The 144179-nt window shown below is 43.8% G+C and overlaps 1 protein-coding gene across 3 annotated transcripts; it reads right to left on the bottom strand.

The window, feature by feature from the left end:
• Positions 1–68050: 68050 nt before the first annotated feature.
• Positions 68051–142731, bottom strand: LOC133474622 (leucine-rich repeat transmembrane neuronal protein 4). 3 transcript variants are annotated; one of them, XM_061766432.1, is made up of 4 exons: positions 142660–142731; positions 142083–142557; positions 139522–141062; positions 68051–69113 (listed from the first exon to the last, which is right to left on the bottom strand). In XM_061766432.1, the coding sequence occupies exons 2-4, from the start codon at positions 142111–142113 to the stop codon at positions 68916–68918; spliced, it is 1770 nt and encodes a 589-aa protein (XP_061622416.1). In that variant the 5' UTR covers positions 142114–142557; positions 142660–142731; the 3' UTR covers positions 68051–68915. The 3 variants fall into 3 exon arrangements, with proteins under 3 accessions (XP_061622416.1, XP_061622415.1, XP_061622417.1); XM_061766431.1 differs by lacking the exon at positions 142660–142731 and having other exon boundaries at positions 142083–142619; XM_061766433.1 differs by lacking the exon at positions 142660–142731 and having other exon boundaries at positions 68978–69113; positions 139473–141062; positions 142083–142619.
• Positions 142732–144179: the final 1448 nt, after the last annotated feature.

Here is a 144179-nt window from a genome sequence, read left to right as displayed (position 1 = left end):
GGCAGAAAGACGACTGACCTCTGAATGTGCTTTAGCTATAAGACGCGCTTCAGCCTCCACTTCAGCTTCATCATTGCCATCTGAAGTTTCACAGTCACAAACACAAGGTAATGTATATGGTACATGAGCATTTATTTTTCAATATAGTGACTGTTTTTCTCTCTCAGGAAGCAAACTGTGGCATCGCTGAGACAGATCCATTCAGCAAAGTGTAACTCCCACATCTACATCACTGACAGTAAATGCATCAATCGAAGTACAGAAATACCTGGCAGAACCAAACATAGACCCACTGCAGTACTGGAGAAAGCAAAGAAATTATTACATTAAAAAGCGGAACCGCCTTAGTCCTGGCTCTTTAGAGAAACTACTTTTTAAAAAATAAAAACCAATGAAAGATATTGCTGTTTTAATTTTCTTTATTTAATTACAAGCATTCCTATTTCAAATACTGTGTTTCACTGTGGTCCTATCACTTGTTTTGTAGGTGGCAACTAGATTGTAGTACATTTTATTGACCTCTTGATGGCGCCATAGAGTAAATGATTCCAAATGAAGTGTCGGTACATGTGCCGGCACAGTTGACTGAAAGTATCGATGCTTCATGGGGCTTCATCTCACCATCACTACAGATAATCAACTTACACACAAAAGTAGGAATCACGAGAGTCCACAAACAAGTGCTAATACCCTTGCGCTAGATCCCTGGGTCAGGCAGGCTTAAATACAGGCAGTTGATGAGTGCTGATTGGAAACAGGTGCGCGAGCGAGGAGGTGGTCATTGCTGGAGAGAGAGCGAGAGAGAGAGAGAGAGAGAGAGGGGGGAAAGCGAGGCACAAAGTGCCACCCTCCATCCATCCATCCATTTTCTGAGCCGCTTCTCCTCACTAGGGTCGCGGGCGTGCTGGAGCCTACCCCAGCTGTCATCGGGCAGGAGGCGGGGTACACCCTGAACTGGTTGCCAGCCAATTGCAGGGCACATAGGAACAAACAACCATTCGCACTCACAGTCATGCCTACAGGCAATTTAGAGTCTCCAATTCATGCATGTTTTTGGGATGTGGGAGGAAACCGGAGTGCCCGGAGAAAACCCACGCAGGCACGGGGAGAACATGCAAACTCCACACAGGCGGGGCCGGGGATTGAACCCGGGTCCTCAGAACTGTGAGGCTGACGCTCTAACCAGTCGGCCACCGTGCCGCCCAAAGTGCCACCCAAGCGCCAAAAAAGGAACTGCAAGGCACAGATCATAACAATTTCACTTAATAATAAAATACCAATTGGTTCCCTCTTTTAAATAGTCAACAGTATTTTTCTTAAATTCATATTGTGCATATAGCAGGAAAGTGCATTTTCATGTCTACAAACATTTTAGGCAATTTAAAACACAAATAAAAATAAATGAAACAAAAATGAATAGATTTCAGGCAGCACAGTGGGCGACTGGTCAGCACATCTGCCGCACAGCTCTGAGGATCCGGCCTTGCCTGTGTAGATTTTGCATGTTCTCCCCGTGCCTGTGTGGGTTTTCTCCGGGTACTCCGTTTTTCTCCCGCATTCCAAAAACATACATGGTAGATTAATGGGGACAACAGGGGATTAAGTGTTAAAAGAAATAAGCTCTACTTATATTTTGGTATGGTGGGACACGTCTACCTGCTGAGCATATCAACTTCATGGTTACATCATTCTGAAATGTCTGTAATAAAATAAATATTGGTATTTTGAGCTGTTGAGAAAGAGCCACAGAGTGTTCGTTTCTCAACACTTTGGTAAAAGTGGCAAGTCTTTTCAAGTCCATAGGCTCAAGTCTGTGTGAAGTCATGATTCATTGCTGTTCAAGTCCAAGTCGGGTCGCAAGTCTTTTAATATACTGTCAAGTCCAGTCTAAAGTCATCAAATTTATCCCTCGAGTCTGACTCCAGTCCAAGTCATGTGACTCGAGTCCACACTTCTGCGACAGTTAGCACGTACAGAGCCCAGTCGGGGAGAGGTGGGAGGAATCAGGTGGAACAAACCATTTTTAAAGCAAGGGGTGCTGTATATTTGTTGTTAAAATATTACATTGCAAGCATTTCAGAATATTCACATCCCAATAGAAGTTATATTCAATAAATAGATCATTTCCCCCTGTTCCATCAATGCCCATCCTAAGTTTAGAATGACTTTCTTGGCAGCATAGCATTTCCTGATCTTTGTCAATGGAGTATGCATTTTTCACATTTTCATTATATCTATATCGATATATTATATATACTGAACAAAAATATAAACGCAACACTTTTGCTTTTCTCCCATTTTCCGTGAGCTGGACTCCAAGATCTAAAACTTTTTCTATATACACAAATGGGCATTTCCCTCAAATATTGTCCACAAATCCGTCTAAATCTGTGTTAGTAAGCATTTCTCCTTTGTTGGGATAATCCATCCCACCTCACAGGTGTGGCAGATCAAGATGCTGATTAGGCAGGATGATTATTGCACAAGTGTGCCTTAGGCTGGCCTCAATAAAAGGCCACTCTGAAATGTGCAGTTTTATCACACAGCACAATGCCACAGGGGTCGCACGTTCTGAGGGAGCGTGCAATTGGCATGTTGACTGCAGAAATGTCCACCAGAGCCGTTGCCCGTGAATTGAATGTTCATTTCTCTACCATAAGCAGTCTCCAAACGCGTTTCAGACAATTTGGCAGTACATCCAACCGGCCTCACAACCGCAGACCACACTATATATCTATATATCTATCTATCTATCTATCTATATATATATATATATAAAACATTCAGGTTGAATCTAACAATCTGGATCTAAAAATGCTCAAAAGGTATAAACTGAAGAAATTACTTGTTTGATTAGTGTAAATGACTGAGACTTGGTTAAGGCAATCACGTTGGCCTTTTTACAAACCTTGTAAAGTAGCTGGCTTTGGGACTTTACAGTACATTGTATAGCATCACAAATCCTTCTTGTTAGGCTACAAGCTATACTACAACACTGTGGCCACTCAAATACAGCACAACCAGCATCTCCTGAGTAGATTTAGGCTGTAGCTGCAAGTGTCAGGTGTAGTTTAGATGCGTTGAAGCTTGTAAAGAGAGATTGGCATGGACGCTCACAAGCAGCAGGTTTCAAAGAACTCATCAATAGTTCTTAAATAAAAGATGAGCACAGAAGGCTTTTGTAAAAGGAACCGTTTTCTTCATTCTTCTCCTGACTGGCTTCAGCAAGAGGCTGCTTATCAAACATTTGTAGATTGTGTCCTGGCCCAAAAGGGATGTTACAAACAGAATGATGATTGTGGAATCCCTTTGATTTGGGAACGGGTCTGCCATTTGATAACTTTTGAAAAAAAAAAATCAGCAAAACAAACCAAACAATCACATGCTTGAACTTGTAAAACAAACAAACAAACAAAATTGTTGTTTAATAATCAGCAAGCAAATGCACCCAAATTAAACAGTCATGACAGAATTCTTATCACATCTGATAGTTGTGAGATTTCATCGACATTTACTAAACAATCCATGTAATATAATGAGATTGAAACACAGTTCTGTAAAATTATGCACATCACAGGAGCAGTGTTACATCATGCTTTCCATTTTCCGAGCCGCTTCTCCTCACTAGGGTCGCGGGCGTGCTGGAGCCTATCCCAGCTGTCATCGGGCAGGAGGCGGGGTACACCCTGAACTGGGCACAATCGCAGGGCACATAGAAACAAACAACCATTCGCACTCACAGTCATGCGTACGGGCAATTTAGAGTCTCCAATTAATGCATGTTTTTGGGATGTGGGAGGAAACCGGAGTGTGTTACATCATGCATGTGGCAAAAAAAATCACCAGGGGAAACCTCGAAATCAAAGAAGCCAAGTTTAATGTTCAACAATGAGAGTCTCTCTTTTCATCTAGAGTGCTCCTGCCACATCTATTCAGTTGCATTTGTTTTTCCATGCTGTCGATATTCTTTTATATGTCTCAATTCAATTTATCTGGCAAACGATATCTACTGCAGGTCCACATTCTGTGATTGTCATGAACGGAACGGACGATAGGATCCAAAAATGCACGACTCCAAAACAAATGGACAGTTTCAAAAAAGAGAGGTTTAATATACGGGCAGAGGTCGTTACACAGGCAGGCAATCCAAAAAAGGCAACAGTATCCAAAAACATGAGGCAAAAAGGCAAGGTCGATAATCGGAACAGGGTCTAGTCTTACTGTGAGTCTTTGACGTGGAAACAAGGAATGCTGGAACGTGACGACAAGGTACAACAAACTGGCGATGAGAAAGAATGAGGCACGAGGTTAAATGCAAGGGGTAATTAGGGTGAACGAGGCACAGGTGGTAAAGATGCTCTCAGGAGCCGGTGTGTGTGAAACAGGGGGAAGACAAAAACCGGAACACACACCAATGACAGTGATGCAGAAAAATATATACTGTTAAAACTTAAAGCCAGGGGTCAGGAACCTTTTTGGCTAAGAAAGCCATGAAAGCCACATATTTTAAAATGTATTCCCGTGAGAGTCATATAATATTTTTTTTAACACTTGAAAACAACTAAAAGCATGCAATTTTAAGCAAGACCAACAATTTTAGAATATAATGAGTCTCTGAATGGAGTATTTCTTTTAATAATGTTTTTGTCCTGAAGCTAATCATTAATAAATAAAATATTTTTACCATGAATGCTACTTCTGGTGCTGCATGGTTTTGCTGATGGCTTTATAGCCTGGTTGATACGTGTTGAGTTTTTTTCTTTAGTGAACTCGATGAAAGACTTGAATATTTTTTCCCCTCTTGTTGACCTGTGTCTTACTTATTGATCTCACAATGACCCGGGTAGGCTACCGCTTTATCCAGTTAAAATAGTCTGACCTGGAAAGAGCTGACATTGGCTCCAGCCACCCGCATTGCGGTAGAAAATGGATGGATGGATGCAAATGCATGAGAATGGTTTATATTTTGAACGTTATTTTTAACACAAAGATTTCTGTCATGTTTTACTTTAAAATATCAGTGGAATTATTTATTATTTATCGTGTTAAGAATTGTCAGATAAGATTCATCTGCGAGCCAGATGCAATCGTCTAAAGACGACATTCTTTTCAACGTTCTTCCTGTTTCACAGTTGTAATAAATGTTATTTGTCATTATTCTCTGAATCCACTTAAATCAATAAACCCTTTTGACACCGGCTTTTTTATTTATTCAAATATTTAATATGTATATAATGTGCATAAATGGAAAGCAGATGTACAGTAGCCTTGATTGTTAAATAAACTGAAATACAAGACTGTAATGTATGCCAGAAAAACATTTTTATTCATTGGAAGCCTACCAATGCAACACTGCCAGTTTAATCAATGCCTTCATTAAAGCTAAATGTAAGATCATTCCACGTTGCTACATTTGAAATGAAATCTTAAAATTTTGTTGAAAAAGTATTCCCTCTGGGTGGGTGGTTAGTGTGTCTGCCTCACATTCCAGAGGAAACGGGTTTGAATTAGAGTTTGCGGGCTCTTTGGGCACCTATTGCCCATAGGTGTGAATGTGAGTGTGACTGGTTATTTGTCTGTATGTGCCCTACAATTATTTGGGGACCAGTCCAGGGTGTAGCCCGCCTCTCGAACAAAGTTGACTTGTACCTGTATAGGCTCCAGCTCACCCACAACCCTTATGAGGACAAGCACTATAGAAAAAGGCTTGAGGGATTTTGTTCCCATCAAACTATGAAGGCTTTAACTCACAGACAATGAGACAGTAAGTAACTAAAGAGCTTTTAAGTTATAGAACAGTGAACATGATTTGCTGTTTGAATAAAATCCACTGTTCAATCGACTATGATATTATTAATGCATGGCATTTCTGAAATGTGTTGCTTACTCTTCTTGCAAAAAAGTAATCAGTTTGCAAAGTGATAAAAATGAGGCAGCCGAAAAGAAATGCCACCACAAGGGAATCTGATTAGTGGGCAGTTTTAAGAGAAATATAGAGTAGAAAATAAGATGGAGTCATTTATTCTGATTTGTACTGTACTGTCCTGTATCCGAACAATCTAATGAGATCCAATATTACAGCTGTATGAAAACCTCTGCTTTGACAAAGGTAATGAAGCTCAATTTTTATTTAGACTGTCAGAGAGAAATTCATCTACAGTGTTGCTATCAATTACGCATATCCATTATTATTTCGGTAGTAGTCAAGAACTGCATTACATTATCCTGAGAGCAAAGGTTTTTACTATCATTTATTAATACATAACCATATCCCATATGAAGCAAATGCTTAGACCTAATCATCAGAAAAACAAAACAGCTCAATAATCACAGCCCTCATGCTCATGAACCACTCGTGCATGAAGCACCTTAGTTTGATGAACCTGTGATTTAAAAAGTCGTGGCTTTGTAAATTTTAAATTTATCACTCGTTAAAATGTTGCTTTAAAACAAATATAGCCTTTAAAGCAAAGGTTATGCATTTTTTCATAACTTAAACAAGTGTCTTAATAAAAGGGATGAAGACCTTGTATTAAGACTTTGCTCAAAATAGACAAATGATGAAGAATTACAACACACTTAGCGTCCACTTGTAACCCTGGTTGAAATGTCTCTTTTTGTGGGGGTTCTGTTTCCTGCAAATGAGCCACTGCTCACCCCGACTACCTGTACAATGGCAAGTATAGCTTTTGTTTCCATGACAATGGGGGACAAAGCTAGTGCATTGCTACTTGGCAAGCAGTTATTCTCAAATGAGAAGAGAAATATGAGTCTCCATGTAGATGAAGAAAAAGCATCATTTTCATTCTCACTTTAGGCAAAGGCAAAGGTTTGATAGTGTCATGAACGGAACAGAGGATAGGACTCAAAAATGCACGACTCCAAAACAAATGGACAGTTTCCAAAAAGAGAGGTTTAATATATGGGCATAGGTCGGTACACAGGCAGGCAATCCAAGAAAGGCAACAGTATCCAAATACATGAGGCAAAGAGGCGAGGTTGATAATCGGAACAGGGTCAAATCTTACTGTGAGTCTGTGACGTGGAAACAAGGAATGCTGGAACGCGACGACAAGGTACAACGAACTGGCAACGAGAGGGAATGAGACACGAGGTTAAATACAAGGGGTAATTAGGGTGAACGAGGCACAGGTGGTGAAGATGCTCACAGGAGCAGGTGTGTGTGAAACAGGGGGAAGACAAAACCCGGAACACACACTCATGACAGATAGTGCTACCATGTAGATTGACAATGGCAGATTTCTTTGCCTAGGCTAGCTGCCAAGTCATGGGTGGAGAAACTTGGCATGGGAGCTGTATTATGTAAATTAGCTCCAGTGTTACGTCAGAATCTGGGGAAACTCAGAATGGCCGGCTAACATACACATTTTCGGAAATAGGCATCTAAAAAAAAGACTTACTGTAATTTCTCGTGTATATTGCGCATTTTTTACCCCGCAAAATTGTCAAAAGTCAATAGTGTGCATTATACATACTGTAGGTATAGGGGAAAATTGAAAAAAACATTAACATTATATAAATGTATGCTGCCATCTAGAGGTTATGAAAACGCTGTACACTTTCATTCCAATATGCCACCGCCACCTAGAGGTTATGAAAAAAGTGTAGCCAACACTTTCATTCCAATATGACTGCATATACAGTGGGTATGGAAAGTATTCAAACCCACTTAAATCTTTCACTCTTTTTTATATTGCAGCCATTTGCTAAAATAATTTAAGTTATTTTTTTTCCTCAATGTACACACAGGACCCCATATTGACAGATAAAAACGGAATTGTTGAAATTTTTGCAGGTTTATTTAAAAAGAAAAACTGAAAACAGTATTCTGACCCTTTGCAGTGAGACTCATATATTTAACTCGGGTGCTGTCCATTTCTTTTGATCATCCTTGATATGGTTCTAGGCTGTGTTTGATTATACTGATTGGACATGATTAGGAAAGCCACACACCTGTCTTTTTAAGACCTTACAGCTCACAGTGCATGTCAGAACAAATGAGAATCATAAGGTCAAAGGAACTGCCTGAAGAGCTCAGAGACAGAATTGTGACAAGACACAGATCTGGCCACGGTTACAAAACAAATCTGCTGCATTTAAGGTTCCTCAGAGCACAAAGGTCTCCATAATCTTTAAATGGAAGATGTTTGGGACGACCATATATAAATATATATATAGGCGGCACGGTGAGAAAACTGGTTAGAGCGCCAGCCTCACAGTTCTGAGGACCGGGGTTCAATCCCCGGCCCCGCCTGGGTGGAGTTTCCATGTTCTCCCCGTGCCTGCGTGGGTTTTCTCCGGGCGCTCCGGTTTCCTCCCACATCCCAAAAACATGCATGAATTGGAGACTCTTAAAATTGCCCGTAGGTGTGAATGTGAGTGCGAATGGTTGTTTGTTTGTATGTGCCCTGCGATTGGCTGGTAACCAGTTCGGGGTGTACCCCGCCTCCTGCCCGATGATAGCTGGGATAGGCTCCAGCACCCCCGCGACCCTAGTGAGGATAAGCAGTACGCAAGATGGATGGATGGATATATATATACACAACCCCAATTCCAATGAAGTTGGGACGTTGTGTTAATCATAAATAAAACCTGAATACAATGATTTGCAAATCATGTTCAACCTACACTACAAAGACAAGATATTTAATGTTCAAACTGATAAACTTGATTGTTTATAGCAAATAATCATTAACTTAGAATTTTATGGCTGCAACACGTTCCAAAAAAGCTGGGACAGGGTCATGTTTACCACTGTGTTACAGCACCTTTTCTTTGAACAACATTCAATAAACGTTTGGGAACTGAGGACACTAATTGTTGAAGTAACATGTGGTTTGTGGAATGTGGTTTGGCATTGTCTTGCTAAAAAAGGATGTCGCTTGGATGGCAGCATATATTTCTCCAAAACATGTTTGTACCTTTCAGCATTAATGGTGCCTTCACAGATGTGCAAGTTACCCATGCCATTGGCACTAACACAGCCCCATACCATCACAGATGCTGGCTTTTGAACTTTGCGTCCATAACAGTCCGGATGGTTCTTTTCCTCTTTGGCCATGAGGACACGATGTCCACAATTTCTAAAAACAATTTGAAATGTGGACTCGTCGGAGAACAGAACATCTTTCCACTTTGCATCAGTCCATCTTAGATGAGCCCGGGCCCAGAGAAGCCGTCGGCATTTCTGGGTGTTGTTGATAAATGGCTTTTGCTTTGCATTGTAGAGTTTCAAGTTGCACTTCCTGATATAGCGCCGAACTGTATTTACTGACATTGCTTTTCTGAAGTGTTCCTGAGCCCATGTGATGATATCCTTTACACATTGATGTCGGTTTTTGATGCAGTGTCGCCTGAGGGATCGAAGGTCATGGGCATTCAATGTTGGTTTTTGGCCTTGCCGCTTACGTGCAGCGATTTCTCCAGATTCTCTGAACCTTTTGATGATATTATGGATGATGAAATCCCTAAATTCCTTGCAATTGTACGTTGAGGAACATTGTCCTTAAACTGTTTGACTATTTTCTCACACACTCGCCCCATCTTTGCTTGTGAATGACTGAGCAATTCAGGGAAGCTCCTTTTATACCCAATCATGGCACCCACCTGTTCCCAATTAGCCTGTTCACCTGTGGGATGTTCCAAACAGGTGTTTGATGAGCATTGTTCAACTTTCTCAGTCTTTTTTGCCACCTGTCCCAGCTTTTTTGGAACGTGTTGCAGCCATAAAATTCTAAGTTAATGATTATTTGCTAAAAACAATCAAGTTTATCAGTTTGAACATTCAATTTCCTGTCTTTGTAGTGTATTCAATTAAATATAGGTTGAACATGATTTGAAAAGCATTGTATTCTGTCTCTATTTATGTTTAACACAACGTCCCAACTTCATCCTAATTGGGGTTGTATATATATATATATATATATCTATATCTATATCCATCCATCCATCCATTCTCTACCGCTTATCCGGGTTGGGTCGCGGGGGCAGTAGCTTCAGCAGGGACGCCCAGACTACCCTCTCCCCAGCCACTTCATCCAGCTCTTCCGGGGGGATCCCGAGGCGTTCCCAGGCCAGCCGAAGGATGTAGTCTCTCCAGCGCGTCCTGGGTCGTCCCCGGGGTCTCCTCCCGGTGGGACATGCCCGGAACACCTCACCAGGGAGGCGTCCGGGAGGCATCCGAATCAGATGCCCCAGCCACCTCATCTGGCTCCTCTCAATGCGGAGGAGTAGCGGCTCTACTCTGAGATCCTCCCGGATGACCGAGCTTCTCACCCTATCTCTAAGAGAGAGCCCGGACACCCTGCGGAGGAAACTCATTTCGGCCGCTTGTATCCGGGATCTTGTTCTTTCGGTCACGACCCACAGCTCATGACCATAGGTGAGGGTAGGAAGGAAGATCGACCGGTAAATTGAGAGCTTCGCCTTTCGGCTTAGCTCTTTCTTTACCACAACGGACCGATACAAAGTCCGCATCACTGCAGACGCTGCACCGATCCGCCTGTCGATCTCCCGTTCCATTCTTCCCTCACTCGTGAACAAGACCCCAAGATACTTGAATTCCTCCACTTGGGGCAGGATCTCATCCCCGACCTGGAGATGGCATGCCACCCTTTCCCGACTGAGGACCATGGTCTCAGATTTGGAGGTGCTGATTCTCATCCCAGCCGCTTCCCACTCGGCTGCGAACTGCTCCAATGAGAGTTGGAGGTCACGGCTTGATGAAGCCAACAGAACCACATCATCTGCAAAAAGCAGAGATGCAATACTGAGGCCACCAAACCGGACCCCCTCTACGCCTCGGCTGCGCCTAGAAATTCTGTCCATAAAAGTTATGAACAGAATCGGCGACAAAGGGCAGCCTTGGCGGAGTCCAACCCTCACCGGGAACGAGTCCGACTTACTGCCGGATATGCGGACCAAACTCTGACTCCGGTCGTACAGGGACCGAACAGCCCGTATCAGGGGGTTCGGTACCCCATACTCCCGAAGCACTCTCCACAGGACTCCCCGAGGGACACGGTCGAACGCCTTCTCCAAGTCCACAAAACACATGTAGACTGGTTGGGCGAACTCCCATGCACCCTCGAGGACCCTGCCGAGGGTGTAGAGCTGGTCCACTGTTCCACGGCCAGGACGAAAACCACACTGCTCCTCCTGAATCTGAGATTCGACTTCCCGACGGACCCTCCTCTCCAGCACCCCTGAATAGACCTTACCAGGGAGGCTGAGCAGTGTGATCCCCCTGTAGTTGGAACACACCCTCCGGTCCCCCTTCTTAAAAAGGGGGACCACCACCCCAGTCTGCCAATCCAGAGGCACTGTCCCCGATGTCCACGCGATGTTGCAGAGGCGTGTCAACCAGGACAGCCCCACAACATCCAGAGCCTTTAGGAACTCCGGGCGAATCTCATCCACCCCCGGGGCCCTGCCACCGAGGAGCTTTTTAACTACCTCGGTGACCTCAAACCCAGAGATAGGAGAGCCCGCCTCAGAGAACCCACACTCTGCTTCCCCATTGGAAGGCGTGTCGGTGGAATTGAGGAGGTCTTCGAAGTATTCTCCCCACCGACTCACAACGTCCCGAGTCGAGGTCAGCAGCGCCCCATCCCCACTATACACAGTGTTGGTGGTGCACTGCTTTCCTCTCCTGAGACGTCGGATGGTGGACCAGAATTTCCTCGAAGCCGTCCGGAAGTCTTTCTCCATGGCCTCACCGAACTCCTCCCATGCCCGGGTTTTTGCTTCAGCGACCACCAGAGCTGCATTCCGCTTGGCCAGCCGGTACCCATCAGCTGCCTCAGGAGTCCCACAGGCCAAAAAGGCCCGATAGGACTCCTTCTTCAGCTTGACGGCATCCCTCACCGTTGGTGTCCACCAACGTGTTCGGGGATTGCCGCCACGACAGGCACCGACCACCTTACGGCCACAGCTCCGGTCGGCCGCCTCAGCAATGGAGGCGCGGAACATGGTCCACTCGGACTCGATGTCCCCCGCCTCCCCCGGAACATGAGCAAAGTTCTGTCGGAGGTGGGAGTTGAAACTCCTTCTGACAGGGGATTCTGCCAGACGTTCCCAGCAGACCCTCACAATACGTTTGGGCCTGCCACGTCGGACCGGCATCTTCCCCCACCATCGGAGCCAACTCACCACCAGGTGGTGATCAGTTGACAGCTCCGCCCCTCTCTTCACCCGAGTGTCCAAGACATGCGGCCGCAAGTCCGATGACACGACCACAAAGTCGATCATCGAACTGCGACCTAGAGTGTCCTGGTGCCAAGTGCACGTGTGGACACCCTTATGCTTGAACATGGTGTTCGTTATGGACAATCCGTGACGAGCACAGAAGTCCAATAACAGAACACCGCTTGGGTTCTGATCGGGGGGGCCGTTCCTCCCAATCGCGCCCTTCCAGGTCTCACTGTCATTGCCCACGTGAGCATTGAAGTCCCCCAACAGAACAATGGAGTCCCCAGCGGGAGCGCTCTCCAGCACCCCCTCCAAGGACTCCAAAAAGGGTGGGTACTCTGAACTGCTGTTTGGTGCATAGGCACAAACAACAGTCAGGACCCGTCCCCCCACCCGAAGGCGGAGGGAGGCTACCCTCTCGTCCACCGGGGTGAACCCCAACGTACTGGCGCCGAGCCGGGGGGCAATAATTATACCCACACCTGCTCGGCGCCTCTCACCATGGGCAACTCCAGAGTGGAAGAGAGTCCAACCCCTCTCGAGAGGACTGGTACCAGAGCCCCAGGTGTGTGTGGAGGCGAGTCCGACTATATCGAGTCGGAACTTCTCGACCTCACACACCAGCTCGGGCTCCTTCCCTGCCAGAGAGGTGACATTCCACGTCCCTAGAGCCAGCTTCTGTAGCCGGGGATCGGATCGCCAAGGTCCCCGCCTTCGGCCACCGCCCAGCTCACACTGCACCCGACCCCTATGGCCCCTCCCACAGGTGGTGAGCCCATGGGAAGGGGGACCCACGTTACCCTTTCGGGCTGTGCCCGGCCGGGCCCCATGGGTGCAGGCCCGGCCACCAGGCGCTCGCCTTCGAGCCCCACCACCAGGCCTGGCTCCAGTGGGGGGCCCCGGTGGCCCGCGTCCGGGCAAGGGAAAACGAAGTCCATTGTTTGTCGTCATCATTAGGGGTCTTTGAGCCGTGCTTTGTCTGTCTATATATATATATATATATATATATATATATATATATATATATATATATATATATATATATATATATATACTGTTCCAGCAAAAAGGCATACAGATCTGCCATTCTGCAAGGCCATGCAGCTGAACAGGACCGGTTAAAAAAAATAAATACAAAAATTCTGCTCACTCACACAAACAAACAAAGTAATGCAGAGGTTAAACGGGTGTGAATGACATATTTAATACATTGCATATATAAATTTGCTTCTGCTTTCAGATTTATTTTTTTTCGTAATCACATTCGAAAAATATTACCTTTTTAAAATGTTTTTGTTCACATTCACAACAAATGTTCATCAAACATATGATGTTTGTGTTTTCTCATTTACTAAATAAAAGTAGGGCTGTGAATTTCAAATTAAGAGGAAGTTAATAAAAAGAAAGTATTACGTGTTCAAATAAAGTACTTACCTTCAGAATTTGTGCCATGCGATTGGCTGACAACCAGTCCAGGTTGTACCGCGCCTCTCGCCCAGAGTCCGCTGGGATAGGCTCCCCCACGCTCGTGACCCTAGTGAGGACAAGCGGTACGGGAAATGGATGGACGAATATACAAATGTCATGTGCCATGTTTTTGCTGGTGTTGTAACCATAACCAGAGTCATGCGATGTCTCTGTCATACTGCTGGAAAAAAAGAGATGATTTCCATATGTGTACTGTATATACATTAAGAAAGCTTATTTCTGTTCCATTTTTATTTAAACTCGAAGCCCTTACCATAACCCTTTAACACAACTCAACCACCATATTGACACATTATTCACTTCCAGAAATGGAATAGAGTCTAGTAAAATACCATTTGAACAGACTTTGTTAATATTAAGGCATGTTTTATTTCCCTTATCATGATAAAATAGATGCACCTTAATCCAATTTTCCTTGTTATAAATGTTCACCCTGTTGCCATTGTCCTTTTGTCAGGATGAGATACTGTTTCACCTGTCCAATTACAAGTTGCCTCATCGGATATCATTATAGGTGTCCCGATAAGCGCGAACCTGTCAAAGGATATTGCTGTCATGTGAGAGGTATCACGAAAGCTATACATCACTTGATCGCAATAAACTTAGTTTTCTGACATCAGAAGAGGTACTAAAACAGAATATCCTGACCAAAAGCTTCTCTGCAGGAATGATTGTTGTTCCAAAATTATGCGGCTCAACCTAAAATTAGTTTGAGAGTGACTTAATATTTCACATTTTCAATAAAGAAAGTAGCACAAGGACTAGAAAATTAGTTCAGCGTTCCTTGCAAAGTCTATCCTAAGTTTTTTGGCTTTTCTGGTAAATTGCACACACAATCTAAGTTATAAATAGTTTATGGTTTTAAATGTCATCCACCTGATAGAAGATGTTTTTCCTGCAGCGCCAGAATCCTGCTATTAAACAGAGCTACGCCATTAGAAATGATCAACGCTTTCAGATTAACTAATTGTACTCATATGGGGTAATAACATAATTAAAATGTAATACACTTGAGATCATTACTTCATGTTTGCTCCAGTTGCGGATTGTAGGACAAAGAAAAAAAAAACAGTGTTTACACTTAAGCAATTAAGCTCACGTTTCAAGCACACAAATATCTGTCTCAATGGAGTACACAAATGTGTGTTTTCTCCACTATTGTGGAATTTGTTATCTATGTTTGTACTAAATGATCCGATGAATGAGTGAAAGACAAGCCTGCAGATGAGGATTAATCTGAGGTTGATGCAGAAAAAGACTCATCCATCTGCAAGAAGTGACTGATGCAGTACAGTCATTTCACACATTTGATGAAAGATCTTTTATTTCTGGGCCATTAATTTGAATGATCCTTTTCTTAATAAAATTCTCATTTAAATTAAGTTAGTGAAGGATTTATAATGATTTTCATCTAAAAATATGTAAACACATACGATCATTCTTCACATACTCCCCCCCCCCCCCCCCCCAACATGAGCACACAGACTTGCATACAAAAGAATTCAGATGCTTTAACCACAGAAATGTAAACTTCATTCTTTGCAGGGAATTTTCTGTCCTTTAATTGTATAGCTGAGGGCAAGGGTCCCTGACAATCTTAATGAATTCAAATGTGAAATGACTCTGGTTTTGACTTCACATAATTATACTAGATGCAATAACACAGCGACCTTGGAGTAACACACTTGGATAACAAGCCATCAAACAGCACCATCCATCCACACTGAGAGAGCCTGTGCTGCTGCTGCTCCCTGCTCAAACAGGCCGCTACCTTGAAGCTCAAGCTCATTAAGTCATCCAGACATTGTTATGTACTCCCTCTTTGATAAGTGGCAAGTGTGTAGGTGTGTGTGTGTGTACATGTGTGTGCGTTTGTGTAAAACTACATGAACATCTTAACAGCATGCCATCAATTTTGTTCACTTATAGATGATTCAATGTGTATGCAAGATTCAAGTTTGCAGGAATTCAAAACAATGACCTGCTCATTATTTTGATTATGTTATTTTAGAGCATAAATAGTCTAGTACATTTTATAGATGTATATATATCCATCCATCCATCCATTTTCTGAGCCGCTTCTCCTCACTTGGGTCGCGGGCGTGCTGGAGCGATACCGTGGCGTCTTGTGGCTCGGGACGGTCAAGCGTTCAGAGCAGTGTCACAGGTCCATCAACGTGGAGTCTCATTATCATTGTGAGACAGAATTCACCAAACTTTGGACTGTTGGCCCACTAATAGGGAACGTGAGCTGAAAGGGAATCCATCCATCCATCCATTTTCTGAGCCGCTTCTCCTCACTAGGGTCGCGGGCGTGCTGGAGCCTATCCCAGCTGTCATCGGGCAGGAGGCGGGGTACACCCTGAACTGGTTGCCAGCCAATCGGAGGGCACATAGAAACAAACAACCATTCGCACTCACATTCACACCTACGGGCAATTTAGAGTCTCCAATTAATGCATGTTTTTGGGATGTGGGAGGAAACCGGAGTGCCCGGAGAAAACCCACGCAGGCAGGGGGAGAACATGCAAACTCCACACAGGTGGGGCCGGGGATTGAACCCGGGTCCTCAGAACTGTGAAGCTGATGCTCTAACCAGTCGGCCACCGTGCCGCTAGATGTATATATACTGAACAAAAATATAAATGCAACACTTTTGTTTTTGCTCCCATTTTTCGTGAGCTGGACTCAGAAGATCTAAAACTTTGATCCTTGCAACATGGGGTGATGCATTAAAAATGGCATCGATAAAATGCAGGACGAGCATGCAGATGAGCTTCCCTGAGACGGTTTCTGACAGTTTGTGGAGAAATTTTTTGGTTATGCAAATCGATTGTTGCAGCAGCTGTCCGGGTGTCTGGTCTCAGACCATCTTGGAGGTGAAAATGCTGGATGTGGAGGTCATCGGCTGGTGTGGTTACATGTGTTCTGCGGTTGTGAGGCCGGTTGGATGTACTACCAAATTGTCTGAAACGCGTTTAGAGACAGCTTATGGTAGAGAAATGAACATTCAATTCACGGGCAACGGCTCTGGTGGACATTAATGTAGCCAGCATGCCAATTGCACGCTCCCTCAGAACTTGCAACATCTTTGGCATTCTGCTGTGTGATAAAACTGGACATTTCAGAGTGGCCTTTTATTGTGGCCAGCCTAAGGCATACCTGTGGAATAATCAAGCCTTCTAATCAGCAACTTGATACGCCACACCTGTGAGGTGGGATGGATTATCTTGACAAAGGAGAAATGCTCATTAAAACAGATTTAGACAGATTTGTGAACAATATTTGAGGGAAATGCCCTTTTGTGTATGTAGAAATAGTTTTACATCTTGGAGTCGAAAAATGGGAGAAAAGCAAAAGTGTTGCATTTATATTTTTGTTAAGTATATATAATATATCTATACAGATTTATTATATATAGTGTATAATGTCTCCCTAAGATTAGGATGGCTTGGTCAGGAGTGTGAAGTGCTAGATTGAAATGGGCTATAAAATGTACCTTGATATATGTTTGTTCAGTGTATATAAGATGACCCGTCATCCCATCCATCCATCCATCCATCCATCCATTTTCTACCACTTATCCGAGGTCGGGTCGTAGGGGCAGTAGCTTTAGCTGGGACGCCCGGACTCCCCTATCCCCAGCGACTTCATCCAGCTCTTCCCGGGGGGATCCCGAGGCGTTCCCAGGCCAGCCGGGAGACATAGTCTCTCCAGCGTGTCCTGTGTCGTCCCCGGGGTCTCCTCCCGGTGGGACGTGCTCGTAACACCTCACCAGGGAGGCGTCCAGCAGGCATCCTAATCAGATGCCCCAGCCAGCTCATCTGGCTCCTCTCGATGTGGAGGAGCAGCGGCTCTACTCTGAGCTCCTCCCGGATGACCGAGCTTCTCACCCTATCTCTAAGGGAGAGCCCGGACACCCTGCAGAGGAAACTCATTTCGGCCGCTTGTATCCGGGATCTTGTTCTTTTCCATTGTTCCATTCTTCCCTCACTTGTGAACAAGACCCCAAGATACTTGAACTCCTCCATCTTGTTATTTCGGTCACGACCCACAGCTCGTGACCATAGGTGAGGGTAGGAACGTAGATCGACCGGTAAATTGAGAGATTCGCCTTTCGGCTTAGCTCCTTCTTTACCACAATGGACCGATACAAAGTACACATCACTGCAGATGCTGCAGCGATCTTCCCTCATCATGAACAAGACCTTGAAATACTTGAACTCCTTCACTTGGGACAGGATCTCATTCCCGACCTGGAGAGGGCACTCTACCCTTTTCCGACTGAGGACCATGGTCTCAGATTTGGAGGTGCTGATTTTCATCCCAACTGCTTCATTCTCAGCTGCGAACCGCTCCAGTGACAGTTGGAGATCATGGCTTGATGAATCAGAATCATCTTTATTTGGCAAGTATGTCCAAAAAACACACAAGGAATTTGTCTCCGGTAGTTGGAGCCGCTCTAGTACGACAACAGACAGTCAATTGACAGAGAACACTTTTGAGACATAAAGACATTGACAAAAAAACAGCCACTGAGCAATAAAGGGTTGCTAGTTATCTGGTAATGCCGGTAAATTATTATTATTTTTTTTTTCAACAGAAGCATATCATCTGCAAAAAGCAGAGTTGCAATACTGAGGCCACCAAACTGGATACTCCATATGCCTCGGCTGAACCTAGAAATTCTGTCCATAAAGGTTATGCACAGAGTCAGTGACAAAGGGCAGCCTGAGCAGAGTCCAACCCACACCATAAACGAACCCGACTTACTGCCACCAATGTGGACCAAACTCTGACACTGGTCGTACAGGGACCGAACAGCCTGTATCAGTGGGTTCTGTACTCCATATTCCCAAAGCACCCCCCACAGGACTCCCCGAGCGACAGGGTCAAACGCCTTCTCCAAGTCGACAAAACACATGGTTGGGCAAACTCTCATGCACCCTCGAGGACCCTGCCGAGGGTGTAGAGCTGGTCTATTGTACCACGGCCAAGAAGAAAACCACACTGCTCCTGCTGAATCCGAGATTCAACTTTCCGATGGATCCTGCTCTCCAGCACCCCTTATTAGACCTTACCAGGGAGTCTGAGGAGTGTGATCCCCCTTTAGTTGGAACACATCATACGGTCCCCCTTCTTAAAAATGGGGAACAATCCCCGCCTTCGGCCATCGTCCAGCTGACACTGCACCGGACCCCTATAGCCTCCCACAGGTGGTGAGCCCATGCGAGGGAGGACCCACGTTATCCTTTCGGGCTGTGCCCAGCAAGGCCCAAAGGGTACAGGCCAGGCCACCAGGTGCTTGCCTTTGAGCCCCACCTCCAGGCCTGGCTCCTGAGGGGGCATCCAGGCAAGGGAAAACATCCTCCAGTATTTGTACATATCATAGGGGTCTTTGGAGGCATGCTTTGTCTGTTCCCTCACCTAGGACCTGTTTGCCATGGGTGACCCTGCCAAGGGCATAAGGCCCCAGACAACTTAGCTCCTAGGATCATTGGGACACACAGACCCCTCCACCACTATAAAGTGACGGCTGAAGGAGGGGTCAAACGTAGAACAACCCAATTATTTTTTTAAATTATTGAAATTTACACAGTTCAATTTCTCGTTTTACTCTGAAATGAAAGCACAGAACAAATAAACTATTAAACAAAAGAAATCATGGAATCAATCTACAAATAAAAATGTATTCGAACCCTTTGACTCATTAAAGTAGCCACCTTGGGTAGATATACCAGCTGAACACATTTGTGGCATTATCTCTAAATTTATATATAATATAATATAATATATCCGTCCACCATCTATTTTCTACCGCTTATCCAACGTACAGGCGCCGAGCCGGGGAGCAATAAGTATACCCACACACCTGGTCGGCGCCTCTCACCGTGGGCAACTCCAGAGTGGAAGAGAGTCCAACCCCTCTCGAGAGGACTGGTACCAGAGCCCAAGCTGTGCGTGGAGGCGAGTCCGACTATATCTAGTCGGAACTTCTCGACTTCACACACCAGCTCGGGCTCCTTCCCTGCCAAAGAGGTGACATTCCACGTCCCCAGAGCCAGCTTCTGTAGCCGGGGATTGGATCGCCAAGGTCCCCGACTTCGGCCACCGCCCAGCTCGCAATGCACCCGACCCCTATGGCCCCTCCCACAGGTGGTGAGCCCATGTGAAGGGGGACCCACATTACCCTTTCGGGCTGTGCCCGGCCGGGCCCATGGGTGCAGGCCCGGCCACCAGCCGCTCGCCTTCGAGCCCCACCTCCGGGCATGGCTGCAGAGGGGGGCCCCGGTGACCCGCGTCCGGGCAAGGGAAACCTTGATCCATTTATTGTACTCGTCATAGGGGTTTTTAGAGCCGTGCTTTGTCTGGTCCCTCACCTAGGATCTGTTTGCCATGGGTGACCCTGCCAGGGGCGTAATGACCCAGACAACTTAGCTCCTAGGATCATTGGGACACACAAACCCCTCTACCATGATAAGGTGACGGCTCAAGTAGGGATAATATAATATAATATAATATAATATAATATAATATAATATAATATAATATAATATAATATAATATAATATAATATAATATAATATAATATAATAACTTTCTTCGGAAGGTTTTTCCCAACTCTGTTGTGGACGTTTCCAGAACTGTGGTACACTTGTAGATTGTATCGCTTTCACTCTTTTTGTCCAGTTTAAAGTTAAATTCTGGAGATTACGCCTTTTTGTATAACTCTGAAATGTACATTATTTTTCAGTTTTGGGTAACCTTGCCAAGTTCTTTCAACCTCTGGAAGTTCAACATTTATCTTAGTTTCTACCATCTCAAGCTATTCATTGGACTTAAAAGACGGATTTAAAAAAAATGTCAAAAGTCTTCATTATCCAAGTTACAAATATACAAGTACGTGGACATGGCTGAAATGAATTCAGTTTAAATACAATTTATTTTGAGCTCTTTATCAGTTCAATTATGCTGGTTTCTGCTCAGAGAGACCAGGTGCAATCACCAGAGGAGGTGGAGTAAATCTGTTGCCTAATTTATTTATGTCAACTTGGCAACCTGCCAGTTGAAGCAGATGATTTCATTTATTAGCGCAGAGTGACTGATATAACCGGATTACAGTCTAAAATTGTTTTGTGAACCTCAGCATTTCTGTTGGCTTGAGCGCTTTTCTTAAAAACCAATTTGTATCCTTATCTTTATCAACACATATGCAAACCAGTGGTGTAAATGCAATGACCTGTTATTGTTTATTAGGAATAAATGTACTCTCTTCCCCAAAAAATCAGCCACCCATCTATTTTCCATTGCACTTGCCCACATTCGGACTGCAGGTGATCTGGATCCTATCACAGCCGACTTTGAGTGAGAGGCTAGGTAAACCCTGGACTGATCGGCAGCCAATCACAAGGGACGTAGGAATAAACAATCAGTCACACTCATTTATGGACATTCAATGAACCTAACTTGCATGTCTTTGAAATGTGGCAGGAAGCAGGAGTACTTGGAGAAAACCCACGCGAGCACCGGGAGAACAAACAGGAAGGCCTGAGTAGAGATTCAAACCTGGGACCTCGATGCTAACGCAGACGTGCTTCTTTTTTTGTTTTTTACTGGAAGTATGGATTTTTGTTTTTATTCTTTGAAAATAAAGTTGCTGCAAAACATGTTGATAGGAGCATTGGGATTGAATAAACCGTAAATATAAAATGGACTATAAAGCTGAGATACTGCAACTTTAGACTATTTTTATTTCTTTGAGTTTTTTTTTTTTTTTTTTATCCATTGGTGACATAAGCTTTCTGAATGCAGCTTTCAAAACGTGTAAATAATTTTATTGCATAATAGTGATACTGTAGCCCCAATGAAGCAACAGATGAGCTCATATTGTTCCAAATACATTCCTGCAGAACAAATTGCATCACATATCAATTTAGTTTACTTTAAATTGTTCATCAAAGAGTCTCTAGGTGTGACATATGTATATATATATATTTTATAGCACATTCCAAGTAGCACGGTGGCCGACTGATGAGCCTGTCAGCCTCACAGTTCTGAGGAACGGGGTTCAAATCTAGTCTCGCTTGTGTGGAGTTTGCATGTTCTTCCCGTGCCTGCGTGGGTTTTCACTGGGTACTCCGCGTTATAGCCTGGTGTTCAATTCACAGTAATACAGTTGTGTCACTGATATTTCGGGGTGTTACTTATGTGGGGGGGGGTGTGCAAAATGACACAAACTGCTCTCGTGTTAGGAATCACCAATGTTATTTCCCCCTGCAATATTCTATCTCTTGAAGTCTGGAAGGGTGGGGCAGGGAGCAGCAATAATATTTTTTACAATGCTGTCTTAACTGTTTGCTGTGGTATGCTGTAGTCCAGTTTGTCAGCCCCAAACCAAACTGATGAATTTGCTCCGGATGCATTCACTGGACTGGAAGATAGAGCTGCCTCAAAATCTCCTGCAGCAGAGCATACTGTTGTTGACATAGTAAGAGAAGAAGCAGCTCCTTTCCTTCAGGTCTCGGAAATAGTTGTTCCCAAATCTCTAAAACAGGGCTGGCCAGTATTGTGCAGGGGGACAAAGTTGATTGCTTTTTTTCTAGACCTTGCTGTAGCATTGAGTTCCCTCTTTTTAAACCAGACTTTGACGTTTCATTACAACTGTTTGAAACAACCAATGCCAATCTTGCCTTTTCTATATTAAATCCCATTAAATTTTACTCCCATCTTCAGTTCAGATATAAATAAAAGAATAACCACATTACTACTCAATATCAACATGTGTGCGGAACAAACTTACATGCATTTGTAGAGTCACCCAATGTTATGACTAGTATACATCCGTTTTTGTTGCTTATTTGGAAAGCCTTATCGATGTTGTTACGAAAATAATATGCTCTCAACTGAATAGCTTTAAAATTATGTCAAACTGTGTTAAATAGTGTTTTCCTGCAGCATGCCAACAGCATGGCAGTTTTGAGAAATGTTTGCTGCAGGACTCTTCATTTTGTGTATGCTTAATTATCCTGCAACAGTGACGCTCATGGTGACACTTGAGTTATGCACTTCCCTTTTCCAACTCATGTGAAAACACTCTATTTTTAGTGTGTTAGTATCCCAGATGTAGCATTTAATGTGGAGTCAATATTTTGGTGTTTTTTCATTTTGATTGAATTTGTAGGCTGCTCCGAAGTTGTGTTTTTAGTCTTTTTGTTTACTTGTCTTTCTGACACCTCTTCCTCAAACTTTACTGGTATTAAAGCTAATTCTCTGCCTTTTTGTAATAACATCATTAGAGTCACTCAGTGTAGATGAAAGCACGGCAGATGTAAAATACGGAGGCAAGTTTGAAGTAAACACAGAAGAGCAGGAAGTCCTTGTTTTATCTCATTGATGGGATGCTTCTCATTTATTTTGTGGATTAGGGGGATTGATGGGAAAGAATCTTAAAGTGTCTCATCTTCTGCAGCCTCTCCTGCATTTCCTTCCTACTAACAAGGGACCACAAACACAGTTTCAGTATTTGGTTTTATACACACATAGTGGGTACGGGAAGTTTTCAAACCCCCTTAAATTTTTCACTCCTTGTTATATTGCAGCCATTTGTTAAAATCCTTTAAGTTCATTTACCGCCCTCATTAATATACACACAGCACCCCATATTGACAGAAAAAAACGTAATTATTGACATTTTTGCAGATTTATTAAAAAAGAAAAACTGAAATATTACACAGCCATAAGTATTCAGACCCTTTGCTGTGACATTCATATATTTAACTCGGGTGCTGTCCAATTCTTCTGTTCATCCTTGAGATGAACAGAAGAATTGGACAGCACCCGAGTTAAATATATGAGTCCATTGGAGTCCAGCTGGAGTCCAGCTGTGTTTGATTATACTGATTGGACTTGATTAGGAAAGCCACACACCTGTCTATATAAGACCTTACAGCTCACAGTGCATGTCAGAGCAAATGAGAATCATGAGGTCAAAGAAACTGCCTGAAGAGCTCAGAGACAAAATTGTGGCAAGGCACAGATCTGGCCAAGGTTACAAAATCATTTCTGCTCCACTTCAGGTTCCTAAGAGCACAGTGGCCTCCATAATCCTTAGATGGACAATCAGAACCCTTCCTAGAGCTGACCCTCCAAAAACACCTGAAGGACTCCAAGATGGTGAGAAATAAGATTCTCTGGTCTGATGAGACCAAGATAGAACTTTTTGGCCTTATTTCTAAGCGGTATGTGTGGAGAAAACCAGGCACTGCTCATCACCTCTTCAATACAGTCCCAACAGTAAGCATGGTAGTGTGGGGGTGTTCTTCAGATGCAGGGACAGGACGACCGGTTGCAATCGAAGGAAAGATGAATGCGGCCATTTACAGGGATATCCTGGACAAAAACCTTCTCCGGAGTGCTCAGGACCTCAGACTAGGCCGAAAGTTCACCTTCCAACAAGACAATGACCATCAGCACACACCTAAAATACAGAAGGAGTGGCTTCAGAACAACTCTGTGATGGTTTTTCAATGGCCCAGCCAGAGCACTTACTTAAACTCAATTGAGCATCTCTGGAAAGACCTGAAAATGGCTGCCCACCAACATTCACCATCCAACCTGACAGAACTGGAGATCCCCTAAGCCAGGTGTGAAAAAGTTATTATATCATTCCCATAAAGACTCATGGCTGTATTAGCTCAAAAGGTGCTTCTACTAAATATTGAGCAAAGGGTCTGAATCCTTATGAATGTGTGATATTTCAGTTTTTCTTTTTTAATAAATCTGCAAAAATGTCAACAATTCCTTTTTTCTTCCTGTCAATATGGGGTGCTGCGTATACATTAACGTGGAAATAAATTAAGTTAAATGATTTTATCAAATGTTAGAGCGTCTGCCTCACAGTTCTGAGGAGCGGGGTTCAATCCCCGGCCCCGACTGTGTGGAGTTTGCATGTTTTCCCCGTGCCTGCGTGGTTTTTCTCCGGGCACTCCGGTTTCCTCCCACATCCCAAAGACATGCATGGACAACTATATTGCCCGTAAGTGTGAATGTGACTGCGAATGGTTGTTTGTTTATGTGTGCCCTGCTATTGGCTGGCAACCAGTTCAGGGTGTACCCCGCCTCCTGCCCGATGATAGCTGGGATAGGCTCCTGCATGAGGAGAAGCGGTAAAGAAAATGGATGGATGGATTTTAACAAATGGCTGCAATATAACAAAGAGTAAAACATTTAAGGGGGTCTGAATACTTTCCGTACCCACTGTGTGTGTGTGTGTGTGTGTGTATATATATATATATATATATACATCCATCCATTTTCTGTACCGCTGGAGCATATCCCAGCTATCTTCTGGTGAGAGCCGGTCGCTTGCCAATCACAGGCCATATATAGCTATATATATATATATATATAGCCATATATCTGAAATAAATACAAGAAAGCAGCTGCCGAAGCTGCAAAAGACCATTAAAGTCAGTAGGACCAAAAGTAGGATCACATGAAAAATTAACAATCATGGCCGGTGGCGCAAAAACACAAAATTGTGTTTTTGGACTTTTGAGACAACCACCTACGCAAGCCAAATATTTGTCTGCTGATTTCAAGGGTCCACTGAGACCTCATCAAGCACTTTTGCTTCTGGAAGGATGTTTTTAAAAGGAAGCTGAAGACCTACCTGTTTGGTGGAGCTTTTAACTGACTTCTTGATTATTTTTTTTTACCTTTCAACCAGGGATGGACGATAACTGTTTTTTTCCCACCGATACCGATAACCGATAACTTGCTGATTCTCTAAGCCCATACTGATATTATATATTTTTAATGGTTCATATCAGGGGTCTTTATCAATTTCCAGACCAAGGACCCTTGGAAATCTGAAGTGGGGACCCCCTACTTATGTATATTTTATATACATAGTTGTGTTTTATATTAAACTGGTCCTATAATAGAATGCCTTTTTACTGTCACTATATACACAAGGACAATGAGATAGAGATGAGCTGCCACGTATCAATGTACCTGCAATCAAAACTAAGATAGTCAAATAATACACGTTCAAATATTTCTATTTTTCATTTGAAACAATATAAGAATAGGAGATCATTTATGCTAATTTATTTTAAAGACATTTTAATTTATGGCTGGGCGAAGAGTGCCGGGGGGAGTGTTGATGCTGATCCAGCAAGCTGGCAGACGCGCGCCATTAGCGAATGCGTGCTGGCGCATTCCCCTGCCGAACGAAGGAGGGAAGTTGTGTGATTTGATGGTAATTCCATTTGTCGATGATCTAATTTGTGGTCCAGTGAGTGAACGTTGGACAGGAAGATAAGTGCAGGGTTTAGCTGTTGTTACCTTAGCTGTTAGCCCATCGTGACAACCGTGCTTCCACATGGCTTCTCCCGTTTGCTCTTCCGTGGGCCTGATCTGCTTTGTAGGCCGCTGGGTCTTACCTCGAGCGTTGTAGTTACAAAGTCAGAGTCATTGGATGATGGTCATTTCAGCAAGTGCTGGCGAGCGTATGCTAATTTACCGGTTCCCTACTTTCAACTGATTTATTTGTTATTCATTTAGACAATTATTTATCTACTCATTTGCTTATTCATGTATCTATTTTGTTTTATTTTATTCATTAAACTATTTATTTTAAAATGTATTATCCTATTTCATTGCATCTCTTATTGTCCTTGAGTTTTTATCCTGTCCTGTTGTCTTTTTGTCTTTCGAAATTTGACTCCAGTGTCTCCACATGGGAGCCTCCACGCTGGTAAGGGGTGTTCAGTCTTCCCCCGGCGATGTCAACATACAGTTTCCCCAGCAGCACAATGTGGGGAGTCACCCCCTTGGTCTACCCTAGTCGTGGTGGTCTCTGTGGTGGCGTCCTCTGTGGTACCTCTCGGCGTGGATGGTTCCCACAAGTTGTCTTTCCTCGCCCAGGATCCTCAGTGCCTTGCCGTGTCTCTCTATTCTTTTAGTCATCGGTCCTGTGTTTGTGTGTGCGTCCTGGTATGTGTGTTTGCATGGGTGTGTTTGCATTTATATATGGGGATGGGAGGGGTGGGTTTTTGTATATTTCCTGTGTATTTCTTGTGAAGCACTTTGGGTTGCATTTTTTATGTATGAAAACTGCTACATAAATAAAATTTGATTGATTGATTGATTGAAGAATGTCAAATATAATGTGGTCATTGGGTGCATGTCTTGGAATGATGCCTGTTTTCAATTAAAAAAGTTCACAAGGCAAACATGCTCTATTAACTTTAACGTATTCTTCACTGGTAAAAGGATTAGGGCAAAAAAGTAATTAATTACCTAGAATGGCCTAAAGTTGCAATGTTCAGAACTATACAAACACTATTTTTATATTTACATTCCGTATTAGTCCGAGGCTTGTACTTCTTCTGTAATGTAACTGAAGGCTAAACATTTTTTATGTCAAAACCAATGGAAAGAATATTCAGTTGTACTATTCACGAATAAGATCAACAAGTTGTGCATTACCTCAACTACAAACCGCTTTTTTGACAAGCCAGTGAGTGTCTAGTTGATGTCAGCAAGGTGAGACTTGTCTTGTTTTGATGAAACTGCTGCTGCTAGAGCACTACCTAGTGGTAATCAACAGAATGGTTCGACTGTACTTTTGTTATTTTTATTTTCTCAATTTCAAACTATTACGACCCCAATGATGAATACAATAAATGGAAATAGGTTTCCCTTGCCCGTACGCGGGTCACCGGGGAACCCCTCTGTATTGTGTCATTTTAATTTGGGACATTTAATTGATTTCAGTGTCCCCGTCTCTCGCCCAAAGCCAGCTGGAATACAGCTTACCTGTTACCCGAATGAGGACGGGCGTGATAGAAAACAGGGAGCTGGACTGGAAGTGTTGTTTTTTCTGCTTGGAATGACTGTTGGCACAAAATTTACATTTTCCAAAGTTGGCAGTTTCTACATCTCAGTCGACCATTCCTTAGTTTCCCCTACCCCTCGGGTTAAGAGTCTGGATATCATCCTCGACAGCACACTATCTTTCCATTCACATATTAATAACATAACCAGGCCATACTTCCACCTGCGCAACATCAACTGTCTCTGCCTCTCCCTCGGCCCCCAGACTGCCACTATCCTTGTCCACAGCCTTGTCACCTCCGTCTTGATTATTGTAACTCTCTCCTCTTCGGCCTCCATCAAAAGTCACTCCATAAGCTCCGACTGGTCCAGAACTCTGCTGCTCGTATCATCACCAAAGCCCCCTCTTTCCATCATAACACCCCCGTCCTTCAGCAACTTCATTGGCTCCCGGTCAAATTTAGAATTGAAGCTCCTCCTTTACACCTTTAAAGCCATTCACAGTCTTGCCCATCCATACTTGTCTGGCTTCCCCCACATCGCCACCCCAGTCCGCAGCCCCAGATCCTCCTCTTCCATCATTCTGAATGTTACACCTGCCCGTCTTAGCACCATGAGAGGCAGGGTCTTCAGCCGCTCTGCTCCCTAGTTGTGTGTGTGTGTGTGTGCGCGCGGATTTAGGTGTCGTTACACACTCACGCAGAGGGCACTCCCCCCTCACATTTTGCAAGTTCGTGATATTCATTCATTCATTCATCTTCCGTTCCACTTATCCTCACTAGGGTCGCGGGCGTGCTGGAGCCTATCCCAGCTATCTTTGGGTGAGAGGCGGGGTACACTCTGAACTGGTCGCCAGCCAATCGCAGGGCACATACAATCAAACAACCATTCGCACTCACATTCACACCTAGAGGCAATTTAGAGTCTTCAGTTGACATACAACGCATGTTTTTGGGATGTGGGAGGAAACCGGATTCCATCATCCATCCATCCATCCATCCATCCATCCATCCATCCATCCATTTTCTACCGCCTATCCGACCTCGGGTTGCGGGGGCAATAGCTTTAGCAGGGACGCCCAGACTTCCCTCTCCCCAGCCACTTCATCCAGCTCTTCCGGGGTGGATCCCGAGGCGTTCCCAGGCCAGCCAAAAGACATAGTCTCATCAGCGTCTCCTGGGTTGTCCCCGGGGTCTCCTCCCGGTGGGACGTGCCCGGAACACCTCACCTGGGAGGCGTCTGGGAGCCACCTCATCTGACCCACAGCTCGTGACCATAGGTGAGGGTAGGAACATAGATCGACTGGTAAATTGAGAGCTTCGCCTTTCGGCTTAGCTCCTTCTTTACCACAACGGACCGATACAAAGTCAGCATAAATGCAGACGCTGCACCGATCCGCCTGTCGATCTCCCGTTCCATTCTTCCCTCCCTCGTGAACAAGAGCCCAAATATACTTGAACTCCTCCACTTGGGGCACAATCTCATCGCCGACCTGGAGAGGGCACGCCACCCTTTTCCGTCTGAGGACCATGGTCTCAGATTTGGTGATGCTGATTCTCATCCCAGCTGCTTCACACCTGCTGCTAACTGCTCGAGTGAGAGTTGGAGATCACGGCTTGATGACGCCAACAGAACCACATCATCTGCAAAAAGCAGAGATGCAATAATGAGCCCACCAAACCGGACTCCCTCTATGCCTTAGCTGCGCCTTGAGATTCTGTCCATAAAGGTTATGAACAGAATCGGTGACAAAGGGCAACCCTCACCGGAAACGAGTCCGACTTACTGCCGGATATGCGAACCAAACTCTGCCTCCGGTCGTACAGGGACCAAACAGCCCTTATCAGGGGGTTCGGTACCCCATACTCCCAAAGCACCCCCCACAGGACTCCCCGAGGGACACGGTCGAACGCCTTCTTCAAGTCCACAAAACACATGTAGTCTGGTTGGGCGAACTCCCATGCACCCTTGAGGATCCTGCCGAGGGTATAGAGCTGGTCCACTGTTCCACAGCCAGGACAAAAACCACACTGTTCCTCCTGAATCTGAAATTCAACTTCCCGACTGACCCTCCTCTCCTGCACCCCTGAATAGACCTTACCAGGGAGGCTGAGGGGTGTGATCCCCTTTAGTTGGAACACACCCTCCGGTCCCCCTTCTTAAAAAGGGGGACCACCACCCCAGTCCGCCAATCCAGAGGCACTGTCCCCGATGTCCACGTGATATTGCAGAGGCGTGTCAACCAGGACAACCCCACAACATCCAGAGCCTTATTGAACCCCGGGCGAATCTCATCCACCCCGGGGCCTTGCCACCGATGAGCTTTTTAACCACATGGGTGACCTCAACCCCAGAGATAGGAGAGCCCGCCTCTGAGACCCCAGACTCTGCTTCCTCATGGGAAGGCGTGTCGGTGGAATTGAGGAGGTCTTTGAAGTATTCTCCCCACCGACTCACAACGTCCCGAGACGAGGTCAGCAGCGCCCCATCCCCACTATACACAGTGTTGATGGTGGACTACTTCCCCCTCCTGAGACGCCGAATGGTGGACCAGAATTTCCTCGAAGCCGTTCGGAAGTCTTTCTCCATGGCCTCACCGAACCCCTCCCATACCCGAGTTTTTGCTTCAGTGACCACCCAAGCTGCATTCCGCTTGGCAAGCCGGTACCCATCAGCTGCCTCACGAGTCTCACAGGCCAAAAAGGCCCGATAGGACTACTTCTTCAGCTTGACGGCATCCCTCACAGTTGGTGTCCACCAACGGGTTCGGGGACAGGCACCGACCACCTTACGGCCACAGCTCCGGTCGGCTACCTCAGCAATGGAGGCACGGAACATGGTCCACTCGGATTCGATGTCCCCCACTGCCCCTGGAACATGAGCAAAGTTCTGTCGGAGGTTGGAGTTGAAACTCTTTCTGACAGGGGATTCTGCCAGACCTTCGCAGCAGACCCTCACAATATGTTTGGACCTGCCAGGTCGGACCGGCATCTTCCCCCACCATCGGAGCCAGCTCACCACCAGATGGTGATCAGTTAACAGCTCTGCCCCTCTCTTCACTTGAGTGTCCAAGACATGCGGCCGCAAGTCCGATGACACGACCACAAAGTCGATCATCGAACGGCACCCTCTGGTGTTCCACTTATCCTCACTAGGGTCGCGGGCGTGCTGGAGCCTATCCCAGCTATCTTTGGGTGAGAGGCGGGGTACACTCTGAACTGGTCGCCAGCCAATCGCAGGGCACATACAATCAAACAACCATTCGCACTCACATTCACACCTAGAGGCAATTTAGAGTCTTCAGTTGACATACAACGCATGTTTTTGGGATGTGGGAGGAAACCGGATTCCATCATCCATCCATCCATCCATCCATCCATCCATCCATCCATTTTCTACCGCTTATCCGAGCTCGGGTTGCGGGGGCAATAGCTTTAGCAGGGACGCCCAGACTTCCCTCTCCCCAGCCACTTCATCCAGCTCTTCCGGGGTGGATCCCGAGGCGTTCCCAGGCCAGCCAAAAGACATAGTCTCATCAGCGTCTCCTGGGTTGTCCCCGGGGTCTCCTCCCGGTGGGACGTGCCTGGAACACCTCACCAGGGAGGCCTCCAGGAGGCAACTGACTAAGGTGCGCCAGCCACCTCATCTGGCTCCTCTCGATGTGGAGGAGCAGCCGCTCTACTCTGAGATCCTGCCGGATGACTGAGCTTCTCACCCTATCTCTAAGGGAGAGCCCGGACACCCTGCGGAGAAAACTCATTTCGGCTGCTTGTATCCGGGATCTTGTTCTTTTCCATTGTTCCATTCTTCCCTCACTTGTGAACAAGACCCCAAGATACTTGAACTCCTCCACTTGGGGCAGGATCTCATCCCTGACCTGGAGAGGGCACGCCACCCTTTTCCGAATGAGGACCATGGTCTCAGATTAGGAGGTGCTGATTCTCATCCCAGCCGCTTCACACTGGGCTGCGAACCGCTCCAGTGAGAGTTGGAGATCACGGCTTGATGAAGCCAACAGGACCACATCCTCTGCAAAAAGCAGAGATGCAATACTGAGGCCACCAAACCGGAACCCCTCTACGCCTCGGCTGCGCCTAGAAATTCTGTCCATAAAAGTTACGAACAGAATCAATGACAAAGGGCAGCCTTGGCGGAGTCCAACCCTCCCCGGAAATGAGTAGGACTTACTGCCGGATATGCGGACCAAACTCTGACTCCGGTCCTACAGAGACAGAACAGCCCCTATCAGGGCGTTCGGTACCCCATACTCCCAAAGCACCCCCCACAGGACTCCCAGAGGGACACAGTCGAACGCCTTCTCCAAGTCCACAAAACACATGTAGACTGGTTGGGCGAACTTCCATGCACCCTCGAGGACCCTGCCGAGGGTGTAGAGTTGGTCCACTGTTCCACGGCGAGGACGAAAACCACACTACTCCTCCTAAAACCCTCCTCTCCAGCACCCCCGAATAGACCTTACCAGGGAGGCTGAGGAGTGTGATACCCATGTAGTTGGAAATCACCCTCCGGTGCCCCTTCTTAAAAAGGGGGACCACCACCTCATTCTGCCAATCCAGAGTAACTGTCCCCGATGTCCACCCGATGTTGCTGAGGAGTGTCAACCACGACAGCCCCACAACATCCAGAGCCTTGAGGAACTCCAGGCGAATTTCATCCACCCCGGTGACCTCAACCCCAGAGATAGGAGAGCCCGCCTCAGAGACCCCAGACTCTGCTTCCTCATGGAAAGGCGTGTCGGTGGAATTGTGGAGGTTTTTGAAGTATTCTCCCCACCGACTCACAACGTCTCGAGTCGAGGGTAGCAGGGTCCCATCCCCACTATACACAGTGTTGATGGTGCACTGCTTCCCCCTCCTGAGACGCCGGATGATGGACCAGAATTTCCTCGAACCCGTCCGGAAGTCTTTCTCCATGGCCTCACCGAACTCATCCCATACCCGAGTTTTTGCTTCAGCGACCACCAAAGCTGCATTCCGCTTGGCCAGCTGGTACCCATCAGCTGCCTCAGGAGTCCCACAGGCTAAAAAGGCCCGATAGGACTCCTTCTTCAGCTTGATGCCATCCCTCACCATTGGTGTCCACCAACGGGTTCGGGGATTGCTGCCACGACAAGCACCAACCACTTTACGGCCACAGCTCCGGTCGGCCGCCTCAGCAATGGAGGCACAGAACATGGTCCACTCGGACTCGATGTCCCCCACCTCCCACGGAACATGAGCAAAGTTCTGTCGGAGGTGGGAGTTGAAACTCCTTCTGACAGGGGATTCTGCCAGACGCTCCCAGCATACAGTCACAATACGTTTGGGCCTGCCACGTCGGACCGGCATCTTCCACCTCCATTGGAGCCAACTCACCACCGGGTGGTGATCAGTTGACAGCTCCACCCCTCTCTTCACCCGAGTGTCCAAGACATGCGGTCGCAAGTCCGATGACACGACCACAAAGTCGATCATCGAACTGCGACCTAGGGTGTCCTGTTGCCAAGTGCACGTGTGGACACCCTTATGCTTGAACTTGGTGTTCATTATGGACAATCCGTGATGAGCACAGAAGTCCAATAACAGAACACCGCTCGGGTTCTGATCGGTGGGGCAGTTCCTCCCAATCACGCCCTTCCAGGTCTCACTGTCATTGCACACGTGAGCATTGAAGGCCCCAGCAGAACAATGGAGTCCCCAGGGGGAGCGCTCTCCAGCACCCCCTCCAAGGACTCCAAAAAGGGTGGGTACTCTGAAATGCTGTTTGGTGCATAGGCACAAACAACAGTCAGGACCCGTCCCCCCACCCGAAGGCGGAGGGAGGCTACCCTCTCGTTCACCAGGGTGAACCCCAACATACTGGTGGTGAGCCGGGGGGCAATAAGTATACCCACACCTGTTCTGCGCCAGTCACTGTGGGCAACTCCAGAGTGGAAGAAAGTCCAACCCCTCTTGAGAGGACTGGTACCAGAGCCCAAGCTGTGTGTGGAGGCGAGTCCAACTATATCTAGTCGTAACTTCTTGACCTCACACACCAGCTCGGGCTCCTTCCCTGCCAGAGAGGTGACATTCCACGTCCCTAGGGCAAGCTTCTGTAGCCGGGGATCGCCAAGGTGCCTGCCTTCGGCCACCGCCCTGCTCGCACTGCACCAGACCCCTATGGCCCCTCCCACAGGTGGGGAGCCCATGGGAAGGGGGACCCACGTTACCCTTTCGGGCTGTCCCCGGCCGGCCCCATGGGTGCAGGCCCGGCCACCAGGCGCATGCCTACTAGCCCTACCTCCAAGCTTGGCTTCAGAGGTGATCAGGGAAGGGAAACCTAGATCCATTTGATTTATTCTTCATAGGGGTTTTTGGAGCCGTGCATTGTCTGGTCCCTCACCTAGGACCTGTTTGCCTACCAGGGACATGAAGCCCCAGACAATTTAGCTCCTAGGATCATTGGGACACACAAACCCCTCCACCACGATAAGGTGACGGCTCAAGGAGATTATTTTAGCTGGATTTAAATAAACAGCTTCTCAGAGGGAAAGTGAGTGATAAGTATACCTGAAAATTTACAAATTGAGAAAGAAAATAAAAACTGAGAGAAAAAAAAACTACATTTTTTGAGATAGATCTTCCAAAAATATTATTTTTACTTCAATTTCATTACAGCAGAGGCTGCTCACTTAAGTACTGTCGGCTAACACAAGTTCATTGCTGGTTGTTGAATAATAAGTCCCCAATGGATAGCATGTTTTTTAATGTGTTTATTGTTTATTTAATCCCCCATTAGGTCTTGCTTTGTGAAAATCCTAATCTTCCTGGGGTCCATCAAGACTAAAATAAACATATTTTCATGAAGTATTCCATTCATTTTCTTTTTGAATGTGGATTTTAAATGAGTAATCCAATAAAGTAGTGCATTACATCCTTTTCCATAGGTTATAGAAAATTTGTTTGTTCTGGGTTTGGGATGTGCTTCATCGTTTGAACTGGTTCGTCTGGTTGTATGATGATTTATTTGTTATGAACACAACTTGTTCTGAGAATTACTTTGGTCTTTTCTCATACAAAATTCCTGAAACAACTTGAGGGGTCTTGAGTGCACTATGTTTTCAACAGGAAGATAAACAAGATTTGTGAGAATTTGTACAATATTTGTATAGTTTGAAGTTGAACACGTAGTGATACTTAACACTCAAAAATTGATGACTAACAGTAAGAAGCTTTTTTTTTTGCATCTTAATAATCCCTTGAGACATGCTTTATTATATATTTTTGGAACTAAAAACACAAACACATCCTAACCTCTTTAAAATTAGAGACTGTTTTTAAATGAAGGGCAACCAGTTAGGCAGCTGAGACCCTTTAAAACAGTCTAAAACAGCTACAGTAAAAATTTCCCTAAACAATAAAAATTAAAACACGCTATGGTACATTGATTTCTTTTCATTTAAAATGTGACCTCTGACTTTGACTAGACGTTTCTAAATGAAATTTTGAAGTTCCAAAAATCTTTAATGTTCATACCAAAGGCTTCAAATAGAAAAGACAAGAAATACATAAAGCCAAAAGTTTAATTAAACCTACATAGACACTCCTAAACTACATAGACACTCCATGTTACTTTTGCTGCACTCCAAATAATGAAAATGGCTTTCTACATAAAATGGACTATGAAGACAGCATATTAATTCAATTGATTTTTAAGTGACAAATAACAGAAGTAGCAGGTCTGGAACCACACTCCTCATATAAGATATTCTGTGGCTGTGGACAGTTTGTGGACAATTTGAATTAAAAACAAATATTGAAGGTATAAAAGCTGCATGGCTGTAATTTAATGAATACTTACTTAGATTAATTATCCTCTTTGTATCTATTTGATATACGTAGTAACCTGGATTGGAAAAAAAAAACTACATAGTGACACAGGACAGATCCTAACTTTTGATGTTGAATTTGACGACTGAGCCTCTCTTGGACGAGGAGAAATTAAAATGGTTGGTGTTCTTGTCCACCACAACTCACACTGACGCCTCTGCCTCTCTGCACGTTTCTGTCCATTGTAGATGGAAGCACAAGTGCCACCTTTTTATCATACCCACTTGTTCTGATGTGTGTTCAATTTTGAATTGTTGTGTGTTAAAGATCCAAATCAGATGGTAAATGGACTGCACTTACTGTGTATAGCACTTTATCTACACGATCACAGCGCTTTACAAAGCCTCACATTCCCCCATTCACACACACATTCATACACCAATGGTCGACTGCTCCCATGCAAGGCGATGCCAGGCCCACTGGGAGCAAATTAGGGTTCAGTGTCTTGCCCAAGGACACTTTGACATGCAGACAGTTGGAGCCGGGATTCGAACCAGCTACCCTTTGGTCACTGGACGACCTGCTCTACCTACTGATCCACAGCCGCCAAGAATTACGATTCTGAATTTTTCTCGGCCCGTGCAACGTATAGTGGTTGACCAGTGGTTCTTAACCTGTGTTTAATTGCGTCCAAGATGGCGCCTAACCATGTGGTCGCCTCGGTTAAGTGCTCTCTAGTATTATCCATGTTTTTGTGTTTTTCGTTTGTCTTTGGAGACATTATACGACTTTTTTTTACAAAAGGGAAGACTTGCTAAACATTAGGGAGCCTACCCTGGACTTTCTTTCACCAACTTTCACAATTCCGCTCAGTTTTTTCTCTGAGTTACTTACCGCATGGGCGGCCGCGGTGTACGGAGCATTGAGGTGAAGGCGAAAGGGGGAAATGAAGGGATCAGGGATCTTGTTCCTTCGGTCACAACCCACAGCTCGTGACCATAGGTGAGGGTAGGAACGTAGATCAACCGGTAAATTGAGAGCTTCGCATTTCGGCTTAGCTCCTTCTTCACCACAACGGTGAACTACAAAGTCCGCATCACTGCAGACGCTGCACCGATCGCCAGTTGAACTCCCGTTCCATTCTTCCCTCACTAGTGAACAAGTCCCCAAGACATTTGAACTCCTTCACTTGGGACAGGATCTCATCCCTGATCTGGACAGCAATCTGCTATTCTTTCATCACTTCAGCCCTGAATATGTGTAGTGAGCACAATGAAGAGTTCAGGTCAGACCACAGAATTTCCCTTTCATTCCAATTGCTATGTTCTTCCACAGTCTTCAGCCAAAACAGGCGAATGTTGTCTGTAAAATTGAAACTGGGTAATCCTTCAACTGTCTCTGAGACCAGTCTTCAAGTCTTTCAGTCTGAGCCGGATTAGATGGCACTAACAGGATTGCCGAGGAAACATGTTATTAATTTTAGGCCTCTAAAGCAGGATAGACGCATTTGATGCTTCATGAGTGAGAAATCTCTATGCTGATTTGAAGTCCCCCCTCTTTAATGTACTAAATAGTTATTTCATGGATAGGAAGTAATTCAATAAAATGTGAGAGGCTCTCCATGAACATTAGTTCCACATGTTGGAATTTACGCTGACATTTTATGCACACGCTAATGTCTGTATGAGGACATTAGCGTGCCACTCAGCGAGAATTATCGAGCAGCGCAGCTGAGCGAAAGCCAACAGCAGGTGTGAGGTTATCGTTCCCTCCTATTTCAAGGTGAGTAGATGTATGGCTTTTAAAGCCTTACTAGATACAAAGGCTGCTCTGTGCACAAATGTACTTCAGTAAAAAAAAGTACATTAATATTTTCCAATCCAATAATGAAATACACATACAGGGAGATTTTTGTATCTGGTATATTTTTGTATCTCTCGATGACTGCCATGCTTTCTCTGGGGCCAACAATAGACAAAACAAACACAACTAAAAACAGGTAGGCTTAAATGAAAACACAAGCATTTATTTTTTTTTTTATACACATTATAAATGGGGAGGTTGTTTCAAAATATTTTGCATACTGAATTAAATGTGTTTAAAATGTTATGTTATTGCTCAAACGTGACATAATTTTCTGCCAGCGAGCCAGACTTCAACAAGCTAGAGTTCTGAAAAAAAAACCTGTCATGGTCAGTGGCATACAAAGTTTGTGTGTGTTTGGGGTGGGTGGGGGGGGGGGGGGGGGGGGGGGGGGGACTGTTGACCAAATGAAATTGTACATCAAGCAACAATGGAAAATAATTCTGCGTTCAAGCCATACATCAACTCACCTTGAAATAGGAGGGAACGATAACCTTCAACAATTAATGTCCTCAGTTCCCAGACGCTTGATGAGTGTTGTTAAAAGGAAAGGCGAAGTAATGCAGTGGTAAACATCCCCATGTCCCAGCTTTTTCGGAATGTGTTGCAGGCATCAAATTCTAAATGACTGAATATTTGCCAAAAATATTTTAATTATAAAGTTGATCAGTTTGGACATTGAATATCTTGCCTTTGTGGTCTATTCAATTGAATATACAGTACAAGGTTGAAAAGGATTTGCAAATCATTCTATTCTGTTTTTATTTACCTTTTCAACAACATCCCAACTTCATTGAAATTGAGGATTGTTCAACAATATTTAACTATATTTATAATTTAGGATGAAACTATCGATGAAATAGCGAAGCGTGCAGTCATTGTCGCCAATATGTGCACGAGCCCTGACTGTTATGTTCAAATGAATGGGACTCGACTGTGTGGAGTTTGCATGTTCTCCCCGTGCCTGCGTGGGTTTTCTCCGGGCACTCCGGTTTCCTCCTACATCCCAAAAACATGCATGAATTGGAGACTAAATTGCCCATAGGTGTGACTGTGAGTGCGAATGGTTGTTTGTTTGTATGTGCCCTGCGATTGGCTGGCAACCAGTTCAGGGTGTACCCCGCCTCCTGCCCGATGACAGCTGGGATAGGCTCCAGCACGCCCGCGACCCTAGTGAGGAGAAGCGGCTCAGAAAATGGATGGATGGATGGATTCCCTTTCAGCTCACGTTCCCTATTAGTGGGCCAACGCTTGACCGTCCCGAGCCACAAGACGCCACGGTATCGCCAAGGACCAATAAGAACAATATATATATATATATATATTTAAAAATTAAGATTAACAGTGATGGAATCAGAGCAAAGCTTACTTAAAAAACTAATATTAATAAGAAATCCGGCCGTCTCCAATGCCAGGTGGAAAGACCAAATACAATAGCTCGAAAAAGGGCATTTTGGGCATTTTCAAACCAAATTATTTTGCAAACCTGATACTGTAAAAGCACTTTAAAGACTATATAACAAAAACGATGACAGAAGTGTGTACCTGTTGTAAAATGCTGGTATTGGATTTTAGTTAGTATAGAGTACAGTGGAACGGAAATACAGAGGAATCTGGTGGGTTTTGATTTTCATTGGCTTTTTTTGTGATGCAATTCCAGAAGGGTACAATCTATGACCGTGAAGTGTAATTATAACCATAGAACAGGAAATAGGAATTAATGTGATAAAGGGAAGGGTCTGGCGGGTGACTCTGCAAGAGGTAGGGTAAACCCTGTACTGGTGAATGGCAGATGAGCAGTACAATGAGATAATTAAAATACTATTCATTCAACAAATTTTGTCAAGCAGATTTTAGCATAAATGGAAGGCAAAATAATGGCCTCATTAATTAATGGACTTACGTGAAAAGGTCATCAAACAGTACATTTTTAAGTGCACTGAAAATGTTGCACAACATTGAAGGACTCAAAGTTAAGTTTGTTGGAGAATCAATGGCAGTCAGATATCGTATACACCACAATGCTGTACGGCACTGATGTACTTCTCGACACTCCTAGTCATTAGTGCAACACCACTGACTACAGTATATACAATTTCACTTGGGAAGGAATGATGGGTCCAATTTGTTGTTGCACAAACAGGACCCAATTATCCATTTCCCCAAAAAAACTGCAATTTGTTGTGCAATGTGTTGCAATGTGAGCTTCTTGCCGAATCATTTTAGTGGTGGCTGACAGAGTACAATACTAATTGGGGACATAACAGACTTTTAGACTTTTGGAAGTTTCAAAATCATAGTCATCATTTACGTTACAATCAACACATAACATACATTGCTTCTATTTTTAATGTCTTTTATTTTGAGCAACAATTTACACTAATTTACACTCACTCTATTTGGGTTTTTGTGTGTCTCATAAATAAACCGCCAATCATGCCACTGAAGTGGATCTCATGGGTTAATTTTTGTGTTGTGAATGAATCTACTCAAACAATTTGGAAAACTCAAAGCTGTCTCTGTGCTGTATTTCTGTTTTTGTGAGAAAATGTTGCAAAGCATGGCAATAATTACCGAGCAAATGACAGAATTTTGTATGTGTGTGTGTTTGTGTGTTAATGGAATTACACAAGTAATCTGTTTGCGTGAAGCGATAAAATAGGAAGACATCGAGGATAGGATAGTGACATTTTACCAAGTGTTGTTCCCCTAAAAGCGCATACAGGTCACATCGAGCGATGAGGGAAATGAAAGAGAGACTTGGCTGCAGATACAACAAGAAAACAAGAGTAAAACGGATGGACAAGCAATCTGTCTTGTCTTTTGCAATCAAAAAAACAACAACACTGAGTTTTCATCCATCCATCCATTTTCTGAGCCGCTTCTCCTCACTAGGGTCGTGGGACTGAGTTTTCACTTGAGACTTTTTCAAGCCAAATACTAACTGAACCATAGATTAAGGATGATTAAATGTTTTAGCGTATTACAATTGCTTGATTTTGATGTTTCAAAACTGAAAAAAAAGTTCATACACAATGTAGAACACGGACAATACCTGCTATAAACTGTAAGTCATTCTGTCTACAACACTTTATTCAAACCTTCCTATTACCTCACCAACAAGATGGCACACCCTTTTCCACTTCGACGGAACCTTTAAAGTAGCCTCATTCTCCCTTCAGTGCCCCTGTATTTCTCCCCTTTCAGATGAAATATCTTGAAATTGATTGATTCCCAACTCTCTCCACCTCTAGTCAACCGCCTCCGTCAAGTTGGCAGAAATGCCGCCAAAGAGATATTGATTTTCCTACCCCTAAAATCGCTCAGAAGTAGTGGACTTTGCTCTCAACGTACGAAATATAATTCCATCACACCAAAATGGTTTCCTATATTTTCAATTTTACAAGGCCATTCAATTCAAGTGCACATTATTGTGGGGGAAATTGAACATGGACTAGCTTTGCCCAAGTCAATGAAACACTGAGCTTACATCTACAGAACGTGGAGGTCCAGAGCAACCCCTTTAAAATACAACTGCTGATTTATGAAGATGCATTGAATAAACAAAATACATGATGGATGACCCTGAAGAAATGCAATCAACAAACATGATGTTGGGAAAAGGAGCCAGAGAATCGGGAATTACTGCACTTTAATTTTATTCATGTATTTAGGTATCTGCTGGACTAGAATTATGTTATTTGAGAAAGATTTATTTCTTCTTTCTGGAAGGAGCCATTGGGATCAAGTGTGATTAATAGTATAGTGGAAATATGATTCGATGTTAAATAATAGCCTCATGTTCTGGTTAAAAGACTCTTGTGAACATGCAAGGGAGCCAAACTGTACACAATAAATGTGACACAATGTACAAAATGATTTGTGAACGATACGCTAATGTGCACCTCTACTTAAATCTGTTATTTAACTACTTATTATTATATTATTTTTATAAACACTAGTATAACATTTCATGCACTTACTACGAATATAGACTATTACTACAATATCCTTGTACCAGAATTGAGCTATTCAGTTCAGATGATGGAAACACAGGAAGCAAATACAACAATACCATGTGTATTGTGTGTATTTCATAATAATAATAATAATAATAATAATCATCATCATCATCATCATCATTATCATCATTTATTTTATTCATAGGCTCCTTTCAAGTCACTCAAGGTCACTGCACAAACATAAATCAATCAATACAATAAAAATAACATAACATAAAACATCGATTAAAATGGCAAATGATATGGGAAATGTTTAAGTGAATAGGCAGTCCGGAATAGGTGTGTCTTGAGTTTGGATTTGAAGAGGGTTAATGAGTCTGTGTTTCAGAGATCAGGTGGTAGTAAATTTCAAAGACAGGGGGGAAGGCTATGTCCCCCACGGTTGACAGATGGGCAGATGGGACAGTGAAGGTGATTGAGCATGAAGATCTGAGAGAGTGGGAGAATATGGCAACATGAAGGAGCTCAGCAAGACACGATGGGCCGTGGTCATTGATTGCCTTGAAGGTGCAGATCAGGTTTTTATATTGGATACGATGTTGGACAGGGAGATAGTGGAGTTGTTGCAGGGCTGGAATGATGTGGTGAGTCGAGTCCTTGTGATAATACAGGCGACAGAGTTCTGGAAAGCTGCAGTTTTTGTCATGATTTGTGGGGGAGATCAAACAGGAGAGAGTTGCAAAAATCCAGGCAGTAAGTGACGGCAGTAGTGTGGGACGTGAGGGATGGACAGAGGCGATTGACCAGGTGATGTTGTTTATGTGTGCTTGGAAGGAAAGTGTGCTGTTGAGGATGATACCTTAACCTGACAGGTGGGGAAACAGAGGAAGTATCAAGTGTCATGGAAGAACTGTCAATTTTGCCAAGCATGGACTTGATGCCTGTGAGTAGGATTGCAGTTTTATCACTGTTCAGTTGGAGAAAATTGGATGAGAACAGAAAAGTTTGAGTTCAGAAAAGCAGTCAGTAAGGGAGGAAGGAGGAAGAGTGGTGGTGGGTTTGGTGGAGAGGTAGAGCTGGGTGTCATCTGCATAACAGTGAAAGTTGAAGTTGAATTTATGGACAATATTGCTAAGGGGTACGATGTAGGTGATCAAGAGGAGGGGGGCCAAGACAGAGCCCAGGGGGACACCAGAAGAAACGGGATGGGAAATGGGATTTGAATGATTTAATTTGAACAAACTGGATGCGGCTGGATAGGTAAGAACTAAACCTCTGGCGGTGTCTGTTGAGGAGGATGGTGTGGGAAATGGTATTTAAAGCGGCAGTCACATCAAAGAGGATGAGGATGGTGAGAAGGCCAGAGTCAGCTGCCAGGAGCAGGTCATTGGTGATCTTGATGAGTGCTGTTTGGTGGTATGGACGAGGTGGGGCAGAGTGGAATTGTTCATAGAGATTATTGGAAGTGACGTAGGGGTGGAGCTGGGAAATGACTTTCTTTTCCCAGATTTTTGGGAGAAATGGGGGGTTGGAGATGGGACGGAGGTTAATGTAATCAGTGTTGGGGTTATGACTGGAGTTTGGAATGCTGTAGGAAGAATACATGTAGAGAGAGATGAGTGGATGATATTAGTGATGTGGGGGACCTGGCAGGGGAGGTAAACTATTACCAGAACAGTATGGAGGGGTCAATTTGGCCAGTGGAGGACTTGGAACGATGGATGATTTCTGAAATGTCCATGGCAGAAGGCAGAGTAAAACTTGTAAGTGGGTGGACGGGTTGGACAGGGGGAGGCAGTAAGGATGGACAAAGGCAGGAGAAAGGAAAACGTTGCTGTTGGATCCATTGGATTTTTGAATGGAAAATTACCTAAGGGAATTACAGAAAGCCGATGAGTACAAGTGGAAGGGAATGGGGTCCGGGAGGTGTGAAATATGGTACGGATGATAGTGCCTTAGAATTGTCTTTGTTTTTATGGATAAGGGTTGTGTAGTAGGTAGATCTGGCTAGTGTTAAAGGCTCTTTGAAGTGGTTAAGATGATGACTGGACATGTCCTTATGTATAGTGAGTCCGGTTTTCTTTTGGAGGTGTTCGAGTTGACGACCTTTGGATTTTCATTGTCGCAGTGCAGTGGTGAACGAGGGTGCAGCAATGGTGAAAGCTACAGATCTATTTTTTAAGTGTGTTGAGGAGACGATGGAGATTATTATTGTAGAGAGTAACCAGTTCATCGGGGGTGGAGAGAGAGTCTGTGCCGGGGCAGCTGTTGATGAGAGTGGAGAAAGTGTCTCAGCTAATGTTCTTGATTTGACTGAAAGTGATGGCACAGGGGAGGTTGATTTTGGAAAAGGTTAGGTTAGTATAAAAAGTTATTAGTATGTGGTTTGCAAAGGGGAGTAAGTTGAAATCAAAGTTGGTTGTAGTGATACCGGAACAGCATACCATATCCAGGATGTGTCCTCTGCAGTGAGTGGAGAAGTTAAAGGTCCCATATTTTAGCTATTTAGACCTGCATGAAGTGACTCTCCAACATGGACTGAGACTTCTGTTTGACCCAGTTTTGTATCCGCTTTGTCCATATTTGGGTAAGACCGCCACATTTCCTCTGATTGGTTGCCTCTGTGTAGAAGACCCACTTGTGAGAGCACACGTGTTTGTTATGTTGACAGCGCTGGCTCGGGACTGGAGAGGTAGGCAGAGAGCTTCGCTAGTGACGTAGATAAGCTCGAGAAATTTGAATTACCTGATTTCAGGCCTCTCGGCAGAAAAACGTCTGGAGCTCAAGATTGCGTGGATGATTTTAATTCATATTTCACATGTTTACTGAGGCACATTAGAGACAATATTACAAGTGTACATCCAAAATACTAGAAAAAGTTGATTTGGTAAAATATGGCACCTTAAATTAATTGTTGAAGACCAATGTTATTGAGACAGGATGAGAACTCATTGGAACTTGTATTATTGCAGATGGCTATGTGAATATCAAAATCGCCAAGCAGTATAATATTAGGAGACAGTGAAGACAGATGGGACAGATAGGCAGCAAAGTCAGATGAAAATTCCTTATGTTATTAGGTGCCCGGTAAATAATAGCAATGATAGTGGGAGTGTGTCCATAGAGTTGTATAGCTATCGATTCAAACGTGGAGAAAAGGGGAGTTGATAATGGCAAGACTTTTCACTTCTCGCAATAGATCATCTCAAGACCTCCCCACGACGTATATTCATCCAGGCTGCCGGCTGAATTTTCAAAGACACTCCAGTCTGTGCAGTCTAAGCAGCTTTGAAGTTCCATCTTTGCTTCATTGGTCCACTTTTTCACTGTTTTCACTGGAGGCTTTGTGCATTTAACTTCTTGCCTGTACGTCAGTTTTAAGTGAATTAAGCAGTGATCAGACGAGCCCAGGGCTGCACGAGGTATAGCACGGTATGCGTGTTTTAGCGTAGTGGAGCAGTGGTCTAAAATGTTATTTTCCCTGGTAGGACAGTCGATGTGGTGTTTGTATTTAGAGAGTTTGTGGTTGAGTTTAGCTTTGTTAAAGTCCCCGAGAATAATGAGGGGTGAGTCCGGGTGTTTTTTTTCAATTTCGTTGACTTGTTCGGCGAGCGTTAGCAGTGCGGTGTTCGTGTTAGCTTGAGGCAGAATGTAGACGCCAGCCAGGATGAATGATGCGAACTCACGCGGCGAGTAAAAAGGCAATTGGGAACGGGAACGGCAATCTGTGTCCTCTCTTGCGGAGTTTCACCTGAATGCCGGCTCGCTTCCCTCTGTGGGGCCGTTTCCGCCTCCATGCGCCGAAAACCATGAAAGAAAGAAAGTCCGGAGTAGCCTCCTTGATGGTTAGCAAGTCTCCCCTTGTGTAAGTGAGTCGTGTAATGTCTCCAAAGACGAACGAAAAACATAAAAACAAAAACAATACTAGAGAGCGCGTTACCGAGGTGACCACACTGGTAGGCGCCATCTTGGCGAGGTCTCTTAACATAATAAAATGTGAAATGTGTGTGTAAAATGTGGAATGTGGGTAATACGGGAATGTGGGGAATACAGGAATGTGTTTTGAAGAAGTTCTGCATGAGCTTAATGTTTTAAAAGTGAAAGAGGTTAATTGAAGACTCTAAACTGTCCGTAGGTGTAAATGTGAGTACGAATGGTTGTTTGTTTATAAGTACTTTCGACCCTAGTGAGGATAAACAGTTTAGAGACGGAATGGATGGCTGGATGAAATTTCCCATATCAAATGGTTATTTACATTCACGTAAATAATGTTATAAATTTTAATTACAAAGATAATGTCCCAATAAACCCAATATTGAGGATATATAGACTGAAACACATGCTCTTGTATTGTTCAGTGGGCCTCTATATTAATAATAAATAAATAAATAAATACATAATTACAATACAAATAAATTAAGGAAAATTGTTTTATAGTAATGTTTTTAAATTATTATATGTTCCATGTTGCAGTATGCACATAATGAAATCAATGAACCAAAAAAGCACACTTAGAACAAAAAATCCTTTTTTTTAATACAAAAAAAACAGACCCCATATTTACTTAAAGAGCCAACCAAAATAATTACAGTTTTAGATTATTCTTTCGGTTGTGTTTTCATGATGAATGCGGTGGAAAAGCCGCGCTCTCACATGACAGGGTGTCACAGCTTTACTCTTAGTATCAAAGTCACCTTTAGTGTCGCTGCTTCATGGAAAGCTGCCCAATGATGAGCCTGCCAGGTATTAAGCATTTTTAATCTCACTTAATCTCCCCCGAGTTTCATCCAGCCTTCCTCTTCCAAGGAGTTAAAACTTTATGATTTATGATGACGATTTTCCTCTTCTTTTCCGTTACGTTTCCTTCGATGTCAGAAAGTGGCCTCAAGGTAACATTGTGTGTACATTATCCTGGAAGAGGCCATGTACACTCTACAAATCACCAGTCTTGTGCAACAAATGTGCCTCCCTTGTAGAAGAAAAACGACCAGAGGAAAATTAAATTGAGAATAATCCCATCTTGAGGGGAAAGAATTACATTTTATTTTGGACCTTACCCTATGATGGAATTTCTCACTTTAAGAAAAATGTAACTTGAAACCAGAAAGTCCTCCCACAAACGGCAGAATCCAAGATGGTTTTATTTAACAGAGCTGTATTTGGTCGATACAAGAGTGATTCTTTATATGCTTTACGAAACACATGTTCAAGGTCATGCAACACATATTGTATACTGTACCATAAACTCCACTCCATAAGTACTGGAACAGGCCAAGAACAGGCAAATTCCTTTGTTGTTGCTTTATATGTTCTGAAAACATTTGGGTTTGCCATCAAAGGATGAAAATCAATTTCAGCTTTTATATTGAGATTTTTACATCTTGGTCTGATGCACAATTTCAAAAATTCACACGTTTTATTTGAATCCACCCATTTTTCATGTGGGCAAATGTTTTGGGAGATATGATGGGTTTTGTTGCTCAGAGGGTCCTAGCTTTATGATGTTCCGTTCCTACAGCTGCAACCTAACCCGAATTTGTACATAAGTCTGATGTTGCGACTGGCGTACGGGACTGTACACCCTGTACATTGATTATTTAAACAATACATGTTTCAGATGAGGCACGGTGGCCGACTGGTTAGACCGTCAGCCTCACAGTTCTGAGGTGCGGGGTTCAATCCCCGTCCCCGCCTGTGTGGAGTTTGCATGTTCTCCCCGTGCCTGCGTGGGTTTTCTCCGGGCACTCCGGTTTCCTCCCACATCCTAAAAACATGCATTAATTGGAGACTCTAAATTGCCCGTAGGCATGACTGTGAGTGCGAATGGTTGTTTGTTTCTATGTGCCCTGCGATTGGCTGGCAACCAGTTCAGAGTGTACCCCGCCTCCTGCCCGATGACAGCTGGGATAGGCTCCAGCACGCCCGCGACCCTAGTGAGGAGAAGCGGCTCAGAAAATGGATGGATGGATGGATGTTTCAGATGAGGCTTTTCGCTGTGAAGGCTACATTTATACTACACTAGCCCTACACTCCCTCCTTGAGCCGTCACCTTATCGTGGTGGAGGGGTTTGTGTGTCCCAATGATCCTAGGACCTAAGTTGTCAGGGGCTTTATGTCCCTGGCAGGGTCACCCATGACAAACAGGCCCTAGGTGAGGGACCATACAAAGCACGGCTCAAAGACCCCTTATGATGACGACAAACGATGGACTTGGTTTTGACGCGGGTCACCGGGGCCCCCCTCTGGAGCCAGGCCTGGAGGTGGGGCTCAAAGGTGAGCGCCTGGTGGCTGGACCTGCACCCATGGGGCCCGGCCGGGCACAGCCTGAAAGGGTAACGTGGGTCCCACTTTCCATGGGCTCACCACCAGTGGGAGGGGCCATTGGGGTCGGGTGCAGTGTGAGCTGGGCGGTGGCCGGAGGCAGGGACCTTGGCGATCCGATCCCCAGCTACAGAAGCTGGCTCTAGGGACGTGGAATGTCACCTCTCTGGCAGGGAAGGAGCCCGAGCTGATGTGTGAGGTCGAGAAGTTCCAACTAGATATAGTCGGACTCGCCTCCACACACCGCTTGGGCTCTGATACCAGTCCTCTCGAGAGGGGTTGGACTCTCTTCCACTCTGGAGTTGCCCACGGTGAGAGGCGCCGAGCAGGTGTGGGTATACTTATTGACCCCCGGCTTGGTGCCTGTACGTTGGGGTTCACCCCGGTGGACGAGAGGGTAGCCTCCGTCTGCCTTCGGGTGGGGGACGGGTCCTGACTGTTGTTTGTGCCTATGCATCAAACAGCAGTTCAGAGTACCCACCCTTTTTGGAGTCCTTGGAGGGGGTGCTGGAGAGCGCTCCCGCTGGGGACTCCATCGTTCTGCTGGGGGACTTCAATGCTCACGTGGGCAATGACAGTGAGACCTGAAAGGGCGTGATTGGGAGGAACGGCCCCACCGATCAGAACCCGAGCGGTGTTCTGTTATTGGACATCTGTGCTCATCACGGATTGTCCATAACGAACACCATGTTCAAGCATAAGGGTGTCCACACGTGCACTTGGCACCAGGACACCCTAGGTCGCAGTTCAATGATCGACTTTGTGGTCGTGTCATCGGACTTGCGGCCGCATGTCTTAGACACTCGGTTGGCTCCGATGGTGGGGGAAGATGCCGGTCCGTCGTGACAGGCCCATACGTATTGTGAGGGTCTGCCGGGATCGTCTGGCAGAATCCCCTGTTCGAAGGAGTTTCAACTCCCACCTCAGACAGAAATTTCCTCATGTTCCGGGGGAGGTGGGGGACATCGAGTCCGAGTGGACCATGTTCCGCGCCTCCATTGCTGAGGTAGCCGACCGGAGCTGTGGCCGTAAGGTGGTCGGTGCCTGTCGTGGCGGCAATCCCCGAACCTGTTGGTGGACACCAAGGGTGAGGGATGCCCTCAAACTGAAGAAGGAGTCCTATCGGGCTTTTTTGGCCGGTGAGACTCCTGAGGCAGCTGATGAGTACCAGCTGGCCAAGCAGAATGCAGCTTTGGTGGTCGCTGAAGCAAAAACTCGGGTATGGGAGAAGTTCGGTGAGGCCATGGAGAAAGACTTCCGGACGGCTTTGAGGAAATTTTGGTCCACCATCCGGCGTCTCAGGAGAGGAAAACAGTGCACCACCAACACTGTGTATAGTGGGGATGGGGCGCTGCTGACCTCAACTCGGGACATTGTGAGTCGGTGGGGAGAATACTTCGAAGACCTCCTCAATTACACCGACACACCTTCCCATGAGGAAGCAGAGTCTGGGTTCTCTGAGGCGGGCTCTCCTATCTCTGGGTTTGAGGTCACTGAGGTGGTTAAAAAGCTCCTCGGTGGCAAGGCCCCGGGGATGAATGAGATTCGCCTAGAGTACCTTAAGGCTCTGGATGTTGTGGGGCTGTCTTGGTTGACATGCCACTCCAACATCGCGTGGACATTGGGGACAGTGCCTCTGGATTGGCAGACTGGGGTGGTGGTCCCCCTTTTTAAGAAGGGGTACCGGAGGGTGTGTTCCAACTACAGGGGGATCACACTCCTCAGCCTCCCTCGTAAGGTCTATTCAGGGGTGCTGGAGAGGAGGGTCCGTCGGGAAGTCGAATCACAGTTTCAGGAGGAGTAGTGTGGTTTTTGTCCTGGTCGTGGAACAGTGGACCAGCTCTACACCCTCGGCAGGGTCCTCGAGGGTGCATGGGAGTTCGCCCCTGATACGGGCTGTTCGGTCCCTGTACGACCGGAGTCAGAGTTTGGTCCGGATATCCGGCAGTAAGTCGGACTCGTTCCCGGTGAGGGTTGGACTCCGCCAAGGCTGCTCTTTGTCACCGATTCTGTTCACAACTTTTATGGACAGAATTTCAAGGCGCAGCCGAGGCATAGACGGGGTCCGGTTTGGTGGCCTCTGTATTGCATCTCTGTTTTTTGCAGATGATGTGGTTCTGTTGGCTTCATCAAGCCGTGATCTCCAACTCTCACTGGAGCAGTTCGCAGCCGAGTATGAAGCGGCTGGTATGAGAATCAGCACCTCCAAATCTGAGACCATGGTCCTCAGTCGGAAAAGGGTGGCGTGCCCTCTCCAGGTCGGGGATGAGATCCTGCCCCAAGTGGAGGAGTTCAAGTATCTTGGGGTCTTGTTCACAAGTGAAGGAAGAATGGAACGGGAGATCGACAGGCGGATTGGTGAAGCGTCTGCAGTAATGCGGACTTTGTATCGGTCTGTTGTGGTAAAGAAGGAGATAAGCCGAAAGGCGAAGCTCTCAATTTACCGGTTGAGCTACGTTCCTACCCTCACCTATGGTCACGAGCTTTGGGTCGTGACTGAAAGAACAAGATCTCGGATACAAGCGGCCGAAATCAGTTTCCTCCACCGTGCTGCCTTTTGTTTAACCAGATAAGGCAATTTAGAACAGTTTCTCAAGTACAATGTCAACCTGGAAGGAAGTTCAGGTTCACTTGCCCAAGGATGCTTCAACAGCAGACAGTCGGAGCCGGGATTCGAACCACTAGTTCTTTGGTAAGTGGATGAGTGGCTCTAACAAATGAGCCACTTTTGCCCTATATTTTCTCTCATGTGATGGAAGCAGCCACTATCATCCCTTCAAATGCCCAGATGCCATTAGCATCTTTACTTATTTTTGAGGCCTTATGTTTCAATTTTGGTGACAACACAATCATTAGTCAAACGTCTCAGGGCCGGGATTTGAACCCTGGTCCTCAGAGCTGCGACGCAGATGTGCTAACCAGTCATCACCGTGCCGCCCAGTAATATACTCTTAAAATAAATTAACAACACTCACCATTAAATTAGGGTAACAATCTGTAAACCATAATACATACAGTAGTATATCATTAAAATAAATTACAGCAGATGCACTGTTAAATTATGGTGACTGCTGTAATCCTAAAAACAGTACTATAATTTTAAAATCAAATTATAGTAAATGCACTGTAAAATAATAAACTACTGGTGTTCCTGCTGCCAGTAATACACCGTTTTTTTTTACAGTGAAATTCTTTAGGGTGTAGTGTAACAAAGAGGAGTTACTGTGCATGTCAAACATTTAACGAGAGTCAACGGATAAAGATACAGTATGTGACCCCAGACCACAAGTGCGACATCATTTCAGACAACAGAGATGAATGAAACAATTTATCATTAACTACAGTATACACTGTACATTTTCCCCCCAGCTCATCTTACAATCTATATGAATATATTTTGAAAAAGTTTATTTTTATTAGTAGTAATTTTATTTATTATTTTTTGTCTTCAAGATATATGATGTGGTGACCACCGCCAGTGGTGGGGTGGCACTCTAGTGCCTCTATTGTACAGCTGCCACTGGTATTGATGTGCCCCCCATGAGTGTCTGAGGATTAGTCCGGGGTGTACACTACCTTCTTTTGCCCAGTTAGCTGGTATGGCTCCTGTTACCTGCAGTTACCTGTCCTAATGAGGACAAGTGGTGTACAAAATGGATGGATTAATATTACTAATGAACATTAGGCATTGTGTGTGTGTGTTTTTTTTTTAACCCCTAACAGATTTATTTAAATAACAAACTAATGAAGCAGGTCTGGATAAAAACTTTGGTACCTAAACATTTTGTATTTTGTTGCACGCTATGAGGCAATCACAGTTTGATTCATCAATCAGGCATTTTGTCAAACTTTTTGTGAGCAAAGTGCTTCAGCTGTCTCAGGTTTGAATGGTGCCATGCCCAGAGTGAATGTTTCAGCTCCTTCCAACAGATTTTCCAAAGGATTTAGATCAGGGCTCATCGAAGGCCGCTTCAGAATAGTCCAATGTTTCGATCTTAGCAAGCCTTGTTGTTTTTAATTATTATTATTAAAAAAATCAACAAAATAAAAGAAATTAGCTTTGTGTTTTAAGTCATTATAGAGGAATTTATCACCTGCCACTACGACCAATATTTCTGACACTGGGCAACACACTTCACTGCAGAATGACAAGCTAGTCTTGTACCTTGCACCGAGTCAAGACACCCAGTGGATGATTTAGAAATGCAACCCTCAAAAATAACCAGAGGCAGACTTTTCTTTTTGATATGTTTCATTTTTGCATTAACATAGAGCTGATGTGACTTGCTAAAAAACTTCGGCGTTTGTGTCATCTCTCCAAAGCACATTCTCTATGAAGCTTTGTGGCTTGTCAATAAAAAGTTATTCCAGTGACAATTGTTTTTTTTTTTTTGTTTTTTTTGTGTGTATTGATTATTTAATTGAAGGGTACTAACAATTTTCCCCATGTGTGTTTTCACGTGGTGAGACCCTGTGAGATTTATATGTCGGTTAACTGAGTCTCAGATGCAATTGAGAAAGTGGATATGATGCTGGTAGGGAAGCCCAGCTTGAAATCCCTCTGAAGATGAGTAAAAATGTCAGGTGACCTCTCCCGCACAGGTAACAGGAAAAACACATTTGAGACAGATGAGTTTTGTACATCCTAGATGCATTCCAAATATTCTGTTTAGCAACTGTGGAGTATTATTGAGGTAATGCTGCAATATTCCTCTCGAAGAACGAAGAGCTGCTATTTCAGTACATAATTATGATGGATGTGCATAGCTCTCGGTGGCCGTGGAGGAAGAGCCACAGCCTGCCACGAAGCTGTTGAGCTGTTAGTCAGGGCAGACAGACAATTGCACATATTGCGTGGGTGATCTCTGAAGCTGCCAGGTGTGAGAGTGCAGCTTGTGTGGGAACATCTTAATAGGTTATACAATGTAACAGACGCAGGATTTTCTTCCTCTGGCTGAGCAGAGGGGTTTTCAGTTTATTCTTCCCACTTTTCAGAATGGACTTGGCTTACAGGTGAAATAGATTTTGTGAGCTACTTCACTTGTGAAGAGGCATTCTAAGAACATGAACATCTTGCATGTTTTGAAAAAAGGCTTGCACTTGGCAACCTTTCCTTAAAATACTTCAGATGAAGTACAGTGGACCCTCAAATAACGATCAAAATCGGTTGTGAGACAATGGTGTTCATTTGGTTGACACTTGATTTAGTCTTTTCAACTCATGAACCAAGTCTTCAAGTGGTGTTCTTCGAGTTCTACCACCAAAGACATACTCTTATTTTGTTTTGTAATTCAGTTACAGGGCACATTTTGACAAAATAAAACATTCACACTCACATTCACACCTATGGCCAATTTAGAATGTTAAATTAACCTAACATGCATGTTTATGGAATTTGATGGGAAGCCAGATAATCCCACACAATCCGAGCACAGGGAAGACATGCAAATTTAACACATAAAGGCCTGAAGCTAGAAGAATGAAACCCACACTCTAAAGAATTTTACTGTAATTTTTTTTTATTACTCGCAGCAGGGATGCCAGTAATTTAACGTTATTTTACATTGCATTGACAGTATTTTCATTTTAACAGTACAGTACTGTATTTTGGGATTGCAGCATTGTCTCTGTAATTGAACAGTAAATCTACCATACTTTATTTGAACAGTATGCTACTATATTATGGATTGCAGTGTGTCACCATAATTCAACAGTACATCTACGGTAGTTTATTTTAACAGTAGACAGTATTACCATATTATGAATTAAGGTATGCTTTCCTAATTTAATTGTGAGCGTAAGCAATTTATTTTGATTGTATATTAGTGTATTTTAGATTGCAGTATGTTACCATAATTAAATAGTGAGTGTTGGTAATTTATATTATCAGTATATTACTGTATTTTGGATTACTGTACACGATAGTAGGATTACAGCATATGCCAGTATGTAAATGTTTTTTTTCATAGAGTAATAAAAGAAGAATCATCTGTTACTATCATAAAGACATGCACACGAAATTCTTCCTCTGCACTAAACCCATCGCAGTTGTGGACATAGCAAACACACGCTGTTGATGGTGGCACACACTGGAGCAAGGGGGTGCTTAAGATCCCAGTGTGTCTTGCTCAAGGACACCACAGGTGTGGGTCTGGGGAATTTAAATCAGTAACTTGGAACGGGGTCCCCACCATGGCAGGCCATGGCTGCCCATCCATAAAAGCTGCTGTTCATTCATTCATTCATACATCTTCCAGACCACTTATCCTCATGAGGGTCGCGGGCATGCTGGACCCTATCCAAGCTGACTCTGGGTGAGAGGCGGGGTACACCCTGAACTGGTCGCCAGCCAATCGCAGGGAACATATAAACAAACAACCATTTGCACTCACATTCACACCTATGGGAAATTTAAAGTCTTCAATGAACCTACCATGCATGTTTTTGGGATGTAGGAAGAAAACGCAGTGCCCGAAGAAAACCCATGCAGGCACTGGGAGAACATGCAAAATCCACACAGGCGAGGACGGATTTGAAGCATTTGAGGCAGATGTGCTAACCAGTTGCCCACCGTGGCAAAAGGTTCCGTTTTTGCTTTGAATTCCTATAAATCCCCCAAATTAAAATAACATTACAGTGCTTCTTATATATGTTAATTTTGACAGCCAGTTAATACCGCAAAGACCTGTCGGAGTTCTTCTGGTTGGAATGATGAGGAGGCTTTACTGTCTAAGTCAAGATAGTAACGTCTTCTCAATCAAAAATGAGTAGTGTGAGAAGCTGGGGTGGACTGGCCATTAGCAGTCCTCTGGGGCTGATTGCGACGCTGTTTTTATTTACCTATTTTCTAAGAGACTGCCCCACAGTTTATAGGGGATGGCCCATTGAATACAGACAGTGGATTGATCCTTCCATCCATTTTCTACTGCTTATCCGAGGTTGGGCAGTACCTTTAGAATGGACGCCCAGACTTCCCGCTCCCCAGCCACTTCATCCAGCTCTTCCGGGGGGATCCCGAGGCATTCCCAGGCCAACCGAAAGACGTAGTCTCTCCAGCGTCTCCTGGGTCGTCCCCGGGGTCTCCTCCCGGTGGGACGTGCCCGGAACACCTCACCTGGGAGGCGTCTGGGAGCCACCTCATCTGACCCACAGCTCGTGACCATAGGTGAGGGTAGGAACATAGATCGACTGGTAAATTGAGAGCTTCGCCTTTCGGCTTAGCTCCTTCTTTACCACAACGGACCGATACAAAGTCAGCATAAATGCAGACGCTGCACCGATCCGCCTGTCGATCTCCCATTCCATTCTTCCCTCCCTCGTGAACAAGAGCCCAATATACTTGAACTCCTCCACTTGGGGCACAATCTCATCGCCGACCTGGAGAGGGCACGCCACCCTTTTCCGTCTGAGGACCATGGTCTCAGATTTGGTGATGCTGATTCTCATCCCAGCTGCTTCACACCTGCTGCTAACTGCTCGAGTGAGAGTTGGAGATCACGGCTTGATGACGCCAACAGAACCACATCATCTGCAAAAAGCAGAGATGCAATAATGAGCCCACCAAACCGGACTACCTCTATGCCTTAGCTGCGCCTTGAGATTCTGTCCATAAAGGTTATGAACAGAATCGGTGATAAAGGGCAACCCTCACCGGAGACGAGTCCGACTTACTGCCGGATATGCGGACCAAACTCTGCCTCCGGTCGTACAGGGACCAAACAGCCCTTATCAGGTGGTTCGGTACCCCATACTCCCAAAGCACCCCCCACAGGACTCCCCGAGGGACACGGTCGAACGCCTTCTTCAAGTCCACAAAACACATGTAGTCTGGTTGGGCGAACTCCCATGCACCCTTGAGGATCCTGCCGAGGGTATAGAGCTGGTCCACTGTTCCACAGCCAGGACAAAAACCACACTGTTCCTCCTGAATCTGAAATTCAACTTCCCGACTGACCCTCCTCTCCTGCACCCCTGAATAGACCTTACCAGGGAGGCTGAGGGGTGTGATCCCCTTTAGTTGGAACACACCCTCCGGTCCCCCTTCTTAAAAAGGGGGACCACCACCCCAGTCCGCCAATCCAGAGGCACTGTCCCCGATGTCCACGTGATATTGCAGAGGCGTGTCAACCAGGACAACCCCACAACATCCAGAGCCTTATTGAACCCCGGGCGAATCTCATCCACCCCGGGGCCTTGCCACCGATGAGCTTTTTAACCACATGGGTGACCTCAACCCCAGAGATAGGAGAGCCCGCCTCTGAGACCCCAGACTCTGCTTCCTCATGGGAAGGCGTGTCGGTGGAATTGAGGAGGTCTTTGAAGTATTCTCCCCAGCGACTCACAACGTCCCGAGTCGAGGTCAGCAGCGCCCCATCCCCACTATACACAGTGTTGATGGTGGACTACTTCCCCCTCCTGAGACGCCGAATGGTGGACCAGAATTTCCTCGAAGCCGTTCGGAAGTCTTTCTCCATGGCCTCACCGAACCCCTCCCATACCCGAGTTTTTGCTTCAGTGACCACCCAAGCTGCATTCCGCTTGGCAAGCCGGTACCCATCAGCTGCCTCACGAGTCTCACAGGCCAAAAAGGCCCGATAGGACTACTTCTTCAGCTTGACCGCATCCCTCACAGTTGGTGTCCACCAACGGGTTCGGGGACAGGCACCGACCACCTTACGGCCACAGCTCCGGTCGGCTACCTCAGCAATGGAGGCACGGAACATGGTCCACTCGGATTCGATGTCCCCCACTGCCCCTGGAACATGAGCAAAGTTCTGTCGGAGGTTGGAGTTGAAACTCCTTCTGACAGGGGATTCTGCCAGACCTTCGCATCAGACCCTCACAATATGTTTGGACCTGCCAGGTCGGACCGGCATCTTCCCCCACCATCGGAGCCAGCTCACCACCAGATGGTGATCAGTTAACAGCTCTGCCCCTCTCTTCACTTGAGTGTCCAAGACATGCGGCCGCAAGTCCGATGACACGACCACAAAGTCGATCATCGAACGGCACCCTCTGGTGTCCTGGTGCCAAGTGCACGTGTGGACACCCTTATGCTTGAACATGGTGTTCGTTATGGACAATCCGTGATGAGCACTGACCGAGGGGGCCGTTCCTCCCAATCACGCCCTTCCAGGTCTCACTGTCATTGCCCAAGTGAGCATTAAAGTCCCCCAGCAGAACGATGGAGTCCCCAGCGGGAGCGCTCTCCAGCACCGCCTCCAAGGACTCCAAAAAGGGTGGGTACTCTGAATTGCTGTTTGGTGCATAGGCACAAAAAACAGTCAGGACCCGTCTTCCCACCCAAAGGCGGAGGGAGGCTACCCTCTCCTCCACCGGGGTGAACCCCAACGTACAGGTGGCGAGCCAGGGGGCAATAAGTATACCCACACCTGTTCTGCGCCTCTCACCGTGGGCAACTCCAGAGTGGAAGAGAGTCCAATTCCTCTTGAGAAGACTGGTACCAGAGCCCAAGCTGTGTGCGTGGAGGTGAGTCCGACTATATCTAGTCGGAACTTCTCGACCTCACACACCAGCTCGGGCTCCTTCCCTGCCAGAGAGGTGACATTCCACTTCCGTAGAGCCAGCTTCTGTAGCCAAGGTTCCTGCCTTCGCCCACCGCCCAGCTCGCACTGCACCTAACCCTGTAGTGCAGCCACAAATGCGGACTTTTGAGTGAGTGACAAAGTTGAACGCATTTATTACGCCTTGAGCAATGGTGATTGATTAGTATGACCAATTAACATTGATACTAAGCAATTTTTCATTATATTACATTACATTGTAATATTGCATACTTTCCAAAAATCTGGCAGCGATGGTACCTTATTCTGCTAAATTAGGAAACGGTCAACCCTGAGAACTGAGAAGTATTGGGTGAGGAGAAAATGCTCATTTTAGGCTTTGTCATAGTATTTTAGATATTTGGGTGAGAGGTGTGTGGAAAGGCTGCAAAACAATTTGGATTCGTAGCAACTCTTTAAGATACAATTAAACATGTTTTAAAAAGCACTCAAATAAAGTGAAATAAATGAGAAGTAAAAGCTTTGCAATTTAAATATTATAAAAGTGTAAAAAACAACCAATAAAACTATTATTAGCAAAAGGTATACCCACTTTGAAAAAGAGTAAGACAGTGTCAAATGCTTTTAAGAGATTAGAGTTACTTTGCATGCGTCCATAAAGCAGCCCTGTTTTTGCCCAATTCAAATGCATGTTTTTAACCTAAAAATTATACATTGTTTTGAAATAGAAAGATAAGGAGGTAGAACTTACATGTTGAGTAAATTTACTTATTTGCGTTCCACAACGGTTATTTGATAGACTTCTGAAATCATGATTAACTCAAAAATTTTAATTAGCCATAACGCAAAAAGTTTGTAATATGTTGCTGCTATTATTGATTTGGTTATAAGCATGCCTGAAGCCAGCTCAGCCCTTTTTTTTTTTTTTTTTAAATCTTGGATGGTGTCAGGCATGACTATGAGCCTTGAATAAAAATGTAACTGTAACATACTGAAGAATCGAGTGAAATAGCTAGAAACCAATGGCAAAATTTTTCCCTACATCCATCCATTTTCTTTATTACTTATGCTCGCTAGGGTTGTGGGTTTCCAGAAGAGTTTAAGAGGGTGGACCAATGTCATATTAAACTCTACGGATTAAAAAAGAATTGGATGTCAGTTAAATTCATATCTGGGTCAAGGCGGGTGAGCGAATACTTTTGACAGTATAGTGTATATACACCTCACCAAAAATAATTATAGACTTGTTTGGAATAATTGTAAAATGCATTTCTTCGGGGAACACACACACACTGTTAGACATTCGTGTAAATTCCACAGTTATTTACAAACATGCAAATTCCACACAGGAAGGCTGGAGCCGAGGTTCGAGCCAAACACCAGAATCTTAAAACAATATTTATAGTGTCGTGCCTGCATCCGTTACAGATCGTTTTGGTCTTTGCCAGATCGAATTCATCATTATGTGGCACTATGCGACATCCAACAGACATTTACTAGTAGTGTAGATAGCATTGCGTTGGATATTTGTGGTTGTTGTGGAGAAAACTATTTAATAAATCATTTTTTTTACAGCCATAAACACACTGCCCCTGGGCCTTACAAACAAGCAACACACACTAGCAAAGAAAGATGAGAAAACAAACATTTAACAGTCTTAAAAGGAGAAGAAATATCTGCACAGTGCTTTGCAACATTTTGGAGCTGGGGTGGCACTGAAGAAATGACAATTAAAAGAACAATCTTTTAAAATAAATTAATTGTGTAACTCATGTCAACACAGCAAAGACATAGTTTAGTAATAGATTAATTAAGGGAGCAAATAATTAAAAGGTAACAGATGTACAATGAGGTAAAACACTATGCACAATGTAATTACTGAATAGCAAATAACACTTTTTATTGTAGGGGGAAAAAATGTAAAAAGCCCGACCATGTTGATGCAAATTCCTTTTTTGCATTGTATGGCTATATTTTATTTGCTTAATGTGTAGGCATGCACTGGTTACATGACCGTAAAACTAATTCACCCAAAAAGTAATATTCAGTATTTATCTTTGAATTAACTATGTCATATAGTTGGAAGAGTAATGCTGCCAAATGGACCCAGTTGAAAGGGACAGAAGCATGAAAATGGTTTCAAGCAACAGTGATCAAAGAGGCATTAGTGCTTGTGCATCTAACCCCCATGTCTCTAATGGATTTACCTAGGCACGAATGTACTGTATTACAACTGACTGATTAAACTTGATCAAGGGGAGACTTCTATTTAGCCTTGAGGTTCTTGATTAGACCTCACATGATGGATTCCCCAACACGTGTAAAAGTGTTTTCTTCTATTTTTCTTGGGGAGATGTTTTACTACACGCGACTCCCCCCTCATTGGCCCTGCCAGCCCTCGTCGAAAATGAATGCTCGATGACAGATGCATAGCATAGATGAGAAACAAAGAAATACATTCAGCATTAAAGTTATCAGTCACATTGACATTCACTCTTAGTCTGTTACTATATAGCGTTACTATAGGCACCGCTGAATAAAAGGGCTATATCTCTTTGGATTTCCATGGTGCTTATGTTGACTTAATTGAGCTCATCTCCCAGGATACGAGACAAGTGGCTGTAACATTAACCATGTCTTGCATGCAGCTCATTGGGATGCAAGGACAGTGCTGTCAGCGTAAACTGCGCCTTGGCAGAGATGTGGTGGGGCTGCCACTGCAGGGACATGACAGCGAGTCTCAGCCCCTCCCGCCCCTCTAATCACACACGATCCTCAGGGCACACAAACACACCTGTGTATTCAGCTTTCACGGAAAGATAGCCAAATTCACTCTTTCCCGCTGTGCCGTGTCAGTGGGAGTCTGTGGTCAAGTGTGAGGCATTTGTGCTGTTCCATCAACATTCATCATTCAATGAGATGCTTCATTGAGGGGAAGAGGGGTGTGTGTGTGTGTGAGAAGCCAATCACGCCATCTCCGTCACGTCCTGCACAGAATCAGAGCAGATGCGACGAAAGTATCCTCAGTGAGCCGACCCTGTTGTCTTTCAAAATTTCCAGTCCAAATTTGGATAAAACATTCAATCGCTGACTAATATATAGTGCGGGATGGAACGCAGGATTAAATGTCACCTGCTCACTGTTGACAATAACTCGCAGCTACGTATGATGACAGATTGGAGAGAGCTTTACTCAGCCTCTCTCATTCTGCTTCTCAGCTCAGCGTGATAAGGCTTTGATTGTCAACTTGCAATTCGCCCAGCAACTGGCGGCTCTCTGTCTTCGCCGTGTCTCTTGCAGACCTTTTCTTAGATCTCTTACGATTGCCTAGCAACCTTTTCCCTCAGTCTAAATACCTACCTGAGCTCTGAGAAGCACGGGGTGCTTAGTTCAATTATTTGTATTTTTTAATTTAGGTCTGATAAGAAAAAAGAAAACTCTTACAAGTGAGAACTAGTGATAGTGAAGAAAAATACAAGCTTTAAAAAACGTTATTCATGAATATTATAAGAACATAGAAAAATAATTACTATAGTAAATCACTGGAGGAGAGTAAAAATAATTACAGAAGACATGGAAGATGATAAATCATGTTATTCAGAATTGATGTCACATATCTGAACATCCAGGTTATTTCATAAATAGCCTTGATACTACAATAAGCAATTGACAAGATATTGTTAATGTATGTAATGACTAATTTGTGGAGGTTGGCACATCGTTGACTCGGGAAGATTATGGTTTCTGATGACAAAAAAGATCCCCAAAACATGCATGGTACGTTAATTGAGGACTCTAAATTGCCCGTAGGTGTGAATGTGAGTGTGAATGGTTGTTTATTTCTATGTGCCCTGCGATTGGCTGGTGACCAGTTCAGGGTGAAGCTGAATCTATCGCCCAAAGATAGCTGGGATAGGCTCCAGCACGCCTGCAACCCTAGTGAGGAAAAGTGGTACGGAAAATGAATGAATTAATGAATATATATATATATATATATATATCAATATGACTTAAGAGGTGTTTTAAGTTTCATGTACAAAAAGCTCAAAAGGAGATATGTTTCTGTTGTTGGAGTTAAATTCTGGATGATGCAAGTATAAATCTGAAAAACTGTGATTCGTATTTCGTTTTTCAAAATACTTGTCCGTAAAGCTGTTTTTGAAGATTGTAAACATTAATGACTTGTCTGTTGTTTTTTCCCCCTAATATTTTGAAAGCTGGTACCTTAATTAGATATGTTTGTTAACAATTAAGCGAGGCTTTAATAAGCATTTTGCTTCTGCCTGTGCTAGTTCTCTCACCACTCAGTATATGACCGTTTGTTAAGTGTCTGTATTGTGAAATACTGCATGCTGCTGGATGGTGACTGAATAAATACTACCACTGCTACTAATTTGAATACAAGTTGAACGAACCACAACATTAACAAAGCTAACAACAGTATATTTTTTAAGAGATTGTAAAATTAAATGACTTCATTCATGAAAGCCTTAAGGTGGATTGGCACAGGTGCGTTCACATCATTTAGCATTTAATATGGATGCAATCCTGATTTGGGTGCTTGTCCGTTCATGTACATGCAATATTGTAAACAATACAGAGCGCTATTTTCTTCACAATTTCTGGATGTATCATATTTGTGATGATTTCAACAAGGAAGGTCACTGAGAGAGACTGATTCATGAAGATGGTCTATTACCTTCACTTCCTTGCCATGAGAGCCGAGACAGCAGGCGGACACTGCTGTGGCTACGACCCACAAACTGAGTCTAATGACATTTCCTAACGCTCATCAAAAGGAAACAATGCTTGCCTTGTTGCACTGTTACCAAATGTGCATCATTAATCCTGGTTTTAGTGGGTTGACATGCTTTTTCTCTTGTATAATCTCTGTTACATACAGGAAATCTTTGGATTCAAGGAAAATATTTGTTTGTATATTGGGTTGGAGTATTAAACCTCCATCCTTGTGTTTATTGTGCAGTAATAGTTATGCTAAGCATGTCTTTTATTTGAATTTAGATTCTGGAGGTAGCGTGGATTCAGTTCCCGCTCAGGTACGGTGTGAATGTGAGTGTGAATGGTTGTCGGTCTCTATATGTACCCTGTGATTGACTGACGACCAGTCCAGGGTGTAGGTCACCTTTCTCCCAAAGTCTGCTGGGATAGGCTTCAGCAACCCCACAACCATGAACACTATAAGCAGTGCAGAGACCAGATGGATGGTTTCTGCTTTACCAGCGGGACAATGCATAAGGTTATTGGGTTACACAGGGGTACGGTAGGTGTCCCTCTTCATTGGATTGCAGTATCTTTCCATCTTTCTAGGTTTCAAATTGGGAAGTGGATTGTGGCCTACAAAGCTGATTGTTCAAATTGAAAGAGACACTTACCGTAGTTGATGGCACAGACACTGAAATCCATGTAAGGCTAACCATCTGCTATTACTTTAGCTTACATTAGAAAACATACAGCATGTTGAAAAGCAATAATTTACATTTCCCCAAATATTTCAAACCAAATACATCTTTCTATTCACATTCTTGGTTAATTATACTGTAGATTGAGAACCAAATAACATCTTTGAGCATGTCTGACACTGTCCTTAATACCTGTTGAGGTAGGCTTTGAACGCATTGTGGTTTAGTTAGCATAGTCACCATAATAACAGGGAGGCAATCAGCAATCTGTTTTTTTCATATTCCCATTGCAAGTCAAGATGCAAACTGCTTGGGGAATACTCAGATGTTTCACTTTCATGCTAATTGGGCTTTCTAGCCCTATACATTTATCGACCTTTTGAGGACAGTCTATCTCTATAGCTGCATCTAATGAGTCAAACAGAGCTCTGATTCACTGGCACAATTAAAACAGTGACAAAAGCTTTGATCCTGAAAGGCATTAATAAAGTTGCCTTGAGAGTGACTTGAAAGATAGTTTAGAAATATAGTACAGTTGGGCCAGTGAGATGCCAAAGGTGAGTCTCAGGGGAAATAAAAAACTTTCACAGCTGCCTTGCATACCAGCAGTAGCATCATAATTTTGAAATGAGAGCACAACTTGATTTCGAGCCTAAAGTGAAATATCAGTTCATTTCATCTTAATTTGACCTTCTCTAAACTTTCAAATGCACATGTCCAACTGTTCAATGTTTCATTACTTTGAAATCGTGAATCGACGGGAGCGGCATTCGGAATCCTCTCTTACGAAGCCTGACTCAGGCTCTTTTCCCATCTGCGGTGTCACATTCACCTCCATGCACCGTACACCGCGGCCATCACTCCGGTAAGAAACTCAGAGAAAGAACTGAGCAGATTTGAGAAAGGTCGTGAAAGAAACTCCGTCCTTCCTTGTGTAAGTGAGTGACGTAATGTCTCCAAAGAAGAAAAGGAAAAACACAAACACATCGACAGTACTAGAGAGCACATAACCGGGGTGACCACCCGGTTGGGCGCCATCTTTAATGTCTCTCTGGCACAACACAATGGTGATGACTTGCAAGTAAAGCAGCAATGTCCTTATAATAAAGTCCAAGGTGAAAATATAACCAAACTAACTCCTGCACTATTTTCATACAGAAATGTAAACCAAAATCTCAAATGTATAAGGGTCTTTTATACATGCACACATACAATGGACTATACTTTCTCGTAAGGATGAGAATATTTCTCATCCAAACGAGAAGGTTTCTCATTCTAATGAGAAAGTTTTTCGTTCGAATGAGAAAGTTTCTCGTCCGAACGAGAAAGTTTCTCATTCTAATAAGGATGTTTTTCATTAGAATGAGAAAGTTTCTGATTCTAATAAGAACGTTTGTGGTATGAAAGTACCCGCATCTGTACTCACCCGATTGTGTTCTTCTCCGTCTTCCAGTGTTCCTTCCGTGCCTTCCTCATCTCGCTGACTACACCAGCTTCCCCACCTGCTCCCGTTCCCGCTTTCTGCTCGCTCCTTGTTCCCGACGGTCCACCACCTCGCCTTGGATGTCATTACCCTGAGCCAACCTGCAATAAACCATTCTAAATCTACTCCCTCCACCTCAGTCAGCTCTTGGGTCCAATCCAATTCACATCCGACTTCGCACCGTGACAAGCCCAATTCCGCCAGTCCCAAAAAAATATATAGATATAGGCGGAGCGCGTTCCCGCCAGTGATTTTTTAAAAAATTTTTTAATTGGGAGAAGCCATTTTCCACCAATGAGATTTTTTATTTATTCATTTATTTTTTTAGCCACTGTCAGAACTTCATGTTCAGTTTTTTTTCTTTACTGGCGGGAATGGGCTTCCATAGGTATGGCAATGTCAGTCATATGCAAAATATGGGAGTCTACAAATGCATACAATTTGTTGCTCATTAAAATGTTTATTTTCTGGGCTTGGTGCCAGTATGTACTCTACTGGGTGCAAATATATGCTTTTATGAGTCTTAGAATTGCAGAGTGCTCTCTTGATAACGTCCTAAATTCATTAGATGAAATCAATGGAACACAATGAGAAAACTTTCCCTTATATTTTAGAGTATTTATAATGTCTGGCTCAGTTTCACGGCTCTGCTGAAGAAGAAAATAGTTTGTCTGCTTCCCTGGAATATTGCAACCTTGAGAGTAAGAAGGACCAATACATATAAAATGTCAAGTGAATCACAAATACACACAAAAATAAAATATCTCGTGCTTTGACACTTTCATTTTCTAAAATTGAAAGAAGTGGACATACACAACATTCCGTCCGCCTTGTTAAGGGGCATAGCTGTTTATTATTTTATAAAGCGTTAAGTTTCACAGTTTGATAGTTCTCTCAGCATCTCTTAAGTACCTGTAAAATAATTTCTCAATATCACCTGGTTTAGGCAAACTCCAGACAGAAAATATCTTGTCTGTGAGTCACATAGCTGATTGGAGATGAGCTGTGGGAGATGATTATGTCTCATTTTGTGGTTAAAGTCAGAATGGCCCCAGAAGTGCTGATTGACTGAAGTATCATGAGTCACCAGGCATTCTGCATAAATGCATTTACACCCATAAGTCTCAATGCAGCATCTGCTGCTTCTCCCTGTCCTCAAGTTCTCAGCCAGCACTATTCTGAACACTCCACGTGAATGCAGCATGCAATTTATCAGTGTCGTTGAACTGTTCAAACTGGTGTGTATGGCTATAGCTCTGGCCTCTTAGCACTAAATCGTCAAACAGCATGATTCTATCATGTATCAGAACACTTTAGCCATTAGCACGAACTGTTCGGTGACTGATTTATGGTTTTATACCAAGCAGCGAGACACTATTGCAATTAAACATGAAGAGTGCATGCACATGTATTTTTTACATTTTATCTAAAGGCATGCGAGGAGAAGAAGAGATCACGTACTTGCAATTAAACATTAACAAACTGAATGGGAACATTCTACCTTGGAAATGCAGGTCCTGGGGAACACAGATCATCAAAAATAAAAATTTATTGACACATAAATGATTAAACACTGGAAATTTGAATTCAGAAAATATGACAAAATTAAAAAAACTTCCTGTAGTCCCATCAACCACCATTGAATGACATGCCCTTAAAAATATTTTATTTCACTATTATTATTTTTTAGAATCATGTCTATATTAGCTGGGAAACTAAAGTTATTCTCACATCAATGAAAGTAATGCATTGATTAGCCAATGAGGTGCAGCATCCTAACTAGACTGGTGCAGCTTCTGTTGCTGCAGTAAATCACCTTCTGTACAATCCAATTCCTTGATCTTGTGTTTGTCGAAAGACTACATAAAATTAGATGACCCTCCTAATTCCTTAAATGCAGAATATCAATCTCAAACAAAAACTACTTACACATAGAAAGGCTCATTGCTTGGCATACTCAATGTGCCGAGTTACTGTTTGGACAATTATTATTATTATTTTTTTTAATCACAATTTAATTTTATTAAGCTTCACTATTCATTAATGGTGCAACCTGTGTTATACATTAGATTCAGGTCTGCTTCTACCCAGAGATGCAGTATTTTGTGTGCAGCACAGTACTTTTAGTTCTTAAAGGGACACTGTGTAAGAATTACTCCCATCTATTGCTGAAGTTGTGTTTTACATCCAAACGAATAGTGCACTCTAGCGCCTCAGTTTTCGGGCAAACACGTATTGCAACAACGGTAGTCGTCGGAGATCAAAAACCCTCAAAGATTAGAACGTTTGTCGGAACACCGGCTAATACAGGACAGTTGGCCCTACTGTGTTATGCTGCCTATGGTAAACAACAATGTCTAACAAAATCGAATGAAATAGGGCATGGAAACCGGTTTGGGTTGAGGCGGTCGCAATGGCTCGCTAAGCAGGCTGTACAAACGCTGTGTATTTTCCGCAACTGAAAAATGTTAAAATGCAAGAAACAGATGGGATTTTACAGAGAAAACATAATCCCCAAAAATACATGCAGCAAAAATGGTTTGGATCCATACGAAATCCTGAATAAAGAGTGGAGCAGTGACCCGGACTTGCTTCCATTGTGTGCGGTGTGGTGTGCCTATACTTCAGAGCATTTTAAGAAGTATAGTACCAATGGGTGGATGCACGACCTCAACATGATGAAGCCGAGGTTAGATTTATTTTTATTTTTTTTCATTTTACAGTTGACATCAAAGCCATCCAACATCATCTGAAACTACTAGGAATTCCCTCTTTCTTGCCGCTCTTAAGCAGGAAACCTGTAAAAATTAATCTGTTGTCGATTTTTTCCCCCCTTTGCGATCATGTGACGAGGTGTTGCTCCATGTAACAAGGCAACGTCTCACCAAACTTCAATTTGAATGACAAAATATGAAGTTAACAGTGAGGCAACATCGCGACCAAGCACGTGTTCAGTTGTAAACAAGAGCCCCGGTTATGCGACGCAGCGTGGCGACACGTTTCCAAACTGAGAAGAAAGCTGGCAAATTCAGCGTCCCTTTGACAATTATTTTCTCTCATGAGCTCCTTCCACCTGGGGAAGGCTAGTCCAATGTTTATCCTTTTTTTGAATGCTTCACAGCTTAAATTGCCTTTTTCGCTTTCTCGTCGATGGCGTAACCGTCTCCATTGCATATCCGTGGTCCTCCATTATGCTGCGGCAGTAGTGCAGATATGCTGGGGTATGGTAATAAGATGATGTTCTCCTCTGGTGTCTCAATCTCTGCAGTTATTCCACATTTGGTGCTGCTTGTCCCCTTAAGGCGGCTGTAGTTTCAAGGAGGCAGACTTTCATGGCGCTCCCCTACTGGATCACTGCGCTTATGTATAAATAAATCTAAAATGTTTCACTTTTGGGAATGTATCAGATAATCTGCAGAGGTCATAATGCCCTAATGATACTACATATATAAACGCAGACATCAATTTTGGCTAGTAAACAACTGAAAATGTTATACTGTCCCTTTAACAAATATGACAAAATTTTGTCTCGAAGTTAAAAAGTTTTCCCTTTCATAATTCAATGTCATTCAAAATAGAGTTTTGTTCAGTCTGACATTCAGACTTGGAACTGATCGTTCGATGGTAAATGGGCTACGAGGTACTTAAAGCAGTTTAACGCTATGAAGTCTCTCCCTCATTCACATACTGATGATGCAGCAACTGGAGGGTTCGATATCTTATAGCTATATCTGGAAAGGAAGAACATGGAACTGATGTCAATCCATATATAAAACAATAATTAGTCAAATCACTTTGAGGTCTTTACGTGTACTCAGCGACCACAAAATGAGGTGCACTTGCATTAACATGTTGACACATCATCTCTCTGACAGTCAATAAAAATAAAAACTGAGCATCATTATTGCTGTTGAGTCAGAACCATCTCTTGTATTCCATATTATTAGATCGTGCAGGTGTACCTAATGTTGTGGCCAACATGGGTGTCTTTACCTCAGTTCAACTTTCGAAGCAGAATAGGTGCCCTTGAAATGTGCGCTTTAGTCTCAATCACCTCTGCATCAGTCCAAATAGAAGATTATTTGAGTTCATGTCACTGATAATTCATAAGAAATAACACTAAAACAGGTGATTTAGCACACTTTATTTCCCATATAATATGTAACATCCTGTAGAAAGTTCACGCATGTAGATATGTGAGCGCACGATAAATAAACATTTCATACAGGAATGCGGGAAATGGATGGTGAAAAGCTGGCTCAATATATGAGTGTTCAGATGAGAACATCTGTACTTGCTGTTTATTATTATTATTTTTCTTTTATTTATCTGAGTACGTCTCGAAGCAGTTCATTATAATGGAATGGATTTCACAAATCATTACGAAAATCAAAGTTCTGTGTATGGTGTGTGGCTGTACATGTCGCACTTTTGTGTCTGCTCTTTTACTTTGATATTCATTTGAGTGGTTAGTGCAGCGAAAATTGAAACAGAGACACGTGACTGTCAGCGTAATACTGTTTGGTAAGAATGTCAAAACAAAACAAAAAAGCAGCAGAAAACTTTGAATCGGCGCTTCTTCCCGCTGTTTCCCATGCTAAGTTTATAGCCTTCCCCATTTGATCACTTTACCTGACACAGCAGCGGTACCCAGATGAGGAGAAGGGACAAACATACAGAATGTTTAATAGGATTAACAAATCATTGAAGTATTACCTCTAATACTCCTCAACAAGCAAAGCGGAACGTTGAAAGTCAAGCTTCTGTTCAGCCTCCTTGGCTAATTGAGGCTATTGAGAGTTTGATGGCTCAGAAGCTCATCCATCAATAATAATGACTGTACCCTGATACTGTATTTCCATCGAGAAATATTTCATCCTCATTACGCTGGGTCCTGGATGCTCTGCAGAAGATTAACCGTCTCTGTTGCTTCTTGACCAGGACCGCTTCCCGTCAATACAGTCTGTGTTTTATTTGAAACGTCTGCGGACTATTTAGTAGTGTGTGCTGCTCACTGGCGGAGGGAAGTGGTGTGGGGGAAGGACGGTCACCGGGCCCCGTTGGTACCTGCTTGGCCTCCGACCATCCATCTCCTGAAAGTGGGGTTCCGTGTTGACGTGCAGGTGAGCGTGGCAGTAGTCCAGCACTGACGGCTCACAACTGTACGTCAGGGCTCTCAACTGCAGCGGAATCTAGAAGAGCAGAGAAAGCCCAAAAAAAGGAGATAGGCACACACATGAGCTCTCTGAATCGGTCGAAAAGCCTCCATTTCAACATTTTATCCGCTCCAAGAATATTTAAAATTGGCTTCATTTGCTCATGGCACTGTGCTGTCATTAATGCAGTCTTGGCTTGTGATACGAAGCACGCCCCAAGACCTGAAATATGTGGTGCTCAAACACCAACTTTCAACCACAATGATTTATATGGAAGCCTTGAGCAAGAGAGCACACATGCTTTCTGCCCTCTTTTAAATGGAATCAAGGCTCCATTTAGAAAATACTGCTTATTATATCACCACTGAGCTGACTCCTGTGCAGGTTTACCTGCAGTGCGGTCGGATTTGCAATTGAATGGCACAGAGGTCTAATGTACAGTATTTGGAGATATAATGCCTAAAATGAATGAACTATTATACTCACTTCCACATTGTGACATACAGTATATATAGAATAGTATGCAATACTCTGCAAAAGTCTTGGTCTGCCACTAGCTTTGTTGTTGCAATGACCTTTCAATGCAGTCATTTCGGTTTCAGAGAGATCAATGAGATTTTATTCTTTTGTTCGAGCCTGATAAATAGTTATATGATCATTATAGTGTTGCTGCAACAACTCATCTAATGATAACCAAGAACTTTCTTACTGTAATGCATAAGCAAAATTCAGTTGAAAGAAGTGTACTGTACTGTATATATATATGGCACATCACACACTATACAATACAAAGGACAGAACAGAATGAGAATAATCACAGACACACACAATAACGTATTACATAATTTTAAATATAATGCATCATTTGAGTCAGCCGTTCAATTATTAAATAGTGGTGTTTCTTTTAATGGAGAATGATGAATGACTAGATCCATGGTATTGTTTGTTCTTTGTTCCAATATTATACGAGTACAAGTCTCGAGAGGCTTTTCAAAGCCCCATCATGGAAAAAAATGACTTCTCACTATAACAGTTGTGCTGAGGGACATCTACTGTATTATTCGATATTCTGTCTTGGATTATTTGCTCAAACCACAAAGGAATTTACTTAAAACTAATTTGATTCCCCATTCTGTTCGTATCTAGCGTTGGTCATGATTCACAATGCCATCAGCAGCAGCAATCTGGCTTTGTTTGTTCACTGCTTAAATTGGAAGATTAGTTGGAGACACCTTTTTGTCTATGTCTGAACTTTGAACACTCTTTCCGAAGAAGTAATGAAAATTAAATACACAGATGTAAAATAAGGTAAATCTCTGTGTGTCTTTATCTGGGCTTGCTTTGTACAAATTGTTGAGAAAAGAGGACATTGTGGGCTTGTTTTCACCAATTAGTGGAACCATAAAAGTCAAGACTGTAAGTGGTGAAGTCGATATAAATGTTTGGTTGAAGCAATCACCCTTTCCCGCTTGCTCTACAACTGCAGTGGGCAATGCACTTCGAACCTTTATCTCCTCAACATTTCTTGTCTTGTCTATTTAGCTTCTACAGAGCTAGCGAATCCCGGCTGCAATCCAAAGGAGCCATAAAATAACTCCAGCTGCTGTTACTGAGACAGTAAACATTGTTTTTTTTTGTCCAACACTGTTAAACTCAAAGGACCTCTACACAACAGTAAATGCATGAATAAATACACCCCTTTGGAAGGTAAAGTTCTTCTATTATACAGATCTTATCATAAAACACTTACAACAACACAAAAAGATGTATAATACAAAGCCGCTTGTGCACTTTGAAACTAAAATTCAAGCCTCTCTGTTGTGCAGTTTAATGGATGGTGCCATTTAAAGTTTCAATTTATTTTAAAGTACATTTTTAGCATACTTACATCCCTTGAAAGATGCTTTATGAATCTAAGCTATTATTATTATTCTTATTAATATTATTAGTAGTATCATTACCATTTTTCATTTTAAAATTTGTTGTGAATATGAACAAATACATTTTAAAAAGGTAATATTTTTCTAATGCGATTATGAAAAAAAATTAATCTGGAAGCAGAAGCAAAATTATATATGCAATGTATTATATCTCATATATTCTTCTTCTTTTCCTTTCGGCTTGTCCCTTTCGGGGTCGCCACAGCGCTTCATCCTTTTCTCCTGCATCCTCCTCTCGAACACCAACTGCCCTCATGTCTGCCCTCACGACGTCCATCAACCATCTCTTTGGTCTTCCTCTAGCTCTCTTGCCTGGCAGCTCCATCCTCATCAGCCTTCTACCAATATACTCACTATTTCTCCTCTGGATGTGTCCAAACCATCGAAGTCGGCTCTCTCTAACTTTGTCTCCAAAATCTTGGCTGTCCATTATAAATGATGAGCTCATTTATAATTTTATCAAACCTGGTCACTCCGAGAGCGAACCTCAACATCTTCATTTCCGCCACCTCCAGCACTGCTGCCTGTTGTTTCTTCAGTGCTAATCCGTACATCATGGCTGGTCTCACCACTGTTCTATAAACTTTGCCCTTCATCCTAGCAGAGACTCTTCTGTCCCATAACACACCGAATACCTTCCTCCACCCGTTCCAACCTGCTTGGACCCGTTTCTTCAATACCTGACCAATACTCACCATTGCTCTGGACGGTTGACCCCAAGTATTTAAAGTCCTCCACCCTTGCTATCGCTTCTCCCTGTAGCCTCACTCTTCCACCACCAACCCTCTCATTCATGCACATATATTCTGTCTTACTTCGGCTAATCTTCATTCCTCTGCTTTCCAGTTCATGCCTCCATCTTTCTAACTGTTCCTCCACCTGCTCCCTGCTTTCAATGCAGATCGCAATGTCATCTGCAAACATCATGGTCCACGGGGATTCCAGTCTAACCTCATCTGTCAGCCTATCCATCACCACTGCAAACAGGAAGGGGCTCAGGGCTGATCCCTGATGCAGTCCCACTTAAATTCGTCTGTCACACCTACAGCACACCTCACAGCTGTTCTGCTGGCCTCGTACATGTCCTGTATTATTCTAACATACTTCTCTGCCAGTCCAGACTTCCGCATGCAGTACCACAGTTCCTCTCTAGGTACTCTGTCATACACTTTCTCTAGATCCACAAAGACACAATGTAGCTCCTTATGACCTTCTCTGTACTTTTCCATCAACATCCTCAAGGCAAATAATGCATCTGTGGTACTCTTTCTAGGCATGAAACCGTACTGTTGCTCGCAAATACTCACTTCTGTCCTGAGTCGAGCCTCCACTACTCTTTCCCATAACTTCATTGTGTGGCTCATCAACTTTATTCCTTTATAGTTCCCACAGCTCTGCACATCACCCTTGTTCTTAAAAATGGGCACCAGTGCACTTTTCCTCCATTCCTCAGGCATCTTCTCACGCAATAGAATTCTATTGAACAAGATGGTCAAAAACTCCACAGCCACCTCTCCTAGGTCCTTCCATACCTCCACATGAATGTCATCAGGCCTTTCCATTTATCATCCTCTTTAATGCCTTTCTAACTTCCCCCTTACTCATCATTGACCCTTCCTGGTCCACCACACTTACCTCTTCTACTCTCCCTTCTCTCTCATTTTCCTCATTAATCAACTCCTCGAAGTATTCTTTTAATCTATCTAGCACACTACTGGCACCAGTCATCATATTTCCATCTCTATCCTTAATCACCCTAACCTGCTGCACATCCTTCCCATCTGTATCCCTCTGTCTGGCCAGCCTGTATAGATCCTTTTCTCCTTCTTTAGTGTCCAACCTGCCATACATGTCATCATATGCCTCTTGTTTGGCCTTTGCCACCTCTATAGTTGCCCTGTGTCGTATCTCAATGTATTCCTTTCGCCTCTCCTCGGTCCTCTCAGTGTCCCACTTTTTCTTAGCTAACCTTTTTCCTTGTATGATTTCCTGTACTGTGAGGTTCCACCACCAGGTCTCCTTCTCTCCTTTCCTGCCAGAAGATACACCAAGTACTCTCCTGCCTGCCTCTCTGACCACCTTGGCTTATCCTCACAGGGTCGCGTGAGTGCTGGAGCCTATCCCAGCTATCATCGGGCAGGTGGCGGGGTACACCCTGAACTGATTGCCAGCCATTCGCAGGGTACATATAAACAAACAACCATTTGCAATTACATTCACACCTATGGGCAATTTAGAGTTGTCAATTAACCTACCATGCATGTTTTTGGGATGTGGGAGGAAACCGGAGTGCCCGGAGAAAACCCACACAGGCACGGGGAGAACATGCAAACTCCACACAGGCGGGGCCAGGGATTGAATCCCGGTCCTCAGAACTGTGAGGCAGACAACCTAACGACCTAACCAGTCAACCACCGTGCCGCCACGTTTTGTCTACTTACAGTATTTCAAGTAAAAATTTGCTTAAAAAGTGAAATTTGTCAAAAAACAAGGTAATCAGTCTCTCTCTCTTTCTTTTTTTAAGACGTTTTTTTAAGTTTTTACTCACTCACATTTCGAAATAATTTTTTTTTGCTTTTCCGAGAAGACCTTCTGAAGAAGAAGTCTCCGTATCTATAACACTCCTGCACATCCTCGTGCGGGTAAAATAAAAGCTTTTTTGGCCAAGCCGGCACAGTGTGCATTTAGGTTTTAATTAGGAATATAGGAGAATGTTGGCTGTTATGGGAGGAGCTTTCAGAGAGGTGAGTCATTCACTCTCATGTTGGACAGCTGCCAACAGCTGCATGAGGCTTAAAGATGCATACATTTAACTTCGCCTGAGGTGTCGTCTTCATTTCCACAGCTCTAATGGCTGAAGAGTTCCCACCCAATATACGTAGGTGTACAGCACACGCACATATAGAATGAAATCAAATTTCTTGAATGCAATAGCTATCTAACAGTCTTCGTTCCTCTTGACAATAAGTCATTGTATAGTGAGTCATTGGGTACTGGCCAAGACAATAAAGCAGACATCTGGCATGAGAACCATCTTTTTTTTATGGGAACTACAGCCAAAAATCTTTTTCAGGTACTTCTGTATACTATACATTCAGACTGTAAAATGCCATTATATCCCCTTAAAACTTTATGATGCATGTCTCTTTTAATCCACCCTGAGTTTGCTTTTGCATGTGCGCCTCAGCTAAAATGACTCATTGTGTATTGCTGGACTTCAATTCTCTTGAGGTGAAAAGCGCTCAGAAATCTCAATTAGACTGTGACTTTTTTTTAAAGCACCTAACAATGTGTAAACATGATTTTGCTACATTTTGTTGTTGATAAAATCTATCTATACATTGATGGTGGGAGTAAATGCTTTCGCACACCCAGTATCACCATCATTTCCCATCATTTACGATTGCAACTCACCCCCACAGGCACTTGCTACTGACATCAACATGAATAATCACAAGAGGCTTCTAAGTCATCAATGCCACCAACGTATGTACTCTTAAGGATGATTTCAAATTTCAGAAGAGTTTTGGTACGTGGTAATTTCAAGTTGCCATCTAAGTTAGCAAGAGTTTATCAAGACCACTATTGGCCTGATATACTAAAGGTTTGCATACCCAAAAACAGGCGCAAACTTAATTGCTCACCTAAACATATGTGGAAGCTGATCTACTAGCTGTAACTAACCAGCCTGGTTAATAGTTAAACTGGGTGCACCCAGGATTGTGTCTGTTTGCAGCGCAGTTCATTTAGCGTAGTCTGAGAGAAGTATAAACCAATGGATGAACTTAACATGTGCACGGGGGCATTTTTTAGTCATTTTGGGGCCCATTGCAAACTCAACCACGGGGCCCTCCACATCCGTATATTGCAGGATTTTGAATATGAATGTTTATCATCAGCTCAAAAGTATGAATTAAAAAAAAATCTCCCATTTCCTGAGCTAGACATTTTCTAGTTAAAATGCTTCTTGTGGGTTATTATCGAACAAGTGGATCATATCCATGCTTTTACCTTAATTGAGAAGACGAAAACATCCATCCATTTTCCGTACCGCTTTATCCTCTCAAGGGTCACGGTCGTGCTGGAGCCTATTCCAGCCATCTTCGGGCGAGAGGCGGGGTACACCCTGAACTGGACCCCAGCCAATCGTAGGGCACATATAAACAAACAACCATTCGTGCACACATTCACACCTAAGGGCAATTTAGAGTCTTCAATCAACCTACCACGCATGTTTTGGGGATGTGGGAAGAAACCGGAGTGCCCGGGGAAAACCCACCCAGGCACGGGGAGAACATGGAAACTCCACACAGGTGGGGCCGGGATTTGAACCCTGGTCCTCAGAACTGTGAGGCAGATGTGATAACCACTTGTCCACTGTGCCGCGAAGACGCCAACAATTGAACATAAATCAACTTTAATATAGTTTACCGTTTCTCCTTTGTTACCCGTCAATTGCTTGTGTTTGCCAAATGGTGAGTCCCCCCTGCAAGCACAATGTGATTCATCACATCTGAGACAGATTGCACTGGCAAACACAGCAGTGCCACAAAGCGCAGGCAAGATTAAGGCGGCAGAGATAACTTTTTCACACGTGTAAACACTTTTGAAATGCCATAAAAAAAATTTGCAAAACATACCGTCTATTAAGCAATGCAAAGTTGGACCTTCTGAAATATGTAAGGGAGAAGCGACAAGAAAGAGTCATGCCATATCACCTGACAAAACTCCTTTCAACAATGTTCGATGCTTCTGGGTGGTTTCACAGCTCTGTGATAATTGGTCATGGGTCTGCTGGCCTCTTCCAGAGATTTTTGAGTGTCGCTGTCCCAAGTTTTAAATGCAATGCTTTGCAGGATAAGCAGATACCAGTACAAGACATATAAATTCCACACAGGAAGGCCACATCAGCCAAAATTTGAAGAACTGTAAGACATACGTGTTAACCTCTTGCCAACCATGCTGCCTTTACTCAGTCGTAGATTCCATCAGTTGTACACACTACTGTATATACATCCATCCATTTTCCTTACCGCTTAGCCTCACTAGGGTCGCGGACTGCTGGAGCCTATCCCAGCTATCTTTGGGCAGGAGACGTGGTACACCCTGAACCGGTCGACAGCCAATCGCAGGGCACATATACAAACAACCATTCACACTCACATTCACATTTAAGGGAAATTTAGAGTCTTCAATCAACCTACCTAAACCTACAACTGGCTGGTGACCAGTCCAGGGTGTACCTGGGCTAAACTCCAGTTCTTTGTGATTCTAATGAGGACATATGGTAGACTAAATGGATGGATGGTTGGAAGGACATCAAAACTGCACAATTACTGGTATTTAAGAGACCCTGTGTATTTCAGCTTCATTTTACCACTGTAACGGACATGCTCTCGCCCGATAGCACCATGACCCCAAACTCCAGACCGAGCTGCACCGCTGTCTGGCAGGAAGTACATACAGTACTTAATTTATCCACTTTTTGTGACATTTTTGTTTGTTAGTTTTCCGTGAGATTTTTCAACTATAAAATATGTGCCTTGGCTCCATCAAGGTTGGAAATCACTCACTTAGGGGAAACAGTCCAGAGCAATGGTGAGTGTGGTAATGAAGTGAGGAAACAGGTCCAAGCAGGTTGGAACGGGTGGAGGAAGGTGTCATGCGTGTTATGTGACAGAAGAGTCTCTGCTAGGATAAAGGGCAAAGTTTAAAGGACAATGGTGTGGCCAGCCGTGATGTACGGATTAGAGACAGTGGCACTGAAGAGAGCTGGAGGTGGCGGAAATGAAGATGTTGAGGTTCACTCTTGGAGTGACCAGTGAATAAAATCAGAAAGGAGCACAGCCAGACAGCCAAGGTTAGATGTTTTGGAGACAAAGTTAAAGGGAGCAGACTTCGATGGTTTGGACACATCCAGAGGAGAGAGAGTGAGTATACTGGCAGAAGGGGGATGAGGATGGAGCTGCCAGGCAAGAGAGCTTGAGGAAGAACAAAGAGGAGGTTGATAGATGTTGTGAGGGAAGACACGAGGGCAGTTGGTGTTAGAGAGGAGGATGCAGGAGATAGGCTTACTTGGAAAAGGATGACACACTGTGGCGACCTCTAACGGGACAAGCCGAAAGGAAGAAGAAGACTGTACTCAGTCTTCGCACAGGTTTGCAGCACTTATCTTCAAACATCCATCCGTCCATCCATTTTCTGAACCGCTTATCCACACGCAGGTCGCGGGCGTGCTGGAGCCTATCCCAGCTAGCTTCGGGCGAGAGGCGAGGTACACCCTGAACTGGTCGCCAGCCAATTGCAGGGCACATAGAAACAAACAACCTTTCGCACTCGCATTCACACCTGCAAGCAATTTAGTGTCTTCATTTAGCCTACCGTGCATGTTTTGGGGACGTGGCAGGAAACATGGCGTACCTGGAGAACATGCAAATGCCACACAGGCGAGGCCGGATTTGAACCCGGGCCCTCAGAACTGTGAGGCAGACGTGGTAACCAGTCATCCATCGTGCCGCGACTTTAATACTATGTAATTACATTTTCTTTCTAAAGCATTTGTCAAAATAACTATAATCCCACAGATGTGAGGATTTATCATCTCCTAATGCTGCTCATCCTATTTTCTGCTCATCAATGTTAGCAATGCATGCTGAGATTTGCTTTTATTTACTGCCTTGACCATGTATGAACCAACATTGCTTCTTCTGGTAAATATAAATATAAATAACCCGGATATGGTACCAGAAAAGATACACATATAGATCAAGTCACTATAATCTGTCTGTCTGTGTCTGTCTGTCCGTCTGTCTGTCTGTCTGTCTATCTATCTATCTATCTATCTATCTATCTATCTATCTATCTATCTATCTATCTATCTATCTATCTATCTATCTATCTATCTATCTATCTATCTATCTATCTATCTATCTATCTATCTATCCACACTGAAAAAATAATTTTCAGTTCCTCCTGATTAAAATGTGGTAAACTGATTTAATTCTCCCGTTTTCCCAACAATAATAATACAATAATAAATGTTAGTTTAGCACATCTCAACCATGTGCAACCGATGTATGTTTGAATTACCGTAATTTCTCGTGTATAATACACACCCATGTATTATACGCACCTCCAAAGTTGCCCACAAAATTCTGGGAAACCCTTCTACCTATGTATAATGCATTTTTAGAATGCATGATTTTGCTTCTACCCATCCATCCATTTTCTGCACTGCTTAACCTCACTAGGGTCGGGGGCGTGCTGGAGCTATCATCGGGCAGAAGGCGGGGTACACCCTGAATTGGTTGCCAGCCAATTGCAGGGCACATACAAACAAACAACCATTCACACTCACATTCACACCTACGGGCAATTTAGAGTAGTCAATTAACCTACCATGCATGTTTTTGGGACATGGGAGGAAACCGGAGTGCTCGGAGAAAGAAAACCCACACTGGCACGGGGAGACATGCGAACTAACCACAGGCGGGGCCGGGGATTGAAGCCCAGTCCTCAGAACTGTGAGGCAGATGCTCTAACCAGTCGGCCACCGTGCCACCTTGCTTCTACCCATATGATCAAAACATGAAATATTATCTGTATTTTGTTAGGTTTTTTTTAGAATAATTCTGAAGTTAAGCACTTTATTTGAACACGTAATACTTTTTTTATTTACTTGCTCTTATCTTGAAATTCACAGCCCTGCTTTTATTAGAAAACACACAGTTGTGCTCATATGTTTGATTACCCAGGCAAAATTTGTAAGATGGGTACAATTCTTTAAAGAAAACATAAAGGACCAGGCAAACAACATTTAATTTTATTTTAATGGGATTCAAATTAAATGGTCAAGCATTTCACTAAAGCATTATCATTAAACAAAACATAACCATAAAGAAATGAATGATGGTTGTTGTTGAGTCATCAGTCGTATTTAAAAAAAATTAAATCATTATTTCACAAATTCTGCCAGGGTATGTAAACTTATGAGCACAACTGTACATATATGCAGTCATGCGTACCTGTCATATTGGAATGAAAGTGTAGGCTACACCTTTTTTTATAACCACTAGGTGGCGTATTAGAATGAAAGTGTATACCTTTCTCATAACCTCTAGGTGGTGATGGCATTTTGGAATGAAAGTGTACAGCTTTTCATAACCACTAGATGGCGGCATACATATATCAAATGTGAACGTTTTTTTCCCCCATTAGCCCCTATAGCTATGTATGATGCACACTATTGACTTTTGACAATTTTTTTTGGGGGGGGGAAATGCACATTATACACGAGAAATTACTGTAAGACAATGTATCTACCTACCTATGAAAGAAAGAGAGAATAAGAGCAACAGAGAGAATACAATACAGTATGATGGTAACGCATGTGATTCACTGATGTTATGATGTTACATGTTGATGTTATTTTGTCTCTGTGACACTAGCTGGGACACTCATGCACAATGAGTCTGAATGCCCATTTAATTAACCAGTTTATCTGTGTCCATGTGTATGCTGCATATGCATATAGGCGACAATAGTTCTGGTTTAAACACCCGAATAATGTATTTGTAGAATGATGGAATTCTGTTAAATAGTCATTTGCAATTGACATTTTCGACTCGGAATGGTGGATTATGTGGTATCATAATCAAATTTGATAATCAAATTTGACAACTTTTTTTGCCATTTGATTTGTTTTAACAACAGTGAGACATCATGCATGTTTGATGAAGCTAAATTCTGCTTTCAATCTCTAACATGCATTGTTGGGACTAAATACAGTTGTCCTCTATGCCATTCCATGACAAGAAAAATTAATCTGCAGCATAGGCTTTTTTCATTTGGATGGGAACCTACAGTAATCCAATTTGATCATATGCCAGATGCAGTAATCACATGCATTAATTTATAAAACCATCTTCCATAAATGATGTTTGCCGATGCAAACAATATTGCAACAATATTGCAATAATATTCCATTAGAATTAGAAGGAAAGGGTTTAATTTCTATGGCACCATACTTGTGTTTCTTTTTAATTTTATCATCAAAACACTACAATTAATTTTGAAAAGTGACACTCGTCATCTTTAAAGTCACTATAATTGAAATGTACATTTAATGGTCACAACATGTACACTAATGAGATCCAATACGAGAGCTAAAACTATAATTAAATGAAGGCCTATTTGACAGACAGATAATTTGTAATTGTAATCTATCCAGTAGATGACAGTGGGTACGGAAAGTATTCAGATCCCCTTACATTTTTCACTCTTTGTTGCAGCCATTTGCTAAAATAATTTAAGTTCATTCTTTTCCTCATTAATGTACGAATAGCACCCCATATTGACATAAAAAAACTGAATTGTTGACATTTTTGCAGATTTATTAAAAAAGAAAAACTGAAATATCACGCAGTCATAACTATTCAGACCCTTTGCTGTGACACTCATATATTTAACTCGGGTGCTGTCCATTTCTTCTGATCATCCTTGAGATGGTTCTACACCTTCATTGGAATCCAGCTGTGTTTGATTATACTGATTGGACTTGATTAGGAACGCCACACCCCTGTCTATATAAGACCTTACAGCTCACAGTGCATGTCAGAGCAAATGAGAATCATGAGGTCAAAGGAACTGCCTGAAGAGCTCAGAGACAGAATTGTGGCAATGCACATAGCTGGCTAAGGTTACAAAGAAATATTCTGCTGCACTTAAGGTTCCTGAATTAGGTGAATGTGAGCGCAAATGGTTGTTTGTATGTGCCCTGCGATTGGCTGCCGACCAGTTCAGGGTGTACCCCGCCTCTCGCCCAAAGATAGCCGGGATAGACTCCGGCACACCCGCGACCCAAGTGAGGAGAAGCGGTACGGAAAATGTTTGGATGGATGGATTTATGTGACGTCATACATAAAAAAACAAAGCCACAAAAAGAAAAAAGAGGGAATTTGTCCTAAAAAGACAGACTTGAAAGTGTAAGAGGACCAAGAAATGGGTCACAGTTTGTTCAGTGTCCAAATGGACAACCGTGTGTTTTTTCAAGGACACTGATTATTGTATAGTACCTTTTAAAATATCAATGCAACCTGCTTATTTTGGGAATCATAGCGAGGTGGTGCATAAACAAAAGGAATAAGTATTGAGGTATAACATGTAATAGAAAGTGACTAAAAGGAAAATATGATATGGACATCCGTCTTACAGTATTTTTAACACATTGCACAAGTCCTAACCATTTCATTTAGCAATCTTGGTTATTCGACACAGAGATAATGTAGCAAATCAAAGATAACACAGCAAGCTCAAAAGCATTACGAGGGCTAGACTGACAGACTCATGCTTAATGATAGTACAGTACAGTATAATCACAGTGGTTCAGATTGAATGCTCATTGTTTACCCGCTTGGCTGCTTTAGAAATAAAATGAATTATTTTGTTTGACAGGCAAGATTTCACACAGTCAGTTTATGCACACTGTTTTGTTTGCGCTTTTCATAAAGACTGCAAATGGCATTCTGAGAGGTGATCTTTTCAACAGTTTTCTCATTACATGTTTTGTCGCTGTATCAAATATTGCCTTTACAAAGATAATAATTTACAATTAGTATTGACATTGTCAATACAAATTGTAAACATTTACATTTTAACATTGTATTAACTATTTGATAAGTGCTGTTGTTTTAGTTTGCAGTGACGTACAGCTGACCAGCATCCTCATGAGAGCTGTATCTAATATATTAGTGATCTGAAAAAATGTGCAGAGCTGTTGTTTTTGCCATAAAAAAGAACTGTCAGTTAACTTTGGTCACTTTAGAAGTGAAGTTAACATTAAGTAGAGGGATAATCCTAATTTACATCATTATGGGGGAACATAGCTCTTATTCAGAAGATGCTGCTGCCATCACTACCCGTTCGGCCACCTTCGCTTTTATTTTTGTCTATAATTAACAACAGTCCTCACTGTTCTGAGGACCAGGGTTCAATCCCCAGCCCCGCCTGTGTGGAGTTTCCATGTTGTCCCCGTGCCTGCATGGGTTTTCTCGGTTTCCTCCCACATCCCCAAAACATGCATGGTAGGTTAATTGACAACTCTAAATTGCCCGTAGGTGTGAATGTGAGTGCGACTGGTTGTTTGTTTGTATGTGCCCTGCGATTGGCTGGCAACCAGTTAAGGGTGTACCCCGCCTCCTGCTCGATGTTGTTGCCTTCCACCTTGGAAAGCGCCCCTCTCATATTTTCAAAACAAAGTCCTTTTTTTTGTTTTCATGTCTGCAATCCTCAAAGATTGTTCAGTTAGATACATCCAGTGCAAGCTTGCCCATATTGTCATGAGCTGTGCCCCGCAGTTCTTTTGTTGGAGCTTGGGTGGCGCCTTGCGCCCCTTTCGCCCTCTCTCCCTCCCTCCCTCCCTCCCTCTCTCTTCCCAGTAATCAGCACCACCTCGACCGCGCACCTTTCATCAATCAGCCCTCATCATCACCTGCATAAAAGCCTGCCAGATCCCGGAAATCCTCGCCAGAGTATTAACGCTCTCCCGTGGCACACTGGCTCGCTAACCAACACATAATCTACGCCAGTCCTCGCTATCCTTCCGACCTCTGTGTTTTTCCTTGTCCTCAGTGCTCCTTCCATGTTCCCCACCGTGTTGACCTCTTCCACCAAGCCATCCACCTGCTCACGGCATCACCTGCCGCACGTTCCCTATCTCGACAACCCGCCAGGACGCCTCAAGGATCCATCTCCATATCTTCTCCAATAAACCTTTCACCACAAACCTCTCATCCTCCGCTTCCTTCTGGTTCCAGTTAAAATCGTATCATGACACATATTTGGAAGTAGCTACTTAAAGGCTGACCAGGAAGAAGCATGGATGCTTTTTAGGCTTCCTGGTCTATTGTTGTCATAGACATAAACAATAGGTAGATAAGACACAACACTATTAATTAATTATTGATAAATCTTTATTAAGATAAAGACTGGCCAAGTCAATCACCGGACCTTAACCAAATAGAGCATGCATTTGACCTCCGGAAGAGGAGACTGAAGGGAGAAACCCCCAGAAACAAACAAAAACTGTAAGAGGCTGCAGTAAAGGCCTGGAAAAGCATTTCAAATGAAGAATGCAACAGTCTGGTGAAGTCAATTTGTTGCAGGCTTGATGTAGTTATTGCAAGTAAGGGTTATGCCTTAAAATATTAAATAATATCACTTTAAGTTAATTTAATCATGTCTGTTCCAATACCTTTGCTCACTTGAAAAGTGAAAAGGCGCTCTGTTCTGAGTTGTTTAACACATTTAGATGTAAATATCATGAAATGAAATCTGGAATTCTGAACTTTTGTCTCATATTCATCGTTTGATCTGAAACCCAAACCCTTTAATCCATCCATCCATACATTTTCTGTACCGCTTATTCTCACTGTAGTCGCGGTTGTGCTGGAGCCTATCCCAGGCAGGAGGCGGGGTACACCCTGAACTGGTTGCCAGCCAATCGCAGGGCACATAGGAACAAACAACCATTCACACTCACAGTCATGCCTATGGGCAATTTAGAGTCTCCAATTCATGCATGTTTTTGGGATGTGGGAGGAAACCAGAGTACCCGGAGAAAACCCACGCAGGCACGGGGAGAACATGCAAACTCCACACAGGCGGTGCCGGGATTTGAACCCCGGTCCTCGGGATTGTGTGGCAGACACCCTAACCAGTTTCTCACCGCGCCGCCATGTCAAACTACTGAATGCTAAAATAAAATGATACAAAAGGAAAATATTACTTGATCATTGATTAGAGTCCAGATGAAATCTTCCGTTGATCAATCAGTGTCTTTCAAGTAGGGAAGCTGCACATATTTGCAATAATTTTTAATCTACGTTTTAACATGGAACACGTCAAAATGACCAAAACTTCCCAGAGCGCAGTGAAGAAAAAAAGGAGGGAAATAGGAGAAAGAGAGGTCAAGTTGTTGTTACTTTTGGTTTGTCCAAAAAGATGTTGCAACATGATTTGTTTGGCAGTAATGATACAGTAATTAAAAGAAAAACGTTTTCTAATTTATATTTTAAATTGTGGGAGACATCTTGTAAATTAAAGGCAATGGTAAAAAAATATGTTATTAGAATTCTTTTGTCCGCATATGTCAATTGCGGAAGGAGGGGGTGCCAAATAAAGTCTCACCTCAGGCGCCACATTGGCTAGGGCTGGCCCTGCCTGGGCCAATCCCAATTCTACCCCTTTGCCCTTACCCTTCGTATTAGCCCTTGGTTTTGCACGTGCACGAGAATGAAGGGGTATCCCATTTCCTAGGGGAAGGTCTAAGACAAAGGGGTGTTTAGCCCTCAAAACCAAGTGAGGTCCAAGAACTCACTTGAACGCGAGGGGTATGAAACTCAGCCCCCTTTGACTGACTAAGAGCTTGCTTACAACACGGATGAACAGACAAGGAAATACATAAATGTAAGTAGGCATATTATTGATATTCATCATCAGGACAGCTATGTTTTTAATCTACCTAAATATTAGCCATGTTATGAATTGTTGGTAAACAGATTCTACCCATGGGCTCACTACCTGTGGGAGGGGCCAAGGAGGTTGGGTGCAGTGTGAGCTGAGCGGCGGCCAAAGTCAGGGACCTTGGCGGTCCGATCACCGGGTACATAAACTGGCTCTAGGAACGTAAACGTCACCTCTCTGGCAGGGAAAGAGCCTGAGCTGGTGTCCGAGGTCGAGAAATTCCGACTGGATATAGTCAGGCTTGCCTCAACACACAGCTTGGGTTTCGGTACCAGTCTTCTCGAGAGGGGTTGGACTCTCTTCAACTCTGGAGTTGCCGACAGTGAGAGGCGCCGAGCAGGTGTGGGCATACTGATTGCCCCACTTCTCAGTACTTGTATGTTTGGGTTCACCCCAGTGGACGAGAGGGTAGCCTCCCTCCGCCTTCGAGTGAGGTGACGGGTCCTAACTGTTGTCTGTGCCTTCTGGATGCACCAAACAGCAGTTCAGAGTTCCCACCCTTCTTGGAGTCCTTGCTGGAGAGTTCCCCTGCTGGGGACTCCCTCGCTCTGCTGGGGACCGTCATCGCTGACCTGGGCAATGAGAGTGAGACCTGGAAGGGCATGATTGGGAAGAACACCCTCCCCGATCAGAACCCGAGCGGTGTTCTATTATTGGACTTCTGTACTCGTCACGGATTGTCCATAACGAACACCATGTTCAGACATAAGGGTGTCCATATGTGCATTTGGCACAAGGACACCCAAGGTAGTGGTTCGATGTGCGACTTTTTGGTTGTGTTATTGGACTTGCGGCCGCATGTCTTGGACGCGGAGCTCTCAACTGATCACCACCTGTGTTGGCTCCGATGGTAGGGGAAGATGCCGGTTCGACCTAGCAGACTTAAATGTATTGTGAGGGTCAGCTGGGAAAGTCTGGCAGAGTCCTCTGTATGAAGTAGAGTCAACTCCCACCTACGGCAGAACTTCGTGTACGTCCTGGGGGAGGTGGGGGACATTGAGTCCGAGTGGATCATGTTCCGCACCGTTGACTGAACCTCTGGCCATAAAGTGGTCGGTGCCTGTCGTGGTGGCAATCCCCGAACCCGTTGGTGCACACCAACGGTGAGGGATGCCGTCAAGCTGAAGAAGGAGTCCTATCGGGCCTTTTTGGCCTGTAGGACTCCGGAGGCAGCTGATGGTTACCAGCTAGCCAAGCGGAATACAGCTTTTGTGGCCATCGAGGCTAAAACCCGGGCCTGGGAGGAGTTTGGTGAAGCCATGGTGAATGACTTCCAGACAACTTTGAGGAAATTCATCTCAGGAGTGGGAAGCAGTTCACCATCAACACTGTGTATAGTGGGAATGTGGCGCTGCTGACCTAAACTCGGGATGCTGTGAGTCGGTGGGCCAAATACTTCTAAGACCTCCTCAATTCCACCGACATGCCTTTCCATGAGGAAGCAGAATCTGGGATTTCTGAAGCGGGCTCTCCTATCTCCGCGTTTGAAGTCTTCGAGGTGGTTAAAAAGCTCCTCGGTGGCAGGGCCCCAGGGGTGGATGATATCCGCCTGGAGTTCCTAAAGGGTCTGAATTTTGTGGGACGGTCCTGGCTAAAACGTCTCTGCAACATCAGATGGGGAGAGTGCCTCTGGATTGGCAGACCAGGGTGTTGATCCCCCTTTTTCAGAAGGGGGCCCGCAGGGTGTGTTCCAATTTCAGGGGGATCACCTAAGCCTTCCTGGTAAGGTCTATTTGGTGGTTCTGGAGAGGGGGGGTCACTATGGAAATCGATTCTCTTATTCAGGAGGAGCAGTGTGCTTTTTGTCCTAGCCGTGGAACTGTGGACCAGCTCGACACCCTCAGAATTGTCTTCAAAGGTGCATGGGAGTTCGACCAACCAGTCGTCATGTTTTTTGTGGAATTGGAGAAGGAGTGCGACCTTGTCCCTCAGGGAGTACTGTGAAGGGTGCTCCGGGAATATGGGGTACCAGACCCCCTATTAAGCGTTGTTTGGTCCCTGTACGACCAGTGTCAGAGTTTGTTCCGCATTGCCGGCAATAAGTCCAATATGTTTCCAGTGAGAGTTGGACTCCGCCAAGGCTGCCCTTTGTCACCGATTCTGTTCAGTATCTTTATGGACAGAATTTGTAGGCACAGCTGAGGTGTTGAGGGGGTCCGGTTTGGTGACCTCAGCATTGCGTTTTTGCTTTTTGCAGCCGAGTGTGAAGCTGTGTGTCGTAAGACCTGGGATCGCCTCGAGATCCCCCCTGAAGACGAAGTGGACGAAGTGGCTGGGGAGAAAGAAGTCTGAGCTTCCCTGCTTAAGCTTTCAAAATACCAGTCACCTTTCGAAACAGCATGGTTCAGCCAGACAAATAAAAAAAAATAAAACAGATATTTATAATAGTAATATTCATTTGACACAAGATGGCATCTTGGAAATGTAAACAATTGTCACGTCTGCCGGCGACACATTCAGTAGGGTGCCAAGGGTGAGTATCCAATTCTTCTTTATCTCACACCTTCATCTTGGCCCTCCAAACAGAGGGTTAAGGGCAAAGGGTAAAATGAAGGGGTAGAATTGAGATTGGCTCTAAGAGTGGGGCACAGTGATGTCGTGCTAAAGAGGCGATGGTACGCTGTTCACGTGTCAAGTTTAATTAATACAGTCTGTGCTAGCGTGCATGCGCTCCAAGAGAGTATGAGTTTGGGAGTTAGGATAGGCGCCAGTTCACTCATTATAGAAACATTATTTGCTTTATTCACTGAAATGACTGAATGAACAAGCTGTTTCCTGACCAAACTTATGGGAGCGTTCGTTGTGTTGTCACAAAATGGCCACGTGGTGTCTCGGTTGGCAGAAAGCCTATGGAAGTCAATAGCTGACCACGAGTTATTCACGCTTATTTCCACTAATTAATAAATGATAGTGTTGTGTTGTGTTATGTTATGGGCTGTACATACAGATTGTCCATTGAAGGTTTCTTCTAGTTTTTAGAGCATCCCAAAGACACATGATATTGTTGCCAGGTGCACAGCCAAAACAAGAATAGAAATATCTGCAACCAACAGTTCTCTCAAGTTAGAAGTGAGCTGAAATATCCATGTTTGGGCAGACGCAAGACTACAATGCATCATAAAGCAGTTGTTTTCCGTAGTCTGTAACACTCGTGCGACTGTATTTTATTTATTTATTTATTTTTTAAATGAGTCACTTTGATTGGCCCATGAAGTCTTTATGTGCGGTCATGTGACTGCCTAGTGCTGTCAAATGACACTAGTGGTTAAATTGGATTGCCGCAACGGCGCCCTATGTAGAAGTCGAAGATGAAGTCTAAATATAGATTGTGCATGCAATAATGGAGAACTAAAAGTAGCTAATGGCATATCGATCATTGTAATGGAGTAAAAGTATTGAGTCTTTTTAATATAGGTACCCAAGTAAAATAAAAAGTATGGTGCATTCAAACTACTCTGACAAGTACAATTCATCCAAAATGTTACTTGAATAAATGTAGCACGTTTACAACGCACCTCCGTTTACTGATGTGAGACAATTCAAGTGTCGGTAAGACGCACATCCAATTTTCAGAATAAAATTGTTAGCGGATCAGCTACATGTTATTGAAATTATGTTTTTATTTTCTTCTTTCTCTGCGACCCGGTACCAAATGATCTACCACCCCCTACTGGGTTGTGGCACCGAGGATGAAGACCCCTGCAACAAATATGCTCTACTTCACCTTGCAGCAATAGTCCCAAGATGTGAGTAAAATTAAATCATTTTGTTCCACGTGAGAGAAATGGACATAGCTCTGAGAGTAAAACAACCATAACCATTCAATAAAATAAAATAAAAAACTGAGCCATAAATACTGGAGGCATTCATTGAGAGTCTAGAAACCAAAACAAATACAGGTTAAGATTCACTCTCGTTCTAGTCAGAGCAAATCCTTATAGGACTGTCTGCCTGCCATCCATCCATCCATCCATTTTCTGAGCCGCTTCTCCTCACTAGAGTCGCGGGCGCGCTGGAGCCCATCCCAGTTATCATCTGGTAGGAGGCGAGGTACACCCTGAACTGGTTGCCAGCCAATCGCAGGGCACATACAAACAAACAAACATTCACACTCACATTCACACCAAGTGGCAATTTAGAGTTGTCAATTAACCTACCATGCATGTTTTGGGGATGTGGGAGGAAACCCGGAGAAAAGTATCTGCCTGCCAAACAAATTAATACCATAGATGGTTCCCAGATTGAGTTGATTTATTTTAAGCAAGCATTTAAATGAAGACTGCACGTAAGACTGAAAGGTGATCCATTCAACACACTACTCATGACGTTTTCTGTTGGAAAGAGAACACATTTAATACGATGTAGGTTTAACAGTACACAGTTCAGACTTAAGGGGAGATCCTACAAAGTGGCAGCAAATGACACTAAAATTTGATATCTTGTGTCATAAATGAATACATTAACTACATTTAAAGCTAGAGATCAGTTGCAGAGGTATGGTCCTTCAATCACTAATTAGCAGAATAGAAAATAGCACTGACATTCACACTGATATGACCTTTCCTCTCACATGCATGCACTTTGGACATGCTGTTCAAAATGCTCCAAAAACATAAATATTTTCATAAATAGTCCTTTGGGCGGCACGGTGGACGACTGGTTAGAGCGTCTGCCTTACAGTTCTGAGGACCAGGGTTCAATCCCCGGCCCAGCCTGTGTGGAGTTTGCATGTTCTCCCCGTGCCAGCGTGGGTTTTCTCCGGCCACTCCGGTTTCCTCCCACATCCCAAAAACATGCGTGGTAGGTTGATTGAAGACTCTAAATTGCCCATAGGTGTGAATGTGAGTGTGAATGGTTATTTGTTTAAATGTGCCCTGTGATTGGCTGGCAACCAGTTCAGGGTGTACCCCGCCTCCTGCCCGTTGATAGCTGGGATAGGCTCCAGCACTCCCGCGACCCTAGTGAGGATAAGCGGCTCAGAAAATGGATGGATTGATGAAATAGTCCTTTGAAAATAGGAACATGTGACCAAATGTCTTGTAGGCCTACAGTATGTAAGAATTCAAAAATTGCAGCTGGTAGAGAATGAAAAGGTATTTATGCTGTGATTTAACCTTTCCCCTTCTACAAAAACCATCTTGAATCTGAATTAATCCCATGGTAATCCCTAATAATCCTGAAAAACTTGGAAAATAATGGTTGAAAATGGGGCACTGAAGAGTGCTGACATGTACCGATGTCCATCTTGTGTTGAATTTTACAGATTAAAAAAAGATATTGGAAGAAGGTGAGCGCTAAGTAGCAACTTTCATCTCATGATAGGAACAGTGGGCCTGAGACATCACTTTTTCACAATAAGGTATTGGTGGAAAGTAATGAGGAAAAAATACTTCCATCCATCCATCCATCCATTTTCCTGCGCTTATACGAGGTCAGGTTGCGGGGGCAGCAGCCTCAGCAGGGAAGCCCAGACTTCCCTCTCCCCAACCACTTCCTCCAGCTTTTCCGAGGGGATCCCGAGGCGTTCCCAGGCCAGCAGAGAGACAGTCTCTCCAGTGTGTCCTGGGTCGTCCCCGGAACACCTCACCGGGGAGGCATCCAGGAGGCATCCTAATCAGATGACCGAGCCACCTCTTCTGGCTCCTCTGCGGAGGAGCAGCGACTCTACTCTGAGCCCCTCCCGGATGACCAAGCTTCTCACCCTATCTCTAAGGGAGAGCCCGGACACCCTGCGGAGGAAACTCATTTCGGCTGCTTGTATCCGGGATCTTGTTCTTTCGGTCACGACCCACAGCTCGTGACCATAGGTGAGGGTAGGAACGTAGATCGACCGGTAAATCGAGCGCTTCGCCTTTCGGCTTAGCTCCTTCTTCACCACAACGGACCGATACTGCAAACGATGCACCGATCCCCCAGTTGCATTCTTCCCTCACTCGTGAACATGACCCCAAGATATTTGAACTCCTCCACTTGGGGCAGGATGTCATCCCCAACCCGGAGAGGACACTCCATCCTTTTCCGATTTAGGACCATGGTCTCAGATTTGGAGGTGCTGATCCTCATCCAAGCCGCTTCACACTCGGCTGCGAACCGCTCCAGTGAGAGTTGGAGATCACGGCTTGATGAAGCCAACAGAACCACATCATTTGCAAAAATCAGAGATGCAATAATGAGGTCACCAAACTGGACCCCCTCTACGCCTTGGCTGTGCCTAGAAATTCTGTCCCAAAAAGTTAAGAACAGAATCAGTGACAAAGGGCAGCCTTGGGGGAGTCCAACCCTCACCGGAAACGAGTCCGATTTACTGTCGGCAATGCGGACCAAACTCTGACACTGGTCGTACAGGGACCGAACAGCCCGTATCAGGGGGTTCGGCACCCCATACTCCCAAAGCACCCCCCACAGAACTCCCCGAGGGACACAGTCGAACGCCTTCCCCAAGTCCACAAAACACATGTTGGGCGAACTCCACAGCACCCTCGAGGACCCTGCCGAGGGTGTAGAGCTGGTCCACTGTTCCACGGCCAGGACGAAAACCACACTGCTGCTCCTGAATCTGAGTGTCGACTTCCCAACGGACCCTCTTTTCCAGCACCCCTGAATAGACCTTACCAGGGAGGCTGAGAAGTGTGATCCCCCTGTAGTTGGAACACACCCTCCGGTCCCCCTTCTTAAAAAGGCGTACCACCACCTCAGCCTGCCACTCCAGAGCCACTGTCCCCGATGTCCACGCGATGTTGCAGAGGCGTGTCAACCAGGACAGCCCCACAACATCCAGAGCCTTTAGGAACCTCATCCACCCCCGGGGCCTTGCCACCGAGGAGCTTTTTAACTACCTCGGTGACCTCAAACCCAGAGATAGGAGAGCCCGCCTCAGAGAACCCAGACTCTGCTTCCTCATGGGAAGGCGTGTCGGTGGAATTGAGCAGGTCTTTGAAGTATTCTCCCCACTGACTCACAACGTCCCGAGTCGAAGTCAGCAGCACCCCATCCCCACTATACACAGTGTTGATGGTGCACTGCTTCCCCCTCCTGAGACGCCGGATGGTGGACCAGAATTTCCTCGAAGCCATTCGGAAATTGTTCTCCATGGCCTCACCGAACTCCTCCCATGTCCGAGTTTTTGCCTCAGCAACCACCAAAGCTGCATTACGCTTGGCCAGCCGGTACCCATCAGCTGCCTCAGGAGCCCCACAGGTCAAAAAGGCCCGATAGGACTACTTCTTCAGCTTGATGGCATCCCTCACAGCTGGTGTCCACCAACGGGTTCGGGGATTGCCACGACAGGCACCGACTATCTTACGGCCACACGCCACCTCAGCAATGGAGGTGCGGAACATGGTCCACTCGGATGTCCCCTGCCTCCCCCGGGACGTGGGTGAAGTTATGCCGGAGGTGGGAGTTGAAACTCCTTCTGACAGGGGATTCTGCCAGATGTTCCCAGGAGACCCTCACAATACGTTTGGGCCTGCCAGGTCAGACCGGCATCAATCCACCACCATCGGAGCCAACTCACCAACAGGTGGTGATCAGTGGACGGACCCGTCCCCCCAGCCGGAGGGAGGCTACCCTCTCGTCCACCGGGGTGAACCCAACGTACAGGCGCCAAGCCGGGGGGCAATAAATATACCCACACCTGCTCGGCGGCTCTCACCGTGGCCAACTCCAGAGTGGAAGAGGAAGTTTTTTTTGTTTTTTTTTACAAAAGCATCTGCACTTCGACCTAATTACAGAGTGTGAGTACTTTGACACCTTTGCAATAAGGCTATAATAGAATCCTATTATTTCAGAAGGAATACTTTTGAGTGTATACCATTAACAATATATATCCATCTGATACATTTATACTTACATTTACATTTACAGTCATATACAATATTTTAAACAGGGTCATACCACATAAATGTGCCCTTTTTTTTCAGACTGAGGATGTTGTGGAGGCACTGCTCTCAGCACCATAGTGAAGGCTTTTCACTCCAGTCCAGTTGCCATGGCAATAACTAAATAGAATGGGCTGTATGTCTAACTCTTCATGCTGTGGAAGACTGTGTGTTGAGGGTTTGCATGCATTTTATTTGCTGTACTCTGTCATTATGTGACTACTGAATTTAGTGTCCTCTCCGACATCAAATCTTTGCTATTGACCAGATAACATGAGTGCGCACACACACACGCGCACACACACACACACACATGCAAACAACCACACACATCATAGTCCTGCTCGAGATTTGATCTCCTCTCAAACATCGGATTAGTTGAAGAACCAACATACTTACAGGGAAACATTTGGTCACACTGCACATCCGAGGCAATGAACTACACGGATTAAAAAAAATAAATATATATCAGATTTGTTTGATCCCTTTTGGACATGTCTGCTACCTGGAAAGGGCCAAGAGGCCAGCCATCTGTTTACACTAAGAACGACTGTATGGAAATGCCTCTGAACTTGAATGTGAGTGCCAATGGTTGTTTTGTTTATATGTGCCCTGCGAGTGGCTGGAGACCAGTTCAGGGTGTTCCCCACCTTTCGCCCGAAGATAGCTGGGATAGGCTCCAGCACGCCCGTGACCCTAGTGAGGATAAGCAGTACGGAAAATCAGAATCAGAATATTTTCCAAGCCTGTCAAAAACACACAAGGAATTTGTCTCCGGTAGTTGGAGCTGCTCTAGTACGACAAAAGACACTCGATTGACAGTGAATACTTTTGAGACATAAAAACATGAACGGTTGGTTAATTGAGTGAAAATACTGCACTGCCTTGACTGCCTATGTGATGTTTTTGTATTTCATGAAACTGCTTCGATGTATGCTTTTAGATGCCGCATTGCATGAAAATCAGACGTTATTATAAATATACTCCAATATGCTGCAATTTAAAGTGCGCTCAAATGTTAAGTCAGTGCATTCAATAGTAATGCATTGAAACTTCCACATTCACTCGTGCATCAATTGCTTCTATTTCGATCACTGCCGCACCAGTGTTGTTTTTTTTTTTTGTTAGTTTTTTTTACAGAATATATTATATATATATATATATATATATATATATATATATATATATATTATAGAATATATATATCACTAAACACCCGCATTAGCACATCAAATTCCAAGGGGGAATTGAAGATGTCTTTTGGACTTGGCCGTGCGCGAGCTTAGCTCAGGGTGAGCATACTTATTCTTGATTGAACTAATTCAGATCACCAACTGTGGATCTTGAATGACCCCAGTTTTTGAGTTCAGGGGTGCTCAAGTCAGAACTCAGGTTTAGATTAAGAATATTTTGAACCTGCTTGCTGGAATACCCCCCGGTAGGTTAAATTTAGTAGGCTACATATTGCTGCTGCCATGTCAAACCACCTTCACCCTCTTATGCAACTTGTTCACTTCAGCTCTACAGCTTGAAAGTAATAGCAAACAATCAAGGTGATTTGTTGTGAAACAGCTGCAGTGGAAGTGCTAACAAGAAAACCACTTTGCGTCCACTTATGGAAGTATTTGCTGCTGCATTGTCAGGCCTGTCTTCGTTGTTAAAGAGGAAGCAGATGGTAGCATGAAGAGCCACAGGTAACACCCAGCACATCTTTTGTGGCCATGCAACACACATCACCCGCTCAGTATTTTAAACATTGTGGCTTTCACCCAGACATTGTCATCCCTGTGGTGATTTTGCATGCCACTTGCAAGAGATTAGTTGTCAACTGTTTTGTCCCCTTGGATTTCCTCATCGCAATGAATTGTTAGACTCTGTGGGCGATGCAATTGTCATTGTTTGTTCACTGCCTGTTCCAAATACTGTACATGGGTTTTACAAGTAGTATTATAAACAAACTGCTGGCACCTTGTAATCCATCATTGCCATGGCAGATGATAAGATGATGATGGCATTTCCTAAAGTACCCTATGTCCCATTATGATGAAGGACGTGTAGTAAATCATGTAGGGAAATGTAGTCACTGTTAGGCACAATATTTGGGTAAAAATGATCATGTGTTTTACAGCTTTTCTGTCAATAGGTTGCCAACAGGTAGACATGCTGTGTTCAAATCAGAGGACAGATAACACTTTGTTTTCAGCTAAAATGCTTTTCCAGGGCCCAGTATGCTCATCTCCTCTTTCTCCGTGCATGCCTCCCTCTGCTTAACTAGTTACTCTGCAGCCACATCAGTTTGATGGTCCACTTTATTAAGATAAATGACTCTCATCCACCCCGTGTCCTTGTCATCGGGTCTACTGTTGGTCGGTGCATTAGTGATCACCTTGAGCCTGACAGCATGTCTGTGGTGGTCACCTTGGAGAACAAGTTCCCTTCAAATATGGCAAATATTTGGTTAATCTTAAAAAGCTGAATGTCTAAGTGACTCTACGTGTCTTTTTAAGACAGACCTCACCTGTATATGCTTTTGGAGCTTATAGGATTGAGACATTACAACATCCAGTGTGCTCTGTTTGATAATGCAACAATGCTCACAATTAGAGCACAGATAACAAGCAGATTAAGGGCTGACGATTAATCTACTACATTCACCAATCACATTAATGCCAAAAGAGGTCCTGCCTGAAAGCCGCTGCTATATTTTTAGCCTGGACAGTGGGGACACCGTAAAAAGAACAACTTGTGTCGTAGTAAGACAAAGCTGATTAAATTTCCTGCACTAATCGTATTATATTGTTTGTTTTGTACAGTTTTATTTCACTCTGGCCACTTTCATCCTGGTACCTTCCTACAGGTCACCATTCTCAAGTCACTTGTCACATCATCTATTTCTAAATGCAATTGCAGCAATGATGTACAGTACAGTTTAGTATCAATTTGATAGACTTGATAGACTTCAAGCCACTTTTTACTCGACTTTGCGCAAGTCTCTCTGGTTAGTACAAATCAACAACCAACAAAGATATACCGGTAGTCTGATTGTAGGAAGCCAAGCTAATGATTGTTGGTGCTAAAAAAAAAAATCAACATTAAAAAGCTTTAACACATGATGTAACATCAGACTTGTTTGTACAATCACTGCACACAACACACAACTCTGAGCTGCACTGAAAGGCGGTACCAGACTACTACCACTGATACCACGACTATTAATAGTATGTGATCAGGGTCACTGAAGGAGAGACAGAAAGGCTATTTTCCCATTTACAAGTAAAAAACAAACAAAAATGAACCTACATGTTACAAGAAAATATTCACTTTGTTGTTCTCACACTTGCCCAGAAACACAAATGCCATTCATATTCTTACACTTCCTCCATCGTGCTGTGTTCAGTGCATACAACCTAATTCATCATTTATTTATCTTGGACAGATGGAATATGTGAACCTTTTACCAATGAATGTCACCTGTTTAGTGACAGTTGTCTTTTCATACAGGAGGCATGGTGCTGGAGAACCTTGGTTTAAATAAGGCCACCAATCTCATTTCATGGGGCAATGAGATGATTATGGACGAAGGCCACAGGGACTGCTGGGATATTAAATGGCTTCCTCAGAACTCCAGTTAAGACCAACTGGGCTTCAGATGAACAGGGGAAAGTGGATGGTATGAATAGTTTAGAAAATGATGCAGTGATGATGGGGAAAAAGAAAGATTAGAGGGCTGTGAAATTGAAGAAGCTCATACGCTCATTTGCGCTCACAGACCAGTGGCCATGCAGAAATGAGTGGAATAACTAGTATAATAATTAATATAATGCAAAAAATCTCGGACCTTGGTCCAAATACAGTCCATGAATGAACATACAAAATTTCAATTTTGAATGTCAACTTTAAGGCAAATTGTGAATACTGTTAATGGTATGGTTAAGAAACACTTAAAGCTACAGTTACTATTTATTATTTAGAGGCCAAACCAATAGAATTCTTGTTCTGCTATCTATTCAGTTTTTACTTTATTCATGTTCTCACCCATCCTGGCAAATGAGGTCATGGGTGAAAATAAACACCTCAGATGTAAAAGCATTATTGATGTGAAAACAAAGAGGAGATGAAATGCTTTTTTTCTAAATTACTGCACAAGGGGATGAACCACATTTCCGACAGATGTTATATGGTAAACCATATCACTGCAGCCTGAGAGGCGGTGTGCATCTTTTTCGAAAGTAAAACATCACACTGATGAGCTTCACTTTTCAAATGACACTATATGGACAAAGTGTTGGAATTACTGATCATTAACACTTCACAAGTCTAAGTGGGCGGCACGGTGGACGACTGGTTAGAGTTTCTGCCTCACAGTTCTGAGGACCGGGGTTCAATCCCCAGCCCTGCCTGTGTGGAGTTTGCATGTTTTCCCCGTGCCTGTGTGGGTTTTCTCCGGGCACTCCGGTTTCCTCCCACATCCCAAAAACGTGCATGGTAGGTTAATTGACTACTCTAAATTGCCCGCAGGTGTGAATGTGAGTGCGAATGGTTGTTTGTTTGTATGTGCCCTGCGATTGGCTGGCAACCAGTTCAGGGTGTACCCCACCTTCTGCCCGATGATAGCTGGGATAGGCTCCAGCACGCCCGCGACCCTAGTGAGGAGAATCGGCTCAGAAAATGGATGGATGGATGGAAGTCTAAGTGGAAGAGGATATGTAGATGTTCTCAATGATTTTTTTTATTGTGCATCTGTCAGAATTTTTGTACATTCGTCAGAAGAAAATTTCAAGTCCGGCCTGGATGAAAAGCTCTAGTTCTGTCACGTATGGGGAGTAGCTGGACCCAAGAGCAGGCGGCGGCAGATGTAAAATGATGAACAGTTTATTGAGAAAATGTTATGGAAGTGGTCCTGGGTGCGTTAGCAGGCAGTGGCGTGGGCAGGTGCAAGGTAGTGGGGAGTACAGGTGGCTGGCTTGGTGGCAGGAGTGACGTTGATCAAGAACACGGGAACACTGAGAAGAAGGAAACACAGGAGTCAAAGAAGGGAACAAAGAATAGCGTGGCTTACTTGGAGGCAAATGGGCCGTGGTACCGCTGGAAGTAACTGCAATACTTTGGCGATGATTTCCTCGAACAGGCAGTCTTATATACCGATGGTGATGAGGCTTATTGGAGACAGGTGCTGAAAACAGAGAGGGGAGGGGGGAGAGAGAGAGGATGCAAAGCGCCCTCCAGGCTTCTATAATGGAACTGCAGGGCAGTATATGACAGTACCCCCATAACAACGGACGCCTCTCGGCTTTGCCGGGTGAGCCGCGTAGAAGTCGTCCAAAAGGGTATTATCGAGTATAAGTTTCCGCAAAATCCAAGACCGCTCCTCCGGCCCGTACCCTCCGAGTCGACCAGGTACTGGTACCCCCTCACCCTAGGCCTCACGTCGAGGATGCGCAACAACGTGAAGGCCGGATGGTCGTCAATAATCCGGGGGGTTTCAGCCGGAGGGCTTAGGGCTCAGGTGTCGACAGGCTTGAGCAACGAGACGTGGAAGGTTGGGTGGATCGTTAAGGACTGTGGATGCTTCAACTGGACGGAAAGGGCTAATGAAACGGGGAGTGAGTTTACGGGATTCAGGACGCACGGACGTCTTTCCACACTGCCTGGATTCTCTGGAGATGATCCTCGACTGCGGGGACTGCCACTGCCTGCTCCTGTTCTTTGAATAATGGCGGTTGGTAACTATACCAAGCCATGAGTGGTAGCGGAACTGGTGAGGGAGTTATGGGCGTACTCAATCCACGGGAGGAATGAGCTCCAGGAGGAGGTGTTGCGTGCGGCAACACAACGGAGGGCTGATTCTAGGGATTGGTTTGCCCGCTCCATCTAGCCGTTGGTATACGGATGATATCCTGACGACAAGCTGACTGCTGCGCTTACCGCTTTACAGAATTCCTTCCAAACCAGTTATGAGAACTGAGGACCTCTGTCATAGACAATATCGATTGGAATACCGTCGAGTCTAAAGACATGCAGGACAAGGAGGTTAGCAGTTTCCAAGGCGGATGGTGGTTTGGGGAGGGGTACGTAATGGACGGATTTGGAAAAGCGATCGACAATAGTGAGAATGATAGAGTTACCTTCAGAAGGAGGTAGACCGGTAACAAAGTCCAGAGCGATATAGGACCAAAGGCGGCTAGGGATAGGCAATTGACGCAACAGCCCAGCTGGGGGCAGGTGTGAACACTTCCCTCGGGCACAGACGGAGCAGTCTTGGACGAACTCCCGGGTGTCTTTAACAAGGCCACCAGAAATGCTGCCGGATTAATTGAATGCTGTGGGTGATGCCAGGATGACAGGTGTGTTTGCAGTTGTGAAGAACGTCAGAGCGTGCAGAATCTGGTACAAACAGGCAGTTTGGAGGCCCAGTCTTGGGATCCGGGTGAGTCTCTTGAGCCTCCTTAACCACCCGTTAAATTTTCCAAGTGGCTGCTCCAACGAAGCATGAGGAAGGAAGGATGGGTTCTGGTTCTTCTGGACTGGAGGGGAGTGAGAAAATTTGAGATAGGGCATCTGGTTTGCTGTTTCGAGATATAGGACAGAAGGAGAGGCTGAAATTAAACCTGCTCAAGAAGAGGGCCCAGCGGGCTTGTCGAGAGTTGAGGCATTTGACGGTACGGAGGTAAGAGAGATTCTTGTGGTCAGTCCAAATGATAAATGGAAGTTCAGTTCCTTCCAGCCAGTGCCTCCACTCTTCCAAGGCCCAAACAATGGCCAGCAGCTCTTGGTTGCCGACACCGTAGTTCCTCTCGGCATGGGAGAGCCGACGGGGAAAAAAAGCACAGGGGTGGAGTTTCTGGGTCATGGCATCCCGCTGCGAGAGGACAGCCCCTGCCCCTATGTCTGAGGCGTCAACCTCGACCACAAACTGGAAGGAGGGGTATGGGTGGTATAGGGTGGGAGCACTGGAAAAAAGGGCTTTGAGTTGCTCGAAAGCTTGGGATGCTGCCGGGGTCCACTGAAAGGGAAACTTGGTGGATGTGAGGCTGGTGAGGGGAAGTGCGACCTTGCTGTAATTGCAGCAAAAAAAAAAGCCCTTTACTGAAAACAGGGGAGTGGTCATGATATTCTTCAGGGACTTGGGAGAGGTCAACGGGCGTGGCAGTGGTGGTGGGTATCCAGAGGGTGGTATCGCAGAACGCAGGCAGTGTGAGTGGCCGTGAGTACTCCATCCTGTTATACCTAAACGTGTCCAGTCTCTGGCAGGGTTATGAAGTTTAAGCCAGGGAATACCGAGGACTAAAGGGGTCTCAGGAGAAGGAATAACAAGAAGATAAATGTCCTCATGGTGATTTGTGGAGAGAAGCAGAGTGAATACCACTGTTCGGTGGGTGACAGGGGATATGACTCGGCCTTCCAGGGCTGTGACTTTCTTCGGGGACGGAAGTGGTTAGAGAGGGATTTGGAGCTAGTGAATTATTGCTTCATGAATGAAGTTGTCATCGGCACCGGAATCTATAAGGGCAGAAATAGGGGTGTTCTGAGCAGAAACAATAATGCAAGGGGGAACGGTCATGCGAGAGGGAGAGCTTGAGGGAATGGAGGTTTGTGGCTGGCTGGGTGTGGAGAGTGTCGTGGTGAGCCTGGTCTTTTGATCGCAGGGGACATGAGGAAATAAAGTGACGGATTGACCGCAGTAGATACACTGGATGACTCGTTTTACCAATTTGCATGGGCTCTGTGGTAGTTACGGGGAGTGACGGAAGTGTGGGAGACCCTGTGGGAGGCCGGTGATAAGCTGACGGCATGTTGCTCGGAGTGGGAGGGTTTTTGCGAACCCCTCTCTCTCGTGTTCTCTCACGCAGTCTGTTATCCAGACGGATGGAAAGGCTGATGAGATCCTGGGTCATCCTTGAGCTGCTCGGAAAGGCCATTAGAAAAAAATCCTCGGAAGTACCTCGTCATCCCACCCACATTCACCCGTCAATATCCGGAACTCAATGGAATATTCCGCTGCTGATTTAGCGCCCTGCGTGAGTGTCATGAGACGACGGGTGGCTTGTTTGCCCTGAACGGGGTGATCGAACGCTTTACGGAGTTCGATAGGAAAAGGAATCGAATGAGTGGAGTACCGAGGAAGAGTTTTGCCATAAGAAAGTGGACCATTTTGCTGCTTTGCCGCAAAGCAAATGTTATTTCTCGGTGGTTAGTGACAACCTAAGTGGATTATATATATATATATATATATATATATATATATATATATATATATATATATATATAAATACTTTGTTGTGCGCAAGTGCGTGAGAAAATAGTCGAACAGTTTAAGGACAATGTTCCTCAATGTACAATTGCAAGACATTTAGCGATTTCATCATCTACGGTCCATAATGTCATCAAAAGGTCCAGAGAATCTGGAGAAATCACTGCATGTAAGCGGCAAGGGCGAAAACCAACATTGAATGCCCGTGACCTTCGTTCCCTCAGGTGGCATTGCATCAAAAACCGAAATCAATGTGTAAAGGATATCATCAGATGGGCTCAGGAACACTTCAGAAAAACAATGTCAGTAAATACAGTTCGCCGCTACATCCGTAAGTGCAACTTGAAACTCTACAATGCAAAGCAAAAGCCATTTATCAACAACAATCAGAAACGCCGCCGGCTTCTCTGGGCCCGAGCTTGTCTAGTGTTCTGTGTTCCGACGAGTTCACATTTCAAATTCATCCATCCATCCATTTTCTGAGCCGCTTCTCCTCACTAGGGTCGCGGGTGTGCTGGAGCCTATCCCAACTGTCATCGGGCAGGAGGCGGGGTACAACCTGAACTGGTTGCCAGCCAATCGCAGGGCACATACAAACAAACAACCATTCGCACTCACAGTCACACCTACGGGGCAATTTAGAGTCTCCAATTTATGTGGGAGGAAACCGGAGTGCCCGGAGAAAACCCACACAGGCACGGGGAGAACATGCAAACTCCACACTGTCGGGGCCGAGGATTGAACCCGGGTCCTCAGAACTGTGAGGCTGACGCTCTAACCAGTCACCCACCGTGCCGCCTACATTTCAAATTGTTTTTGGAAATTGTGGACATCGTGTCCTCTGGCGCAAAAAGAGGAAAAGAACCATCCGGACCGTTATGGACGCAAAGGTCAAAAGCCAGCATCTGTGATGGTATGAGCTGTGTTAGTGCCAATGACATGGGTAACTTTCACATCTGTGAAGGCACCATTAGTTAATGATTATTTGCTAAAAACAATAAAGTTGATCAGTTTGAACATTAAATATATTGTCTTTGTAGTTTATTCAATTAAATATAGGCTGAACATGATTTACAAATCACTGTATTCTGTTTTTATTTATGTTTAACACAACGTCCCAACTTAATTGGAATTGGGGTTGGAACTACTAGTGACGTTTGACTCCATTCGACCAATCAAACAGACCCAGGCAGTCACGTGACTGCAGTCTCCATGTGAAACATGGCAGGAATCTAACATTTTAGACCACTGCTATACTACGCTAAATAAAACATACCGTGCCAAACCTCGTGCAGCACTGGGCTCGTCTGATCACTGCTTAATTCACTTAATACCAACAAATGTGTGAAGCCTACAGTGAAAAGAGTGAAAAAATGGACGAATATAGCAAAGACAGAACTTCAAAACTGTTTAGACTGCACAGACTGGAGTGTCTTTGTAAATTCAGCTGGCAGTCTGGATGAATATACGGACACTGTCGCATCCTCTATTAGTTTCTGTGAAGATGTGTGTGTACCAACAAAGTCCTTTTGCACATTCAATAACAACAAGCCGTGGTTCACTGCCAAACTTAAGCAACTTCGCCAAGCTAAGGAAGGCGCATATCAGAGCGGCGACAGGACCCTGAATAATCGCACTAGAAATCAACTGACTAAAGAAATTAACATTGCAAAGAGAAACTATGCAGCAAAGTGGGAAAAACAGTTTAGCGCGCACAACTCTAAATCAGTCTGACATGAATTCCAATCGCTGACCAATTACAAGCGACGATCACCCCAAGCTGAGAACAATAGCACACTAGCCAACGACTTCTACTGCAGATTTGAAAAGGTCACTTCAGGTCTAAATGACTACAGGCCTGTCGCCTTGACATCTGTGGTCAAGAAGTACTTTGAACGTCTCATGCTGGACCACCTCAAGAGCGTCACAGGTCCCCTGCTGCCTACCGAGCAAACAGGTCTGCGGATGATGCAGTCAACATGGGACTGCACTTCATCCTAGAACACCTCGACAGTGCAGGGACCTACCCGACGATCCTGTTCGTGGACTTCAGCTCAGCGTTCAACCCTATCATCCCTGAACTCCTTTCCTCCAAGCTTCTCCAACTCAGGGTCTCGCCTGCAATCTGCCAGTGGATTTACAGCTTTCTGACGGGCAGGACACAGCAGGTGAGGCTGGGGGAGACCACCTCATTCACACGCACCACCAGCACTGGGGCACCCCAAGGTTGTGCCCTCTCTCCGCTGCTCTTCTCTCTCTTCACGAACGACTGCACCTCAACGCACCCGGCTGTCAAACTCCTGAAGTTTGCAGATGACACCACTGTCATCCGCCTCATCAAAGACGGTGACGAGTCTGCATATCGACAGGAAATGGAACGGCTGGAGCTGTGGTGCAGCCGACACAACCTGGAACTGAACACGCTCAAGACTGTAGAGATGATCGTGGACTTCAGGAGGCATCCTTCGCCACAGCTGCCCCTCACGCTGTCCAGTTGCCTTGTGTCAACTGTCGAGACTTTCAAGTTCCTGGGAATTACAGTCTCTCAGGACCTGAAGTGGCCGATCAACATCAACTCCATCCTCAAAAAGGCCCAACAGAGGATGTACTTCCCGCGGCTTCTGAAGAAGCACCACCTGCCACGGGAGCTGCTGAGGCAGTTCTACACAGCGGTCATCGAATCAATCCTGTGTTCTTCCATCACAGTCTTGTTTGGTGCTGCTACAAAAAAGGGCAAACTCCGACTGCAACGGACAATCAAAACAGCTGAAAAGATTGTTGGTCCCCCCTACCCACCCTTGAGGACTTGCACGCTGCCAGAACTAAGACAAGTGTGTGCAAAATCATCTTGGACCCTCTATAGCCCGGTCTCCAGCTCTTCCAGCTCCTTCCCTCAGGTAGGCGCTACCGAACAATGCAAACTAAAACAAGCTGACATTCCAACAACTTTGGTCCACTATTTTACTTCAGAATTATATTGCTCTTCAAAAAGTCTCTCTGTCATTTGTATGTATTTTTTTCTTTTACCATATTGCCAACCATTTCGATGTAAGGCAAGGAATTTAATCTTGGTCCAATGGCTCAGATTGCAAAATCGTTACAAAGGTTTGTAACATCGGTCCAAAATATGCTTCTGTACGTTTCATATTGTGGTTCTGCATTAGTTTCAGTCAGACTGTTCCCATTTTATTGTGCTTCACTGAATAACAAGCAAACACACTTTTCTTGGTATTCCACAATGACAATAAACGTCTGTTGTCATTGTCCTGCATTTTAAATCTCATCCATATCCAATGGCTGGAGCCAATCCCAGTGTGCATTGGGAGGAAAGCAGGGAATCACTACGGACCTGCATTCAGCATGCTCATGCAACACACACACAAAGTAGATATTTGGAGTCATCATTACACGTGTGGGTGTGATACTTATTGTTTATCCATCCCATGTTTAATATCAACCAGATATTTACCGTATGTGTGGGTGTAAGCATGTTCAGGAAAACAAGAGGTGCCATTTGTTATATGTCCATTGTGAAAAGCATTTATATAATGAGGTACAATTGGAATTTCGAGCAGCTGCACAAAAATGTGCAATAAAGCAAAAAAAAAAAAAGTGAACTTGAAACAACGTGCACCTCTTGTTTCATGAGAATATTCTCAGACGCCAGACTGACAGACGCTGATAAGAAGAAGAAAAAAAGATGGTAATCTTAAACAGTAACACTGAAAAAGGGTGCTGTACTTTAATCCCTAAGCCTCCATAATGCATCAATCTACAATGTACTGTCACTGCTGTGGGTTCTTCATTCATTAAAACTGTTGCTGGTAAAAAAAGGTAACTGATAAAAAATTTTTTTTAAAAATCTATCAAGCTGAAAGTTGTGTAAAGATGACTCAAATGCTTACTTGTTGTTCAGTGTATGTGTGGGTAGCTGTGAGATGCAACAACCTGTCAATACCAAACAACAATGTGGGCTGTCTGTGATGTGTCATAGTTTTTAAATGAGACACACAAAAAACTGTCAAATGATGGCAATGATTTATACTGTAGTATATGTGTGCTAATAATCACAAGCTACTGTATGTACATACATTTGACACTAGTGAATATTTTGTACTTACTGAATTATTTCAGACTAAAAGTCAATGCGATGGAAGTCCCTTCGTGAATCTAGTATGTAAAGACTATAGCCAAAATGATACCATATTGCTAAAATAAAATTACTGTACCCCTGCTAACTTTGAGCGAAAAGGGAGCATACACCCTTGACTTGTCACCAGTCAATCTCTGGCCACATAGAGGAACAACCATTCACACTCACCTTCACATCTATGGATAGTTTTTACGTAGTAACGTGGGTCCCCCTTCCCATGGGCTCACCACCTGTGGGAGTGGCCATAGGGGTCGGGTGCATTGTGAGCTGTGCAGTGGCCGGAGGCGGGGACCTTGGCGATCTGATCTTCTGCTACAAAAGCGGGCTCTAGGGACGTGGAATGTCACCTCTCTGGCAGGGAAGGAGCCCGAGCTGGTGTGTGAGGTTGAGAAGTTCAGGCTAGATCACCTCCACACACGGCCTGGGCTCTGGTACCATTCCTCTTGAGAGGGGTTGAACTCTCTTCCACTCTGGAGTTGCCCACGCTGAGAGGCGCGGAGCAGGTGTGGGTATACTTACTGCCCCTTCAATACTCATGTGGGCAATGACAGTGAGACCTGGAAGGGTGTGATTGGGAGTAATGCCCCCATCCACCAATCAGAATCTGAGTTGTGTTCTGTTATTGGACTTCTGTGCTCATCAAGGATTGTCCAAAAACGAACACCATGTTCAAGCATAAGGGTGACCACACGTGCACTTGGCACCAGGACACCCTAGGTAGCAGTTCGATGATCGACTTTCTGGTCGTGTCATCGGACTTGCGGCCGCATGTCTTGGACACTCGGGTGAAGAGAGGGGCTGAGTTGTCAACCGATCACCACCTGGTTGTGAGTTGGCTCAGATGGTGGGGGAAGATGCCAGTCCGACCTGGCAGGCTCAAAGGTATTGGGAGGGTCTGCTGGGAACGCCTGTCAGAATCCCCTGTCAGAAGGAGCTTCAACTCCCACCTCTGGGAGAACTTCACCCACGTATCCGGGGGAGGCGGGGGACATTGAGTGGACCGTGTTCCGCGCCTTCATTGCTGAGGCGGTCAACTGGAGCTGAACCCCGAACCCGTCGGTGGACACCAGCGGTGAGGGATACCGTCAAGCCGAAGAAGGCTCCTGAGGCAGATAATGGGTACCAGCTGGCCAAGCGGAATCCAGCTTCGGTGGTCGACGAGGTAAAAATTTGGGCACGTGAGGAGTTCGGTGAGGCCATTGAGAAAGACTTCCAGACGGCTTCGAGAAAATTCTGATCCACCATCCGGCCACTCAGGAGGGGCAAGTAGTGCATTATCAACACTGTGTATAGTGGAGATGGGGCACTGCTGACCTCGACTCGGGACGTTGTGAATCGGTGGGCCAAATACTTTGAAGGCCTCCTCAATTCCACCAACACGCCTTTCCATGAGGAAGCAGAGTCTGGGGTCTCTGAGGAAGGCTCTCCTAAGTTTAGATCATACTGCGCTCCGATCAAACATGATGTCAATGCCATCAGAACTACAAACTGGAATATCTTCATTTCCTTTCGGCTTGTCCCTTTAGGGGTCGCCACAGCGCGTCATCCTTTTCCATGTAAGCCTATCTCCTGCATGCTCCTCTCGAACACCAACTGCCCTCATGTCTTCACTCACGACATTCATCAACCTTCTCTTTGGTCTTCCTCTAGCGCTCTTGCCTGGCAGCTCCATCCGCATCATCCTTCAACCAATATACTCACGATTTCTCCTCTGAACGTGTCCAAACCATCAAAGTCTGCTCTCTCTAACTTTGTCTGAGCTCATTTTTAATTTTATCCAGCCTGGTCACTCCGAGAGCGAACCTCAACATCTTCATTTCCGCCACCTCCAGCTCTGCTTCTTGTTGTCTCTTCAGTGCCACTGTCTCTAATCCGTACATCATGGCTGGCCTCACCACTGTTTTATAAACTTTGCCCTTCATCCTAGCAGAGACTCTTCTGTCCCATAACACACCTGACACCTTCCTCCACCCGTTCCAACCTGCTTGGACCCGTTTCTTCACTTCCTGACCACACTCACCATTGCTCTGGATGGTTGACCCCAAGTATTTAAAGTCCTCCACCCTTGCTATCTCTTCTCCCTGTAGCCTCACTCTTCCCCCACACCCGTCTCATTCATGCACATATATTCTGTTTTACTTTGGCTAATCTTCATTCCTCTGCTTTCCAGTGGATGCCTCCATCTTTCTAACTGTTCCTCCACCTGCTCCCTGCTTTCACTGCAGATCACAATGTCATCTGCAAACATCATGGTCCACGGGTATTCTAGTCTAACCTCATCTGTCAGCCTATCCATCACCACTGCAAACAGGAAGGGGCTCAGGGCTGAACCCTGATGCAGACCCACCTCCACCTTAAATTCATCTGTCACACCTACAGCACACCTCACCGCTGTTCTGCTGCCCTCGTACATGTCCTGTATTATTCTAACATACTTCTCTGCCACTCCAGACTTCCGCATGCAGTACCACAGTTCCTCTTTGGGTACTCTGTCATAGGCTTTCTCTAGCTCTACAACGACACAAAGTAGCTCCTTTTGACATTCTCTGTGCTTTTCCATAAACATCCTCAAGGCAAATAATGCATCTGTGGTACTCTTTCTAGGCATGAAACCATACCGTTTCATACTCGCAAATACTCACTACTGTCCTGAGTCTAGCCTCCACTATTCTTTCCCATAACTTCATTGTGTGGCTCATCAACTTTATTCCTCTATAGTTCCCACAGCTCTGCACATCACCCTTGTTCTTAAAAATGGGCACCAGCACACTTTTCCTCCATTCCTCAGGCATCTTCTCATGCGCTAGAATTCTATTGAACAAGCTGGTCAAAAACTCCACAGCCACCTCTCCTAGATACTTCCATACCTCCACAGGAATGTCATCAGGACCAACTGCCTTTCCATTTGTTCATCCTTTTTAATGCCTTTCTAACTTCCCCCTTACTCATCGTTGCCACTTCCTGGTCCACCATACTCTCTCTCTTCTACTCTCCCTTCTCTCTCATTCTCCTCATTCATCAACTCCTCGAAGTATTCTTTCCATCAAGCTATCACACTGCTGGCACCAGTCAACATATTTCCATCTCTATCCTTAATCACCCTAACCTGCTGCACATCCTTCCCCTCTCTATCCCTCTGTCTGGCCAACCTGTATAGATCATTTTCTCCTTCTTTAATGTCCAACCTGCTATACATGTCATCATATACCTCTTGTTTGGCCTTTGCCACCTCTATCTTTGCCCTGTGTCGCATCTCAATGTATTCCTTTCGCCTCTCCTCAGTCCTCTCTATGTCCCACTTCTTCTTAGCTAACCTTTTTCCTTGTATGATTTCCTGTCCTGTGAGCTTCCACCACCAGGTCTCCTTCTCTCCTTTCATGCAAGAAGATACACCAAGTACACTCCTGCCTGCCTCTCTGATCACCTTGGCTGCAGTGGTCCAGTCTTCTGGAAGCTCCTCCTCTCCACCGAGAGCCTGTCTCACCTCTTCCCGAAAAGCTGCACAACACTCTTCCTGTCTCAGCTTCCACCACATGGTTCTCTACTCTGCCTTTGTCTTCCTAATCTTCCTCCCCACCACCAGTCATTTTACACACCACCATCCTATGCTGTCTAGCCACACTCTCCCCTACCACAACCTTACAGTCGGTAACCTCCTTCAGATTACATCGTCTGGACAAGATGTAATCCACCTGCGTGCTTCTACCTCCACTCTTGTAGGTCACCCTATGTTCCTGCCTCTTCTGGAAAAAAGTGTTCACTACAACCATTTGCATCCTTTTTGTAAAATCTACCACCATCTGTCCCTCCAAGTTCCTTTCCTGGATGCCGTACTTACCCATCACTTCTTCATCACCCCTATTTCCTTCACCAACATTTCCATGACAATCTGCACCAATCACGACTCTCTTTCAGGTCTGGGATGCTCAGAACTGCTTCATCTAGCTCCTTCCAGAATTTCTCTTTCACCTCTAGGTCACATCCTACATGTGGGGCATAGCCACTAATCAGATTATACATAACACCCTAGATTTCAAGTTTTAGCCTCATCACTCGATCTGATACTCTTTTCACCTCCAAGACATTCTTAGCCTACTCTTCTTTTAAAATAACCCAATTTCTCTTCCCATCTCGACCATGGTAAAATAATTTAAACCCTGCCACTAAACTTCTCGCCTTACTGCCTTTCCACCTGGTCTCCTGGACTCACAATAAATCAACCTTTCTCCTAATCATCATGTCATCAAACGCCCGAGATTTTCCTGTCATAGTCCCATCATTCCATTGGGGACCACATTCAGTTCTAGGCTCTGTGCTTTCCTCTTCTCTTTCTGCCAAATAACTCGCTTTCCAACTCTTCTTCTTCGACTTGGACCCACAGTAGCTGAATTTCTCTGTAGGTTGACGGCGCTGGTGGCGGACGTTGTTAACCCGGGCCACGACTGATCCAGTATGGAATTCTTCGGATGAACGCTCATATTTGTTTGGCAAAGTTTTAAGCCGGATGCCCTTCCTGACGGAACCCTTTGCATTTATCCGGGCTTGGGACCGGCCTACAGTTTGCACTGGCTTGTGCCCCCCATAGCGCTGCATTAAACTCTTAGACTGGAATATAAACTACGCTGGACATTCAATCAAGAAGCATGCGCGACAATCTCTTTTTCTCAGGCATTCCAGAAAATGCTCCGGAAGACCCCGAGGTGCAGATTAAAAAGCTTATGATGTCGTACTCAAGATACAGCAAGATACAGTCGACAAGATTCACAGTGTTCCCGGATTCGGAGGCCCTCGTCCAGGAAACCGACCACGTCCCATCATTGTAAAGTTTGAACACTTTCAGCAAAGTGTTTTTGTAAAATCAAAAGGTCGAGAGCTCAAATGGACTTCGTTTGGAATGAACGATCAGTTCCCCAAGGAATTCCCCGAGAGGCGTAAAATCTTGTACCTGTTGATGAAGAATCACCGCGACAAAGGCAAACAAGCGTGGCTAGTTGTCGTTAACTATATTTCGACGGCCAACTGTTTTCGTGATGCCAACGTCACGCCTGGCTCTTCTAGATAAGTACTTCTTTTGATCTGTTGTCGTTATGAATTGTCAAAAGTGTACTGTATTTTGTTTCATTCTTTCCACTTTTCCTTAGACAAACAAACAAAAAAAACGGAATCACGCACGCCACCAGCATGAATCCTCACTCCTACCTGTCTGCTTTCCTGCTCTGCTTGTTTCCACACACACTAAACACTAGTTGCTCAAAACTCTTCTTGCGCACTACAAACAAGCACACACCATATTATCCCCTTGTCACTGTTTGTTTTTTATGTTCAGTGTTTTTTCGTTACCCTTCTATGTACCCTGGCTTTGCTGTACTTAAATATAGCATCTCTGTCACCCTCTCTAAATAACATTTATCAACACAATACAAAAAAACTTCACTCAGGTTATCTCGGCCTTTTATAACTGTAGACAAAGAGGAGTCTCAATAATCGTAAAGAAAAGACTAGTTTTTACAATAAATAGTACAGTAGCAGATCCAGACGGCTGATATATAATTATATAGGCTACAATATTTAACAAACTTTACATAATAGTCAATGTATACGCTCCAAATAAAGATGATCCAGCCTTTCTTCACATGCTCTTTTCACACTTGTTAAACTTGTCAGTCAATTCTACAATTATCATGGGAGGTGATTTTAACCTTACGCTAAATCCCCTAATAGATCGCTCAAATCTCAAAAATAGCAATCAGCCCCAACGCCCCAATAGAGCACAGCAGTATATGGACGACTTTGGTCTTGTTGACATATGGAGGACCCGGATTTTGATTCTTTCGTGAGGAAGGAATGGGATGAGTTTTGGAAATTTAATGACTCCGCAACCATTTCCCCATCTCTGTTGTGGGAAACCGGGAAAGCTGTATTGAGAGGTCGAATCATATCATACTCTTCGTATATAAAAAAAAAAACAAGAACAATAATTGGAAAATGGAATTGAGGAAAAAATTAAACACCTCACAGAAGAATATGCAATTAATCCGACAGATACGCTTAGAAACCAACTTCAAAAGGCGTAACATCAATTAGACCAGAATAGATTTTCTACAACAACAGTAAAGATACACTAACTTTGAATACAGTAATAAATCAGGAAAATTCCTTGCGAACCAACTTCAGTAAAGAAAAGTCATTAATTACTGCCATTCAAGATTCAAATGGAAACTGTAGACAGTCACAAGAAATAAATGACATTTTTTACAATTATTATAGCAGCTTATACGCATCTTCGAACAACCCAGACCACAAAGAAATTTAAACTTTTATTAAAGGATCTAAACATTTCTCAATTAAATACATAAATTAAATACAGCCTTGATGTTCCTTTAATCATCACAAAATTACATAACGCATTGAAAAATATGCAATCGGGATGAGCTCCTGGCCCGGACGAAATCGCCGTCGAATTCTTTAAACATTTCTGGCCAATTCTAGCGCCTCTATTTCTCAGAACATTCAAGGAGATAAACGATAAAGGTCAAATTAGTAGCCATATGAACACAGCTTGAATTAAGTAATTACTAAAGTCAGGTAAAGATCACACTCTCCCGGCTAATTATCGGCCCTTATCACTGATTAATGTAGATATCAAGATTATCTCGAAAGCCCTTGCAGCGAGACTTGAAAAGGTACTTCCGTCGATAATCCACTATGACCAGACAGGCTTCATTAAAGGTAGAAGTTCCACAAATAATGTCAGACGTCTGTTAAATTTAATAAGCATGCCACAGGGTAAAAATCTAAACGCAATCATCATGTCACTTGACAAAGAAAGCTTTCGATAAAGTTAACTGGGCTTTTCCTGTTTGCAGTACTTCACAAATTTGGCTTTGGAGATTCATTTATGCATTGGATAGCAACATTATACAATTTGCTGAAAGCGACAGTCACCACAAATAGGATTACTTCACAAAGTCTTACATTACAAAGAGGAACCAGACAAGGATGTCCACTCTCACCAATGCTATTTGCAATATTCATCGAACATCTTGCTGTCGCTATACGACAGAATGCTAATATTAAAGGTATCTGCTCAACGTGTGACAGAACACAAAATCAATCTATATGCTGATGATATTCTTCTTTACTTACAGGAACCCAAGTATTCTCTTCAGGCAGTCTTCAACCTCATTAAAACATTTTCACAAATATCAGACCATCAACTGGTCAAAATCAACAATACTTTGATTTTTCTCATCCTGTTTACAATTAGTGCTTTGTCTTTTGTCTTTGTTTCTCTCTCCCCTCTAAAAACTTTGTTCTGTTCGACTATGATTCTCAATAAACTCCAAATATAATACTAAGAAACCACAGTGGAAGCTTAAAAACTCCACTGTGACACATTAAAACTGTTCTGGCATAAAAGGGATACAGATCTTCTATTCTGCTTGACCTAACAGCCGAACAGGACAAAAAAAAAGAGATAGGGTGAGAAGCTCGGTCATTCGAGGGGGGCTCAGAATAGAGCTGCTGCTCCTCCACATTGAGAAGAGCCAGATGAGGTGGCTCGGGCATCTGATTAGGATGCCTCCTGGACGCCTCCCCGGTGAGGTGTTCCAGGCATGTCCCACCGGGAGGAGACCCTGGGGACGTCCCAGGACACGCTGGAGAGACTATGTCTCCCGGCTGGCCTGGGAACGCCTCAGGATCCCCCTCGGGAAAAGCTGGATGAAGTGGCTGGGGAGTGGGAAGTCTGGACATCCCTGTTAAGTTACTGCCCCTGGGACCTGACCATGGATGGATGGATGGATATACAAGAAGTCCTCGAGTTACGACGTACTCAACCTACGACATTTCGACTTTACGACGCCTGTGCCTCGTCCACCATTTTGTCCCCAGTACCATAGTGTTTCTGCTTTTCTGTGTCTTTTTTCACATTATGGCCCCAAAGAAGAAAGCTGGGTCTTCTAGCAATGCTGGTCCAGCCAAAAGAAAAGCAATTACCATGGAAACGAAGCTTAACATCATAAAAAGATCGGAGAAAGGAGAGACACCGATGAACATAGGTAAAGACTTGGGCTTCAGTCGGTCAACCGTGGCGACCATTATTAAGGACAAAGCCCATATTTTAGCACACGTGAAGGCTTTCGCCCCGATGAGGGATACAGTGATCACGAAGCAATGTTCTTCGATCATTTTTTTATTTATTTATTTTGACAATTGTGCAAAAAGATGCAGAGTCCTCTAGTACTTAGAGCAGTTCGAAAGACTAATATTGCAATAGTCCGGTGCAATGACCATTGTGTAAAGGGCGCCGAGACTTCAAGCGAGTAGTGCGATAATCTGGGACAATGTTGATTGTGCAAATGTTGCAGATACTCCTCAATCAGTGTACAAATGGAGCAGATGCTACTCTGGCATGAGTGGCCAGTATTGGTCAACAACAGATATGCAAATAGTGCAGTGTGGCGAGACTACTACAGTGAGTGCACAAATAATGTATAATTGGCCCCACAGAAATGTGACAACAAACTCAAGTAAAAAAATTGCCAGCATCTTGTAATGGAATTGTAGGTTAGGTGTTTAAGAAGTTGATTGCAAGAGGGAAGAAGCTGTTGGACTAGCTGTCTGCTAGTTCTAGTTTGCATTGATCGGTAGCGCCTACCTGAGGGAAGGAGCTGGAAGAGCTGGTGACCGGGATGTGGAGGGTCCGAGAGGATTTTGCATGCTCTTGTCTTAGTTCTGGCAGCGTGCAAGTCCTCAAGGGTGGGTAGGGGGTAGGGGGGTACCGACAATCCTTTCAGCAGTTTTGATTGTCCGTTGCAGTCAGAATTTGTCCTTTTTTGTAGCAGCACCAAACCAGACTGTGATGGAAGAACACAGGACTGATTCAATGACCACTGTGTAGAACTGCCTCAGCAGAACGTGCTTTCTCAGAAGCCGCAGGAAGTACATCCTCTGCTGGGCCTTTTTGAGGACATATGGTGACCTACAAGAGCGTAGGTAGAACCATGCAGGTGGATTACATATTGTGCAGACGATGTAATCAGAATCAGAATCAGAATCATCTTTATTTGCCAAGTATGTCCAAAACACACAAGGAATTTGTCTCCGGTAGTTGGAGCCGCTCTAGTACAACAGACAGTCAATTTACAGAACACTTTGGAGACATAAAGACATTGACAAAAACAACAACAAACAACAATTGTGCAAAAAGATGCAGAGTCCTCAGTTCGAATGGCTAATATCGCAATAGTCCGGTGCAATGACCATTGTGCAAAGGGCACTGAGACTTCAAGGAGTGTATGCGGTTTAAAGTGACGAGTACTGCGATAATCTGGGACAATGGTTGTGCAAATGTTACAGATACTCCTCAATCAGTGTGCAAATGGAGCAGATGCTACTCTGGCATGAGTGGCCACTATATGCAAATAGTGCAGCACGGCGAGACAACTACAGTGAGTGCACGAGTAATACATAATACAGAAATGTGACAACGAACTCAAGTCAAAAAATTGCCAGCTTGTTGTAATGGAATTGTAAGTTAGCTGTTCAAGAAGTTGATTGCAAGAGGGAAGAAGCTGTTGGAATGTCTACTAGTTCTAGTTTGCATTGATCGGTAGCGCCTACCTGAGGGAAGGAGCTGGAAGAGCTGGTGACCAGGGTGGGGAGGGTCCGAGAGGATTTTGCACGCCCTTGTCTTAGTTCTGGCAGCGTGCAAGTCCTCAAGGGTGGGTAGGGGGGTACCGACAATCCTTTCAGCAGTTTTGATTGTCCGTTGCAGTCGGAGTTTGTCCTTTTTTGTAGCAGCACCAAACCAGACTGTGATGGAAGAACACAGGACTGATTCGATGACCGCTGTGTAGAACTGTCTCAGCAGCTCCGGTGGCAGGCCATGCTTTCTCAGAAGCCGCAGGAAGTACATCCTCTGCTGGGCCTTTTTGAGGACGGAGTTGATGTTGGTCGCCCACTTCAGGTCCTGGGAGATTGTAATTCCCAGGAACTTGAAGGTCTCGACGGTTGACACAAGGCAGCTGGACAACGTGAGGGGCAGCTGTGGCGAAGGATGCCTCCTGAAGTCCACGATCATCTCTACAGTCTTGAGCGTGTTCAGCTCCAGGTTGTGTCGGCCGCACCACAGCTCCAGCCGCTCCGCTTCCTGTCGATATGCAGACTCGTCACCGTCCTTGATGAGGCCGATGACAGTGGTGTCATCTGCAAACTTCAGGAGTTTGACAGTCGGGTTCGCTGAGGTGCAGTCGTTCGTGTAGAGAGAGAAGAGCAGCGGAGAGAGGACACAACCTTGGGGCGCCCCAGTGCCCGGTATTAAGTGAATTAAGCAGTGATCAGACGAGCCCAAGGCTGCACGAGGTATAGCACGGTATGCGTTTTTTACCGTGGTGTAGCAGTGGTCTAAAGTATTATTTTCCCTGGTAGGACAGTCGATGTGCTGCTTGTATTTAGGGAGTTCGTGGTTGAGTTTAGCTTTGAAGGAGGTTACTGAATGTAAGGTAGTGGTAGGGGAGAGTGTAGCTAGACAGCATAGGATGGTGGTGTGTAAAATGACACTGGTGGTGGGGAGGAGATTAAGAAGACAAAGGCAGAGCAAAGAACCATGTGGTCGGAGCTGAGAAAGGAAGAGTGTTGTGTGGCTTTTCGGGAAGAGGTGACACAGGCTCTCTGTGGACAGGAGGAGCTTCTAGAAGACTGGACCACTACAGCTAAGATGATCAGAAAGATAAGCAGTACTTATACCGGAGTACTTGGTGGTGGAACCTCAAAGTACAGGACATCATACAAGGAAAGAGCTTAGCTAAGAAGAAGTAATGAGAGGAGATGTGCCATAGGGCTAAGGTTGAGGTGGCAAAGGCCAAACAAGAGGTCTATGATGACATGTATGCCAGGTTGGACACTAACGTAGGAGAGAGAAATCTGTACAGTTTGGCCAGAAAGAGGGATAGAAATGGCAAGGATGTGCAGCAGGTTGGGGTGACTCACGATAGAGATGGAAATGTGTTGACTGGTGCCAGTAGTGTGCTGGATAGATGGAAAGAATACTTTGAGGAGTTTATGAAAGAGGAAAATGAGAAAGAAGGAAGAATAGAAGAGGCAAGTGTGGTGGACCAGGAAGTAGCAATGATTAGTAAGGGGCAAGTAAGAAGGGCATTAAAGAGAATGAAAAATGGAAAGGTAGTTGGTCCTGATTACATTCTGGTGGAGGTATGGAAGCATCTAGGAGAAGTAGCTGTGGAGTTTTTGACCAGCTTGTTCAACAGAATTCTAGCGGGTGAGAAGATGCCTGAGGAATGGAGGAAAAGTGTGCTGGTGCCCATTTTTAAGAACAAGGGTGATGTGCAGAGCTGTGGGAAATATAGAGGAATAAAGTTGATGAAGCACACAATGAAGTTATGGGAAAGAGTAGTGGAGGCTAGACGCGACAGATGTGAGTATTTGGGAGCAACAGTATGGTTTCATGCCTAGAAAGAGTACCGCGGATGCATTATTTGCCTTGAGGGTGTAGATGGAAAAGTACAGAGAAGGTCAGAAGGAGCTACATTGTGTCTTTGTAGATCTAGAGAAAGCCTATGACAGAGTACCCAAAGAGGAACTGTGGTACTGCATGTGGAAGTATAGAGTGGCAGAAAAGCATGTTAGAATAGTACAGGACATGTATGAGGGCAGCAGAACAGTGGTGAGGTGCACTTTTGGTGTGATAGAGGAGTTTATGGTGGAGGTGGGACTGCATCAGGGATCAGCCCCGAGCCACTTCCTGTTTGCAGTGATGATGGATAGCCTGACAGATGAAGTTAGACTGGAATCCCTGTAGACCATGACGTTCACAAATGACACTGTGTTCTGCAGTGAAAACAGGGACCAGGTGGAGGAACAGTCAGAAAGGTGGAGGCATGTACTGGAAAGGAGCGGAATGAAGATTATTTGAAGTAAGACAATGTATGTGCAATGAAGATTAGCTGAAGTAGGGGAAGGGGAAGAGTGAGGCTACAAGGAAAAGAAATTGCAAGGGTGGGCAACTTAGTGGCAACAGTTCAGAGAAATAGTGAGTATGGTGGGGAAGTGAAGAAACGGGTCCAAGCACGAATGGAGGAAGGTTGCAGGTGTGTTAAGTGACAGAAGAGTCTCTGCTAGGATGGAGGGCAAAGTTTATAAGACAGTGGTGAGGCCAGCCATGATGTACGGATTAGAGACAGTGGCACTGAAGAGAGCTGGAGGTGTTGGAAATGAAGATGTTGAGGTTCTCTTTAGGAGTTACCAAGTTGGATAGAATTAGAAATGAGCCCATCAGAGGGACAGCCAAGGTTAGATGTTTTGGAGACAAAGTTAGAGGGAGCACACTTTGATGGTTTGGACAGAGGAGAGATAGTGAGTATATTGGTAGAAGGATGAGAAGGAGCTGCCAGGCAAAAGAGCTCGAGGAAGACCAAAGGGGAGGTTGATAGATGTCGTGAGGGCAGACATGATGGCCGTTGGTGTTAAAGAGGAGGATGCAGGAGATAGGCTTACATGGAAAAGGATGACACGCTGTGGTGACCACAAACGGGACAAGCCCAAAGGAAAAGAAGAAGATTGTGGGCGACAAAATGTACTGCAGGTAAAAACATCCTCCTTCAAGCCAGAATATCTCTTGTGTGACATTACAATACACATATGATGAACTGCAATTATTGTCTTCTTTAAATGTGTAACATTGCTCTTGATCAATCAGAACTGAAATCAAGGATGAATGAAGAAAAAACGAAAACAGGAGGAATACTACATTTACAGCATTGCAATCACATGACGTCTCTGGCCTTCCACAAAGGTAAACTCACACCCGTGAACTCTATGGAAATTGGGATTGACTGAGATCCACAAAAGAACTGAGGTCTCACTCTTGTCAAACATGCATGGGTTGCAGGATCAATACAGAATACTGAGCTCAGAGTAATCAAATGTCTCTGCCCCTGGCTCTGAGAGAATCTCAGCCGCTGATTTAGCTCTCAAAGGAATGCTTTGTGGAATCCCTGCATATTTGTTCAGACATGTCGCTGTTCTTTGCATTGTGCATTTCATTCTTCTTTCTTTTTTCTTTTTAACGATGTCAACTAACCGTCGCTTTAGCCATACAGTACATTAAACAGCCAGAACAGATACGTGTACCACTTTCCTATGTTTCTAAATTCAATTTCCGATGATGTCTATTATGATGAAATTTAAATTTTATCTTACAACCTTTGAGCATAAAACAAAAAATCAGTATGAACTGAAAATTTTGAAATTTTCCTTGCATTTTAATTTTATTCGAATTAAAACAAAATTACTATGGGTTAATTTCTTGGGTAAAATGTGCATTTTTACATAGTTTGATGATAACATATACACTAAATAGTTTAAATTTCATCTATTTCGTTTTTTGACTTGGTTTTGTCATTTTCCAGCAATAATGAAGAATGAATAGCTCATTTCCAAGGATATTGTCTTGTCATGTTTTTCCTTCTGTGGTAATTTTCAAAGTGCTTTGTTGTGATTTGTTTCAAGGTGCAGTGCTTTAAAAGTCATTGTGTTTTTGGCTAAAACAAGACAAACAGCAGTTTTCTGACCCCTTGCCCATCTGTTCTATGTAACCTGATTTTTTTTTGCTTTTCTTATTTTTCTACTCAGGAAAAATGTTTCGAAAAGATTGTGATTGGAGAGAGAAAAAAAAACACTCTGCACTGAAACATGGAGTGGGAGTATGAAGGGACTGGAGAGTCGAAGAGACAAAAGCCTGAAATCTGAGGTCTGTTTAAATTCTGCTCAGTCATAGCACATCTAATTCTGCCTGGATGCGCAGCGTCACATTCTGTAAACACCATTGTTTTTCTTCTGTGATAGTCCAAATTTATTTTCATTTCTTTGCCAGCACAGAGCTCAGGCTTCTTATTTGCCTGATGTCTGCTCAGTCAAATCTGGTACATTCTTCGTTTATTGCGGAAACACTTCAATGATCAGAGTGTATTACACGGTTCTCAGATAGGCTTCCGAAAGAAACATTTTCCCTGAACAAAGGCGTGATGCATTTGTTTGGGTTGAAAAGGTTACTTTGGCATCCCGAGTGAAAACAGAGTTATTAGTTAAACAGATTAATTCTGCCTCCACCTGTGCACAATGCGTGTCACACCAAATTACACCAGAATGAATAATTCTACATCTCTTCCCCCTTAATTGTCACGTTACACATTGAAATGATCTGTGTTGCTGGCAACCCTTCAAGGAATGATTCCACAATGGATCCGGTCACATGCAGTGGCAATGTGGCTCTAAGACAATCCTGTTTATTATGAACATAGTAAGGTTTGTAGATGCCTCAACAGTATAGCAAATATTGTTTCATGTTCTCCCCACGCTTGCACACGCCAACATTCCCAAAACAGGCAACTTAGGTTAATTGAAGACTTTTTATTGAATTGAATGGTTGTTTGTCTGTATGTGCCTTGCGATTGACTGGAGAAAGGCCCGAAAGCTCCAGCTCACCGATCAGCCTAATGAGGATAAGGGGTATCGAAAATATATGTATGTATCTAAACACACTCCATTGCATTGTTGTTGTTGTTTTTTTCGGACGTTTTATGATGCTAGGTAGGATTTCCCTACAGTAATCTATTTAGCATTAAATAACACAAATTGATTATTTAAAAAAAAAAAAAAGGAAATGTATGGTCAATTTTCTCATAGATAACCACAACGTATCCTAGTGATCATCCTTCAATTGTTATTGATTATTCTTGTGGTTGTATTTTTTGCCAATGGTAGTGTAGTGCTACATGCTACACCATGTCCCTAGATTTCTCCAGTGCCAGTCACAAGCCTGGATAAATAGGAGGTTTGCGTCAGGAAGGGCATCGGGCATAAAAACCGTGTCAAACAAATCATGCGATTGACTTGCTGTGGCGAGGAGGTGTTGAGAGCCAACTACAATGTGGCTGTAATTAGCTTGGTGTGGAACTGCACTGTATCATACGGAGAGCTGTCTCTTATCATTTTACTCACCCAATCCTGACCTGAAACCATTTTCTGGGAGAAAAAAAAAAAGCACAATTGAAGATTGAAGAGGTAACATTTTGGCAAAGTTGAGACTTCATGTAAAGAAACATGCAAAATTTGAACATAATCCAAATACAACCGTGACCCATGTTATGTGCACACACAAAAACACAGTTGACAGACAACTATGAATCTAATGTCTTCACAGAAATGTCCATTTTGTATGCAAGGTGAAGAGGTTCTTATGGCAACGAAAGCTTCATCTGATTCATACTTAGAGCTCTATTTTTGATGACGGCGCAGCTGCGCTTGAGCGTAAAAACTAGCGTATCTTGATTTCTGTGCCAGCGCAGGATTCGTGTGTGTTTGCCAATTTGGCAGACCAATCTAAGCCAAGCTGGGCGTGTCGGCACGGCGACGGTGTGCCCTTAGAGATACACTTGAGAATTGGGCATCAGAAAATCCGTGTATACTTTGCACACGAACGATCATTGGAGGGGATGGAGATACATAATCATAACTCACCGGCGTTGGTGGCGATCTGTGCTCCTGTTCCCTATGCTTCACTGCTCGTGCACATATTTAACTTAACACAGTACAGTTTTAGCAATTAGTAAGACTGGCATGCCCATATTAACAAGAAGAAAGCACTGGAGAGCCACTGTAATGATTCATGCACTTACACAGCCATAACTGGGAAGGATTTATAGACCTTTTGGGCTAACCTTTAAGTTCACTCAGTTCTATTTTTATAGAGGTGAAACATAACAGTATTTCTTTTCTGACACGTTTCATATAGAGAAGCTTCAGAATACCCCCTTAATAAATTAGTGCTTTGTGAGCCAAAATGATCTGAATTGCTTTTTTCTTATTTACTAATGTAGCGTATTAGGGTTTTGTGCTGTAAAAAAGAATGAATCCTGACGAAAATGATGCGTTATGATTATGCACTGTATATTTTAAAGTATCCTGAGTTGAAAAGAATAAGAGTAGGAAAGAGCTTGTGTGATGTAGCCCTCACGACAGACAGCTACATGAAAGGATGTTGCAGCATTTGGTCTGTTGTCCTAAGATTTGCATATTATGTCATCTCTTTGCACAAAGAATCTTGTCAAATGGGTTTAAAAGTTTTCTTCCCCGCACTTCAAAATTAACCTTTCTTAGCGGACAACTTTAAAAGTGCTTTCAGACATGGGTCTGCATTTAAAAGAAATTTGGTAACGACATTGGTACCCTCCTAATACGTTTGTCACATTAAGTGCTTCACAGTTCTGAGATTCAGGGTTCGAATCTGGTGGGTAGAGGGGGGGATCTGCAATTTCAACAGCAAAGATCCAGGTGGCAGCATTAAGGAGTTTACTTTCAAATGTTACTCTTTTTCTGGAATTAATAGAATCCTGTTGTTTGTTAAATCCTGTTATTTTTCACCAAATCATTGCGTATCACGGAATTCAAGAACCCCTTCAGTCAAACTTAAGGGCACAGAGCGACAAACAACCTCTCACACTCACATTCAAACATTTTCGAGTCTTAAGAGGCATATTTTTGTGGGTGTTAGCCGGAATGAGCCAGAAATGTAATTCAAACCCTGAACCTCAGAACTGTCTGGCAGACATGCAAACCACTGCTTCACAGTGCAACAGATTAATACAGGCTGAAAAACCTTGCAAACATATTACATTTGTTGCATCAAGCATCTGGTTCCTCTTCACATGCACGCATGCAGTATGTAAAAATCTGCCTGTCCATCCACATACATATGTGATGTAAACATTGGTCTTTCACATTAACACGTCTATCCCAGGGGTGTCAAACTCTCTCTCTTTTTTTAATTTTTTTTTTTTTTGTCACGGAACACACTGTAGTTATGGTTTCCCTCAGAGGGCCGTTATGACTGTGGAAATATAGAAATATAGAATCGCCTCAACATATCATTACATATACAGTGGAACCTGAGTTTTCGTCGACCCTATTTTGTGTAACATCTGATTTTTTACTTTTTTTTTCCCCCCAAATTTTATCCCAGTTTTTGTACGTCTGCAAAATGAAAACCTCTTTCTGAACACCGGCAATGAAGAAGACTGCAACATTATATCAACAGAATTCAGAGTGGGAAAAGATTAAATTACAACTGGACTGTCTTAGTCTTAAAAGCACGGTAGAAACATTTGCAATTCTCAACCTCTTAGAATCCAGTGAGGTGCAACACTTCAACACTACATTTTCCTGCTTTTGTGAATGGGCCTCAAGAGGCAGAACAATAGCAGTATTAACGTCCATCCGTCCATATTCTGAGCCGCTTCTCCTCACAAGGGTCGCAGGAGTGAACAGCCAATCACAGGGCACACATAAACAAACAACCATTCACACTCACATTCACACCTACGGGCAATTTAGAGTCGACAATTAACCTAGCATGCATGTTTTTGGAATGTGGGAGGAAACCGGAGTGCCCGGAGAAAACCCACGCAGGGACGGGGAGATCATGCAAACTCCACACAGGCGGGGCCGGGGATTGAACACCAGTCCCCAGAACTGTGAGGCAGACGCTCTAACCAGTCTTCCACCGTGCCGCCGAGTATTAATCCTAATTAAATCAATCATATGGATATGAAGTAATGAGGAAACCGCATGAACTGCTTCGAACTGATTTGGAAAATGAATGTCTACTGTGAACAAAACAACTTATGCAGAATATTTTTAGGTTCCTTTATTAATTCTGTCTGTGAAGCCAAACCTTTCGTTAAGTGGCAGAAAAACTGCGACAGCACAGCACATAATTATGAGATCCAGATTTTTGGAATTCATATAATTTGATAAAAATCATAATCTTTTAATTTTACTGATGTGAGTATTTGAATTATTGGCACTTTTTATCTAAGAAAAAAACATTCTAAGGTAATACTATTCAAGCTTTTAATGCCAAGATGTCTTTACAATTAGGTGTCCGAAATGGAGGTTTCAATATTTGCAACATGTTTATTGAAGATGCTTTTTCAGAGATAGGATTTTGTTTTTTATTGTTTAATGAGCCTTTTCCATGAAAACTAACACAAATGCATATTAGCATCTTCAGAGTTCCATTTTTCGGGTCTTTTACAAATGGTCCTTCTTGCTGTTTTTTTTTTAAATTTATTAATTTATTTTTTTACCTGTTTTTACCTTTAATGCCACTGGAGAGAGCATCATTCTGTTGTTGCAATACACCAGAAGGATCTGTGAGCTGAAGTGCCAAGATGAGACAGCCATTTTGCATTCACACAATAGCAGACAGCAGAATACATGTGTTCGGTGTTATTTCTGAGATATGAATGAATATGTATGAATTTGTGAACGTGTCAGAACTAATGCATGTCTTTATCGTGATTATGATTTTATGCAGACAAGAGTGTAATGGGTTTATAGAGTAGTTACGATCATTTACACACTTGTAACCGCAGAGTAAATTGTGCAACTCACACGATATTTATGAAGCTGTTTATGTCTTTACCGTTCTGCACTTCAGTCTATACCATGATGCAAGAATGCTATTACAGTGGACCACCAACACCATTTGTTCTGTCAATAACGATTGCCTTTACTATGAATGCCAAATATTTAAAATCATCAATAACCTTTTGAAAATAGGATTTTCAGTGTGACTGCTTCAGCATGGGAAACATTTACACATATAGTGTCTTTACTGGTATTTATCAAATGAAATGAAAATGACCCATAGGCCTAGACAGATTTCTGCAATAACTACTATTTAACTGGAGAGATACTGTAACTCTTTGCCCTTAACTTACTGGGAAAAAGGTAACCTTTACTCTTACTCGGTGCATGCCAGGCGTAATTTCCCAGAATCACCACATGTGCTTGGACTGCAGTTAGTGATTTCCGCTGTTTGCCTGACTGCATTTCAACAGTTGCCAGAAGATGAAGTGAGGTGGTTGCATTCTGCTCTGCATACTGGCAGAGAGCGAGAGCAAAAGCAACAGCAGCGTGTGAACCGGTGAGAGCCACACGCACCCTCGCTCAGTTCACCACGTATCAAGGCGACGAATTGCATTACACTCGATCGAGGCTCCTGTCAGTGGACACATTGCTTTCACTGCCTCTTCTATAATGCGTTTCTCTTTTAAGACATATCGTTGAATTGCTTTGTAAAGCTGTGAGCCAATCTTTCAGTGTGCCTGACACCAAAACGAGATGTGCTCCCCTGAAGTTATTGCACACTGGAAATATTTCAGTGGGTGAGACATCGGGGCTTCAAACAGCAAAGTCAAGCAACGTAAAGTGCTAGAAAGTCACGAAGTTTAAGATGTACTTTCGTATGAGCAAGTATATTGTATTAACTCATTTTCAGCTCACTTGTTTGTGACTTCTTCCGTTAAGAAGCATCTGGGAGAACACTGAAAGACATCATTTATGTTTCTGTTATTTAACCTTTTTTTTTTTTTTCCAGGTAAGGCAACTGAGAAAAGATTCTCATTTGCAATGCCATAATTGAATACTTCTCTGAGAAGTCTTGAGAGTCGTGCTACCACTGATATCTTAGGTTACGTAGTGTATCCTTAACAATTTTAGGAATTTTGTTATGACAAACAGAACCAAAATCCTTTTTATACATCCATCCATCCATCCATTTTCTGAGCCGCTTCTCCTCACTTGGGTCGCGGGCGTGCTGGAGCCTATCCCAGCTGTCATCGGGCAGGAGGCGGGGTACACCCTGAACTGGTTGCCAGCCAATCGCAGGGCACATAGGAACAAACAACCATTCGCTCTCACAGTCATGCCTACGGTCAATTTAGAGTCTCCAATTAATGCTTGTTTTTGGGATGTGGGAGGAAACCGGAGTGCCCAGAGAAAACCCACGCAGGCACGGGGAGAACATGCAAACTCCACACAGGTGGGTCCGGGGATTGAACCCGGGTCCTCAGAACTGTGAGGCTGACGCTCTAACCAGTCGGCCACCGTGCCGCCCTTTTTATACATCCTTTGTTGGAAATTATGTACAAGTTTGACCTTATCCCTCGACTATTTTGGCCCCCTTGCATTGTACAGTCTTCAACATAAATTAGTTCATTCCAATTAATCTGTAAGACGGCTGCAGTATCATCTGAAAAGACTTGGGCTTTGGGTCAAGGTTCAAGTCTTGCTGCAGACAAAATTAAAAATGGCAACTTATTGGTGGAGAGATGGTAGTCTGTTTGCTGGCTACCATTGAGGTGCCCTTGAGCAAGGCACCATCCTGAACCCCCAGCTCAAGAGGTGCAGCATTGTTTGTGCATCACTTTCACTATGACATCTTTGCTCAGTGATATGATGCTCCGTGTGCTGTGCAATACAGGCAGATGTGCTAACCAGTCGTCCACTGTGCACCGCTTATCCTCACTAGGGTCGCGGGCTGCTGGAGCCTATCCCAGCTATCTTTGGGCGGGAGGCGGGGTACACCCTGAACCGGTCGCCAGCCAATCGCAGAAATTAATACATTTCACATAGAAACAAACAACCATTCGCACTCACATTCACACCTATGGGCAATTTCGAGTCTTCAATCGACCTACAAAGCATGTTTTTGGGATGTAGGAGGAAACCGCAGTGCCCGGGATGGAACCCCGGTACCAAGAACTGTGAGGTAGATATGCTAACCAGTCAGCCATCATCGTGCTGGCTATATATATATATATATATATATATATATATATATATATATATATATATATATATATATTACTAAGACAGCACCTTTTAATACGGTGCGCCCTATATATATATATATATATATATATATATATATATATATATATATATATATATATACCGTATTAAAAGGTGCAGTCTTAGTTGCGGGGTCTATTTCTGTATTTAACACATCCACGAGCCGCACCGTATTATTGGGTGCAGGCATGGCAAAACATACGCTATCTTAAAACATATGGTAGCATGCATGCACGCTAAAAAATTTTTTTAAAAAGGCAGCGCGAGCAAAATTGAGTTGTACTTTATTGAAGTATTTAACAATGTAAACAGTGAGTTCGTTGTACTTTATTGGAGTATTTAACAATGTAGTCACGTTATTTTTTGATCAATCCTCATCCACAAATCCATCAAAGGCCTCATCTTCTGTATCCAAAATGAACAGCTGGGCAAGTTCTCCAACAAACACGCCAGGTTCGCTCGTCATTGTCGGAGTCAGTCTCGTTGCCGGGTGGCTGTTCGGCAATGATGCTGGCTTTCGTGAAAGCTTGGACAACAGTTGAAGCAGATACCTCAGCCCAAGCATCCACAATCCATTCACATATGGTGGCGCAACTCGCCCGGCGTTGCCTCCCAGTCTTAGTTGCACTTGGTTTTTCACAGCGGCTGTGAGATGGGCGCGCATGGAGTCACACATCAACAGGGATGGTGACGTGTGGAAAAAAACCATCCGGTCTCTTTACGTACACCTCACTCAGCCACTCTCTCATTTTCTTCTCGTCCATTCAGCCCTTTTGATTGGCCTTAATGATGACTTCGGCTGGAAACCTTTCTTTAGGCAGCGTCTTCCTCTTAAAAATCACCATAGGTGGCAGTTTCTGTCCATTACCATGGCAACCGAGCACAACAGTAAAAGCCGACTTCTCGTGCCCCGTTGTGTGTATCACTACCATATTGGTCCTCTTCTTCTCCACAGTGTGGTTCACCGGGATGTCGAAAGTAAGCTGCACCTCGTCCATGTTGGTGATGTGGTTGGGCTGGATGTATTTGTCGGCGATCTTTTTACTGCAGAAGGAGCGGAAGATGCTCAGCTTTTCCTTGTAATCCGGCGGACGTTGCTGCGCCACGGTAGTGCTTTCCCGGATGGATAGATGGCGCCGTTTCATCAAATGAAAGCACCAAGACGGACATCCTTGAAAATGTGCGATTTTCATTTCTTCTGCAAGCATTATTGCTCTCTGTCGAATGGTGACTGTAGAGACGCTTCTCCCGGCTGTTCTTTCCAACTCGGGCCATCTCGCCTTGTTTCCGTGGAAACTCAGCTTCGTCTTTTTGACTTGGCGAAGCTCGTTTTCCTGCTTCCTCCACTTGCGAACCATGGATTCGTTGATTTTGAATTCTCTCGCGGCTGCTCGATTCCCATGTTCATCCGCGTAACTGACAGCTTGCAGTTTAAACTGTGCTTCGTAAGCGTGTCTCTTCGTAGGTGCCTTAGCCAAACCGATCTTGTTTTGCACAATGCACACCCCGTACCTACTATATACCTACTGGGGGCATGCCTTTAGCGCCCTCCTTCACACCCACCCTTCCCCCTTTATGTCCGCATGCTGTACTCAGCCACGTCCGCCTTTCCTCTATATAAGCAGTGTGTTGGCAGGAAATGATCCCAGTCAGTCAAGCGGAGCGCTCATCACACAACAACATTTATAGATTTTGGAACTCGGTGCACACATAAGGTGCGCCGCATTATAAGCGGCCCCGTCCATTTTGGAGAAAATTTAAGACTTTTAAGTGCGCCTTATGGTCGTGAAAATACGGTATGTCATCAGAAAACAAGCCGAAAATTACCACTGATTCTATCTTGGGGGGATTTTTTTCTGCAGTTAAGTACCAATGTTTCACAACATTAGAGAGGTCTTTTAAGATTAAAATCATGAAATTCACAACCAGCAGGCAAGTCCAATTGTTCTCAAAATGGGTTCTGACAATTGTTCTTAGATATAATGGCTAATAAGCTTGAATTTCAAACTGGGTGTTCTTATTTAAGGTGATAACTGTATATCATTCAAAATGAATGGTAGATGGCAATAGCTTCCTGGAAGTTAAAAATTTGGTGAGGGTCTATAAAGTACGGATACTGTATCTATGGCTGTGAATAGTGTGCATTCCTGTTGTACTCGACTACAAGATGCAAATTTAAGCAGGTTTCGTTTTCATCATAATTTTAACCAAATAGCCTGGCTACGTAAATCTGATTTGGTTATTTTTTTTAAATTGCAGATGATTATAGTGTTTTCTGCAGATAAGAGCAGATCAGCAAACATTGTTCTGGGGGCAAATTACAACTCAAGCTTCTTGATGTTTAATTTGAGGGATGCTTTTTTTCACATCATCCAGCTGATTATTGAAATCCTCTCTTTTCACTGCCTGGAGTGTCAGATTTTCATTATCAGAAAATTGGTGTCAGCTGACTCACCAGTGTCTTCGCAATGTGGCCTTGAAAACTTTGCACCAACACAGACGACGGACTCATATGATTTGTTTAGAACGGACAGCTTAATTTGATCTTGGCTTTAAGTGAAGGACTAGGTAATCGTCTAATATCAATTGCTTTGCGGAGTTAATGATGTTGTCAATCAGTGCTGACCTCAATTTCAAACGGAGGTTTGGAGGTTAACAAAGCAATGACTTTCATTCCTTTTTCCTTAGCAGCAAAATGTGTCCTCGGTGAGCCACCTGTGACAATCAGTTGGCTGCTCGAGTGAGTAATGATCGGTCAGAGACAGGAGCAGCATCACATTGAACGTAGGGTGTAAACAAGCGCATCTAACCTGGAGCAAAAGACAACAATTTATGAGCTGAAGCATGGAGGAACTTTACTGTATATGAGTCATTTCCGTGTAATTTTAATCAATAACGGTAAATATTTTATCCATCCATCCATTTCCTGTACCAGTTATTCTCACTAAGGTCGCGGGTGTGCTGGACCCTATCCCAGCTGACTCTAGGCGAGAGGTGGAGTACACCCTGAATTGGTTGCGAGCCACATATAAACAAACAACCATTCACACGCACATTCACACCTACGGGCAATTTAGAGTCATCAATTAACCTACCACGCATGTTTTGGGGATGTGGGAGGAAACCGGAGTATCCGGAGAAAACCCACCCAGGCACGGGGAGAACATGCAATCTCCATACAAGCGAGGCCGGATGTGAACCCAGGTCCTCAGAACTGTGAGGCAGATGTGCTAACCAGTCGTCCCAGTGTGCCGCCCATGGTAAAGAACTCCAATTTTAACAATTTTTTTATGCCACTGTGGTTGTGGGTGGCTGGATGTGGGTAATTGCCTCCCATGCTAAAACAACCACGCTTAAAGTCGTATTTCCAAACGTTATTGATGATTTAAAGTTCTCGACATTCTAAAGGCAATCCTTATTGACAGAGCAACTGATGGTGGCCCATTGAAATACACTTCTTTTTACAATGGTAAAGACAAAAGAAGTGTATGACATTAAAGACATACAGTACAGTTTCATAAAAATCATGAGTTGACCTTCAAATTCAAAGTGCATAAATGACCCGAACTACTCGTTAAACCCATTACACGCTTGTCTTTATGCAATCTTAATAACAGTGAAGTCATGCAATAGTCTGGGATTGGCCGGCGACCAGTTCAGGGTGTACCCCGCCTCTCACCCGAAGATTGCTGGGATAGGCTCCAGCACGCCCACGACCCTAGTGAGGAGAAGCGGTACAGAAAATGGATGGATGGACATGCAATAGTTTTGACACTTTCATACATATTCATTCATATTTGGAAATCATTTATTTTGCTGTCTGCTATTGTGTGAATGCAAACTGCTTGCTCCATCCTGGCACTTCTGCTCACAGATTGATACAATTTTTAAAAAATGACCCATATTTTATTACTAGTTGGAGATGTAATGTTTATGACCACCCTATTAGTTTGAACATCATCATAAGAATACTAGCAGAAAGCTTGAGATGCATGAGTGAAGCTTGTTGTTATGAAACAGTCCCACCTTCATTTAAACAAATTACTGTACAACTGCAGATTGCAGACTCATAGTGCAGAGATCATTGCAACCAAGTTTGCTAAACATATTCCACCTCCTCAGAAAAGCAGACAACACACCTCCAAAAGAAACATCTGACATTAGTCTGAATCATAGACATTTCAGGAGTGGGTTTGCTTTGGGGGTGAGATCAGTTCACACACAGGCATGTGCTACTGTATGTGAGGTGGTGAGGTCTGATTGCCATTAATGACATCAATCAAAGTCTACGCATAGACTGCATTCAGATGTCTGATACATCATTCCATACCTTGTATGTGTATTGAAGATATTTATTGTGGTAGGAAAACATCATTTAAGCCAATAAACGCCCGATGGGATGATCTGAAGATGACTTGAAAGTGGTAATACATGGCAAAGGTGCTAAATGTAGCTTTCATAACATTGGACCTGCTTCCACAAGGATCTGTAAGCTATTTCTCATGCAAATTTATTCAAAACTGCACTGAAGAAAGAAAACACACTTCTGTGGTTTTATGCATTTCCTTCCTTGAGTAACAGCCCTCGTGGAGCAAAACATCTTGTACTTTTTCGCTTGAACATTTTTTATAGGCAACATTTTTAATACCACCACTTATGACAACAGACACATTATGGGGGAAAATGTATGCAATTTAAATATCAAGAATGCAGGCGATAATTAGGCATTAAACAGTTCACTTTGTTTCTGCAGTTAGCAGAATCCTGTGTTTCACCAAATCATTGCATATCATAGAATTGAAGTACAACCCCAATTCCAATGAAGTTGGGACGTTGTGGTCAACATAAATAAGAGTACAAAGATTTGCAGAGTACAGAGTACAAAGATTTGCAAATCATGTTCAATCTATATTTAATTGGCACTACAAAGACAAGATATTTAATGTTCAAACTGATACAAAAAATTTTTTTTTTTAGCAAATAATCATTAACTTAGAATTTTATGGCTGCAACATGTTCCAAAAAAGCTGGGACAGGGTCATGTTTACCACTGTGTTACATCACCTTTTCTATTAACAGCATTCAATAATCGTTTGGTAACTGAGGACACTAATTGTTGAAGTAACACGTGCAGAATGCAGTTTGGCAGTTTTGCTGAAAAAAGCAGGGGCGTCCATGAAAAGACGTTGCTTGGATGGCAGCATATGTTTCTCCAAAACCTGTATGTACCTTTCAGCATTAATGGTGCCTTCACAGATATGTAAGTTACCCATGCCATTGGCACTAACACAGCCCCATACCATCACAGACGCTGGCTTTTGATCTTTGCGTCCATAACAGTCCAGATGGTTCTTTTCCTCTGGCCCGGAGGACACAACATCCACAATTTCTAAAAACAATTTGAAATGTGGACTCGTAGGACCACAGAACACGTTTCCACTTTGCATCAGTCCATCTTGGATGAGCTCGGGCCCAGAGAAGCCGGCGGAGTTTCTGGGTGTTGTTGATAAATGGCTTTTGCTTTGCATAGTAGACTTTCAAGTTGCACTTACGGATGTAGCGCCGAACTGTATTTACTGACATTGGTTTTCTGAAGTGTTCCTGAGCCCATGCGGTGATATCCTTTACACATTGATGTCGGTTTTTGATGCAGTGCCGCCCGAGGGATGGAAGGTCACGGGAATTCAATGTTTGTTTTCGGCCTAGCCGCTTACATGCAGTGATTTCTCCAGATTCTCCGAACCTTTTGATGATATTATGGACCGTAGATGATGAAATCCCTAAATTCCTTGCAATTGTACATTGAGGAACATTGTCCTTAAGCTGTTCGACTATTTTCTCATGCACTTGTTCACAAAGAGGTGAACCTTGCCCGATCTTTACTTGTGAATGACTGACCAATTCAGGGAAACTCCTTTTATACCCAATCATGGCACCCACCTGTTCCCAATGAGCCTGTTCACCTGTGGGATGTTCCAAACAGGTGTTTGATGAGCATTCCTCAACTTTCTCATTTTTTTTTGGAAAGTGTTGCAGCCATAAAATTTAATTTTTAAACTTGAAAATTTAAAAGTTAATGATTATTTGGACAGCACGGTGGGCGACTGGTTAGAGTGTCTGCCTCTCAGTTCTGAGGTCCGGGGCTCAATCCCCGACCCCGCCTGTGTGGAGTTTGCATGTTCTCCCCGTGCCTGTGTGGGTTTTCTCTATCCCGCCTCCTGCCCGATGATGGCTGGGATTGGCTCCAGCACTCCCGCGACCCTTGTGAGGGTCGGCCCAGAAAATGGATCGATGGATGGATGATTTTTTGCTAAAAACAATACATTTTATCAGTTTGAACATTAAATATCTTTGTAGTGTATTCCATTAAATATAGGTTGAACATGATTTGCAAATCATTATATTCGGTTTTATTTATGTTTAACACAACGTCCCAACTTCATCGGAATTGGGTTTGTACATTCATACCTTCAAGGTCTAACTGAATCTGTTCAGTGACCTTTGTCAACTTCTGTCCATCCGTCTGTCCATCCATCCATTTTCTATATTGTATGTCATCATTAGGGTCACGGGTGAGCTAGAGACTATCACAACTAACTTTTGGGTGAGAAGCTGGGAACACCCTGGACTGTTTGCCAACCAATTGCAACTGACTTCCACATTGTTCTAATTTAAATTTTAAAAAAAAGGTTTTCACATAGGAATTATTGTAAAGTGAATAGTTTTTGCTTCAAACTGAAACTGTCGCTATCATTAAGTCTTTATTAACTCGACAGGAAATATTTTTAATACCATTTGAGTGAATTGAGTTTAAAGTCAAAGGTATTTTTTTCTTTATATTTATTTTACATTTAACATTTTTGTTAAGCTTTCAAGGGTGTTAAATTATTTTTTTTTACTTGTGACATTTTTATTAAACTTTCAAGGCTGTTCAATAATTCAGGTTCCAATATGCTGTACCTGCATTTACTGTACATGGATTACTGCCATTTATTTTTGCATACAGTGCAGAAAGAGTCATTTCAGCTCGTATAGTAAGTCAGACTAATAGTTTATTTTTGTTTCGACTGTGCCACAACAATAGGGTTGTCTAAAAAATCGAAAAAGATCAAATAAAGAAATCCCTCATTGATTGTGATGGTTTACATTCCAGAAAACCCCATAATAGAAGAAATCTACAAAATAGCGACCAATTATTTATTCTAGAATTATCCATCCATCCATTTTCTGAGCCGCTTCTCCTCACTAGGGTCGCGGGCGTGCTGGAGCCTATCCCAGCTATCATCGGGCAGGAGGCGGGGTACACCCTGAACTGGTTGCCAGCCAATCGCAGATTCTATAATTAATATACATTTAAAAGTTTCAATTTAATGTAAATAAGTGATACTTAAGAGGGGTGCAGGTATTCTGTTTGTTTACCTGAAGACGCTATCCACACACTCTACATAAGCACATGCCCATAAAAGGCGGGTATGCCCATGCAGACATGGGTGTAAAAGGGTGATTTCCTGCCTAACGCATGAGGCACTGTGCCCCACAATGACGCAACGCAACACGAGAAGTAGGGCCGGCATATCCTGCTGCTTCCCAGAATCCTTTGCGGTGCTCTTTAGTACCGTAGTTGGAGACAATCAAGCTAAACGTTCCTCTTCACTTGCATTTGTTCCTTTCCATATTGTTATGAGTGTGTGCATTAGCTATATGTCTGCCTTGACTCACACATGATCTGAAGTGCCATCCCCTTCTTACTCAACAGGGCTTAATATGACATTGGTCCACATTTTACAGCTATAATAGCTTTAACTCTTCTGAAAAGGCTTTACACAATGTTCAGGAGTATGTGTAGGAAATTTATTTTACCATTCTTCCAGAAAATAAACATATTTGTTTTCAGTACCTCTCTGATAGTGTCAGTCAAGACTTAGCATGATGCAGAAAACTCTTGTACCTCCCTAATAATATGGCCAGCGTTAATTCTCATTACACAGGCCTTTAAAGGTTCCTTGCTGTTCAAAATAGGGCTAGCCGATTAATCGATTATATCAATAAATGATAGTGAGTAATAATAATAAGTTTATTGCTCAGGATGATTTTTTATGTTGAAAATAATTGTTTGTTTTTATTTAGTTCAAAACCTGGGCTTGTTGATGTGAACTGCTTGCACTAACAACATGGCTGCACACAGAGAGGAGCTTGTTTACAAAAGTGTCAGTCACGAGTCAGTCATTGTTGTCTAGTTGGCGACTTCCGACCCCTCTAGTGACTACTATTCAAAAAAGTGACTCACGGGGTTAATTCCTGCTCAGACGCAGACAACGAGTCCACTCATTCTTTTGCGTATAACAAGAAAGGAGACAGTGGAAGGCAATCATGGAGTCAATTGTGCTGTACATTGTCATAAACATGGTGCCCATTTATATGTTGATAAAGACAACTGTACAAGAGAAACGAGATACATATGGACCAAACTAACATGCAGTTTAACAGCTTATTTCATGATGTTAAATTGTTGTTTAAAATTATATTGAGGATCATGTTTATGTACATGCTTTGACAAATGGGAAATTATTTTGCAGGAGGGGAGAAAGCCCTTTTTTTTTTAAATTTACATTTTCTGTAAATGAAAATATATGTATTTCTATTATTTCTGTGGAAGTTGAAGCTCGTAAATAGGGGAGAAAGCCCTTTTTTTTTTTTATTTACATTTTCTGTAAATGAAAATATATGTATTTCTATTATTTCTGTGGAAGTTGAAGCTCGTAAATACTGGGCGGGCTGGGGGTAAAGCTTGTTTGGTATCAGGATAAATAAAACAAATCCCACAAATGTGAAAACACAAAACTCATTTTGAATAATGTCTCAGTCATTTGCTTTTTCTATATGTGAAGGAGAAAAAAAACATTTTCAACCGGAAAACAGATTTTTGTGAAAACAGGCAAAATCAAATTAAATTTCCCAAGTCATGAGGATGTTTGCCTTCTGTGCATTTTTGCAGAGACGACGTACAAGCTGCTGTCTTGGCAAGTCAAAGCAGAATATTGCGAATGCTGATCTTTGTTTCTCATTCCTGACATTTTTAAACATCACCACCTTGCCTCTAGTGCCTCAAAAACAAACAACTCTTTGGTCAATATAATGTGCTCACAGCTGCACAATGTGTTATGGGCAATCACTACATAAATCCATAGGAGACATTCATGTTTTATATACCCAGAAGAAGAAAGACTCAGGTTACCACAGTTATGCTCAAGTTTTGTGGGAGGTCCCTGAAATACCCAAATTCTGAGGTAGGGATAAAATAAAGCATTAAAATTATGTTATATTATATAGTTTGCTACCTTCTTATTATGAGGTCACATAAAATCGCTCACACACACTCACACGTACGCACACATAAAGTCACGCTTGAGATGTCTGCACAATTGCAATGTCAAATAGTAAGTTTCATTTGCATAGGCTGACATAGTGCTAGGATGAAATGACTGACTGGTAAACGGCTACATTTGACAAGTAGAACCATCCATTGTTCTGAAACCAGAACCCACACATGTAACGCTTGAATGATGGAAGCAAAACGTAGCCATACAAATATTAGCCTACAATCAAATCCTTTTTTGTGATTAAAGTAATAATTGTTAGTGTTGTATTATAAGTTCACGTTACAACTGGAACTTAGACCTCTTGGAATTCCAAATAATTCAAAGCTTGCCAATGCGAGAGAAAGTGAAAACAATGTGCAGCATGTTGAGGCTTGTTCTGACATCAATGTTTATTTTGGCACAGCTTTGACATTTCTCTGCACATGGCCCTACAATCTTGGTGAAGTACATTTTAGTTCAAGTGAATCTATGTTGTAAAGTCACATCAATCAGTTTGGTATACAGTACATGGGGTCCTCAATTATAAGTGAAGGAGGTTTAGTGAAGTTGGTTTTAATTAGTAGGGGTCAGGGAAATGATCATGTAGATCATGCATTATACTGTATGCCACCGACTGTCAAAAAAGATACAATTATTTAATATCCCAACAATATTTAATGGTAATTATTGCGCTGAACTTAAAGCACTGGATTGGTGTAACAAAGTTGCGTGACAGCACCTAAGGCAGAAGTCTCTCTGACAAACCAAAAGCAAATAGATTGTGCAAGCAATAAATAAAAGCAGCGAGGGGAATGTAGCTCAATACAGCGTAAAAGTAGTATTTCTTATCAAAACCGCCCAAGTAAAAACTACGTTGCATCGGAGTAATTGTAGTGCGTTACTACTACTCAACTCTGATAATGGCCAAAAAAGCTGCCAGACAACTGCGCAGGTTCAAATAAGACTATTGTAAATCCTGAAACAACTTTTCCTTTGAAAGAATAGTGTAAGCTGTTATAGCTGCAAACAGGGGGTCCAACTCCATTTTCCTTCCATATTCTGTTCCTTTTATTTGAATCGCTTGGCTTCTCAATAGTTTTGTTAACAGCAGGGGTATTACTTTCTTGTCCCCTCACATGAATTATCATTGAGCAGGCTGTGCTCACTTTGTTAATGCTTGCTATTTGCACCCAACGCTACAAACACCTCCCTGGCTCGGACTAAGGTGTTTTTCTCAGTAATATTATCTGTGCTACCTTAGCAGGGGTTGATCTGTGGGTGGACGTGAAGTAGACCGCGGCTACTGTGTGAGCGCGGGAGTGGATGTGCCACAGGAAGACTGTGGATCTCCACAGTTCAAAGTATTGATGAGCTACACATTGCTCAGCTTGAGCTTTTAGTGTGCGGGCCAGCCTGCTGGTGGAAATCCATAGCAACGCTTTAACGAGACTGCTGGTCTGACCATGGGAAAAAGGTAACAGGCTTCAATTATAAATGTATAGTTTCCCCGTCATAGTCCAGCTATGTGTTTGGTATGCCCATTCAGTTCTTGTAAAGAGCCAAAAAGCCATCTCTACAGCCTTTATTGTGACGCAGCTCTTGAATGTACTTTGCATGCTGTCATACAACACGGTCTTCTGATGCAAGTCACAGTGGCCAATAAACAGGTAACACAAAGGGATCAGAGGCTTTTGACAGAACTGAATAATGCAGCAGTATATGGTAAAGGGGTAATTCCACACAAAACCCGACCATGTTTAGACGGTCGCTTTCTCTTTTGTGCGTTTCCAATAGTTGGTGCCAAATGTGACACTGGGAGGAGGGGGGGGGGAAGCAAGGGGGGGAATTCCCATTACATCTTTAACAGCTTGGGTTGCTCCCTTGAGCTGTGGAGGGTAAGGAATAACAAAGCTGAGGGAAGTCGCGGCTCCTTACCTCTGATGGGCTATTAGTTATTCTAGTGAGCAGGAGCCCCATTAGGTCTGCCATTTAATGCTCCCATGCCACAGTCACACATGAAAGCTGCACAATTGAAAAGCTGGCCATTTGACCTCAAGCGTCCCTTGTATTTGAGAAATGCTTTGCCACAGATATCTGACAAGGAGCTGATTTAGTTGCTTGTGTACCTATGTCTTATCTGTCATGTCAGTGGAGGCAAAGATGTTTGTGAAAGAGCACGACAGAACTTTAAAGCTGGATGATCTCTGCAGGTCTTTGTGATTTCATTTACATGTACTTTTGTGACCCCTGTCCGACATCGCTGTGCTTGCATTTATTGAACACCTGAAACAACTCACGTATACACCCAAAAGGCAGATAATCAACTTGACAGCGGTACAGACGTTGGAGTGAAACCACTAATCCAGCGACACACAAAGAGTAAGAGTAGCACAATATGTTCCCAAATGATAGTTGACCACCACATTGTTCAGATTTCAAATCTATTTTTCACATTCAATTGTCATACTAGTGTAAACAATGTATTCATAGGTTTTCATCACTCTCATTTTTTAATATTCAAGTGTAAAAAGGAAGTTAATCGCAAATTCTGTCAACAAGTGATGACATGCATGGCCACACTGGATTTTAAAAAAAACCACTATGTTGTTAGAGTCTTACTGCTTTGAATCTGAGACCGCTTACATACTTAAATTAACTTCCAGTGTATACATTCCGTTTTCTTTCAAAGCTCCTTGGTGAGCATTAAAACACTTCTTTCAAAATGAGGGTCAAAAAAGAGGGATGCTTGTTGTTACTGAGCTCACTTAAGGTACACTGAAGTCTCGCAAGATATTCCGACATCTTGTGCTACATCATACATGATGATCGTGGTCTATCTTTTGGAATAAGAGTTCTAAAAAAGCCACAAACCCCCCAAAATAAGCACACAGCACATGCCCAGAATTAAGCATTTGATGCTTGCTGAGCTAATGTCTCACGTGATCAGTTCGAAGTCCAAAGCTTTGTGTGACTTTCGTGGAATCTTTTTCCTGAAAATGGTGGTTTTCCAAAGATCCACAGATTCCCAATTATGTGACTTAAGATGCATTCAATTTAAGATGCGCCCGTGCATAATAACCAAGTGTCTCTTCCCCCAGTAGGCTCCAACGGCAGGTAATCTCAAACTTACTTCACAAACTGCCTCTGGCCATTGTTTTGATTATTTAATGGAAGTATGTCCCAATTTTTCTGTGTACTGTACTTTATTATTTACTGTGATTGTTTGTATGGCCGTGTGTGGCTTTTGTGTCTGTATTTTGCTGATGTTCGGCTACTAATGTAGATATCTGACTCATCTGCTTTTCCCCCCACATATGGTTTAGGCCTGGTTTGGATCTGACAGTATCCAATTACCCGCCTTCTTTTCCAGCATCTGGACCTGAAACCACACTGCACATCTTGAACTAACACTTATTGCATCATGGTTTATAGGCTCCAATATATACTGTTTACTCTTTACTGAATATACTGTGAAAGCGTTTGAGATGAGCTTGAGGAGGAGACTAGTCCATCCAACGCTCAGCCAAGATTCGAGTGACAATTATCCCTGGCACAGTAGCTCTAAAGTACGCTCAACCCAATGATGATAAGCAGCAGGACAAAAGAAGACAGATGTGTTGTACATGCAGAAAACGGCTACATGTGCAAAAAAAAAATTCAGCATGAGCAAATTGATCTGTGTTTCCCGCCAAGGCTTTCAATCTCAATCTCTCGGTGCCAGACAGTGTTTTAAAGTCACTCACATAAAAAGAGCCCAACTTTAGTATACACTCCACTCTTGGAGTAAAAAAGGTTTAGTCTGTGCAGACTATAGGATGGCAAATATGAGTTCATTCATCAAGGAAACAGGTTTTGCAATCGTACACAAGGGCACATATTGAGCCCAAAATGCAGATGGCTCTTCATCATTCGGCAGCAACCTGTATTTGTTATAGCCTGCACTGACCGGACTGAGTGAATCCAACTAATTCGCAATGTAATAAGTACGTGATGCCTATATGCATTACTGGAGAATGTAATCTATGCTGCCAATAAACGTGATTATGTTTGCGATGGATGGTCTTATTTACATATTCAGCACGACAGAAAACATATACCGGGATTTACATGATGGGTGTGTTTGTCACCACAGTAGCAAACACACAGGATAGCAGAGGACCACCTGCACAGTGACTTGATCACATACATTTTTATTATTCCATTGGGAGTCAGCAGCCATTTGCGAATAAATAACACACTGGCTGACACGATCGAGAGACATCAATAGCTTCTTTTACGTCAAGAATGAAAGATTAAGCTACTTTGTGGATAATTTACTTTGCGTGTGGCCCAGGAAGTGAAGCTGCCACAATTGCAACTAATGGGAATTACATTCTAGCAATAAAACTGCATGACTCAGAACAACAGCTCTGAAGAACTAAAACCATTGCAAAACAAATCACAGTGCACTGACCTTTACTTCCTTATCCTAAAACAGACAAGGGCGGGGGGGGGGGGGGGGGGGGGGGGGGTCAGGGGTGTGTGTGTGTGTGGGGGGGGGGTTGTTGTCGCCACAGATTGTTCGAAAATTTACCTCTCATGCCTCGCAGAGGAAATGGATTTTTGGAGGGCAACGGTCATACCTCGCATTCCCTGGAGCCTGAGATGGTGTATGTGTAAGGTCCTGTCCCATTAACCAGCACATCCATTGTCTCGGAGTGTGAAGGCTTGTAGTCCACGTAATACTCTTGCAGTGGGGAATTAAAGGAGCGCTCGGTTTCCCGAGCCTTTTTCTGCCGTTTTTTAACCGTGGAGCGTTGCTGAAGCTGCTTGATGCTGCTGGGATAGTGCTTCCACGAAACATAGATAACAAGTAGGATTATAGCCACAGACAAGAGGAGGGCCACGCTGCCAGCAATGATTTTATGGAAGGACACATACTCTGAGTTAGCTAAAGGGACGCTAGGCGAGGCCTGGGAAGGAGTAGGAGAGGCTGTCCTGTTCTCTGCCAGCTTCTTGTCCACCTCAGGCCGCGTGGGTAGGGGGAGCGGTTCTGTTTGAAATGCAGAGGTGAGAGGCGCCCTTGTTGAGGTAATGGGGCTCGGGGTTACTGTGCAAATGTTGTACGTCTCGACCACGTCTGTGACTTTCTCTCCTTGTGCCTCTTTGGGGCCTGTGCAGATCACGGTGGACTCCTTGTTTCCCTTGAAGGCTTTGAGCCAGTCCACTAGGGGGCATATGTTGGGATTACAGTGCCACAGATTACCAGCCAGACTGATGGTGGTGAGTGAGATCCAAGTCTCGACCGTCTGCTGAGACACATTGTTTAGTTTGTTGGAGTCCAAGTTGAGGGTCTGGAGGTTGGGCAGGCACTGAAATGTGCTTGGCTCCAGCATCTGAAGTTCGTTTCCAGACAGGTCTAGCTTTTGCAGGGAGGTCCACATCCATGACAGGCCCTGTGTCAGCAGTTGGATGCGGTTCCATTGCAAATAGAGTGCCCTCAGATTAGTCAGGCGGGGGAAATGCGCAAAGTTTATCTTGGAAAACTGGTTATGTTCCAAATGCAGCTCGATGAGCTTAAAGAGTCCGGCGAAGGCGTTACGTGTGAGGCTCCGGAGCCTGTTGTAGCCAATATCTAGAAATTCCAAGTTGCGACAGTCAAGGAAAACCCGCATTGGGACAGTTTTCAAAGAATTTGACCTCAAGTGTAAACTAAGTAACTTCCGTAGGCCCACAAATTGATTTGGTTGGAGTACCTGCAGTTTATTGTAGGAAAGGTCAAGATTTCGCAAGTTTGGAACGTCATGGAAAGTGTTGTTCTTGAGCAGGGTGATCTTATTGGAGCTGAGAATCAGTTCTTTAAGTCTGCGTATACCGTGGAACGCTTGGCCGTCCACGGAGCCGATGTAATTGTGATCGAGGTACAGCCAAACCAATTGACCGAGGCCCGCGAACTGGTGGGCCCTCAGGTTTATCAGGCTGTTGTAACGCAGCGAGAGGCCCTGTGTTCCCACTGACACGTTGCTCGGCACATCACGGAAAGCATTGGATTCGCAGTAGATTATTTTGCCGTCACATCTACAGCTCTGTGGGCAGGGACGTGCGCGTGTGGGGTTCGGAGCAGCCAGCAGCCAGGCAGGCACCGCCGCTATGAATACAAGCCATCTGCAAAGCACAGGAAGTCCTGCACACACACACACACACACACACACAGGCTGATTAAAGAGAAAGCACACACCAAAAAGGTGCAAGGACACATAAAATGAATAGAAAAATATATATTAAACAATCCCACCGGTCGCAATAGGGACTGTAAATTTTTTTTTCATTTCTAAGGCTATGAAAATGTTCATGAATGATCTATCAATGCAGTTCCGGCTGATATTGAAATAATAAAGGGTCTCAATGAAATATGTGCAGTGTCGCAGTGTTTACTGTAAATTGTCACATGACCGGAGCTGTTTACTTCCTGTTTGCGCCAAGAGAAGAGGATGGCAGCAAGAAAGCTCCCAAAGAAAAGGTTAGTCAAGTATGTTAACATAAAGATAGGACATAGATTTTTTTTTTTTTCGTCTTAACCTGAATATTCACAACGGTGCTCCCAGTATTCATATTGTTAGCATAAGGCTTATATGTAAAATATTCACACTCCAATGAGAGCGCATTGAGAGGCAATGCTGCCTTTGATATCGCACGCGCACACACTGCACAGGTCAAATAGACCTATATTGAGTCTGTCCAATGGTTGATATAACACAGTCTCCCACCGGTCACAATTGTGACCGATCATAAAACACACTTTTCCATGCAAATTTCAAAAAAGAAAAAAAATGATGATCGATTTTTTCAAAGGGATACTAATGACACATGATTTGGATAATTAATTGCTAATATATTTCACATGGAAGTGGGCGGATTGATTAACTTGCATCGTCAGTGTTTATCTCACGCACAGCCAAATTGGTTTTCTCGGGCAATAAGAACGATTGGTGATGAAATGCATCAGGTAATCTGTCAAATGGCTGATGAGGGGCAACCCTCGGCACCCCCCCCCCCCCCCCCCACCCACCCCCCACATAAAATCTTCAGTCATCTTTCAGAAGCCTCGGGGGTGCAAAGCAAAGAAGACCCCAGCATCACTGGCTGATATGAAAAAATACAAGCAAATGTTGGTAACAAGTAAGTGAACGGACAGCGCACATACCCATACTTGCGCAGTGTCGGCTCCTCCTCATGTCACAGCTTTGTGTTGCATGCGTCCCAGCTCCACATGTTCCACGGAGCCGGCCAAACAGTGGCGCACGTCCCCAGAACGCTTGTTTTGCACTGGGTAGGAAAGGCGCACTTTTGCTTACACACACACACACACACACGCAGGCACACACACACACCTGTCAGAGACAGCGGCGGCTCCAGAAGAAGTGAGTCTGTACTTTGCCGCGTTACTGCAAAGGATGATCTTGCCCACTTGTGGCGCCCACCTTGCAGAGCCCTTGGCCCGATAAAGCCCTAAACGTCGCCTCGGCTCGGAGGACGAGATGGTTCAACATCCGCCGGCCAATTGTTGAATCTGGCTTAATTAGGTGGCACCAAATGAATTGATGAAATGGAATGGAATCAAGTATGCTCCAAGCCCGACTAGTTGCGTGAACGGATCCGCCTCCAGCGTCAAGACGCAGCTGGCGTGGATAAGAGCCGATGAGCGTGTCATCAAGAAAGAAGCAGTTGAGTAGCAACAGGAATTGTGTCGGCGGAGGTCCCCGCGGAGCCCACTCGTGCACCTTTTTCTTTGGCGCAGCAGTGCCCCCTGCTGGTCACTGTTCATCTTCCACACGTGGCTGCCTTGATGAGCAGTCTGGCTGTGGAAATCATCAATTCAAATCAATTCATTCATTCAGTTTGGGATTTGAACCCCGGTCCTCAGAACTGTGAGGCAGATGCGCTAGCCAGTCGCCCTCTTGTTAAATTATCCAGTTTAATGTCCATGTATTAGTACACTGTTTATCCTCACTAGTAAGCAGTGTTGGGAAGATTTTGGAAATGTAGTTAGTTACAATTACAATAAGTTACCCTTTTGAAAATGTAATCATAATAGTGTAACTATTTAAATGACTTGCTCAAAGTAGATGCAAATGCATTTGGAATACCACACTTTTGTTCTTTTTGGGGCGGCGTGGCGCAGAGGGGAAGTGGACATGCTGCTACTAGAAGGTCGCCGGTTCGTATTCCCTCAAGAGCGCATGTTGCAAAACACTTTAACCTTCTTTGCCCACGAATGAATGGTGTTGGATGTTTGGTGGTGGTCGGAGGGGCTGTAGGTGCAGAATGGCAGCCACGGCTTCAGACTGCCCCAGGACAGCTGTGCCTGCACAACTTGCTTGCCACCACTAGAGTGTGACTGTGGAGTGAATAAATACTGTGTGCAATTGAAAACAAGTGCTATATATGTGTAATTCATTACTATTATTATAATAAATAAACTTACAATGAAACTCCTAACTCCTTAAAAATAAGAATTTGTTTGTTGCATTGCGTTATACACACGTGGCTAAAATTATTGGTACGAATGAAAGACAAACACAGTCACAGATATAACTTGAATCTGACAAAAGTAATAAACAATGAAGGAAAATTACCCAGTGAAAATCAGACAATTGAATTGTGGTTCGACAGAATTCTGTTTAAAAACAAACTTGTAAAACAAGGCAGGACAAAAATCCCATTCTTGGGTGTTTTTAGCTCTGTGTTTCGGGTCATTATCCCGTTGCAAGACTAACGACCTGCAACTGAGACCAAGCTTTCTGACACTGGGCAGAACATTTCTCGCTAGAATACCTTGAAAGTCTTGAGATTTCGTATCCCGCACAGGTTCAAGACACCCTGTGCCAGATGAAACAAAGCAGCATCAGAAAATAACAGAGCCTCCTCCATGCTTCACAGTGATCTTTTCTTGGTTTGCTTCATTTTTGCATCTGTGAACATAGAGCTGATGTGCCTTGCCAAAATGTTGCAGTTTTGCTTGGTCTGTCCACAGGACATTCTCCCAGAAGCTTTGTGACTTGTCAACATGCAGTTTGGCAAATTTGAGTCTCGCCTTGTTATGATTTATTTTCAACAACATTTTCCTTGGTCGTCTCCCATGAAGTCCACTTTGGCTGAAACGACATATGGTGTCGTATCTAACACTGGTGTACCCTGACGTGGAGTTCGCCTTTCATTTCTTTAGAGGTTGTTCTGGGCTATATTGTTACCATTCATATTATCCGTCTTATCAATTTGTCATAAATGTTCCTCAAAGCTC

The sequence above is a fragment of the Phyllopteryx taeniolatus genome, chromosome 3, assembly GCF_024500385.1.
Source record: "Phyllopteryx taeniolatus isolate TA_2022b chromosome 3, UOR_Ptae_1.2, whole genome shotgun sequence".
NCBI classification, from domain to species: Eukaryota; Metazoa; Chordata; class Actinopteri; order Syngnathiformes; family Syngnathidae; genus Phyllopteryx; species Phyllopteryx taeniolatus.
The sequence above is the reverse complement of the archived record's forward strand: the minus strand, read 5'-3'. Positions and strand labels throughout refer to the sequence as shown.

Coding starts and splice junctions, on each gene's coding strand:
- LOC133474622 (XM_061766432.1), bottom strand. CDS start 142,113: ATGAGGAGGAGCCGACACTGCGCAAGTATGG. Junction 141,063..142,082: donor CCGACACTGCGCAAGTATGG/GTATGTGCGCTG, acceptor GTGTGTGTGCAG/GACTTCCTGTGCTTTGCAGA. Junction 69,114..139,521: donor CAGGCTCCAGGGAATGCGAG/GTATGACCGTTG, acceptor CTGCTCTTCTAG/ATTCCGCTGCAGTTGAGAGC.